This window comes from Amblyomma americanum, chromosome 2 (assembly GCF_052857255.1).
Source record: "Amblyomma americanum isolate KBUSLIRL-KWMA chromosome 2, ASM5285725v1, whole genome shotgun sequence".
In the NCBI taxonomy this organism is placed as follows: Eukaryota; Metazoa; Arthropoda; class Arachnida; order Ixodida; family Ixodidae; genus Amblyomma; species Amblyomma americanum.
In genome coordinates, this window is record NC_135498.1 from 123150780 (window position 1) to 123294958 (window position 144179).

The 144179-nt window shown below is 47.4% G+C and overlaps 2 protein-coding genes across 2 annotated transcripts; both read left to right on the forward strand.

Moving 5' to 3' along the window:
- Window positions 1–16718: 16718 nt before the first annotated feature.
- Window positions 16719–60414, forward strand: LOC144120048 (solute carrier family 41 member 1-like). Its single transcript, XM_077652521.1, has 3 exons — window positions 16719–17003; window positions 57173–57280; window positions 60205–60414. Exons 1-3 carry the CDS (start codon window positions 16719–16721, stop codon window positions 60412–60414), a joined length of 603 nt encoding a protein of 200 aa, XP_077508647.1.
- On the forward strand, window positions 60227–108467 carry LOC144119049 (solute carrier family 41 member 1-like). Its single transcript, XM_077651782.1, has 6 exons — window positions 60227–60349; window positions 62398–62544; window positions 64158–64293; window positions 98993–99066; window positions 105718–105998; window positions 107911–108467. Exons 2-6 carry the CDS (start codon window positions 62406–62408, stop codon window positions 108220–108222), a joined length of 942 nt encoding a protein of 313 aa, XP_077507908.1. The 5' UTR covers window positions 60227–60349; window positions 62398–62405; the 3' UTR covers window positions 108223–108467.
- Window positions 108468–144179: the final 35712 nt, after the last annotated feature.

Sequence of the window (144179 nt, forward strand, 5' to 3'; positions counted from 1 at the left end):
TAATAAATCTCTTAAAGAAAATTACTTTTAAAGCAGCAGAAAAAACAACCATGCCGCCGGTGGGATCCGAACCCACGACCTCCGAATATCGCGTCCGGTGCTCTTACCAACTGAGCTACGGCGACGGCTGTCCAATCTGCTGCTCTCGTGGGTATTTATGTTTACTGGGTGTAAGCGAGCCTTGAGAGTGTTCACCAGCGCCACCCTCGACCATAGCGGCGGACGCAGCACGTCCTGTAATACCGCGAGCGTGACGTAGAAGGTCATATAACGGTGAGGGCGGAAACTGTGCGAGAGCCCTCTTATGCTACCTATGGCATCAAGACTGCCAGAACCGAGACCCTCGTTAAGCTATTAGCAGACAAGTTAAAGGAAATGAGGGGCCCGTTTGACAAATTTATGAAGGGAGCCAACAGTCACCGAAACCAAGGTGCATAGGGGAAGTATTATTATCCCACTCATAAGCATAACACAATAATAATAATAAAAAAAATTAACGTTCCCCTATGCACCTTGGTTTCAGTGACTGTTGGCTCCCTTCATAAATTTGTCAAACGGGCCCCTCATTTCCTTTAACTTGTCTGCTAATATATATATATATATATATATATATATATATATATATATATATATATATATATATATATATATATATATATATATATATATATATATAGGCGCTTCGACTCGGTGTTTTGTAGTCGCTATGGAGAGCGCGAAAGAGACGCAACATTGACAGTACGAAGCGAGGAAGAGACAACGCGCTCAAGAGACTCCAGAAGAACGCGCCGCACGACTTGAGGAGCGTTGTAACGATGATGCAGCTAGAAAAAGATGTGCCATGCGCAGGAGTGACTCTGCAACTGCGAAAGAGACCACTTTGAGTCGTCGAGAGCATCGCAATGAGACGTAGAGTAGACGACGTGCCGAGGAAACATATATTCCGCAATTCAACTAGGGTTCACCGGAGCTAAACCACAGCCAATTTTTTTTTATTCGGTGAGTATCCGGGGAGGTTTCAGTGGCTCCCATAGATGCCGCCACCGAATACGTTGGTTAGCGGTTAAGCGCAGGCTCTGCTAAGGCCCGTTTATACTCCGGCGTAAGGCGCGCGCGCTGCACTGCGACATCACGTCGGCCAAAGCGAGACCCTCCATCTACAACTGCATTTGACCGCCGACGCGTTCGGCGGCTTCGGCGCACTCTGATCGCACTGGCGGAGACTTGGAACACGTCTCTATTTCGTGCCGAGTGCGCCAGCCGGCCCGGTCAGACTAGTTCGGCTCCGCGGCGAGGCGCGCGTTGTGACGTCATGTGCCTCCTCGGATCACCGCCGCGGCGAAATCGCAAGTTCTCGACCTGTAAAGCGTTCGCTAACTGCTCCGACCTAACGAGCCAAAAGGCCCTTGTCGTCCGAGCCCGAGCAGCCCTGGAGGCCAATGGGCTCCTGTAACGAGGAGCCCACCTAGTGTTTGTAAGGGAGGGTCCCTTCAGGGCCCTCTCATACTTCCTCCATATATATTCGCAATAAAGTTTTCTCTCTCTCTCTCTCCGGAATAATTTTGATCACCTGGGAATCTTTAACGTGCGCTGACATCGCACAGCACACGAGCGCCTTAGCGTTTCGCCTCCATCGAAACGCAGCCGGCATGGTCGGGTTCGAACCCGGGAACTCCGGATCAGTAGCCGCGCGCTTTAACCACTGACCCGCAGTGGGGGGTTACGTTCAAGATCCCCAAGTGGTAGAAATTATTCCAAAGCCCTCCACTACTGCAGCTCTTTCTTCTTCCACTCCCTCATTTGTTACATTCCTTACTGTATTTAATATCTACTGCGGGTCCTTGGCCCCAAGATATTAACCATATTTTTGGAATATGACGGAGTGCTTGAAGCACTCTGGTACGGGTCAGCCCGGTATTGCACTGCCTCCGGGATCGGCCAGGGGATAATAGCGTACGCCTTTTTTTTCTATCCTTGCTCTCCTCTCCTTTAACTCCCGTACTTTCAGCACGCGGCAGCGAGCGTGGTTCGGCTTGAGCCAGTGAGCAGGCCCGTGCACTTTCCTTTTCTTTCTTCCTGTTAGCAACAGCAGCAGCGGTTCAGGTGGCCGCGGATATGTGAGACCGATACTGCGCCATTTCCTTTCCACGAAAACCAATTTTCCATTTTTTTACATGAAAAAAAATGGAAAATTGGTTTTCCATTTTTTTACAGCCCCGCCGCGGTGGCTCAGTGGTTAGGGCGCTCGACTACTGATCCGGAGTTCCCGGGTTCGAACCCGACCGCGGCGGCTGCGTTTTTATGGAGGAAAAACGCTAAGGCGCCCGTGTGCTGTGCGATGTCAGTGCACGTTAAAGATCCCAGTTGGTCGAAATTATTCCGGAGCCCTCCACTACGGCACCTCTTCTTCCTTTCTTCTTTCATTCCCTCTTTTATCTCTTCCCTTACGGCGCGGTTCAGGTGTCCAACGATATATGAGACAGATACTGCGCCATTTCCTTTCCCCCAAGAACCAATTATTATTATTATTATTTTACACCCGCCGCGGTGGCTCAATGGTTAGGGCGCTCGACTACTGATCCGGAGTTCCCGGGTTCGAACCCGACCGCTGCGGCTGCGTTTTTATGGAGGAAAAGCGCAAAGCCGCCCGTGTGCTGTGCGATGTCAGTGACATAAAAGATCCCCAGGTGGTCGAAATTATTCCGGAGCCCTCCACTACGCACCTCTCTCTTCCTTTCTTCTTTCACTCTCTCCTTTACCCTTCCCTTATGGCGCGGTTCAGGTGTCCAACGATATTTGAGACCGATACTGCGCCATTTCCTTTCCCCCCGAAACCAATTATATATTATGATTCTTTTTTACTCTAAGCAGTTTTGAGGTAAGCGCTCTGTTACGGTAGTTGTAACATGAATGCTGACTACAGACGCAACAAAACGAGTACATTAAAGTTTAGTTAGTCGCCATATTGGTCGCAACACTCGCGACGTACACCTGACGGAACACGACGCAGCAAGCAAACATTTCTGCATTAGGTTAATCCAGCCGCAGGACGTGTCAGACCGCAACTATTTGTAGGATATCCGGGACGTCGCTTGGCAGTGTGGCGTCTCCGCGCAGAGTGACACACAGCTGCAGAACTTTCTACAGTGTGGTCCTTGGCGGGAGGTGCGGACATGGACGTTTTTTCATGAACTCGGTGGTTTTTGCATCACGTTTTGAGTTCTGCCTTGTGGTTCTGCTTTTGTGTGCTGGTCTCTTGTTTCAGGTATGAAAGAACGTGCCCAAACTGAAATTTAACCACATGTGGATCTTCATGCACTTAGTACATCGCACAGCAAGCAGGCGCCTATTGATTTTCGCTTCCATCAAACGCGGCCTCCGCGGCCGAGCTGGAACCGACCGCTTAGCGCATGAAATAAGGTCCCTGCGGAAATATTTGTGGGTGCGGGTGGCAGCATCGGAGTTTCAGAGTTATTGTCGCTTATATGTTTGCAAGCGCCTGCTTACAATTTCGATTATCTGGGTCAAGTATTGTCTTTTGTTGTGCTGCTGACAGCAGTCGCAGCAAGACGAAGGTTGTGAATTCACTTTGAGAACTGGTAGCTCTTCACTGCGCTGCTGAACTTGAAACGTACCTATGCCAGAACAGATGCTACTGTATTATGGGACTTATAACTACAGATAGGCACGCTTCCTTTTGGAGGTAGAGTGAGATTACATTTCAATAATCAGAACGCCTAATAGTACAGTCAGCCATCGCAACTAAATCAGGCTGTAATGTTTAAACGTTATTTGATTCTTAATTGCAGTCCACAGTATGCAGTTATCAGCGCTGAAATTATTGTAGTGATATCGCATGCCTAGTAATCAATAAAATGGAGGAACGAAAGCGGCCCTAGGACGAAACATTGTGGAAAACTAAACTAAGAAGAGAGTGCCCTGATGCACAACCACCGAAAACTATATATTTCTGCCTTTGCTGCCACTATTCAGATGCTCAAGTCATGATATTTGCCTTCTGTCTGTAGACACAGATTCTGGAAAGGATTCAGCGCATAAAATCTTCAACTACGCTGTCATAAAATTGATTACAAGTAACTTTCCTAATGATACTCATTAGTCTCCCTGTTTACTAAAAGTAAATATCACAGACCATGTTTCGGGGGGGCAGGACCGAACACAAGGAACAGCGGTCGTTATCTTCGACCTCCGCCTCTACCCTTGATCACTGTCCGGCCGGGCTTAGACTGACCCTGAAATTATTTTGATAGCGATATTCAAGTGAGCAGATCTGTAGAGGTGGTCTTTGTGGGTATTCAGGCGAAATTTAGAAGCTCTCGTGGACCCCATAGCTGACAAATAATTTTGAAAATAGCTGCTCGCAGTAGGCTCGCAACCGAATATCAGCACACCTCACCGCGCTCCCAACCCCGATGCGGTAAGTGGGCAGTCTGGGCTAGCCCACTGAAATCATCGACGGGTGGGAGATGTCGAGCGTGGTGGGGTGCATAATAATAATAATATTAATTGGTTTTTGGGGAAATTAAATGACGCAGTATCTGTCTCATATATCAGGACACCTGAACCGCGCCGTAAGGGAAGGGATAAAGGACGGAGTGAAAGAAGAAAGGAAGAAGAGGTGCCGTAGTGGAGGGCTCCGGAATAATTTCGACTACCTGGGTGGGGTGCAGTCCGGGCTCAAAAATTCTTTCTTTTTTGGGGGAAGGGTGGGAAAAGAAATGGCGCAGTATCTGTCTTACATCTCGGCAGGTCGCTGAACCACGCCGTAAGGAATAGATATAAATGAGGGACTGAGAGAAGAAAGGAAGAAAGAGGGGCCGTAGTGGAGGGCTCCGGAATAATTTTTTGCCACCTGCGGAACGCTAACGTGCACTGACATCGCACACCACACGGGAGTCTTTCCGTTTCGCCTCCATCGAAACGCGGCCGTCGCGATCGGGTTCCAACCCGGGTACTACGGCTCAGTAGCCGAGCGCTCTAACCACTGAGCCACAGTGGCGGGTACAGTCCTTGCCTGTTTTTGTTATTTTTCTAAAGGAAAAAAACTAAAAAAGCAGTCCTTGCCTGCTTTCTTTATTTCGGGCTCGTCGGCGCGTTTGAGTTGAAAGGGTGAGGAGGAACTGGATTTTTAATCGCCGTTAGCTTCAGTGCTAACAAAGCTGGTTTAAAAATTTTGCGGTCTCTATGAAGAATAAATACGCTTTTCCTAGCCTCAGAATGTACCACTTCATCGTCCGTTTGACGTCTTCTGCCTTGCGGCAAGGACGCAGAGAGCAGGTCCGTTCCTGGAAGTTGGGGCGCAACTCCGTGGGGACACAAAAGAATCAAGTTTTATTAGGCGATGCGTCGAGCTGTGGAGACAGTCCACAGGAAGCAGTCAGGGCAAGACGTTCGGGTCGAGTGGTTGGTTGCATGGGCTATAGGGCCGAAATTCCGCCATGGGACGCGCGTCTCCTTGCTCCGTGCCCGCCGTCATCAATCCAGCTCCAGGACGGCGATGACCCGCTCCTCAAACCGTCGTCTAGATCTCATAAGTGGCGATTGTCTACCGGGAATTTTCTTCTCTTATTTTGTAACATTTTAACCTTTTGTCTCTTTTGTACAGTTTGTGTTTATGTCACAGCTGCCTAAATTTTAGTTTTGTTGTTTTCGCTGTCGTTCCTTTCGCTTTTCTGTGATTTAAATTGAGCTTACACATTTTCTCATTGTTTTTTACTTTGTTTTGTTGTTCCGTGAAGGAAAGTTTTTTGTTTCTTAACCTCGCTTCCCTAGGTTCCTTCGTTGCTGCCAATGCATCAAGACACGCGCATCACGTATGTTCTGACCGCACTTAAATTAATGTTGTTCACTATTCGCTTTTAAAGCAACAGGTTAGGTTTAATGTGACCCCTGCATCTCTATGATTTGCGTGTGGCAGCCATTAGCCGAGCAGTTTGTTGACAGCTACCAAGCACCACACGACAAGCAATGCTTTTAAAATGTTTGCTTTAAATATATATTTTACCGCTTGAATGTCCTCCGTGCATTGCATCTTCGGTTCCACGAAGCAGGAAACCTAGTCGATTCCCACTGCTTGGCATCTTCTTCCTCTTCTTCTTTGTCCTCTTAAGGCATTGCATCTCCTTCACCCTGCCACAATGTTGTATTCCGGAATTAGGCCTTGTTACGTGGTCTTTTTATGTGTTATATCATACCTGCTTGTTTCCTGTTTTCTTTCCTTTATATTCTTATTTTTATGTGCTGCATTTGCTGCCCGAGCGCCGCATTTGTTCAATCCTAATTTTTCGGTATCCGTTCTTTTGAGAACAGCAGCAAGAATAATTATTTTGATGCTACCTTAGAGCGCGCTGAAAGAACTAAATTCTGCTGCGCACGTGAGAATGTTACAGAAGAAGAGGCAGAAGAAGAATAGGAGCACTTGATGTCAAGAGGCTTGCTGGAGAATCCGTCGCCTGAAGAAAGTAAGCGTCACCCTCAGGCGCAGCAGCCATGATCACAGTGGGAACTCGCGCAGAACAGGAAGTGCCTAGTTAAGGCGGCCGCATGGGTATGGAAGTTAGTGCTCTGAACTTATATTTTATGCGTGGCCGAGGTGGTGGTGGTGGTCGCAACTTTAATTGACACAGGGGAGTTTAGGACACGCAGTTCCTTGGGCCCCCGCACGGCCCCACTGCACTCAAAGTTTATGTTCCGGAGGCTCATGACGCTGGCAGCCCGGCCGGCGGCCATGGCTTGGCTGGCTGGGTCCTCGGAGAGCAGCAGAGTCTCGCAAGCCTCCCAAGTGGTAAGGTGCTCCAGGCATAGCGGGGGATGATCCGCCGGGAAGAGGAAAAGGATATAGTCGAGAGTGGCTTTGGGTGGTTGTAGAGGGCACAGGAGGGGTTTGTGTGGTTTGGTGATAACGTGAGCGCGATTGGTGAGCGTGATTGGTGATAGCGTGAGCGTATATAAGGGGAGGGTAACGTGCGTGTTTGTAGCCGCCAGCAAAGTGTCTGGTGATAATTGTCGAGGGTGGGATGGGGTGAGGGTACAGCCGACGCTCGGCTTTGCAGGCGCATGTCAGTCCACTGAATGATTGGTTAGTTGATTTTTTAGAGAAAGGAAATGGCGCAGTACCTGTCTCACATATCGGCAGATACCTGAAACGCACCGTAAGGTAAGGGATAAAGGAGGGAGTGAAAGAAGAAAGGAAGAAAGAGGTGCCGTAGTGGAGGGCTCCGGAATAATTTCGACCACGTGTGGATATTTAATGTGCACTGACATCGCACAGCACACGGGCGCCATAGCGTTTCGCGTCCATCGAAATGCAGCCGCCGCGGTCGGGTTCGGACCTGAATGAATGCATGCGCTCCCATGAGAACCCTAGATCGGAAGCCGCTGGTGCCCGGTTGAGAGATCCTCGGGCTGAAGCGTTGGCAGCCTCGTTACTGGGATTCCCGGAGTCGGCAGGCACCCATATGAGCTCCATGTGGCGGGGCGGGTGTGCGGCGAGGGAGTTCAGTATGCGAAATGCAGGGGCGTGAAATCTCCCTCGAGCAAAATTTCGTAGGACAGGTTTAGATTCGGAGAGTATATACCGTGCTTCCATGCACGTGATGGCTAGGGCAATGACGGCCTCTTCCGGCTCTTCCGAAGTTGCAGTGGAGGATATGTGAAGGGTGGCAATCGGTTAGAGGGAGGGGTTCGTGATGGCTACAACCACGGCCTTGCCTGTGCATGCGGCATCCACCCACACGGCACACGGCTCCTTGCCATAGTGCTTCTGAATCGCGAGTGGGCGAGCTCTGCGGTGGGGTTCGTGGTAGGTGGTGCGCATGTTTTTGGGGAGAGGTTCAATAAGTAGCTCGCCGTGAATGTGGTGGGGGACATGGAGCTCTGTGGGGTCCGTGGCTGGTACGCGGATACCGAGGGTGTGTAGGATATGTCTGCCGGTGGTGGTTCTCGCGAAACGTATGTGTTGTGTCTGTCGGTGGGCCTCGATAAGCTCCCCTATCATGTTTTGTAGGCCCAGATGGAGGAGTTTTTTGTTTGAGATATCTTATGACAGCCCTTTTGGAGAGGTGGGGAGGGGGTATCCCGTAGATATTTTGCTGCTAGTTTCGTTCTTTGGTACGTTAAGTTCAGAGGATTTCAGTTCTTTTTACGCCCGCCTAACGAGCAGCACATCCCTGTTAAGTTTATGCTACAACACGCTCAACAGCTCAAAGCACACGTATGAATGTGAAGGCGAAAGGAACAAGGCGCATGTTATACCGCAGCCGATTAAGGGGGCTGGTAGAGCCTGACCGGAATGTGCCAAGAATATCGGTGTGAGGCTGCAAGATTTTAAAGAGGGACTAACAGAAAGCAGCGGGATGCTTAGGCCTTCATATGCATTGTGGTCGTTCACATCAGCACGCCTCTTCTTATGGACCGATACTCCTTCAACATTCAGTAGGCAGCACTTGAGGGCGAGAAGGCCAGTGGCAGGGGCAAAAACAAGGTACTGCGTGTATTATGCAGTTTTCTACGGTCTACGGAGCCTTTAACGCAACCGCAAAACATGACCTGGTGTACACCGGCTGTACAACGTCGCTCATACCACCATACTGGAGTTAAACGCGTGGAATCAGCCTATGAGCCAATAAAGAATCTCCTCCACATGCAGCCAGAGATGTCGACAGAAGACTGTGAGCCAGTTGGTATGCGACGTGTACCTCAGTGTTATCCCACCATTCTGGCATGTCCCCTCCATGCTCCCTATGCGTGACCCTCACGCCACTCTCTCCCACATCCTTTTCGGCTGCCCTGCTGACCCTCCCCCGCAGGGACAGCACGTCATCTCGACCTGGCAGGACTGCGAGGTCCTGCTCACCTCTGCACATCCGACATCGCAGCTTGCTGCGGTTACTCGGGCCGCCGGCGTCATGTACATGACCAAGATGACGCAGTGCGGGACCGCGCAGTGACCCTGGGACCAAGCAGAGTCTAAAACGCGCAGGAGTAAAGTATTTTTGTGTCTGTTAGTGTCACAGAAAGAGAAGCGCAAAGGAGGGAACTAGCTAGCTGTGGGTGTCTTGTCCCTTTTACCGCGCTGCGACCGATGCTGCAGTGGCACCCGTGAGGCCACATTTTTGAAACGAAAAGCTTCATTACGCTAGGTAAACCAGTTGTCGCGTTTTCGAGAGAATGACTTAAAAGACTTTCAGCCCATGCACGTTTATCCGTACCTTACATCGCGGTTCAGGTGTCCACCGATATTTGTGAGACTATCACTGCGCCATTTCCTTTCCTCAAAACCAATTTTAAAAAATCTTTACCCGCCGCGGTGGCTCAGTGGTTAGCGCGCTCGGCTACTGATTCGGAGTACCCGGGTTCGAACCCGACCGCGGCGGCCGCTTTTCGATGCCGGCGAAACTCAAAGTCGCCCGTGTGCAGTACGATGTGTGTGGAAGTTAAAAATCTCCAGGTGATCGAAATTGTTGTGAAGCCTTCCACTACGGCACCTCTTTCTGCCTTTCTTCTTTCAGTCCCTCCTTTGTCCGTCCTCTTACGGTGCGGTTCAGTTGTCCGCCGAGATGTGAGACAGATACTGCTCCATTTCATTTCCCCAAAAACCAATTTTTTTCCGAACCAATCTTCAATTTTCGGTGAAAGCAAATAAAAGCGCCTAACGGGCTCCTTGGACAGTGGACACCTCAGTCGCGCTTTGTCCTACCTGGCGGTGGCTACAGACGTGCGCTGCATGCGTTGGCTCTCGCAACGTTGTAGCAATAACGCGGCACTGAAGTAATAGGCCTTCAGCGTTCATTTTGGTCATAGCCGCTGGCGATGACAAAGTTCTAGGCTCCGATGATTGTGAGGAAATGAATCACAACTGGCTCCCTGGGACAGTGCACGCCTCATTCGCAATTTGAGGTACTTGGCAGTGGTGCGAGAGAGATGTGGCCTGCATGCATAAGCGCTCACAACGTTGTGCCGACACGCTGCTCTGCAGCAATAGGCCGCAGCGTTCACTGGGAGACCAACCCCTCGCGATCAACCATTAATTTAACTGCCACCTACTAAGGTGGCAGGGTGGAAGCACTGCCTATCCAGTGTTCGGAACGGAACGCACTCAACGTTACAGACGCCAAGCCGCATCTAGTTGCCTGATACACAACAGCTTCAGCTCTAGAAGCAAGTTAATCAGTAGTTCAAGCGGAGCTAATTTTACGCGACAGCGTTAAGGAGCACGTGTCGCCGAAAAGCTTGTGTCGTAGACATTTTTGGCCGTTAGCGAAAAGTGGCGCATCTCTGACACCTGAACCACGCCGTAGGGGAAATATTTTCCTCAAAACCAATATCCATTTCAATTTCCTTTTTTTACGGCCCAGTTCGGGTGTCCACCTGTCTTTTGACGTAACCACCGCCGCTGCATGGTCACTGTGTTTTCGGAGCGAGGCGTCTGCGTAGAGGACCCTGGGGTTCTCTTCCAGCTTCCGGGCTACGGCTTTTGCCCGGGCAGTGCGCCTCTCGTCGTCCTTGCCCGGTGTAATGTTCCGGGGAAGGGGTTTGGTCTGGATGGTCGTCTTCCAGTCCTCCGGAAGGGCTGCCTTGATGGGTACTGGCTCGATCTGCCATCCTTTCTTGCGAAGGATGGCTCGTCCGTGTTCCGTGTGACTGAGCCGGATTCTCCGATTAGAGAGGTGGGCTTCGATCAGCTCCTCCAGCGTGTTGTGGGCACCCATGTCTAGCAGTCTTTGCGTGGACGAGTATAAGGGCATGCCCAGTGCTTGCTTCGTTGCCTTACGAACCATCGTGTTTAGGGTGTCGCTATTCGCCCTCGTCAGCTTGAGATACGGGGCGGAGTAGATAACCCGCGACACGACGAACGCGCGTACCAGGCGCATGGCATCGTCCTCTTTAAGGCCTCGGTTTCTGTTAAATACCCTCCGAAGCATACTATGTATCTGTTCGGTTGTAGTCTTGATCTTGTGACGGCGGCGTGTGGCTTCCCGTCGCTCTGAAGTAGCAGGCCGAGAATCCTAATCTGCTGTCTTGGCTTGACGACCGTTCCGTCGATGGTGATGATCACGTTCGGCGGCAGCTCCTTGGAATTTCCCGGTTGGATCATGAGCAGCTCTGATTTGTGGGGAGCGCAGCTCAGTCCGCACGACTTTGCGTACTCGTGCGCGGTCGATGCCGCCCGCTGCGAGGCTTCCTCCGTCCAGGCATCGGACCCGGCTCAGGTCGTCCACACCATAATATCGTCGACGTAGAACGCGTGGTCCACGCCTTCGATTTGCTTGAGTAGATCGGGCCGGAGCAGGAAGGCGAGATTGAAGAGCAGAGGTGACAAGACCGATCCCTGAGGGGTGCCCTATTGCCGAGCTCCTCAGAGTCCGACTTCTCCTCCCCTATCCTGATGGTCGCCGTTCGGTTTGACAAATTTTTTTATGTAGCCGAATGTCTTTCGGCCGCACCTTGTTTTGTTTAGACTCTGCAACACGCTCGCGTGGGACACGTTGTTAAACGCTCCCTTCAGGTCGAGGGCTAGTATCCCGCACGGCGCGTGCCTCGTTGCGGGCTTGACGACCAGTTCGTGGAGTTGGATCAATACGTCTTGGGTGCTGAGATGTTGCCTGAAGCCGTACATCGTCTCCGGCATCTGATCCGTTTCTTCGAGGTGCTTCTGCAGCCGGCGAAGGACCATGTGCTCCATCACCTTCCCCACGCAGGACGTGATTGAGATGGGCCGCATGTTGTCTATCGTGAGGGCCTTGCCGGGCTTTCGAATGAAGCGGACCTCGGCGTCCTTCCATTCGTTCGGCAACCGTGAGCTCTCCCAGGCTTTGTTGTTGTGCTCTAGGAGACCGCGGGCCGCTGTGCCGCTCAGGTTACTGAGAAATTTGTAAGTAATGGTGTACCTGCCGGGTGCACTTCTCTTGTTACTGTCATCTATCGCTGTCGATAGTTCCGCCATGGTAAACGGCAGGCCCAGCTCTTCATTGTCAGGTCCTTCAGCCTCTCGGGCACCGGGTACTGGCCTTTCTCTGTCTAGGTACTTCGCCTTCAAGTCTTCTAGGAGCCTGCGGCCGTCTCCCTTGTGCGTGTTCAATACTTTGGTGAGGTTGCGATTGGTCGCAGTTTTGCTACTCATCGGGTCGATCAGATGCCTGAAGAGACACCACGTCTTCCCCGTCAAGAGCTTGCCCTGCAGGCCATCGCCGGTCTTCAGCCAATTTGCCCTACATACTTTGGCCGCATACTCGGCGACCTCTTTGTTCAAGACTACGGTACGATTGGCCCGCTTTCTGTTTTGTTTCTGACGTTTCCACCGCCTCGTTAACGATTGCCGGGCCGCCCACATGTGGTTCAGTGTGGCGTCCACGTACGGTGTCTGCGACGTCGTTGCGATTTCTTGGGTAAATTTTTCGAGGGCCTTCTTCTGGTCCCTCGCTCATTCGGCGTAGGTCTGTTGTGTTTCAGCTTGTCCTGATTCTTCCTCGGACGCCTCTTCTTGTTCTTGGGAAACTTTTTTTTCTTGTTCCAATCCGTGATCCGCGCCGTCCCCAGCACAGCCCGATATCGGGAGCCTCGGATCGTGATGCCGATCACGCTGTGTTCAGACCCCAGGTCCACTTCATCGCTTCTCCAGGAGACGTCCAGTGTGCCCGAAAACCACGACAAGTCTGGCGTGGTGTCCCTCGCGACACTGGCCTCTTCTGGTGGTTACGTCCGGCTCGTTCAGGAGGGCCACCTCGTGATCCTTCGTTGCTTTGCCCAGTGCTTTTTTCTCTCTTGGACTGGAAATGATAACCCCACGTCGTGTGAGGGGCATTAAAGTCGCCGAGAGTCAGGAGCGGCCTGGTCCCCGCCAAGCATTCCGCCTTGCTCACGACGCTGTCAAATTCGTACTGCCGTTATGGCTGCCGGCAGTACGCGCTCAGTACAAATAAATTGCCCGAGCTGCCAATATCTCTCTCATGAATTTCGAGCAGCGTGTGCTCGCATACGCCCTGCGCCGTGACATGTTGAGTTGCCGCCACGTTGCTGCGGACGAGCACCGCCGTTCCGTTCTCCATGGGGTCCGTGTAAGTGTCGTACCCCGGGAGTCTCCGTTACCCGTTTGTTTCCTGTAGAGCAATTACATCGGGCTTGTTTTCTTGCCCGTCAATGTGTAACAATAATTCCGCTTATTTGTTGCGAATCACGTGGCAGTTCAATTGATAAACTATGGTGGTGTCCCCCTCCCCCCCCCGTTCTTCTTGGGCATCTTACTTGGCTTCTGCGTAATCCTTTCCGAACGTCTTAAGTCGACTGCGCCTTTTCGCGATCGCGTGTTTGATTTTTTCGGCCTGCTCATTTTTCAGGGACGCGAAGCGGTTCCTCACCGACGTTGGGGGTACTTTTGGCCCTAGGCGCTTGTGCCTCACTGATGGCGTCTGAGGCTGACTTTAGAAAGCTTCGAGGCGGGCGTCTATTTTGCCTAGCCTTTCATTAATTTGGGAAATTGCGGCCAAAATGGCCATCACCTCTCCTTCTCGTGGGATCTGTGCCTTTGCCGTGGTCGCTGTCTGTGTGGTCGCCGCTGCCTCTCCGCTCGCGGAGCTCTCTTCGGTGTCCATCGGCTCGTGATTACTTGATGCACTTTGCGTGGCCCCAGCGTCTCCCTCCGCCCGCCCTATGCGGGGTAAGGAAGGGTCCCTCTGTGGCACCCTGCGCAAGCCTGCGGCGTTGTTTGCCACCATGGTATTGTTTTCGGGTCTTTCATTTGCCTAGCTGCCGTTATTCGCCAGCGTTTCGACCTTATTCATAAGCTCCCGTATTTGGCCAGTCTGCTCCTGGATCTGAGCTTTTTGGCGCTCTATGATCCTCTTAAGCTCTATCACTTCGCTATTGATCTTTTGCGGATTCGCTTGTGTGTTAAGGGGTTGGAAGGGGGGGAGGGGTGATCAATCAGTGTCGCTGGTTGGATCAACGGGAGTCCTGTTGGTCCAGCCAACTTTTTTCTCGGCGTCCGGTTGACTCACTCCGGGACCTCGAGCTGTCCCCAGGTCTCGAACTGGCCCGGAATCGCGAGCGCCGGTAGTCGCCACCGTTGCCGAACCCGGATGGTGTCTTCGATCGGGAATGACTCTGGCGGCCGTTTCCTCCACCTCTGTTGTTGCTGCTCCGGCCTGGCGTGTGTGACCGGCACCGTTGTTTGGAGTCGCTACGGTGGGGTCCACCTGCAGGACCTCTCTTGTATCGGATTCTTCTCCCGGCCTCTTCCTCTGCTCGGCGTCGTTCCCAACGCCGACGGCGGACGACGTAGGGCGTCTTGAAGCGGGCTTTGCAGGCCTTTTCCGCGGTCAGGTGTTCGCCTCCGCACGGGCCACACTTCGGGACACAGCCGTTGTCTTCGGCTGGTTTCGAGATTGTGCACCCTCGGCAGATCGTGTACGAAAAATCCGGGCACACGTCCATTCTGTGGCTCACTCTTCCGCACGCATAGCAGACGTCGATTTGTTTTCTGTGCAACATGCACTCCGTGAGCAGGTTACCGTATCTCACGTAATTGGGCTCTTTGTGCCCTTCGAAGGCAATGACGACTGATCGGCTCTTACCGATTCGGTTTGCCTGTAGGGCCGTTGGGTTACGCTTGTGCACAACATTGTCCTGAATTTCCTGGGCCGTATCCTCGAGCGGGATGTCCCTTACGACGCCCTTCACCGTGCCGTGGGGGACCGTTTCTTAGTTACTTCGTGCGCCGTGCCGCGTATGTCGATCCTTCCTATTGCAGCATATCGGTCGGCGTGGTCTCTCTTGGAGGTGCTCACCACGACGATATTCTGCTGGAGGTTGGGGCACACGACGTCCTCACTTGCTTCACTGGCGGGAATCTGTGCCGCCGCCGCATTTGTACGACTTAGTTCAACGCGGGTCACGTCACTCAGGTGGAGCTCGCCTCGTGGGCGTAGCACGATCTTTATGTCGCCGCGTGGCAACTCTGGCATGCGCGCGCCCTTCAACAATTTGCCCTTGTTTACACGTTTCGCCCTTGAGTGACGTGTATCGCTGCCAGTGGCGCCCCCGCCGAGGTTGTTGCTCCGGCTGTTGACATCAGCCGTGGCCTTGTCGCCATCTTGGTTCGTTTGAAGTACGGGATTTAGGCCTAGCTTGCCCATGTCTTTGTTCCTCACTCTCTCACCGGCAGTTTTCCAGCCTTGCGATCTTGTGCACTGATACGGCGAAATTTATATGTCGTCCACCTCTACACGAATAGCGGTAGTCATCTTAGGTCAATGCTCACTTGCGTAATCACAGATGGTTCGATGTTCTGCTGGCGGCTTAACCGAGGCTCAGGCTAGGCCTACCACTCCCCCGGCCAAGACCGAGGTCGACGTGAGGCCCAGCGGTTGACGCTCCTCTCGGCACACAAAAGTTCTCTAAATTCGGAAAAAGCGGTCCCCTACCTCGGAATTCAGATTCGTGGTGGTCCACATAACTTCATGCATCTGGTGGATGCGCTTTTATTAAGGTGCGACTTAAAAAACGTGCAGATCAAAGAAAAAACATGGAGCCCAGGTGAGATGCGTCCGCTCGCTCCACCGGACGCTGTGTTTCCCGCCAAACGGGCGTTGGCGTTCCGTGGACTCTTGAGATCGGCGCCAGCGGGTCTCATCCTTAGCAACAGAGACAGCAACTCTTACCTGCTGGAAGCCAACTAATGCGGCCTCAGTCCCGGTAGAGGACGATCAGCGTGGGAATACACCGGGGGGCTGGCGGTCGTCGTCCGATACCTTCGCCGTTCCGGCTAATGCCACAAACAACTTCGCTTCAAATAGTCCGAACTGGGGCTCTGGTTTTGCACGTCGGATTCTGCGAGTGAAGAGACAGGTGTCAGCACCGCGTGGGAACTTTCGGCTGTCTGGAAAACATCTCCCACCTGAGTCAGATGGGGCCCAACGGCATCCTCCTCTCTCCCCGGCGCGACATGTGACGGGGGCGTATCTCTATGTGCGGTGGTGCGTGTTTTTGCGCGAGAGTGCAAGTTTGAGGCCACTTCCACCCTAGCGAGGGCGCCCTCAACCTGGGGAATCTAGGGACAGAGAACTGTATAAAACTCGTCAGAGAGTGCAGTGATGATCCTCCTTTGGGTTCCTCCATTTGCATCCTCCATTATAATACTACCTTGAGATACTCCCTTCGGAGAGAAGCTCACTTTTGATGTCTGACTCGGTAAATATATTAGCAAACCCTTTCGTAATCTTCCTCCCATCACACAACTCCTTTTACTCATTGGCAGTCCTGCCGTGGTGGTGGTGGAAGCTGGCGTAGTCCTGACCATGGTTACATCAGAGTACGACTCCCGAGCCCCCATCCAACAACTCCTTGGCAGCGATGCAACACGCTGTGGCGTCTCACTCTTAAAAACGAAGCTTAAGAGTCCTCCAAATTTTTTTCTAACCGTTCTCGACCGCCCTCCGTACGGTGAGAGTATGGTGAATAGGGAACATATAACGTTCGATTTGGACTAGCATCGCCTGCGGCAGTGACGTGAGGCTGAGATAGTAGGTAGTAGGTACCATAACATCGGAAGAGCGCATTCACTGAACGGTGCTCGCGCCGCGGTTCAAAATTTCTTTCCTGCATTCTAGTGGGCTCTCACCAATCGCGTCTTCCTCTTTCCCGCTTCTGCAACGCTTACTTTCAAATTGGTTTTCGCTGAAGTGCGCATGGTTAAGGACGTCATGCCGCCATCTTCGCTTCCGACGAGCGTGGAGGGCAGCCCCATATTCAAGAGCGACGACGAGCTGGCGGCGGCGACTCCGCTGTCCTCGCCGGTCTCGTCGCCACCGACCACTGGGGTGCATTCGCCGGTCACGGACGCCTGCGTTGGCACCGCTGTCGTGGACAGCGGCATCGACCCTTCGCTGGGCGCCCACCTGACCACCACCGCAGCGCAAGTATTCCTGCCCTTCCTGCTGGCCGGCGTTGGCTCCACCTTTGCCGGAGTGCTGCTCGACGTGGTCAAGGTACGCGTTCTCTCCCTCGGAGGGCTCACGCATGATATGCAAGCGATGTAGCGGCGCTTTCTCTTACTCTGCAAAACAATGAGAAACCGAATTACTTTTAGCGAAACCCTGGAAAGGCGGTACAAAAATTACTTTTTTTGCTAATCTCATTAGGGATTGTGGCAGGAGGGCATAGTTAAGTGAAGAGGAAAGTGGTTTAGTATTAATGAGAGTATTCATCAGGTAAACACATTAAGCAAAAACAAGAAATGTTTTTATGCAAATGCAAGAAAGCTATGATGTAAACAGTGAAATATTACATAAAATAAGGCTATTGACTCCAGCATATTATACAAAGACAAACAAAATGTGGGAAATAATGCTACTTTTTAGAATATACATACAGTAAGTAAAAAACTGTTATGAACGTACACTGCAAAGGCATTGACTTAGTACGGGTACAGTGGTTGCCACTATGTGCCACTGCGCGTCCTTTTCGCCTCTTTCAGGTAAGTTTCGATGGAAGTGGTAGTCTTTTCTCACCCACTTTCGAGAAACTCGCTAAAATGATGAGCCACATCAGACAAAGCATTGCAGGTCGTTGCGTGTTAATGAAACCTGCCCAACGCTACCAGCGGTGGAGCTGTCGGCTTAAGTCTCGATTGAAGGGCGGGCGCTGTAGTAACGGGCGCGCTCCGCACAGATGCCCCAAGTCTGTCAGCATATAACTTTTCTTACTACTCGCTGGCATCCCCCTAAGCGAAGAGTGGGTAGTAGGTTTTCAGTATCTTTATACGCTAGCATCCCCACGCACATAGTCTCCTCTGTGAGGAAGGATGTCCTAGCTAGAAAGGGGAGTCAGCTTACATACCGTGCAATACGACTTTGGAATGAGGAGCGAAGGCATTAAAGACATTGCAGTGCTATTTCTCATTGCTATGAGAGCGATTAGCACTGAAAAAAAATTTAGAAGCTTCTGGACTTGATACACTTTGTGCGTGCAGGTAGCTTGGAGGGTTGGGCACAGAACCAGTGACGTTGGTTACACGCGGAGGTGGTGCGCGCCATTTGCGCCTAATCGGCGTTAGCTCGTCGCGTTGGCTGCAGGCGCATTGTTGGTCGCTAAAACGGAGAATTAAAAAACATGTTCAGCTTGTTGCCAATGTCAAGGTAAACGCTGCTCAGTCAGGAGCGTTTGTGTCTATGAGCGTATAGCTAAATTGTTTGGGGGCGGAACATAATTTGATTATGAAGAAATGTAGCTTTACAAGGCCCAATGCATTTGTAGCGGCGTTGATATCGCCAGCTGCGCTGCTGACGACTACGGTGCTTGGTGGGCGAGCTCGCTCACGATCAGACACAAACGCCAAGGGATATACCTTAGTACCAGTGCGCGATTTCCTTCACGGATATATAATTGCGTCAGGTAGATTCTTATGCTAGAATATCAATTCAAAGCTTTTATTTCCGTTTTTATTACCTTTTTTGATGCAAATTCAAGTCTTCACAAAATTTTCCGATTACTCCACTCCTTACCATTGTGTTCGTTTGTATCAGCAATGCACCCTGGCCAACCCCCGTCATGGGTACGTGCCGTTCAGCCTGAAGTCATCATCATCATCATCAGACACACCAACGTCTGCATCTGTTTCAACTGCCGCAGCTAGTGCTAGCCGCTCAACATAACTTCCTCATGCTCCCCATGTCCCACCTAACATCTCTGTTTCTAGCAATGCATGTCGCACCGACATCTGCACAACAGATGTCGAAATTCCGTGCCTTACGCAGAAGCGCTATGCTCCCTCATCACCCTCTAAATCTAGTACCCCCCAGATGAAAGCTAAAAAAGGACCACCCAAACTTCTTCCCCATGTTTATATCCTTAAAGAGGTGGTTTCTGCCTCTTCAAATGGTCAATAATCATTCAGGTATCAAAGGGTTCCAATTGAATTGCCGGTCCGTATTGTCTTTTCTTCCAGGTATTGAACTACTTTTTCACAAACATAGCCCTGATCTTGTATTTTTACAAGAAACGTGGTTATCACCTTATAAATCATTTTCAATGAGAAACTTTCGAGTTTTGAGATCAAACCGAAATGTTAGCAGAGGAGTTGGATTGGTAACCATGCTATATAAACATGTATGTCATCAGGCATCTATCTTGAAGGAAATTCTTCTCGCTGACTGTGAGCTTTCAGCGATCAAAATTTCATTTCCGCATTGTGCCGAAATAACAATTGCTAATGCCTGCTTTGCTTTGCTTTGCTTTGCAGTTCCAGAGAAACAAGCTTTATTTGAGGGGTTGCTCGCTCAGCCATTGACTTGACATAATCAGCAGGTAGGCTAGAGGTGATTGATTGGTCGACCGAGGATTCGGGTACATCTAGTGACCACTTTCCTATATTTTTCACTATCCACGTATCTCCACTCAAAACTACTTATGTAACCTATAAATTTGTCAACCGCAATATTTATAAAAATCTGAAGTCCACCTCACTTGCTTCCACAGTTAGTACAAGCTGGGATGACAGGGTTCAGCAGTCGATTTCATTTTTTTGCAAAATGCAGTAGATCACTTAATATTCACTGTGCCCCCAGCAGCCTGTAACAGACAGCCGTCTCCTTGTGGACAGAAGAATGTGAGAAGGCATATAGTCGCAGAATAGCTGCCTGGAAGAGGCTATCCTGCAATCACAGTCCAGCTGATTGTTTAAATTACAAATTCTTCTCCGCATCTTACAAAAGAACAATTGTGAAAGTCAAGGAGGAGTATGAATTCAATTTAAACGCATATCTTTCAAATGCTCGTAATTCGAAGGCCCTCTACAGATTCATGGAACGTAACAAGAGTTCTGCAGTCCCTCACATCATTAGTTTAACAGTGTTATCACCACAAAAGATTCAGGAAACCCTGGAGCGTGTTGCTCAGGAATTGGCGTTACGTTTCCAGACGCCGAGAAACGTCCCTTTTGCATAATCTTACCCTCTTAAGATTATACCGAGGTTGACGCATCAGAGCTCCTCTCAGTCCTGGCAATGTTGCATCCTGCAGCTCCTGGACAGGATGGTGTCACTGTTGGTATGATTAAAATTTTAGCCCAGTATTTTAAAAGCGACCTCTTGGATGTGGTCAATGCTTCGTTGAAAAATGCATGGACTCCAAGCATTTGGAAAACAGCGAAAATAATTTTAATTAAAGAAATGCAGGGAATACATAAGTCTTAGATGATATTCGGCAAATTGCGCTCACTTGATATTTAGCCACATTAATAGACAGAATAGTACACAGTCGCCTCAAAAAAACATGTTCATGATGTAAACGGTCTCAGCTCAGCCCACATTGGCTTTCGTCGTGGATGCTCAAATTGGTCCGCGCATGTGGATGTAGGGAGCAGAATCCGGCTCTCGCTATCGCAGAAAAGAAGCTTCGGCTTTGGTGACAATTGATGTACCAAAGGCCTATGACAGTGTAGAACATATTACTTTACTTAACAGACTTGCTCAGTTAGATCCTCCAACCTACATTTATGCGTGGATATCTGAATTTCTGAAGGACAGATACTTTTACTGCATAGAGGGAGCCCTATGTTCTAATACATATTATAACTCAAGAGGTGCGCCGCAAGGATCGGTGTTATCCCGGCTGCTTTTTAATATTTTGGTCTGTGGCATCTTCATTCGTCCTGATATAACAGTTTTTGTGTATGCAGATGACAGCCTTTTTATCGCCTCGGCCAGGGATATCCATTACCTTCACAAGATTCTGCAGGGATATTTGGATGTTCTTGGAGTATGGTTGTAGAGTATAAATTTATTCCTGAATGTTGACAAATAAGATGTTTTGGTATTTCCTCCAGACACGCATTTGCACATTTCATTACTCCATCGCTCTAATCATATTCCACAAGTTGAATCCGTTAGATATCTAGGTGTTACTTATTACCCAGCATTAGATTGTAGCCTTCATATAAAGGACAAGGTGTTTAAAGGATAACGCACTCTAGGCCGGCTGACAAGAATCGCCAATAAAAAGTTTGGGATGCGCCGCGACACATTATTGTTACTATATAGAGCCAATGTAAGACATATACTTGAATTTGGTTGCATTCTGTTCTCTGGTAGCGCAAAATACAAGAATAAACTGTCAATCTTACTGGAAAGGCGCGCTATAAATCTCTGCCTTGGTCTCCCAATATTCGATTTTTGTGATCAATTTGGGGGATTCTCCGTGAATACATAATTGCTACTGGTAGGTTGATTTGCTCTCTTGAAATTCTGTGAGCTCTCCTTTTTTCACCAAAATGATGTCTGTCATTTTACTTTAAATATCATTCTGTTGTTGTTTATTGATATATTTTGCAAAATTCACACTTGGTGATAAAATTTTGTCCTAATCTCCTATGGAAATTTACCTGTTTATGCCACTACACCTTGGCCAATCCCCGATGTGGGTATGTGCCATGTTTTAAAAGGAAGAGGAGGAAGAGCGCGCATTCGGCAACCGCGAATTCTCAAATATTCTCTCCCGATATTTTGTTTATTTTCCTTTCCTTTTTAATTACTCTGATATTTCACCCAAGGCACAATCATTAGCTTGGCACCGACTTTGTGCTCTAGCTCCTCACTGAACCCTGGCCGATCCCCTGTCGTGGATATGTGCCATGTCACGAAGGCAACAACAACCGGCCTGGCTAGCCACGTCGACAGCCCGCTCCGCCGGCTTACTAGTCGCGGTTACCAGGACACCCAATAAATGTGGATCACCTTCCATACATACATAAGAAGGCTAGAGGTGCAATTTGCAAGGTGGAAAAGCTCGCCGTCGCCTGGGTGAAAACAACCAAATATGTGTCGACGCCCGTGGTTCAATGAATAAGTGTCCAGCACTTCATTTGGAATTGACAATCACTGATTGTATGCCGCATGGTTAATATAAGAAGTGTATTTTTGCCTTGTTTAAAGCGCGCGCCATTCTCAGGCGCGGTAATCTGTAACGTACACAGGCTTCGAAAAATAAAATAATTGATGTTAGCGAAATTACCCAAGACTCTCAGTGCGGTAGAAATCGATGCAGCGTGCGTGGCACAGATCCTGAGGTACCCGGCCACGTTTTTTTTTATTGCAATAAGTCACTTCGGAACCGTCCGTTTTATGCTATCAGTGAGGAGCACCGCAGCATCCTTGATGCGTGATGAGCCCACAGTTTCATCATATGGCTTTGTCATTGAACGAACTTTTGCAATTGCACGAGTCTACCCCCGCTCAATAGATCCACGCGCCTGTTTGCCCAGCCCAGCGACTTGCTAAATATTCCTCATAACGGAGCTCATCGCCCCCGGCAATGGCGGAAACATCGCTGTTGTTTTCTGTCGGAGAGGTTTACTGAGGATCTGAGTGGAAATTTGAATTCCCCAAAGCGCGCAAGATGCGCTTTGTGTTGTGTTTCTTTCTTTCCATGTGTTTTGTGTGCGCTGTAGGGAGCTGAAGCATTTACAACCAACGATCGCAACAGTTCATCTAGATCTAAGTAGAACGACACGCGCTGGTAAAAGCCGGCCGACTTTATTTACTATGGGCACAACGCCCTCCACCGTGCCCCAAATCCCGGTAACAACATCGAGCTCTTCGAACGAGATGCTTTCTTTATACCACCAAGAGGATGACGGTTCATATAGCTGCCCCTTCGCCCTGGCCACATTTTCCTGTGTCTGCGGTCACTGAGCAGCTGTAGCTGTTTCTTTATTTGATTTATTACTACCTAAAATGACTCATTGAACGTGTTGTAGTTGTGAGCACCGTAACATATCCACAAAAGCTGTATTTTTTTCCTTCGCAATTACTACAAAAGGTGCGCGCTCTCACCAAGAAACAAATATATGATTAGCAAGCAGCATGGAACCGTTAGCACTAATAACTTTGTGCTTGCGTACGGCAATGAAATATACTTTGCTAAGGCAGCACGCCGAGTGTTGCAGTGAGCGTTTCGAAAATTTATGAGGCAGGTACCAATGACGAGAATTCTTTCCGCAATTAGACATTAAACCGCCTGCTATTCAGAACTGTTAGGCTAGGATAGGCAATTACTGAAGCTCAGCAGAGAGAGACGTGTGTATGTTTCGTGCATGGAATTAGTTAGAATACGTGCTTTTTCTGGTTTCAAAGGGACAACCAGGCTCCAAGATACGTTCAGCTCATGTTAGGCCGAGCTTTTTTTTGTGTTGTGTTCTTCTATACTGTCCTACAACATTTTGTGTGCAAATTCACGGTTTAGAGGACTCAATAACATGCAGCGTAAACGTTCTAGGCAACGTCTGCTTCGCGCATGTGAGAGATAGGGCTATGTATTTCTTCATATACCGATGCGATCTTCAATGTTTAGAGAGACCTAAACAATGTACCTACTTCAAGTTGCCAGAATGCCACGCCACGCAACACCTGTGCAAGGTCACCACTAGCACAAATGTGGCTTTGAATTGCGGGCCCTTGTGGGCCCCTGCGGGCTGCGCATGGGGGCCCGAAGTGACATTGCGGGATTTGCAACTGGGCAGCGGGCGGGACCCTTATGTAGGGTACCCTTATGGTCTGCATACATAAAAACCAAAGCGGGCTTCCGTAAGTCCTTTGTGGGACCCAGATGGGCAGTAATGGGTTTCTCAGAGGGGGCCTGCAGGCGGCCCAAGGTTGCAGAGCCGTGGGCATCACAGCGCCCCGGCCATGCTGGACCTGCATGGGCTTCCCTATGCTAGACCCACAGGAAAACCGTCCATTTTCGCTTCTGAGCCGCTTTTTTTTTGCTTAGGACCAGCGCTCCTTCGCCCCATTTCATCTCCTTATTAGAGACGCCGATCGCTATGCATCGCAGCCATTCTCCTGACTATTACACCCTCAATGCGCGGCACCTTTCGCCCATCGAACCAAGAAGACGAGTCGGGAGGGTCAATTGGACCGTCGCAGGCATTACGCGATCGCATAAGGAGCTCGTTCGGCTTCAAACCTGGCGTTGTCCGTCGTCAGTCGGAAAAATTTCGCAATTCCTGAAATAAAAACATAGAAAAAGAAAATAACTGGCTTTGGGGATGTAACCCAGGCCGCAGGCGTGCCAGGCGGGCACGCAACGCATAAGCCAAGAACGGCTTTTTTTATTCTCTACTGCATGGGAATCAAATGCTCAGAGCTACCAAATGCTTTACGTAAGCACATACTATGCCGCGACGCAGTCATACATTCTCTTGCCTTCGTACACTGCCCTCAGAGCAGCACATCGAAATTGCGGGAGACGTACTCATTCGTCAAGAACGGGCAACCATTTCGGCTGCAGGTCCTGCGCACGGGTTGTTCGTTCCAGCCTTTCTGAGGGGCACCCTGTGAGCGCGTATTGGTGTGTATAACTTTGTAGCGTGTCTTGAATGTGTTTTGATATTACAGTAAACAAAAAATACAAATACAACTAAAACAAACACAAAAAACAAGTAATAATATGCTCATTACGCGTAAGAAATTGCGCAATATGTAGAGCAGGCGCTAAGGTGCAAACACAAAAAAAAGAACTAATAATATGCTCATTACGCGTAAGAAATTGCGCAATATGTAGAGCAGGCGCTAACGTGCTTCATTGCTCTGAAACAAATGTTGCTTATGAGTATGTACTGCCATAATAAGTCGTGCACTGTAACCTATATATTAGTGAATGATAATTTAGAATTGTGATTGGTAGTATGATTGGTAATTGTGATTGTAATCGACATTCGTGATCGGTAATGTCATTGTGCATTGATAATTCGTGAGCAGCGAGAAAAAATAGAAAAATTAAGAAAAATAGTTGAAGGCGCTGTCGCGAACTTCACGGAGCGGAGCCTGAATGTAACGACGCCTGGTCTAGTGCAATAAGCAATGCTCAGCATTTTGAATTTAGTACCTCACCCTTTATGTACTTGAGTCAGTAATGTTTCCCAAATCTGCATCGCAAAACTTTGCCGCCACTGGTGTGTAAATAGGCTTCTGCGATAAACTGTAGCTCGGACAATTCCAATACTTGCATGATTATTCTCCTTTATTTACGACATGTTCCGCGCCATGGATGCGAGCTGTTTGTTCAGGACCTTGAGCCGCTTCCGGGACCTCAGGACGCTACTCGTTGGGATGCCCTGGCACGTATACACCATATCCGCCTGTAAAGAAAGAATTCAATGAACGTACAAAAAATACGCATTCTGGCCGTGGAACGGTGAAGGACAAGAAATTTCGGTATGCAACTGAAAGAAAATTTGCAATATTTTGTCCCTTAGAGAAGCTGAGACGCCCTCTCCGCTGTACAAAATAAAAATGGCTGGATAAAGGACGCTGAACGGTTCGAAACTTTCCATTGACGCTGAGCGCATAAGAGGCGGAGCCAGCAGTTAGACCATGCACTCTAAAAAAAGGGTGTGAGAAAGGGGTAAAAAGGAATTTTACACCCTATAGAGGACCATAAGAATAACTTTGCACACGTTAAAAGCACACCCCTGATCGCTTACCCCCTTTTAGAAAACTTACACCCTACTTACGCTCTTTACCAGTGTTGATAACTGCGCGTCCGTTCATTCCCCTGAAACTGCGGCATGATTAGTTTGCTCGTATGTCGCGACGGGGCGCTCGTGGAGAATTTTGTGTGGAGTGCCTTGACGCGCGTGCCGACTTCATAGAGGGGCGGGAAAGAATTTATATAATGGTCGTTTCCTCTTGTGTGGCAAATACATCAAGTAAAAAGATTAAGCCTAGCAGTCTACGCTGAAAACGAAATTCAAATGCTTACAGCTTTTTTCCTTATAAACTGTTTCTATTACGACTAAAAACATTAGAGGCTTTAATTTGACATGATGCGACGATAAGCTCCAATGCTCACGTTCTATGCGTATTTAATCTTCGTCCGTTTCCAAGCAATGCATATTTATTCCTCGCGCTCAGCTGGACGTAATGGCAAGATCGGCGGGCCCTGATTTAGTGTGATGATTAAACTTACACTATAAGCTCACGTTCGTCTGTAGGACATTCGTGGTTTTCATATTACTTCAGTCGATGTTACTAGTGATGACGTAAATGCAATTTGCCCTTGACAGCCTTGCCGTTAACTGGCTAGGGGTGGGGGTGAGCCCAAGGTAATCTTTTAGAAAGGAGCAGAAAGAAATGAAGAAATGCTGACTGGCGCATACGAAGGTGAACCTACTGATTTGTGCGAAGGAGTCTTGGGTCTTCTGACGCTTTCTCCTCCTCCCTGGCAATGAAATATTTTCTTTATTTCTCCACTGAATTTAAAAACGACTTTTCAAGGCTATACGCCAAGATAAAAACAGAAAACAGAATACCTACTTTTCATAAAAAATTATGGTGTAATCATTAAAAGAATGCTCAAACTTCGTTGCAGCTCACAATTCTCATGGCACACTCGCAAATTCCTGTATCAAGAGTTGAGCATGATTCAGACGCGGGGCGATGTTAACATCTCCCTAGGAATACTTGCCCCCTCTTGTATATACAGTATACGTTCAGTGACCCCGCGGATGACTAACCGAAGGCTTAAAAAGGCAAGCTGCAGCTCACCTGCAGTAAAACCTGATGAAGGAACCGAGTATGTTCAAAAACGTCGTGTTTTTTTTCATTTTTTATTTTTGGTTGGCATTCTTTCTAACCTAAATACAAAGCAAGAGTCTCGATCACTAGCTCTTTTAAAATCACTTCGTGGATCTCCCATTGTCTGAACCACTATGGACGAGGCTGCTTGCTCCCTTGGTTTCAGTTTCTTTTTTTTTACTCGTGGAGTGTCCTCGAGCTTTTGCATGCTACCTTTCCTCCGCTCCCCAAGCTTCCTGGATATTCCCGCAAGGGACGTTCTACTCACAAGGCTCGCGGTTCTCGGCGCACGGGATGGTACCTCCATTTCAACTCGATCCATCCCACTCCCCACAAGGCATCTGTCATTGCATCTTTATTGAAGAGAGCCGACACCATATGTTCCTCACATGAAGAAAAAAGAAACGAGCAGGACCGAGTCGTTTCCGATCTCCAAAAAAATAGGTACCCCAGCTTATTTTTCCGACGCATTAGCCAAAAACAAAAAAGACAAAACAAAAACAGGTCCACTCTTTCCCTAAGCACATGCCACAAGAGAAAATGCGCTTGCATCTCATACGTGAATGGCGTGACCGAGACGCTGGCTCGCATTCTCGGTAAAGAAGGGGTGCTAACCACGCACAGACCTACTACCACCATCGGACGCCTTCTCCCCCGCCCGAAAGACCATCGTCCTAGAGAAAGGGCCCAAGACCCTTACAAAATTCCCTGCTCGGTCTGCCCGGCCTCATATATAGGGGAAACAAACTTCGCGGAAAGAATGAGCCAACACAAAGCGGACATCCGACGGATGAACCGTCAACAAAGGAGGTGTGGCCGGACACTGCGAGGCATGCGACCACTGAATTGACTTTGACGGTATACTCTTGTACTGAAAACCGAAGCTAATCCGCGCAGGAGACTTCTACTCGAGGCGTGGCACATCTCACAGACACGGAAGAATTTTATTCGCCCCCTGGGGACACTTCCCTCATCTTATATCTATGGTTTGCGGCCACTGACCCAGAAGTCTTCCACACGAGGGCTTAAAGCGCCAAGCTGCGCCTCGCCCGTAGTCACACCATGAAGAAGGGACCAAGCCGGTTTCGAAACGTGTGTTTTTTTCCAAAAATTAGCTTGTTTGGCGTCAGTCATCTTTCTGGTAAATGAAATTTCCGAACCCTACAGACTTACGTCAAATATTTTCTTTTTGATTCCCGTAAGGATTCTCCTTGCCGTCTAAGCTGCCGTCACTGCTATTGAACGCGAAGCATTGTGTTCCCAAGCGCTGGCGCAAAACATCAGCCAGTGCCGCGGCCAGTCAATCATGTGCGGCCCTGTGTCGACCGACGCTCCCCATACTAGGCGCTCGCCACTATTCCAAAGAAATATGTCGGTAACAAAAAAAAACCTGAAATGGCCTTCAAGCGGGAAGCGAGAAGTGTAACCCCAGCAGCGAAGGATTCGTACCCTGAGCCGATGGCGCCACTTCCCATTGCCCCAGCCGAAAACTGCTACATCTTAACGAGCTCAACTTTCAGACTAAGATCGCGGAGATGAATGATTAGCGGCGCCCCTCCGGAGGCCCACGTCTTGCCAGAGGCCCACACCTGGGCACCTATCTTCCAATTCTCTGTGTACAATTTTACTGCAATTTTTCTGTGACCAGAATAAAGAACGAACGAATATTGCAAAGCACCCTATCGCCAGAAAAGAGCACAGGAGTGAAAGAGCAGCGGACGCGCAGCTCGAAAGCCGCGCTAACCCTTCTTTTTTACCAGAGCCTTTTAGTTTCGCAGCCCCGATAACCGCTTGAACAATAACTCTCTGCGCTCCGGTCTCTGTGCTGTCCTTGCTGCCTATGCAGAGCGCTTACTTCCTGCTGACACGAGTACAGTCAGGGCTTGGAAGTTATCCCGCATTAGAATCTTTTTTGACTGATTTGCTATTGCGAGCACAAGTGAGGGTGAATCCTAGACACATGTGTGAGCATTTCATGAAATATACGTCGTGAAACTTATTTTTTATTATGTTTTTTGACTGAGAAAATTTCACTACATTCAGGTAAGCACTCAAATCTGTGTCCCACAACTTGTGGACCATCTGTTCATGCACCTTTTATATGTTTTATATGTCTGTGTGTTTGTGTGCCTAAGGCTTCGTATATATGAGTAAACTAGAACCTGTATTTTTTATTTCTCTCCTGCGACAACTAGAAGCCGACATTTGCCTCTTTTTGATGTCTGGCACATTGTCTTGGCCATTATTTTATAATCGAGCTTAGAAGACCTTTCAAAGTATAGATGGTTCATAGTTTATGGGGGCTTAACATTCCAAAGCGACTCAGGCTGTGAAGGACGCCGTAGTGAAGGGCTCCGGAAATTTCGACCACCTAGTGGTCTTTAACGTGTTTACTGGCAGCGCACAGCACACGGGCCTCTGGAACTTCGCCTCTACCGAAATTCGGCTGCCGCTGCCGGGATCAAATCCGCGTGTTTCGTGTCAGCAGCTGAGAACCATAAACACTGAGCGACCGCGGCGGCTTCAAAGTATTGAAGATATGACGATAGATACCAGAGTTGTACGTAACGCATTACAAGTATACTTGTAATAAGCTACATTTTCTTGCAATTTTATGACTAAATTATTACTTCCAAAACGGCAACGTTCCATGCAATTCAATTACTTTTTTTCTGTAGTTGACTACAGGTAATCAGTTCCTTTCTTCAAAAGAAAAGCTGGAATCAACGGTACACCTTTCCTGACGGCAACCAATTTTCTTTGTGACCGAGCGACAACGGACCGGATGCCGAGAAGCATCACGCACGAGCATGTCCGTACCACAGCCGGGTCAACGCTGTTTTCTACGGGAGTTCTCCTCCCGAGAGGTATCACGTGACCGCTCTGTAGCCGCCCCCCCTCCCCCGGTCTTGTTAGATGGCGCCGCAGCTTACCTCCCATTACACCAAAAATCGGCGCAAGGTGTTCGTAAAAGTGTTCAGTGCAGCCGCTGATCGCTTCGCGAGGAAATGTAGAAACGTTATCTACCGCAGCTTCGAAAAACAATTTCTCTCGGAAATTAACAGCGTAGAACATACCAACAGGCAAGCTGCTGTAGTTCACTGCAGTCTGAGTAAATAACTGTTAATCGCGCTATAAAAGTTGGGGGGAAAGTAACGAAAGAGTAACTGACTACTTTTCTGTAATCGTTACGTTACTTTCCTGAGGCTGTAATTCACCGCGGTAATCACGTAAATTTCAGATGGAGTCATTTTAATTTTACTCAGTTACTTATTTTCTGTAAGGTATAGAAGAATGATATATAATAGAGCTGTGTCAGCGTTTAGTTTTCTTTCTAGCAGTAGTAGCAGAAATTGTCGTACATATAATAATTAGCAGAAACAATCTGAAAACAGGCCTTTTCCGCACCAGTGCGTGCACTTGCTCGTTTTCTAACTTATACGCAATATTTCAAATAACTTATATTAAAGCACGCTTGCAACACCTTCATAGTGGCTGCCATGTTAGAGACCAGAAGCGCAGAGCATATGTACATTCGCGATATTTCCTACAGCACACTTTTTTAGTATTCAGCCGTCAAAGAAACAGGCGATTTTTTATGCGGACAGTTTACATTTTTTACATATTTTACATATGCGCAGTAGCAAGTGCGCGGCCGGTTGACCACAGCCACCTAGCCCAGGTGTCGCTGGTAGGGCCATTGCACGTGCACAACAGGCGTACCTAAAACCGGTAGTATGTTTCCCGTATGCAAAATTGCTCTGCCAAGAAAGCATACGCGGGGGACACGCGGAATCGGGATCGGGGAACGAAAAGAAGAGAAGAAAAAATCTGCCTGCAGAAGGAGGAATGGGTGAGGGGCGGGAAGAAACGGCGCAGAGGACGCGTGCGTTCGTCATTCGTCCTTCCGCGAAAAGAGCACGACGAGTCATGGCACTGCCTGGTAGTGGCAGCTACTGCCGGGCGAAGTTTGCAGTTGCACTTCGCGTCTCTGGAGTCTGGACAGTGCCTCTCATGCTATCTGCTGTCCGACTCTGTACCTGTGGTGTGCAGTCGCTGAGCGAATAACGCGTTTCGATGGCCTGCCAACTGGCTAACTTTTCAATGACGCCATCAATCCTGGTAAGTACTGTCGAATATTTATCTGCTTGTTTTTTGTAGAGGGATGTTGGTGAGCAATTAATTATGCTCATGTACACTTTGAGTAAAACAACTGAATTTCGCCGTCGTCATTTCATGGATCTTAGAATAGATATATGGAGAGTAATTGCCATGGTTCAAATTGCGCAGTGAACTCTTATATGTCCAGAAATAGGTATTGGATACGAAGCAATTAGCTGTTTTCGACAGTCGCCTTTCTTGAACTCTCGACGGCAGGTGTTCGTTGCAAAATGCATGCGACCTCAAGCATGAGTGTGGCTCATGTGGCCTTTGAGCTTCAGAGGGTGAGTCTTACCTTCTTTTTGGAACCTTGATCATTGCTCTGAGTAGTTGAAGTTTAAAAATTGATTGAACTGCTGTGCAAACCTTTTTTATGATGAGGCCCAAAGCCATCTGGCATCCTTGTTACAGACGCAGCTGAGTTGCGCGGTCCGGATTTTCACTTGTTTAATGCAGAAAGAGGGTCTGTTTTTTCCTCCGAACTCGAGCATTGGCTCCAAGCTGCTATGGCCTTGCTCAAGCTTTACCGGCAAAGATTTTTCTATCGCTATTTCAAGTTACTTAATCCTCACGAGAGTAATAATAATAATAATTGGTTTTTGGTGGAAAGGAAATGGCGCAGTATCTGTCTCATATATCGTTGGACACCTGAACCGCGCCGTAAGGGAAGGGATAAAGGAGGGAGCGAAAGAAGAAAGGAACAAATAGGTCCGTAGTGCAGGGCTCCAGAATAATTTCGACCACCTGGGTATCTTTAACATGCACTGACATCGCACAGCACACGGGCGCCTTAGCGTTTTTCCTCCATAAAAACGCAGCCGCCGCGGTCGGGTTCGAACCCGGGAACTCCGGATTAGTAGTCGAGCGCCCTAACCACTGAGCCACCGCGGCGGGGCCCTCACGAGAGTTGGAAAAATGCAAAATGGACCATTTGCTGAAATGTGTTAGTTGCCTTCACCGCAAGACTTGTTTTCCAACCAAAAGGTCTCGTTTCCGGAAGACACACTCGCATCTTTTTATGGAAACCAAAAGAGTGAAGTTCCCTCTTCTGAGTAAACTCAGGAATGTCGCCAGTTTACTTCAAGGTGGCCTGGAGAGAGCTATTGAAAGAGTACAGTTGTACTCTTGCAGTCAACATTCGGTAGCACTGCAGTAGAAGCTAGGCGGGAAATAGAAGGGAACAGGCCTTTGTTCCTGTGCGCGGCAAGTAGTGAGCTACATTACACTAAACTTTCTAAAAATTTTCTTCTGAACAACACCGACGCGCTAACTTCCTCCCTTCTTCCCCCCTCCCCCGGCGCACTCCTCTACAGAACAAAGAACGACCCTCTCTCCACAGCACTGTTACAAAGGACGGTATTCCTCCTTTTCTGCTCACACTCTGCTGCAGGCAGTGTGCGACCATCCTGACATTTCTTTCGATCGAAGAATGTGAGCGTGCCGTCTGGGTTCGAGATATTTTCCACAGTCTGCGTTATCACTTCCTGTTCGGCCCACAAAAGGGGAGATGGGTTATACTGCTGCCACACGGCGAATTTAATGTCAATCCAACCGAATGTTATTCGATGCATCGATGTCATTCGGTCTCCTTCGGTGCTACACGGTAAAAAAATAGTGTCATTCGAAAATGATGGCATTGACGATCAGTGAAAAAAAAACAGTACAATCGAAAGACATCAGCGCGCATAAAAGATGTTCGAAATCCTTAAGTAGTGTTTAAAAAGCGGGTGAGAACATTTCTGTGCAATAATATAAGCGTAAAATATTTCCGGCAATTCCCCAACACTTTAGCCATAAAAAGCCAAGCCAAGTACAAAGTCAACCACAAATTCTATAAACGTTAACAAAACGGCTGACGCGGCGGCGCGCAGAGTGCGGAAATGGCTTTCGAAAGGTGAAGTGCTCAGTTACATCTTTAAGTTCTTGCGAGCTAAACGAACATGGAACGCCAACCAGCAAGAAACACGCAACCCAAAATGATCGGCTGTCGCGGCAAAGGCCCTGCTTCACGGTCGGCAGCTGCCGTTGGCTGCTGCTGGGACCGAGAGTAACACCTATCCACGACAGCTTCTAGTGTCAAGAGGTTCGCGCGAAAATTAATATTTCTTTAGCAGAAATAAATACAATTTTTAACTTTGTGCAGTGCGCATGCTATGATTTTGCGTCGCTTGTTTCTACTTCGTATCTTGTGTCCAGAGTGCACATTCGGTTCGAGGTTGAATGCGAATGGGTTCCCCAAACTCATTCGATGTTGAATGTCATTCCAACCTAATGACCTTAAATGTTACCGTGTAGCAGCCGGTTAATGGCATTAGGTGCTAATGTCATTCGATGGGAATGACATTAAATTTGGTGTGTCTAAGGAGTTATTAGTTGGTCCCGAAATAGATTACGGTGCCTCCAAACTTTTCTAAATATGCGAAACTGCTGTCTGAAAACGATTACTTTTGGTTTGAAGGCATGTTTTTAGAGAAGCTGACCTATATAATATTACAAGTTGTTGCAGAAAGAAACACACTAAGTCTACATGCGCTTTTCTTGCACGCAGGCTTCGAAAATTCAGCCGCAATTTTGCTAGCGCCAAAAGCATAAGTGGACAGCAGCTGAACAAAAGTTCACTTCAGGTCATTTTTGTTTGTAAAAAAAAATGTTTGATGGTCATACTATGACTATGACTAAATGGTAGCATCACTGCGTGTAAGATAGCAACGAGGTGAATAAAGACGCCCTGCCTGTCATTTTACAAGCGTCAAATATACTGCGGTTCAGTTTCTTATGCCTTGCTGATTTCAGCTGCAAAATCGGGCCGCTTTGAATCAACGCCGAAAGAACGCTGTAATTACAAAAAACTAGGCCATTTACGGAAGTGGGAGCTGCACTTTACTTCCACGGCATGAGATATGTGTACTAGAAACCAAATGTAGGAGCCTTCTAGATTGGTCTCGTTGGTGGGGCATGCATGTTCTTCGATCAGTACCCTAAATTTTTCTGCAATGATTTGGTATCCAGAGCTTGTGTTGTTCATTGTCTTACTTATTCCTTGGCCTGGACAGTACTCTCGCTTGGAAAACACCGCACATAAACCTTCGCGCTTCAAATCAAATTGCCGCAGATTAAATTTTTATCTCCTAAATACAGATTACGTGTTAAATGTGTGTGCACCCGTCAAGTTCCAAGGACTTCTTTTTGTCACACAGGTTCGCATGTTGAATGGGGGCCATCATGACGTTGACAGAAAATTTCTCAGTAATGCTGCCATTTTAAATTTAATGAGAAATAAACCCTGTCGTGCATACTGGTGTGCTATCACTGTGATACAAAGCTGCACTCTGAAGTGCAGCAGGGCACGCCAGGAACTTATCGCACTAACACGAGCATAAACTGCACTCTGAGATATATCACGGTACACCACAAACTTATCGCACTAACGCGAACATAACCAGGAATGTGGAAGGGAGAAACATCTGTGAACTGGACGTCAGTGAGGCGCTTATCATGCCTTTTCAGAAAGCAGCTTTGTTCTGTACGTGCATTGTAATGCGGCGTTTGGCTGCGATGTGTTATACATTGCAGTAAATCCACCAATATACCGCACACCTACAAAGTGAAGTGGCTTTCTGCCCAAAAGCAGGCCCAAAAACGGTCTTACTTTAATATCAATGGATGCCTACTATCACAGCGAACGTGCATGTCGCTTGCATTCGAGAAGTTATAACAATACACTATGATACTAGTGAGTCGCACCGACCAACAATTAAGATGAAATGACGTTTCGGCTCCCACACGGGAGCCTTGTTCACAATGAGGCAAGACGTTGCGGTGGTGCCTGTTTTATGCGGCGTATATGCGATCCCAGGCATCTCGCGTAGATAGGTGGCAAATTCCCTTCATTTCTATTGATAGTATGCGCTGTTGTCTGGATGATCAGCGACTCAAGATAGAGCCGTGATTTCCTGTCTTTTTCTTTGGCGACCACACGTGCCTCTGCCCAGTAGATGTTGTGGCTGGCAGACACTGAATGCTCGGCAAGCGCATTTTGTTCTGCGCGCCGGTTCTTCACGTCATTCTTATGTTCACGTAATCTGCGTGCAAAATCTCCTGTTTCGCCTATGTATACTGATGGGCAGTCGGCACATGGAACCTGATAAACAACGCCAGGGAATCTTTCTTTCTTAAGCCCGTCCTTGACATTGACAAGTTGGCTTCTCAGTTTTTGAGATGGCACATGAGCAGTGTGCACACCATATGAACGTAAGATACGCGCAAGTGCATCACTGATGCCTGGGACGTATGGGAGAGCCGTTCGCTTTTCTTTGCTTTCGGCTGGCTGCATCCTAGGGCGGTCAAGTTTTCGCTGCATGGAGTCGATGATGTGCACCGGGTAACCACAGGTCGTCAAATCACGTCGTATGTGTTCGATTCAGCCGCTTGGTCTTCCCGCCTGGAACATACTTTCATGCGTCGGAGGAGCGATGAAACAACCGAACGTTTTTGGCAATCTGGGTGAATTGACCTGTAACTGAGGTAACGGCCGGTATGTGTAGGTTTCCGGTAAACGCTGAAATGTAATCTAGAGGAATCTCTTGTGACAAGCAGATCCAAAAATGGGAGACGGCCATCGATTTCTTCTTCCACGGTGAACTGTATGGCTGGCTCTATGCTGTTCAGTTGTACAATAAAATCTTTCAATGCTTCCCTCTTCGACACGCAAAAGCAGTCATCCACGTACCTTAGGAAAACTTTGGGGGCAGGCGTGAATGCAGCGAGCGCGCGGCCTTCGATTTCTTCCATGGTCAGATTTGCGACCGTGACGGAGATGGAAGCTCCCATCGCAGCACCGCGGATCTGCTTGTAAGGGACGTTCTCAAAGGTGAAATAGGTGTTTGTCAGGGAAAAACGGAGAAGTCGAGTCAGGTCTGGAACGTCAACAGCGGTCCTTTCAGGTAGCGTTGGGTCGTATTCAAGGGCAGCGGTGCAGACTTTCACGGCAAGGTCCACTGGAACACTTGTGAAAAGAGATTTTACGTCGAAAGATACCATTATTTCAACGGTTTTCACTTCCAGGTGTCGAACTTTTTCGATGAAGTCCTGGGTGTTGCGTATGTATGTAGGTCTCTTGCCTACGAGAGGGGAGATAACGCGGTGCAAAAATTTTGATAAATTCTGAAGAGGCGAACGCGTGAAGTCTACAATAGGCCGCAACGGGACATCAGGTTTGTGAATCTTCGGGAGTCCGTAGATCGCAGGGGGTGAACCATTGTGGCATAGCAGGTAATAATAGAGAGAACGTTGCTGCGGGGGAACCATCCGAAAGACATCCGCCAGTAGTTTTTGCAGTTCCTTCTGAACTTTGGCCGTGGGATCCCGAGCAAGTTTGGCGTAAGTGCCCTCATCCTCCAAGAGAAGCAACATTTTTTTCCCTTGTATTTGCTCCTATCGAGCAGCACCGTTGCATTCCCCTTGTCGGCCGGGAGTACCACGATGTCTGGATTACTGCGAAGGCTCGTGACCGCTTCTTTCTCTTGACGTGTCAGTACAAAAATCGCGAGATGCGAAGGTAACTTGGACAGAACGCCGACAACGCGTGTACGTGCTTCCTCTCGGCACGACGGGTCAACCTAGGTGAGAGCATTTTCCGCCGCACAAATCATCTTTCTTGTGTCGAGGGCCGGACCAATGTTGAAATTTAGGCCCAGGCTCGAGATCGACATTTCCGCCTTGTTGGGTTGGTAAGATGACAGGTCAACCCATCATCAGTGAGACACGACGCTTCGTTTCGTTGACAACTTGGATTGCTGCATTCAAGGGGCACCTCAAGTTCAACCTCGCCTGCAAAGCCCGAAGCTTATTTCTTCGCTTATTGACGCTGCACCGACCGGTTTCCACAAAGTTCGGACTGTCTGTTGTCTCGAAGGCGGAGCGACAGCTTCTACAAGCCAGGATTCTTGAATGTAAGGACACAAGCAGGAAACTAGAAAATGATGCGTTCTTCGCACGACGACGACTGGAATTCAACTGTCCCGGTGATTTCTCCCGCATTCAACTCCACGCAAATTTCCAAGCTGGCCTCCGTTCACGAAAAGCTGAGCATGCTCATGAACAAAAACTAGAAAGGCTAATGCAACGCTGAAGAGACAGGTCTCCGGACGCCCCAAATAGGTTTGTAAGGAACCTGTCATCTTACCAACCCAACAAGGCGGAAATGTCGATCTTGAGCCTGGGCCTAAATTTCAACTTTGGTCCGGCCCTCGACACAAGAAAGATGATTTGTGCGGCGGAAAATGCTCTCACCCAGGTTGACCCGTCGTGCCGAGAGGAAGCATGTACACGCGTTGTCGGCGTTCTGTCCAAGTTACCTTCGCATCTCGCGAGTTCGTCACTGACACGTCAAGAGAAAGAAGCGGTCACGAGCCTTCGCAGTAATCCAGACATCGTGGTACTCCTGGCCGACAAGGGGAATGCAACGGTGCTGCTCGATAGAAGCAAATACAAGGAAAAAATGCTGCCTCTCTTGGAGGTTGAGGGCACCTACGCCAAACTTGCTCGGGATCCCACGGCCAAAGTTCCGAAGGAACTGCAAAAACTACTGGCGGATGTCTTTCGGATGGTTCCTCCACAGCAACGTTCCCTCTATTACTACCTGCTATGCCACAATGGTTCACCCCCTGCGATCTACGGACTCCCGAAGATTCACAAGCCTGATGTCCCGTTGCGCCCTATTGTAGACTTCACGCGTTCGCCTCTTCAGAATTTATCAAATTTTGCACCGCGTTATCTTCCCTCTCGTAGGCAAGAGGCCTACACACATACGCAACACCCAGGACTTCATCGAAAAAGTTCGACACCTGGAAGTGGAAACCGGTGAAATAATGGTATCTTTCGACATAAAATCCCTTTTCACAAGTGTTCCAGTGGACCTTGCCGTGAAAGTCTGCACCACTGCCCTGGAATCCGACCCAACGCTACCTGAAAGGACCCCTATCGACGTTCCAGACCTGACTCGACTTCTCCGTTTTTGCCTGACAAACACCTATTTCACCTTTGAGAACGTCCCTTACAAGCAGATCCACGGTGCTGCGATGGGAGCTTCCATCACCGTCACGGTCGCAAATCTGACCATGCAAGAAATCGAAGGCCGCGCGCTCGTTGCATTCACGCCTGCCCCCAAAGTTTTCCTAAGGTACGTGGATGACTGCTTTTGCGTGATGAAGAGGGAAGCATTGAAAGATTTTATTGTACAACTGAACAGCATAGAGCCAGCCATACAGTTCACCGTGGAAGAAGAAATCGATGGCCGTCTCCCATTTTTGGATCTGCTTGTCACAAGAGATTCCTCTAGATTACATTTCAGCGTTTACCGGAAACCTACACATACCGGCCGTTACCTCAGTTACAGGTCAATTCACCCAGATTGCCAAAAACGTTCGGTTGTTTCATCGCTCCTCCGACGCATGAAAGTATGTTCCAGGCGGGAAGACCAAGCGGCTGAATCGAACACATACGACGTGATTTGACGACCTGTGGTTACCCGGTGCACATCATCGACTCCATGCAGCGAAAACTTGACCGCCCTAGGATGCAGCCAGCCGAAAGCAAAGAAAAGCGAACGGCTCTCCCATACGTCCCAGGCATCAGTGATGCACTTGCGCGTATCTTACGTTCATATGGTGTGCACACTGCTCATGTGCCATCTCAAAAACTGAGAAGCCAACTTGTCAATGTCAAGGACGGGCTTAAGAAAGAAAGATTCCCTGGCGTTGTTTATCAGGTTCCATGTGCCGACTGCCCATCAGTATACATAGGCGAAACAGGAGATTTTGCACGCAGATTACGTGAACATAAGAATGACGTGAAGAACCGGCGCGCAGAACAAAATGCGCTTGCCGAGCATTCAGTATCTGCCAGCCACAACATCAACTGGGCAGAGGCACGTGTGGTCGCCAAAGAAAAAGACAGGAAATCACGGCTCTATCTTGAGTCGCTGATCATCCAAACAACAGCGCATACTATCAATAGAAATGACAGGAATTCGCCACATATCTACGCGAGATGCCTGGGATCACATATACGCCGCATAAAACAGGCACCACCGCAACGTTTTGCCTCACTGTGAACAAGGCTCCCGTGTGGGAGCCGGAACATCATTTCATCTTAATTTTTAGTCGGTGCGACTCACTAGTATCATGTACCATCCCGACCAGACGGGATTCCGTCAAACCCTTGACTACATAACAATATACTGTAGCATGGGATACATTCTTCTCCATGGTAACGTTACCCGTCCAAAAGAGACGTATGGATGCACCTAAAAGAGCAAAACATACACACTTGCAGAGCAATGTTATGCCCACAGACACGGTGCAAAGTTCCCCCTTAGAAGCGCCTACAGTCCCTGCGAGGGTAAGCTAACCCTTACTTTACCCTCCCTAACATGGCGTAAAGGTGCACCTAAAAGAGGAAATTATATGCTCTTGCAGATCAATGTTGCGCCCTCTGATAAGGCGCAAAAATGCTATTAGTAGAGTTGTTGTAAGCTCTATAGATAGGATTAACTGCAGCCTTTGCGAGTATAAGTTTACGCCCTGGGGTTGAGCATAAGCATATTCTGAGGGGGGGGGGGGGGGGGGGGGGCTAACATGTACCAGAAAGTGAAGCATACGTTTGCACTTTCATGGCCTAAGCATTAGTATTTCTGAGGAGGGGTAACGTTGGTCATCAAAGGATTATACTTACACTTGGCCAGACGGAATAACATTACCTCCATAACAGCCTAAACATTACACCGTACGCACTTAGTCTCCCGACGAAAATGTAACGTTACAGCAAAAGCGGGTCGCCACTACGTCAGTGGATTTACCACCTCAAAAGATTAAGACCACTCCTTTTTCTGAGAGTGCACAGAACGATTGCAAATGCGTACTCATGCCCTAACCCCACGACGTCGCTGCCATAAAATCGTTCATTTTCGCGGCCTCGACCCCCAACCGCCAGTAAATGTTATTGTTCACCACTCACGTCTTAAGCAGCGAAGTTCTTTGTAACTATGGAAAGGACAATAGCGTTCCACCGTCCTTGCACCCGACATACGCGTAGGATGGCGTTGCGTTCTTCGAACGTGAATTGATCAAGTAAACACGAGGAAATGTCCAAATATTGTATGCTTTGGTTTATGGGGTTTAACGTCTTAAAGCGACTCAGGCTATGAGGGACGCCGCAGGGAAGGGCTTCGGAAATTTCGACCGCAAGGGGTTCTTTAACGTGCACTGACATCGAATGTGCAGAGAAGAAAAACCCGTTCCAAAGCAAGGCAGGAAAAGCGGGGGAGTTCTTCTGCATGACGTCAATGCTGACTAACCCGACACAGTGAAGAATTAGTAAGGTGACTTAAGGGGCTAGATGTGTAGGCCAGTTGGTGAGACATCAAGAGGCTCTACACCACCGCAGACACAGGGCAGAGGGAGGTGACGACAGGGCACCTGTGTACTGTGACTAGTATGGTCACATTCTCCTCGCCACTTCATTGAAGCGTCGAGTGAGAAGTTAGAAGATGGGGGGGGGTTCCATAGAACGTTTAGTTGTTGATTGCAGAATGAGCATCTCCTCGCATTTTTGAGGAAGGGGAGGTATAGGACAGAGACAGGGAGAGAGTGGGAGGGGCGGGGAACAAAAAAACCAGTGTTGAGCCAGTTTTTAAGTATGGACTCAAGAAAAGCAGGGCAGGCTGTGGAAGCTCAAAAATAAAAAGCTTGGAAAACTTAACTTGTGTGAAGATATGAAAATTATGTGATGTTTCACCGGGTGTTTTTTGTTTCGTTCACTCAAGCGCTGTATCTTCCCAAGCCCGAAGCGTCACCCCATAGGAAACACTTCAAGCTGCCCGCCGTGGAGCGCGGCGCAGTTGCAGTGATACCGCTTAGCTCCGTGAACAGCTGTCTGCGCCAGTAGATTTTCGCTTTCTTTGCCAAGCTACATTCTTACTCTCTCTGCTTTGAGTTTGTCTGTTATCGTACGCCGAAAGAAACGTTCTGGGCGATTTATGATTAGTATGCCTTTCTTGTAGAGTGAAGGGCGGGGTCGTTTCTGATGGTTCGTGTTATCTGCATTTGGACAAGTTACGTTATCAATAAGCGATCACTTGGCCAAGAAGAAGCAAGAACGCCTGCCAGAAAGCCAAGGCTTTGGTATCTTCATCGGCACAACGCTACAGGCGTCGCTCGCCGACGTTAAGAAAGCTGCTGGAATGAACGACGACACTAGCAAAACTTCTGTAGCCTGTGGCACAGCCGCTGGAGGCTCGCAATGTCGACAGCGATGTGCCAGTTGTCGTATGGAGACGTTTTTGTTTATGGTTTATAGGGGTCTAACTTCCCAATCATACCCAGGGATATGAGGCACGCCATAATGAAGGGCTTATGAAATTTCAATCACCTGGGATTCTTTAACGTGCATTGACCTTACACAGTACACGTGCCTTTGGAGTTATACCTCTTTAATTCGACCTCGGTGGCCGGGATCGAACACATGTCTTTTTGGGTCAGCAGCTCAGCGTCATAACCACTGAGCCACCGCGGCCGGACGGCATACAGGCGACGAAAGCACTTGTAGTGCTGACGTAGTGAAGTGCATTTTGAACAAGCAAAAAACCTTATACTGGCAGCTTTCTCCCGTAACACACTAGAATAAAATGTAGTCTTATATGTGCAAAAGAAACATGAAAATATCCCACGTAAAGAAGCAAATTTGTTTTGTTATTATGACGTTCAGACAGCAGCTCTTGACAAGATTGAAAAATGCAAGGCCTTGCTATTTGGGCACGTTTAAGACATTGAAATCCAATGTACGATGAGCAGCTAGGCTGAATTTGAGAATGTGAACTTCCTGTCTACACCTATTGTACATCCTCCCAATTTTTTAACATGAACGCGCAAGCGTCGACTGCCTGGTGCAGTGATGCCGAGGCAAAACAGAGCGGAAACCGGGAAAAGGAACGAGCGTGCGCGCCGATCACGCCTCTGTAGCTAGCGCAGTGTTGCCGAATCGTGGGAAAATCAAGCCACTGAGGAAAAAGAGAATTTTGTTTAATAACCCATTGAAAACAGGGGAAATTTTGCGTGCGCTAAACATCGGTGTTGTATATGTACTTTCTCGGGAAAATGTGCAGAGATGAAGGGAAAATGCTGTTATCATGGCGACCATACTAGTGTCGCGAGAAGAAATTTGGGTTTATGTTTTCCTGTAATTTTTGGCCTAGCCTGGGATACAGAGCCCTGGCCCAATCAAGTTCGTTCAGGCTTCGAGTGCTGCGTCCTTGGATTTCTTCCAGCTATAGGGGCAGTGACGCTTTCATTAATTGCTTCCCACCACTCCCAGCTATTTAGTCACACAATCGCCTATGTACGCAAGTTGTAAAAAAATTCCGAAAGTTTCTACGGTCTTTACGGGAGAGTCTAGAAAGGAAATGGAAGTAGCCAAGCTGGTTTCCGTCCCAACGCAAAAACTAATAAAAATGAAGTGGTGATTGACGATAATGTGATCAAGAAAAATCCAGCCCGAGCGTACATTATTATTGTGCTTTGTATTTATTTTATTTCACTCATTCTTATAATTTTACTTTGGCTGTATTCACTCTAAAATTACTATATTTTGAAATATATATATATATTTGTGGGAAAAAATAGAAAATTTTTACCCGACAGCTGAGAAAAACCAACTGCCCAATGCGGCAACACTGAGCTAGCGTCGTCTGCTTGGCTGTTCTGTTTCGTGCGAAGCAACCCCTGCGAAGAAAATTTTATGGCCGAGTTCTGAGATCGTTTGTTTCGTGTTTCGCCTGTTGCGTGTTTGTTGCTGTGGGCTGTTGCTAACTCGCAGCGTTCCAAGCACGTCTCTAGGCCCCGGTTGCATTTGCAGGTGTCTCGAGAGCATTTATTTTAACGAAATTAATGCGGCAACATCGAGGGTCTTCTGCAATACGTTTTTCGTAAGTAACAATTGCAACGGGGTCCTAGGGCATTCTAGGCTGTTCCCAAATGTATGCTTTTTCCAGAATCACCCAGGCTTCATGCACCGAATAGAAACAGCTGCTTGCAGCTTCTTGGGGACCCGATGGATAACAGCCGATGATGGACAGGGGTTGCCTCGAACTAATCAGGACAGCCAAGCAGACTAAGCTTGCTCTAGCAGCACGTATTCTGGGCGTGTCTTTGTCTTCACACGCTTTACCTTCTCGTTCTTCTTCCTGCGCAGCATCGCCGGGCAGTCGACGCTCGCGTGTGCATGTTAAAAGATTGGAAGGGTGTACATCCGACTATCACAAGGTGTCGCCCGGCGACTCATTAATAGCGCTTGACGTTTCCGTAATGTGCAGCCCAGATTAATCTGCGCCGCTATATGAACTTACGAAGGCTGCAGGCGGAAAATCTAGCCGGTTGCCCGCACACAGTCACCTTGGCTCTGTCAGGGTGCTGCAAGGAAAGCCCCGGTTGCGGTTGTCCGCAATTAATCGTCATGTAGTCCGTGTCTTTCATGAACACACCGCATGTTTCACAGCCCACGCTTAGGCCTTTTATATCCAATTTGTAGGATACAGGCAGTAAAGATGTGTGAGTGGCAAGTGTACGAAAGCCTTCCCTATGTATTTTCTACGCAGGACTCATGTGGGCTGCAGGCGGGAATAATAAATAGTTGTTGGCCCACACACAACCTCTTTGGCTTCGTCAAGTTGCTACAAGGGCGGCCTCTATTGAGGGTACCTGTACTTCACCCTCATGTACTCCCATTTTTCTTTCAGACGAACTGCATGCAGCGATGCTTAACCCTTTCATACGAGATTTAGGACACAGGCGGGGAACACGTGTTAATATCAAATGGGCCCATGCGGCACCGTCGCAGATGTTGCTCAGACAGCTAAAAAATCATGCCTATAACGCTTCGCCACTATGAAGCCCTAATTGTAGCCCTGAATTCTCTACACAAGGCCCATGTAGACTGGAGACGGGAATATTAGCTCTTTTCTCACACGAAACCAGAGCAGACCTCTCACTGTTCTGCACGGGCAGGCCCTATTGGGTCTACCCCCGCTTCACCATAATATTGGCACGACGAAACGGCGTTAGTTAGAGAAAGGGGTGCGATACCAAGCAGGAAGGCAAGCCAAAACACAGAAGCGAAGAAAATGCGGCACGATCATGACATGACACACATACGGGAGCTATTAAATCTTCACTGATTAAGATACTTGAGCTCCCGTGGGATACAGCCACCGATGGTTGGCTTACACGAATGACCAAGTTGTTGAATGTGGAAAGCCTCTGATATCAGGTGCGAGGTATATATTCTATACTTCGCGATGATAGTGGTTCGGTTCAGAAACGCCTCGTGGTCTCCGCAACGTGCGGATGGACGACAATGTTATTTTGGCGTGACTGGTCTTCAGTATAATTCGCTTGTTCGCGTAGTCGTTCACTAAAGCACCGTCAGGTCTCCCCGATGTAAAAACGGCCGCATAACAGTAAGGTGTTGTAGACTACACCAAACCAACAGTTGACAAATTTATTTCGATGTTTCTTCTGACACGCTTTCTCTCCAGTTTCCTGGTTCACTCTCTTGCACAGGCCTCCGAACTTCTTCCTGTCAGAGAAAGGGAGCTTGACGCCTGCTTTCTTCACAATCTTTTTCAGCTTGTGTGATACTTTAACATGCGGAATATACGGGATGTGCTTATTTCCTGGTTTGCGCGTAACCTTCTAAATTCTGCATTTGGCTAGTATCGACTGTGCTACGCTTGATACGATCTTCGTCGGGTAGCCTGCAGAGGTAAGCCTAGCAACCTGCGCGTCAAAGCTGGCTTGGGTTTAATGCACACATGATCAATTCAGAGCGGCTTTCATGCATGGTTTTGCTATTCCGTGCTTAACTATCATAGAGTGGGCCGAATGGAAGGGAAGAAGGCTCCTCTGGGAGTGCGGACAGTATATTCAAAAAAGATGGTCACACGATAGCACAAGTCCCAGATCTAAAAACCTTAATTTGTTGTCAGTAGGTAGCCCTGTGGTCAATTGCAGGTCGTTGCGTTCAGTACTGCACACGTCAAGAATCTGAGTAACAGTTGGTTGGGCGTCACCTTGGCGATAAAAAACTGAAGAGTCACCAACATAACGCATAATTTAAACAACGGTGCCGTCAAGCTCGGTTAGAAGTATTCTATCGTACGAAGCTAAGAACAGCTCACTGAGAACGAGGGCGAAGCTGGATCCAATACAAACACCTTGTTTTTGGATGAAAATACTATCGTCAACGCTAGCAAATGAGGACTTCAATTAAAAGCGGAGCATTTCTAGGAACGTGCTAACTTTCAAACCACTAGAGCTCTGGAACTTCATTACTCCGTGACGATCAATGCAACTGCTGATTTCTGCGATCACCGCACTTTGCGGCAGAAAGTGGTAAAAGTACTTGGAATCTACTGAAAAGGTGCTAGCCCCATGAGCAGGACACTCGACTTGAAGGAAATATAACACGGTGTCAAGCTTTCCGATGAGGAGAGGATCTTCAACCTCAAGGAACGACAGGCACTTCTACATGAACACCGCTACCTCGCGCTGTCACGATTTTCGTTCGGACACAATGACACGGAAAGGGCAGCTTTATGCGTCTTGGCGCTGAAGAAGATGGTTAGGCTAGATGCCTTCGAAGCTTTGACAGAAGAGGCTAATTTTGAAAGACCAGCACATTTACAAAGCTCTACTGCCTGTTCTTGGAATTTCAACGGTTTGGCAGTTTTCACTTCTCCGAAGTTGGCTGCGACTGCAGCTTGAGCCTTGTCCTTGTAGGGGTCGTTTGCCACAAAGGCAAATCCACCCCCTTTGTCCGACTGAAGGAGCTTGACGCCAGCGTCTTTAAGGGCTGATACTGCAGCAGTGAGACGGCGCGTGCTTACTTTATTCACCTTCTGGGGGAGGGATTCCATGCCTTTCTTGATGCACCTCCTAGTTTCACCCATTCTTGCTCTTCTGGCAGGGGTCCTAACAAGAGAGAGGAGATGCATTTTGTCGTGTTGCGGGTGCTCGCAGTATTTTGGCTCCAGCATGAACAGGTTCTTTACTTTCGGGGGGAAAGTTGTGTTTCCCAGCAAGACATCTTTTTGAGGCGAGGGCGCCATTGAATAGCCTGTCGCCTCATGAAATCCGCTGTTTCGAAGCTACACGCGGGTTTTGACGGAATCTTCTATTCCCTTGTTCAGGAGGTACGTTGCTTCGGCACGCAATGCGCAGACACTCGGTGTAGAACCTCGCTTGCCTTCAGGTTTCGGAGCGTAGGATGCAGCACCTCCACTTGGCATGGCCTTCCGAAGGCATGAAACCTCCGAATAAACGAAAAACGTCCGGAGGTAGAAAGGAATTCTTTAATGGGAACGTGAGGAGACGTGGTGTACACGTAGCTGTAGCCAAAAGCTTGACACAACAGATGAGCAGAGGCAAGAGGTATAAAGGAAAATGCCCGATGTAGAAGAAATAAATCCAAGAAGGCTGAGTCGGGCTGGTTGGTTCATTTTGAATGGTTCATGTTGAACGAAACAACATTGACGGACGGGACGGAAGAAGAGACAGACATATGCACTGCACTACAAACTAAATGGTTTATTGCGAAAGAGGGGGGGTGGGAGCAATATAAAACAGCAAGGCAAGCATGGAAGGGAAGAAAATGCGGCACGGTCATGAGGAGACACACATACGGGAGCTATCAAATCTTCACTGATTAAGATAGGGGAGCTCCTGTGGGAATAGAGCCACCGATGGTTGGCTTACACATGAGTTACCAAATTCGTGAATGTGAAAAGCCTCTGATATTAGGCGCGTGGAATGAACTCTATCCTTGCCGATGATAGTGGTTCGGTTCAGCAACTCCTCACAGTCTTTGCATTCTGCCGAAAGATTTACCATGTTAATTTAGCGTCATTGGCTTTCAATATCTTTCTCGTGTTCGCGTAGTCGTTCATTTACGCACCGTCTGATCTCCCCGATGTAAAAATGGCTGCATGACAGTGGGATCTTGTAGACTGCACCACAGCAACAGTTGACAAATTTATTTTGGTGTTTCTTCGGACACACTTTCTCTCCACTTTCCTGGCTCACTCTCTTGCACAGGCTTCCCAACTTGTTCCTGGCAGAGAAAAGGAGCTTAACGCCGGCTTTGTTCACAATCTTTTTCAGGTTGTGGGACACTTGGTGAACATACGGAATACTTTTGATGTGCTTATTGTCTAGTTTGTGCGTGACCTTCTGAATTCTGCGAGCGGCTAGTACCGATTCTGCTACGCTAGATAAGATCGTCGGGTATCCTGCAGAGGTATGCCTAGCGTAGCAGAGCAAGCAGAGATAAGGAAGTGGACGTTATTGATATGATTCTAAATATAAGAACTTTGTATGATTTGTTTTTGACTTGCAAACATATTCTCAAAGGATTTCTTTTATTGCAACTTCGATATTTTATATCAGTTAAAGCGAATGACGAATACGTAGTACAGTCACAATAGGCGCTATAAAAGCAGAGGCGCAAGTGAAAAAAAACAACTTTCGTTGCTGGTCTGGCTGCCTGCTTTCGTTTCTTTAGTCGGCCATGACAGAAAACTAGCGACGAGCACGGGATGATGCTATGATCGCGAAGCAAAGACTGGCACAGCAGCTGAAGCTGAACGGACGACCGGACCATGAACAGAAGTCGAGCATTTCAGTATGCCGATACCAGAGGCTTCGGGACGTTTCAGAAGCATGCGAGAGTTAAACCCAATAAGCGGCAGGATGAAGTCGTACTTCCAGGGGTTTTAGAATTTCGTGGCACATAGCGAGATCAAGGAAACAAAGAAGTATAAGTACTCCTTGAACGTCGTAGGCAGTACAGTGTACGAGGAGCACCAGAAAATTTCTGTTCCTGACAGTCCTACTGATAAGACCTTGACAGAATTACAGTACTCACTAGAACAGCACTTAAGTTCCGAGTATTCAGTAATCGCCAAACAAGCGCACGCACCAGGTAGAAGAAAGCGTCAAATACTTCATGATTGAACTTCTGTATGCCACGTAATTGCGAGCTCAAAGCATTCCTGATAGATGCCTTGTGGGATCCGTTTATGGCGGGAATGTGCAACCAGGGGACTCACAAGGATATTGTTCGGAACGGAAGGCTTAACTTTTCAAAAAGCAGGCAGGATTGCGCTCGAAAAAACTTGCTGGAAGGAAAACTAAAGAGCTGCATTCCCACGCAGAATTCTTGACCAGCGTAAGTGTGGTTCGAGGGAACGTGGTAACAAAATCCTGGCCGTCGGCAAGAAAAGAGGAAATGGCGCTAAAGAAAACCGCTGGTTATCGCTGCGCAAAACGACATTATTCAGACAACTGTTGGTATCGGACTGCAAAGTGTCTTTCATGTGCGAAAACTGGGCATCTGTAATCGATGTGCCGGGAAAAGAAAACCCGTCCGGTGAACTACACGGAAGCGGCAGACGAAGAATCTGATGATTCGCAGACCCATCATGTCATGCTTTCCGCGGAGGATAGAGAGCGAGACTAGAATGGTTCCATGATGATTGAAGGCCCATTTTGATGTTTTTGGATACGAGTGCAGCTGTCACATTATTGCCGGAAGTTGCGTTCAAACAACCGTTTTCGCAGATTAAATACAAGCCAATAGAAACAGTTTTGAAAACAAATGCATGAGAGCCAGTAAAGCTGGGAGGAAAGGCAATCATAACCATACAGCATAACGGCTAAAGAAGTGAGCTTCCATTGTATAAAGGACCAGGGCAAAGCTATGCCCACTTTCCTAGGCCGGGATGGGCTTGAATGTGTGGCGCTTGACAGGAAAACCATCGGTTTTGTCACAGAAAATGCTGATATCAGTTGTCTACAGGAACGGGAAAGTTTTTCGTGCAACACCGCGAGTGATTTGAAATTTTGAAGCCAAAATAGCCATAGATGTAAACTGCACGCCTATAATCTGCAGACAGATCTATGCCTCTCGCTACTAACCACGCAGTCAGCGAAGTAGTTCCAAAGCTGGAAAGTCAAGGCAATTTTAGGGAAAACAGCAGCGAGCAAGTGGGCTACGTCCATCGTACTGGTTCCGAAGTCCGGTGGTGGAATCAGAATTTGCGAAGACTACAAAGTCGCGATTAAGTCCTCAACGGATTGTTACCCACTATCACTTCTTAGGAATTTATAATCGATTCTAGCTGGTGGTAAAGTACTTTGTGCTGTACTTATCTTCAGCATATCAGCAAGCTCATCTATACGAAGATTCTAAGCCACTGATCAAGATAATTACACATCAGTGCTTGTACGAATTCAAAAGGCTCCCATTTGGAATTACACCGCACCGGCTTTATTTCAGGCCATCATGGACAAAGTTCTGAAGAAATTCCCAACGTCTGGTGCTTCATACACGACATCATCATCACAAGCAGCAGCACTGAAGACTGCTACAGCACGGCCACTAATGGTGTCTTCGACTGGTCTCTTGCGATCGCTCTAGAGCGCTCTGAGAGGTGACCGCACATTCGGCTGGTCGAAATCGGACACTCGGACCACAATCGGCCGGTTCTTTCTCAGCGCTCGCCTCAAGCTCAGAGCGCTGTGACGCGCTCCGAGCAAAAAGTCAGAGCGGCTCCGAGATGAGCTCACGTGACAGAGCCACTGCCGTCATTTCGTGAAAGCTGTGCGAGGCTTCGGCGTCCCCAACGCGTAGACAGTAGCCTGCGTAGGCTTGTGACGCAGTCGTGCCGTTGGAGCGTCCTTGCTGTGTTGTGTTTTGCGGGTGTCGCGCTGTGTGAGGCAGGCTGTCCAAGATACGCCGGAGAGCTACTATAGAAACGCGGTCTGTGTTGCTGTCGCATGACAACAGCCATTCCAGCAGCAGCTCGGACGGGGACGACAGTGCTATCCACAAGGCGATGTTCGAAAAATGAGCGTCCCGGGGGGCGGAGAGTCGGGGTAGTGATCGATACAGGCTAAGCGGCAACCGCGATTCAAACTCTGCGACCACGTGCGCCTAAAGGTAATCAAGGGGCTTTATGTCCGGCTACTGTTGACATCAGCAGCGGTGCCACGTCGTGGTTCCGGAAGTTACGCCTTCCTTCTGCTTCCTGCGATTCCGCTCTAATAACTCGCGGACCATTCGGCTTGACTAGTCTCGCTATGCGCTCAGAGCAAGAGCGGCTCCCACTCTGTCTAGTCCTAACCCGATGACTGGAGCCACTAGTCGAAGGGACCATAAAGTTCTGAAGCGATTTGGCGATCACAACATAACGCTAAAAGAGCAAAAGCGCGTTTTTTGTGATTCATTTTTCTACCTAGGACACACGATTTTGAAGGAGGGAATTTATCCCCCGTCTGAAAAGATAAATGCAGTACGGGATGCCCCAAAGCCTAGTACGATCACAGAACTGAGAGCCTAGTTGGGCCTTCTAAACTTCTATGGCAAGTTCTTGCGGAATTTGGCAATAGCAGTCGCAACTCTTTATGGCCTTCTTCAAAAAGGCTGAAGTGGGAATCGACGCATAGGGCCAGAAGGCATTCTAAGCAACTAAGGAAAGGATATCGTTACGCGGCACTGCCCACGTCATCGTCTTCTAGTCTGTGACAATACCCGGGGCCACCAGGCGACCGTCCCCATCACGCGAACTGAGGAGCGTGCCAATGAAGATGGACGTGATTATGGTCTTGTCGCCACGATGATAGAAATAAGATGATCGGATCAGCACTGGTCCACAAAGCTTCAGGCAGTCTCGAGCCGACGGCCGAGGTCCATGGCCGCGCCAAACGGCACGGGCAGAGTCGCTGTGTGCTCACATGTCTCGGATCAGTCGGGTCACTTAGGGTCTGGTCATAGGATCAGTTCGTCGTGTCTTGTGCCCTTGGCGGTGGACAGGGCTGTAGAAAACGACGAGGTCGGCTCTGATAAGGTGGGCTGGGGCACCGCCAGCTGGTGAGGGCCAGGAACACAAGGCCGACGAGCACGGCAGGCGCTGCACCTCGAAGCCCCGGGACCAACATGGCGATTAGCACTCCACCAAATGTTACGTGACGGCAAGCCATGGAACTGGACGTGATGACAGATGGCGATGATATGAATTAATGGTGGTGGGCCTAGCCCGAGCACTCCGTGCCTCGCCATTGCCCACTCTGTCGTCATGTAGTCCATGACACAATTGAACATTGAAGTACTGGTTTTCCACGACGGCACAAAGTCAATCGGGCTTATACCCCTTTCACAGGGCACTCCTCGAAGCACTTTCCAGCAATGGCAGCTCTTTTCACTAAAGGAGAAAAAGGTTTAAAGTGGCCATGACATGGTGGTTCTTCATATTGCAGTTTTGTGCTTCAGTAACTTATGCAAGAGCTTATGATTCAATTTCTGAAATTTGGCTGCCTTGGGTGTGCTGTATATTCCAAAAATGCGATTGAAATTGAGACCGGGAGACTCCTCTCTCCGGAAGCGACCGCCATATTTAATGATCTTGTGATGTCACTAGGGAATACACGGAGCAACGTCGTCTGCTCTCGTTGCTGCATTATGCGCAGTGAGGTCTTATTCCCCCTGTACTTTTGCGGCTGATCGAAGTAGCAGTCGTCACCTATACATGAGTTACTGGTGCCGCAAAAGCAATATTAAGAGTAACGCAGTTTTTTTTCGGTATAGGTAGGGTCTGGCCACACTAGGCCAATGCGACGGCGATTGACGGTCGGTGGGCTGATCGATATGCAAATGCTGTCACTGACGCACTGGTCTGTCACTCTAGACCGATGACGACGCCAACACGATCAAGCACCGCGTATCGTAGTAATGTTAACAGTCAGCTTAGTGGGAACCAGAAGAGTGTGGTGGGGGACTAGCTGGTACGACATTCTATAAACTTAAGATTTTTAAAACTTATCGATCTGATGCTAGCCACGGAGACGTACGCGATATGCGTGCACCAGCGAAGATGTGCTTTCAATCGGTGCCTGGGCTTAGAACCAATCGGCCAGGCAAGCGACACGGGCAGAAAACGCCGCACGGCGGTGCCGCTCGCCGCTGTCGCCTTGGCTTGAGAGGCCGAGAGAAAGCTTCAGTCCCGGTGAAGCGACGGCAGAAAAAACTGCGTTTGTGTACCTTATCCGTATCGAAAAAAAGCGAAACGAGTGGCTACATATCATGTCTTCATACTCGCATACTAATAAGTGAGGAACATTTGCCATTATCTTAAATTTTGGTCGAAGGAAGATCCCCGGCCCTTTTCGTGACGAGGCTTAGCGAGTACGGGGATTCGTATGTGCGATTTCGGCGATTGCCTAGAGCGAATTCGCAAGTTTTAGCGCCTGCAAATAGCTGTCGAGCGTGGTTTTGACTACAGTGCCCTCAAAGCAATGAGTGCTTACATCGGAGGACGCGAGTTCAGTAAAGGATAAGTGCCGATATGTGACCCGGTCTGTATAGCATGTGCAGAAGGCAGCCGGCAGCTGCCGTCGGCGTCGACTGTGGACAGTAAATCTGGTTGTTTTCATTAATTCAAGTAATGTTCGAACGTATATTTAGCTAAAGCGATTTGAAATTAAAATTTGTTGACATAAGAGGAAGCAGATACAATTACCGGCAAGCGCCGGTATCCAGCGCGAAACGTTTCTCAAGCATGCGATATAGCATAATTTGCGCTTATTGCCGTGTTATCATAGTGTGTAAATGGGTAAAACTACAAGTCGTCGCACTCGGCACTTTTCTCTGTTCCTTTCTTACCTCAAGGTTAAGCTTCAAGGTTTCATGCCTCAAGGTTACTCTAGTGGGAGATTTTGATAATTTGAGTTTAATTATCAAGCCGATGAATAGTGGACAACAACTTGGTAGCCAGCTACAAAGCGCCGCTGCTTTCACGGCGCACATCGGTGAAGGCATGCACGGCACGTGCCGCTTTTCACCATACGGGAGCACTTCACTCTTCAAAAGAGACCACACTCATAACACACGAACAGAATGCTTCAAAGCGTAAATAATAAAGCAAGAGTCCATCGAATTATTTCCTCAACAATCGGAAGACGGGCGCCACGAGCAAGTCCACTTTCCCGAGAATCACTCAGCTCGCGTACTAAGTTGAAGGCTTCCGAAAAGAAACGCTAAGCTAAAAAAAAGTCTTTTCGAGCAATCGTTTCTATGGTGTGCATTCAAGCACCTTAACAGCTCGTAGCAGATGATGCGGGGCGGTTATACCCCTGTGTCGTCAGCAATAAGAGGTTGCCAGATCGGCAAGCAGTTCGCGGAAGAAACGACAAAATTTCGTTTTAAAAATACTTGGCCTTCAAAATCAACTAAAAATTCGGGAAATTTTAATTTAACGTGTTGGGAATTAAAGGCGATAAGAAGGGTTTGCGTGAAAATAGGCTGCAATGGCCCCTTTAAGGAGCGGCGGAGCAGCTACACGATGCAGCCCAAAGGTGAAACAATCGTTGAGGATTTAGTCGCTGAGCACCCATTGTAGTGCTGGAGGCGGCTAAAGTGAGTGTTTTAAAGTTAAAGTGGGAAACTCTGTTCATTCGTTGACCGCAGTTATTTTTTTATTTATTTGCTTCCTTAATAGAACTGCAGCAGCTACTATCCTCAGCAGCAGCAGGTTTTGTGTAATGCCTTGGCCACCAGGGGCAGTCAGTGTTGTTGTAACAATTTCACTGTCTTGAAATATGTGCATAAAATATAAAAATCCGTAAAAAAACAAAGCCAGGCACACCTTTCGTATTTTTAAAAGATGATTTCAAACATTGTTAGCTGCATTTATTTTTTCATTGCTTTTACTTTTTGGCGTTAGGTGGCACTGCGATTGCAGGTTCTCGGAGGCCGCGCCTTTGGGCTCCAACAGACTCGAACGGGCACCTTCGCCTCCAAGGCCCTTAACTGCAAAAGCGCACCATTTGTGCCGTGTAGCTGCACTCCTTACGCCTTTGGATATAAGGACCCTATTCTCAGAGGTCTTTGCGGTGCCCGTGTGACAGGGGCATTAGTTTTGGTCCTTCCGCTTACGGCTTGGGAGCAGTCATTTTCCATGAAATGCTGGGCGGAACTGAGCTGCCCATCGCATTCGCTTCACGCACTTTAACAAGAAGCGAGTGAAGCTATGCCAAGGCGAAAAAGCATCGCTCACGCTCTTATTCGATTTGCAGCGGTTTCATCATTACTTGTATGGGCGGAAGTTCAGCCTATACATGAAGTTCAATAAAACTTTTTTCTGGGCGAGTAGGTTCATTTTACTTGAGGGGATGCTTGCAGCACGACAAAAAGAAAACAAGGGACTGAAGATGAACGGGACAAGCGCTTGTCCCGTTCATCTTCTGTCCCTTGTCTGTTTTTTGTCGCGCTGCAAGCATCCCCCCAAGTTCAGCCTATACATTGACCATTAACCGTTTGTCAGTCTTCATGGACAGTAAGCCGCTCCCACCTTTAGCTCCTGCACAGAGATGGGCACTGTCGTTAGCAGCGTATCATTAAGACCAAGTTTCGGAGTATCGACAAGAGAACGGAAGTGGCTGAAGAATCGCCACGGCTGCCGCTGTCTACAGGTTGAAGCAAAGATGAGCCGGAGTGCTTAGCTGTTAAAACTTTATCGGGAAACGAAACGAGACTGCCTTCTAACACTCGTTTTAAGCTAGGTTTTTTTAGATGACCACGGCTGGCCCTGAAGTACTGCGATTGCTTCTTCTAGGCAGAGGTGAACTGTCTGCAGAATAAGGATGCTTGACTTGGAGCAATAGGGTGACCGTGCCGGAAAGCTTGCAAGCAGTTGTACTCTCGTCGTTGCACGAAGCGCATCCAAAGATGACTCGTATGAAGATGCTGGAAAAGGCATACGTCTGGTGGCCTTTACTCGACAGACATAGAAGAAACTGTTCGAAATTGTTAAGTTTTTCAATGTACCGTCTATTCAAGTCGGCACGATCTCTGCAACTCAGGAGGTATCCAACAAAAGTTTGGGAAAAGGTTCATGATGACTATGGTTTAAAAGACTACTAGTTTTAGTAGACTCGTACTATAAGTAGATAGATGTGTGTGCTTGGAGATCAACGACAACCGCCAGAACCTTAGAAAAGCTGTACACACTGTTCGCAGCCCACGATTTCCCCGAAGCAATAGTTACCGACAATGGCCCAGAATTCATCTGGAATGACTTTGGGCGGTTCATGAGGCACAGGGGTATCGAAAACATAAGGACACCTCCCTATCATGCTACTTCTAATGGTGCCCCGGAGAGAGTCTGTAAGAACAACCAAAAAAGCTTTCCTAAAACATGTTCTAGGCGATAAAAATGCTGGAGTAATGATTACAATGCAAGAACGTCTAAATAATTTTTTTTCTACTGTAGAAACACCCTGCACTTGATGACTTCGCGGACACCTGCTGACGTTAATCTGAAGCGTTTGCCCCGGATTACACTACTCTTCAGAAACCATGTTTTTCAATGAACATGGCGGAATGTCTGACACGAGACAAGGAACAAAGTAATGGCCAAAGAGGATCCGCAGAATACTTCCTCGTAGGTGATGGAGTCTACGTGAAGACCACACGAGGTGAGCCTACGTCATGGCAAGAAAGTAGTGTCGAGCATGTTGTTAGTCCAGTCACATGCGAGATTAGGATTCAAGTTCGTCTACAGTTCTCATGTCAATCACCTGCGGCCAAGATAAACTGTGTGGACAGACACATAAATAACAGCGTGGCAGACCGGACAATAAGGAAGAGACATAGTGGTTCACACATTGGCCCCTCTGTCGCGCGGTTATTTATGTGTCATGAACCAACTGTCCCGGCTAATTCCACTCTTGGTGTTTACAGAAGCCACCCACAATGCGATATCGCTAACCTGTCAAGGAAATGATGGAAGGATCGGCCTAGAAAGCTCAGAAGTTCTATAAGGTCTTGTCAAAAATTTTCTTCTCATGAAGTCTCTTTCAGTTTGCCGAAGCGTGGAAGCGAGTTGCGCAGTCAACTTTCTCCAAGAAGACATCCAACTTGGGTAACCACACCAGAGCCAAGGGCGCGCATGGACATGCACACACAGAGGCCATATCACCGAGACCGCGACAAGACCCACCAACAGTTGCAGGAGGAGGAAATTCTGAGGTTAACAAGGCCAGTTCCAGCCTAACAGCAGGCGAAGAGCCTAACCCAACAGGAAGCTAGTCATCAGCATCACTACTGTGACGAAGCACCCGTGTGCGAAACGCTCCTGAGAGATACACTCCAGAAAACTGCAGGAAGGAGCAAAGTAGAAATTAGAATGACATTTGTTTCTCTCAGAAGAGAAGAATGTGTTATGTGATATCAGCTCAGGCGCATGACCAAGGCGTAGGGAGTCTTGAAAAGCGCTATATAAGCGGAACCGTCCATGAATAAAACCACTTTCGTTCCTGCCTGGCTGCCTGCGTTGGTGTCTTTACTCGGCCACTACAGAACAGTAATGTGTATCAACTCGCTCTACATTAACGTGTCAGTTACACATCTGCTTTCTAGGTTGAGGGTGTAATTCTTTGAGGTGATGAACTCAGCGCCCGCATACTAGGCTTCATCTAAGGCAGCAGGTGAGGGATGCAGGAATGGGACGATGGATGGCTGGATCGGAGGCTGAGGTTGGGTAGCGTTGATTGTTTCACCTGTATATAAAATGCAGCCGCTATGCTGGATCAAAGCTATGGCCCTGTGTCCAGAACAGGCGGGGCACAGCATAGCCAGGGTTCACTCCTGGCCGAAGCCAGTTTTGGCGCGTCTGCACAAGGGTATATGCAGCTTTAAGAAAAGATGCGGCAGATATTTCGAAGTAGATATACACATTGTATACGGTAGCTATCGCTGAATTCCTTGGTTTACGTAACGAGCTTGAATGTTCTGAATATTTTTTTCTTGAATTTATTGCACAAATATTTTGGTAGTTTTCTTTTAGTATATGTTAATATTGTCATTCCGTGTTCATCGCATTATTTTCTTGATGGATACTTTTGATGCGAAAATGTTTCTGAAACGTTCAATTTGGTGCGACTGTGTAATGCCTGCTTAACAACGGCATTCCTTGCACCGTGTGTGCCCATTTTGTTTTTGTTCCAGCTTTTGTTTGCCGAAATAAATATTATCCTCAGCTTTCAAGCAGAATGGACAGTGATGCGTACTCATAAGGATTCATGACTGAAACTGCAGCGTATGAATTCACATAATCGTTACTGAGCACTAAGGCTGTGTCTCCTCTTTTGTGTCCTTTGCTCTTTCACGTTGCAGGGCCAACCGTAAATGCCTCTCTCTGTTAGCCGTGACATTTCTGTTTTTGTTTCCACTGATTTCCGCCTCTTGTTGCTACTGACTGCACCGATGACATTTTAGTCAATAATTCTGCTTCTACCCCTCGCCTTGCTACGGTCCAGGACTGGGAGGTGTACATGAGGGTACGAGAGCTGTTCATCCTAATCCCGCCCCTGTTGGGACTGAACGGGAACTTGGAGCAGACGCTCGTCGCCAGGCTGAGCACGCAGGTGACCTTCCCTTTCCTGTGTTCCTTCTCGTAGCCTTGTTTTCGACTTCACGCCGAGGTCACAAGGGTAGGAAGTAGCATTGCAACCGTTATCTACATCAACGCAGCTAAGGATTTGCGTTCTTTGAAATCATCTGCTTAGCGTGCGTGATCACTTTATGCCGTAACTATAATGAAGGCTGCCGAAAGAAGTCCGCACTTGAATGATGACTATCATGTCCACTGCCCCGTCTCCCTCCCGGTGCGCTGGGCAGGAGAAATCGCAGTGCTTTGTGTGATGCCTCATGAAGAGAAATGAAAAAAAAATTAGAATCGTAGGAATGTATTCGATAAGTATTGAAACGTACAGAATCATTTCAGCATATTAACTGCCTTGTACATCAGAGTCTCCAAGGAATGTGTTGAAAAAGAATCTGAAACTAAAACATATTCGCCTGGAAGTAGTGCGGCGCAGACGGAAACTTTATAGGAAAAGTATCCAATACTGTATCAGATGTGTGAGAAAAGAAATTTTAACACTAAGCGCACTGAACACGGGTGTATGGCGCACCAGGCCACTTATTTATAGGCTCTTAAGGCACGCTGGTAAAAAATTGTTAGTCGACGAGACATCCGTCCACCGATAGTGTAGGCGAGTTACATTCTATAGAGACGAACATTTTTACAGCAAATGGCATCAGCATTGACGTAGTATCATGTGATGAAAAAAATTACCGCACACACCCACAGAACATTGAGAAGGGAGAGGGGGAAACAGGGAGTTCTTTTTGGCATAGTTCTTTTTGTTTCCAAGTGGTTCACATAAGCCCGGTACTTGAAGACCTTAGAGTGGCTTCTCTAACGGGCATGAAATTGCGGGGAGAGGACTGGAGGGGGTAGCTAGCGCTTCCGATTCTTTTTTGATGAATTCTGTGTGCTCTTTTGGGCGTAGCAGCGCGACTGTGTGACCTGTCTGTACCCTTAAAAAGAAAAAAAAGCCACCAAATTTAACGCATCTCTTGAAAATTGAAAATTGGCTTTAGGGAAAGGAAATGGCGGAGTATCTGGCTCATTATTGATGTGTGAGTTTTAGCGCTTCATAAGACTGGTTTTGAAGAACGTTAGGACGCAGTAATTGTCTCGCCTGACGGTGGTCTCTTCAATTACGCTGAGCGGGAAGGGAATGAAATATGGAGCAGAGAAGGAGACGTAGTGGAGGGCTCTGGAACCTCCGGCCACCTGGGATTCACTCACTTGCACTGAATTAGCGTCGGTTGCCAACATGTCCAGCCAAATTTTCGGGATCAACAGCTGGCGCTTACTTCGATGAGAAATTGCTTGCTCTAGGGAGTGATGATGATTGAAAATGACGAGCACATGCACCAGCATCCACGTGTTAAAACAACCAATGGAGGTTAAAATTTGATTTTTTCATTCATCTTTCGACAAAGTAGTGCAGTACTTTGAGCACAGCATCTGTGCTCTTTCTATAAACTTGAGTCTGAGAGCCTGTCCTAGTACTTGTAATGCTCAGTTACTTCCCGGGGCTGGAGCACTGCCTACTCAAAATGTTTAGCCAATGGGAATATAGATAAGTCGTGAAAGTCAAAGAAGATTGCGCCGGGCAAAGGCACAGTGCTTTGAGAGCAATGATACAGCTGCTACCCTTCGTTAAAGCGTTAGCAAGAAGTACATTTCGTTTTTCTTCCAGGCGAGTTTGGGCAATCTCAACCGGGTCGCTGACCAACTACCCATGATATCTGCAAATATTGCCCTTCTGCAAGTAAGTATTCAAACTTGACTTCTCTCGGCTTAATTGTTAACGCTAGTGAAAGAGGAAAAGCATTCCAGGGCCTATACAGTGGATTTAATCCGAAACTTATCAGTTTTTTAAATTTTAGAAGTAGGATTCAGGCTGCATTTTTAACCTCTGCGGACTGTGCCACGTCTTCATATTTTTTTTTTACTATCTTTTTTCTCACACAACTTACGGTTGGTTCTGAAGGCCATAGTAGCGCCGCAGCGGGTCATTGGGGAAAGGAACAGTGTCACCTGTTCAACTGCAAACAGATATGTAACGCTTATGCTTTTGCTTTCAAAATAACCAAACTGCCTGAACCTAGCAAGACCTAGTACAAAACATCTCACTGCCGGGGGATAGAAAGTGCTGTGCATAGTAGGCTAATTCGCGACTTTTTTCATGTGGTCACAGGTGCTGCTCATAATAACTGATGCCCCTAGCAAAAGTTACAGTGACTCAAAAAGAACGCACTCGAAACACAGGACAGCGAACTTCAGCTTCCTGTGTTCTGCGTTCTGAGCACATCACTGCTTTTGTGTAGGCGTCGTCTTTCAGATCATGCAGCGAATGTCGCCGGAAAACGCAGTTTTAAATTCATATTGTCAGTAAGCCTCATGTACGTCACCTTCCATCGTTCGCGAGTTTGTGCCGTTAATGCATCTGCTGATTGTTATTCATAATTTTTATCTGCACATGCACAAGCTGACCCTATAAGTAGTAGTTCGAAATTTTTTTTTTAGAGTACGGCCAAAATACGTTAATAAAATTAAAGTTTCAAAATATGCGACTTTGAACCGTTCACGTTGTATTAAAAAGCTTAACTAGAATTTTCGTGCTAACAATTAGGGTAGTTTAGGCTACTTTTTTAAATACCGCACATTCTATTCAGATCGCCTCAGTGACTGTTGAGAGCAGGAAGAGGAAACAACTTTCGTGAGCAATTTCTCAGTTCTTTGGTATTCAACGCGAGGTCAATTAATGAACCGTCCTCTTCAAATAGCCTAGTTGTTTGACGGTGGCTGTAAAGAGTGACTGAAACTACAGGGCTCTGCGTGGTGTTCTACGCACAAGTAAAGTGTGCATATGCGGTTACGAATGCATTTACGTTCTTCCTTGAGGTCTAATCAATGGGATATGTCTTACAGTGCCAGTCGACGGTGGCGACCGTGGTGGCCTGCACGCTGGCGCTGGTCAAGGGGTTGGCGCTGGACCACAACACAGATCTGACCAACGTCGGCATCCTCTTCGCCGGTGCGCTGGCCGCCGTGAACACCGCCAGCCTGTTTCTCAGTTGGGTGCCAAGCGCATTGTTTGCGTCTGGATATGCGACAGCAAAGAGATGTGAGGCGACGTAGGAACAACCTGTGGCTGAAAAAAGTCGTATTCACTATTCCAATTTGAAAACTATCTATCCGTACCTCAAAAAAGGATGTTGTACCGGCAGACGACATCAATGTTGCAAAAAAACAGCCACCTTCTCCTGGAACCTGAAGAACATCTGTTGAGCGTGGGCTCGTTACGTATGACGGGAAGGACGGATAGTGAATCTTCTCGATTTACAGATTGGCACGTAAACCATCCTTTTCGAAGTGTATGGGGAAGAGTCCTTGGTGATTGTGAGCTGTAGTTTTTAGTTTTATTAATCGGCAATGTGTTAATAAATATCGAACGTCAAAAATACCCATTTGAGACCTCGTTGATTTGGCTTTCCCCACACTGCATAATTATAAATTGGCGTCTTTCGCGTTTCATATGAGCCAGATACATGTGCAGTTGGTGTATTTAGTGTTGTAGACCAAGTTAACGTCAATTCGTCAATGATACCGCACACAGAGACGACAGTTCATAATGAAATAAATCGAAAAACCTCAACTTTCACGGGCCTTAAAATGTGCATTTTTGACATTCGATACTGCGAACCACGCTGTCGTTTGAGAAAAATAAAAAACAAGGCCAGGATGCCGGCCATCAATTTCTCCATATAACCTTGCCCTCAAAAATCAAAATGAAAACGTTATTGGTTATTTCAATTTGTCTAATTATGAATCTATATGGAGTACAATCTTGGTCAAAAGTCTTAAGGGTACAGCTTTCAGCTGCAGCAGAACTAATGGTCCCAGAATGCTGCGTGTAGCGGATAATTCAAAAACACAAGTCAAGCAGGAAGCTTCTCTACAGCAAGGACGAACGTTCTGCTAGCATTTAATAGTTATTCGTTCTTTAACACTGCCGTAATTGCTCTGTTATGCGGTTCAACCGAAAAGCTTTTCGCCTTAAGACTGTACTCACCAAGATTGACCAAGACTGTACATAATGTATGCCTTGCTGTACAACCAGCTCAACAGATTGCACTGACTTATCTCTCGCAGGGTTTAAAATAAAATCTGTAAAGGTTAAAAACAAATTGCCTTGTGTGCATTGAATTGCAGGCGGGGGTGAACAGGCTAGTTGGTGATTCATGGCAGGGAAAAACGGAAAACAATGCAACCATTAAAGAAGGACCAGAGGCGAGGACAAACCGCGCGGTGATTATCCTCTTTTTCTCGAGCCTTGCCTCGATATTTACGTCGGATTTCGTTGTTCGCTGCTATAATTGTTGAGGCTTCTCAGAAGGGTACAGTTTTGAGGCGTCACTTTTCCCAGATTTGTAAACCTAGGACATTAAAGCAGTAGGTGTATTAATAACTTTGACGTCACCGTCAGCATCGGCGTAGCATGTCAGCATCAACGACACTGCACTCGTCAGGTGGCTTACTCAAATCAACAATGTGCAGCTTTATCATAGTGCTCTCCCTCGAAACTTTGGAGCACTATGTTCAGGCTGCCTTGGAAGAAGTGCTTTCAGGAGCTATGGCACGCGACAGTGTTTTCCACTCGAATCGAAAGCGCGAAAAGTCTCAAGAGTTATCTTCATCGTGTGAACGTCAAAAATTGGCACTCTGGCGTGCAGGTTGGAGCAAAAAGCTGTAGTTCTCCCAAACATCGCTAGGATCTTTGTTTTACAAGTTATTTCATTTTATTTTGCAAAGGTCCTCTCTGAGCGTCGTAGTTGCAGTATTGTTTGTCCGTGGTAGCCAAACATTCGGGCAATAAAATGCACGCAGCATATCGCCCGCGACGTGTGCGTAGTGGTGCATACCAGTTATATCGCCATGTCAAAAGCGGAAGGCTGGCCATGTTTTATAGAAAATCGTTACAGTAACATTGTAAATGGCTTTAAACACAGGACGACTACGAAGCTGCGTTAATCAAGAATGCTCGGGTATTTTAGCGACTGCGGTTTCGTCGTCGTGCATAAGATGCTATAGAGGGAATACCCGGACGCATGCGTGGCGCAGGCCTGGTGATGTCTGCCGTGGTGGTGTTGTCAGCCAAGTGCCGCAAGAACCCCGGCCACATAGCGCCGGCCATAGCAGCCTCGTTCGGAGACCTTACCACGCTGTTCCTGCTCTCCGCGTACGCCTCCCTGCTGATGCGACACCCGTGTACGTCTCAATCCTTTCTGTGGTCTGTGCAAGCGCTTATATTTCAGGGAAAACCCTCCGCAGCAGCTGCACGTTTCCAGAATCATGCAGAAAAAAAATGCTTGCGGTTGCTGCTACAGCATGATGTGTATGACAGTGATAGTCCTGCATTATCAAGTAGCAGCTCAGTGGTTACGGGGCTCGGGTAGTGACCCGAAACACGCGGGTTCAATCACGGCCGCAGTGGTCACAATTCGATGGATGGCAAAAGCTACTGTGCACTGTGTGCTTTCAATGCAGCTCAATGAATTCCAGGTGATCAAAATTACCAGAGCCCTTCACTACGGCATCCCTCATAGTGTGATCACTTGGGAACGGTAAACACCATAATGAAATCCTGTTGTGTCGTATAATATTGCAAATTTGTGTGCTGTGACTGACATGCCGAGTAGGCTGTTTTGAGTGGATGTTGTGATAACAGATATTTCACGCAAGACGAGAAGACGACTTGCTGCGCAGGTCGAGCCGGTCCTCACGGCACCTATGGCTGGTGGCGTGACCTGGGAAGTATATTGGCGTGACCATGATGCAAATTTAACATACTCCATCTTTAAAAGTAGTAATTACCAGCTCCCAAACTTGCTGCCTAGGCTAAGGGCGACAAACGCCGCTGCGCCATGCTTTTGAAACATAATTTTAAAAATTTCACTTAGATTTGCGACATGTAGTACACTTAAACAATGCTTTCGTTCACTTATGTAACGGTTGGAACCTGGGCAAATAAATATTCGTAGCCTGAGCACATTGGATGAATAATATAATGGTGAAAAACTCACTCAGCAAGATATGTGCATTGACTAAATCGGTATAACACAGAAGTTAAATTGTTCTATTTTATACAGCACGAACTCTAAGAATGCGAGATTTATTTTAGTGTTCGGATTACAACCCGAGGTTTGGAGTTCAAGCTGAGGCCTGGATTTAATTTTATCGGTGCTTAGAAAGGCTCCTACATACATGCAGATGAGCATGATTACAATACCTGCAGATCTTGCGCTACGTGTCCCCACACTGAAAATATCAGGCATAAGAACCATTTTTATATTTCTCCGTAGATTTATTTTTACTGTTACTAAATGTTAGACATTGTATATGAAGTTGTGTTTATCAAGGTAGATGCTGAACCTAATCGCAGTCCGCTAAATGGTAGACTAACGTACTCTTTTTTCGCGCTGGAACACACGATGACACTGCTGCTTCAGCATTAATGTCGTGCCCAGGGAGGTGCGGGATTTGATAACCCACTGCCGCCGACCACTCACCGGTTTCTTTTAGATGCAAACGTTGCCTTGGCCTCTTTGTCGGCTTCTCTGAGGTGAAATGCTCATAAGAGGTCTAGATGCCACCTGCAGCGTATTAGACAGACACCTTGTGCCGCAGCCTATGTAAATTTGTGCAAGTGGCGGCTGTCTGCACCAGAGGTGCCAGTTGTGCGGAAGTCAGCTCATGTTATGCTACTTTAAAATACAGTGTTTGAAAGTAATGACGTCAAGGCTTTGTTTTAAAGTATCAGTTCGCTATTGTTGAGCTGCTTTCGCTCTGTCAAGCGCATCATCCGTGGCGGCGCAACGCAGACTTGACGCCGGCGGTGATCCTGAGCTGCTTGGTGCTGCTGCCGGTGTGGGTTGCTTTGGCCAGCCGGAACAGCGTCTCCCGAGAAGTTCTGCGTGTTGGCTGGCTTCCAATCATCGTCGCACTCACCGTCTCCAGGTATGCACGGTAATAGGAGAGGAAACGAAAAGGAACTACTGACGGCATGCAGAATCGGATTGGTTGTTCTAGCAACGTACGCGCAAGTTTAGGAAACTTTCTGAACGACAGCAGCCTGTATACGGAGCGGGCATGCGCCTGATATTGTGGCTTGTGTTGAGAACATGCGGTCCTATCCGGTTCAGTTATACTTCTTATTGGCTCAGTCCACTCACGAGGACACGTTATGTAAACAAATAAACATTATTGCATTGTTTTAAAGACCTGATGCTTGTAAAACAATCAAACCACAGGTCACCTTCCAGAGCCTACAGAGCTTTCATAAAACACGCAGTTGTCCATCCTAGAAACAATTCTCTGTGTGTATTTGGATGCCTGGATAAAGGCGCCTTTATACGTCTTCTCGCAAAGGGTTCCAGATATTAGTGCCAGCAACTCGCGGCACATAAGACAGCAGCAGGAATCGAAGCCGACATCGAACAGATTAGGGGCATATAAGGAGAAACTAGGGGCAAAACGGCTGTACTCACAACCATGCTATATTCAGCGCTTTCAGCGGAAACTTTTCATCATCAGCACCAACACCCTAACTATGCCCACAGCACTACAAAAGATTTTCTATGTGTCTACAATTAATTATGTCCTTTGCCAGCAGCGACCACCGTATCCCCACAGATTTCTTAGTGTCATCTGCCCACCTAAATTTCTATCGCCCTCTGCTACGCTTGCTTCCTCCTGGAATCCTCTCCGTTACACTTAAGCACCTGCATTTATCATGCCTTCGCGTTACATGCCGTTCATACGCCCATTACTTCCTCCTAATTTCGAATAGTGTCTTCTTAACCCCCTTAAATTCCCTGACCTATCCTGCCTTCTTTTGATTGCTAACGTTACACCTACCATTTTTCTTCCCATAGCTCGCTGCGCTGTCCTTAACTTAAGCTGAACCGTTTTTGTTAGCCTCCACGTTTCAGCCTCTTAGTTGAGTACAGGTAACGTACTCAGGTACAGGTAATTATACTTTCCTCATGAAGGATATTTGCAAGCCTTCATTCATAATCTAACAGAACCTGCCATATGCGTTCCACCACATGCGTATTCTAGTTATTTCCCCCTCCTGTTACGGGTCACCGGTCACTACCTGCCCTAAGTAGACGTATTTCCTTACCGCTTCAATTGTGAACTGCTGTTTCCTTGCGAAACTGTTGAACTTTACTTTAGGTTTCAGCATGTTAATTTTAGACCCACCGTTCGGATCTGCTTTTCTAACTCACTGGTCATGCTTTGCACTTCAAATGTTGAGATTAGCAACGCAATATCATCAGTGAATCGCAGATTGTTTGATGTTCTTCAAGAATTCTTATGCTAAACTGTTCCTAATCCTGGCCTCGCAAGAACTCCTGTGAACAGGCGGTGAATAGCATTGGCGAGATCTTGTTTCTCTTCCTGGCACCCTTCCTTACTGAAATTTTATTGCTGAATTTTGTAGAGCACTGTGAGAGTTATGCAGTCGTTATAGATATATCTTCCAGTGGTTTCACACAACTTTTTTACACCCTGAATCCGCATTGCCTGTATGGCTGCTGAGGTTTTCATTGAATAAAATGCTGTCTCGTAATCAATTAAGGCTGCATATAGTGCTTGGTAATGTTCTGCATATTTCTGTATAACCTGATTGATACTGTCCATTTCGTCTCTTTTAATGTACCCTTGAAGAAAGCATGCCTGAATATTTGGTTCATTGAAGTCTAAGGTTTTCCTTATTCTATATCCGAATACCGTTGCAAATACCTTGTAGGCAACAGACTGTAAGTTGATCGGTTCGTAATATTTCTACTCCTTGACGTTTCCTTTCATATGCATTCAGCCATTGCGAGCGTTCGTGGAAGCTTCTGGAACGCTCGACGTCATAACGCATTGCGTATAAAAGCTGGCTAGTTTTTCAAGCACAATATGCCCTGCGCCCTTCAAGTGATGTGCTGTTACGTACCTGATCCTCACTAGCTGCTTTCCCCGTCTGCAGTGTTCCGTAAGGTTGTCTTTACTTCCTGTGCATTGCTGTGCAGTACTGTTTATCTCATTAACGTTCTGATTATATTGGATACTCTTTAGGTTTGTGTAGAGCTCGTCGGCTCCTTCATCCTTGTTTTTTATCCATAAATGTAATAGCATTGCCCTCTTTGAATCTTGACACATGCATCTAGTTTTTACTTTACACTGCTGCCGTACACTGCTTTTAGGGGAACTTCGTTCTTTAGAGAATGATCGATTGCCTCCACATTAAACTTCCTCATGTCGTCTAACTTGTGGATATTTATTAACTTTGACAGCTCTGCCAGTTGTATTCTCTCTGTAGGGTTAGACACTTTCATGGTTTGGTTTTTCTTAATCAAATTTTTTGTCTACTCAGATAGCTTGCTAGTAGTAACTTGTCGAACCATCCAATCGCCTACTTCTACTGCGCACTGAGTAATAATAGCGGTGAGATCATCGTTCACTGCTTGAACATTAAGATCGTCTCCTTCAATCAGAGCCGAGTATCTGTTCCACATTGATATCCTGAATTCCTCTACTTTCTCTCTTACTGTTAACACGTTATTGAGCTTCCGCTTCATTAGTTTCTTCCATTCCCCTTTCAGGTCTAGGCTAATTCGAGACCTTACCATTTTGTGGTCGCTACAACGCGCCTTTCCGAGGTCCTCCGCATCCTGCACGTTACCTGCATGAGCGCGTAATATGAAGTCTATTTCATTTTTGTCCTCACCATTGGGGCTGTTCCACGTTAAGTTCTTGTTCTGTCGTTCCCAGAAGGGGGTATTCATGATCCGTAATTATTTTCTCTAAGCGAACTCTGCTAATAATCTCCCCCCCCCCCCCCCCCCCCCGATCTTGGAGCCAGTGCCATTGTCGCCCACTTTTTGGTTTCCGGCCTGCTTCTTGCATGCCTTCGCATGAAAGTTTCCTATTAGTACAACACTGTGATTTTACTTGGTTCTTTGCGGACTACATGTATTCATAGAAGCTTTCAGCAGCCTGGTAACCATGGCTGGATGTAGGCGCGTCGGCCTTCACCACCTTCAGCTTGTACCTGTTTTGAAGCATAACTGCGGTAGCTGCCACCCTCTGGTTGATACTGTAGAACTCCTCTATGCTGCCAGCTTTATCCCGATTGATAAGGAATCCCGCACGTAGTTCTCGCCTGTCCGCCAATACACGATAGCACAGTACTTGACCGCCCTTTGGTATTGTCCTCCTAAACTCATAAAGCCCTATGACATCCCTTTTAATCTTAGCTACTTCCTCGAACAGCACTTTTGGAAACATTCACTTTTAGAAACGCGGCAAATAATGCCCATTGCTGCTTCAGTGCAAGATGAAGCAGTCTTCGGAACGAATGTTGTGTCAGCGGCAAACGTCGTATGCTCTTGATTTGCGTGTTGTTCGTCTTGGATATATCCTTTCTGTGCTTTGGTCGTAAATTTCTAGCGCATTGCCCTCTTTCACGAGTGTCGTAGTTTGTTCCTGTAAAGGTTCTTCTCTTCTTGTTTATCTATTATTTTATGAAGGTTTAACGTCCCAAAGCGACTCAGGCTATGAGGGACGCCGCAGTAAAGGGCTCCGGAAATATGGACCACCTGGAGTTCTTTAGCGTGTACTGACAACGCACAGTACACAGGCCTCTAGGATTTTGTCTCCATCGGAATTCTACCGCCGCGGCCGGGTTTGAACCCGCATCTTTCGGGTCAGCAGCCGAGTGCCATAACCACTGAGCCACAGCGGTGGCTTCTTCTGTTCTTGATCTTCAACAAACTGGGTGCTTCTTCTAATACCCTTGTCACACCGGCACTTTCCGTCCTCAGTTAATCAATGCTCATCGAACTCAATGCAGATTGAAGGTTGTCCCACGGCCACTTTCGAGCGCAATCAAACTCGATCCAGCTTGACTCGATGCCCATTCCCCAATGCCGCATTTACACGGGCGACTTTAACCACATTGAAGGTAACTATGGTTCCTGGTAACTATAATTAGCCGCGCTCACATGGCAGACGAAACCGCAGTTACGCCGCCTAACCACATTTACCCAAACCGAGCGTGCCGACCTCCGTTTCCTACCTGAACCGACAAGATGGCGCCGCCTATGGCAGCAGCAACATCTAACGACTCGCCCTCCCTGAGGCGTGTCATCTGGCCTGATTCAACCACCGCGGCCCTCATACGCATCTGGAAGGACCAGCTACCTGCGCTGCGCGGTAACACGCGCAACGCTCGGATATATGCTGAAATTTTAGCGGAAATGAACGCCGGGCTACCGCCGGGAAAAGGCCCATACACCAGCAAAGAAGTAAGGCAAGAAATGGAAACCTCAACAAGAAATACCGGTAAGTGCAACCTTTACCGAACGATGCTTGCGCCATGGGATACTTGGCGCTGTTTTCACTGTGCAGCTGAAATGCTTACGTCAGCCTCGCATGTGCGACACTATCATGTGTTGTCGCTGGAGCAATGCTCCGATTCTCTTCGCCGTCGTCACACAGTTCTGGAGTGTCGCAGACGATCTTGTCAATGTATTGTTAAGGTGGTAAGCACTCGAGAGTAATGACCTTAGGCAGGAACAGTATACGGAGCACTCACAATCTCCGCACGTGCACGCATGCGCGGCGCTGCATGCAAACGTCGTCTTTCTCGTTACAAACGTGCTGTTCGTCGTTTTTATTTGCAAATTACGTGCTACAGCGCTGTCAGCATTGCTGTACGCGTCGCTATTTCTGGCCACCTGCTAGAGCAACAATATAGTTAATTGAATTTCTAGATTTATTTAATTTTGTTACCAGGCTTTACTGTATTCTAGCAGCATCTGTGAAGTAGCATACACCGTGCAGCCTGGTAAAGATATATGAAAGAAATAAATCTAGAAATTCACTAAGTAAGGTTTTGCTAGAATGACAATAGTAGAACCGTAATGCACAGTCGTGGCTTCAATTGCAAAGCTGCAACTAGCAGGATTTAGTTTGATCATATTGCAAATGTATACTGCATTCGTTAATTTCGCCAGTACCTGTGCATATCCATTAAACACTGATCTGTGAAATTTTAGTCTTGCACTGAGAATGTGTACAGTGTAGCTTAATCCACTTTGCGAAATGCTGTGATCACAGCCTTCAAATTCTTTTTTCGCAACACATTTATTAGCTCACATCATTTTTATTTTTCCAGGCAGCTGAGACGGACAGGCACTTACTGGGTCGCCTGGTGTCTCATGGATCTTCTACTGACAGCTCCACAGTTTCATCGGCAGCTTACCCATCAATGATGATGGGCGATTCGAGGAAAGTTTAGAGGTAATTTGTGATTTATAACATCGCGTGTTATCGGTCGTTCAGATCACTTCTGAATTCTATTGCTGCTCGTTTCTCTGTGCGGAACATACTCATTACGAAATGCAGGCCAACAACAGATAATGAAGAACAGACTGAAGCAGTTGTGTAAACCAATCCCACAAACTTGGGCACTGGCCTCAACACCTACATTTTTGCCGTGTGCTGTTGTTCTTTGTCATAAAGCGTGAACCAACTAGCCAAGCAACTCCCAGTGCCCGTCCATAAATACTTGTTTTTTTTCCTTGCAATTCTACATATTGGTATTTAGCTGATTGTCTCCCCATGTACGTATGTTACTATGCCAGAGTAATGACCGCTTTGTTGTACAGGAAGTTCAATGCGCATTGCAAGTGTAGGTTGTGTCCTTTTACTTCAGGTGGGAATCATATGTCAAAAGGAACACACTGCAGATGCTCAGGACTTAAGCCTCATGTCAGATGAAGTTATGGTACGCACCAGGATTTCGGTGCCTTCATTTACGTGATATATTAATATTGTGAGTGCAGTATGGACCATTCATTTTTCACAATTGCGCACATGCAGGTTCACCTTCATTCTTCTCTCTTGTAGATACTCATCTTCGTCCATTGATTCCATTAGCAACTGGGCTTGAATACAGTGGAGTAATACAGCAACCTGTGGTTCATAAGCGGTTATTGCGAACTGTTGTTTCTCTACAGGGACACTGAACGGAAGTAGCAAAGTATATAATAAATTTCTATGTGATATCTGTAATGTCCAATTAATTCAATAAAACATAGTGGTGGGCGAGTTGGTGATTCACACTTGGAGGGAACAGCGTAAAAAAGGACAACCACAGAAGAGAAGCGTTCTTTGTTTCGTGTCCTCTTCTGTGGTTGTCCTTTTTTGCAGTCTTCGTTCGAAGTGTATAAGTAATATCCGTATTGTAGTGCGTTTTTGTCTATAAGCTCTTTGTGAATGCTTTCTGTATTCATTGCCATTTCACAAAAAATTTACTCAATTGCAGGTTCAGTGCTGTCTATTGCTTCTTTCTGTATCATCCCATTTTTCGTGCTATTTTAAGCCTTCAATGATGAACCAACTGACCAAGCAATTCTTCCTTTGGAATCATGTTGACGTTGACGAGGGCTTACCATTGGACCGACTCAGAGCGGGGGTTTGTAGAGTGAGCTACTCTTGCAACCATGGGCATTAATGGCAATGGGGAGCGAAAATGGCACCTCCGTCTTCAAATCGAAGCGCCGTGTAGTGCCAGAGTTCGCACCTCACCTCCCATGTATAGATGTTCAACTCAACCTCATCAGCTGGGTTTACCCTTGGCCAACCATGCCCCATACCCTTGCACATGTTTAACATATTGCTTGTTATTGACTTTGATCAGGTTGGTATATTGTATTGTTCAGCTGTTCATTCATTTATTTGTACACACTGCGAGCCATAACTTTGTGCCAAGCCGGAGGGGCACACAATTATAAAAGCCATAAAGCCATTAGCCGCAACAGCCACAAGTCATTTAAATGACAAAATCCAACAATCATCACAACAACAACAGAAGGAGCCGCAGAAAAATCTTGCAACTCCTTAACAAAATATTTCGATTTACGTAAACATGAATGAAAGTTATTGTACTCCGCAACAGTATTCAGTAAAAAACTCAACTGAACCCATTGGTTGATGAGAAAGTTTGGGCTAGGGAATGCTCATGTGCATGTCGGGATCTTCATGTATCTATTTAGTTATGTTTAGGAAAAGAAAAATTTGAACCGCTGGCTTCTTTCTAGTTTGGCCATCACAAGTTTTTTGTTTTTGTAATATATTGTAGAAGCGGATGATTGCATTTCATTAGGACACATTTAACCTCTTTTCTGAGAGGATAACATGCTATCTTGTATATTTCATTATGTGCAGCTGCCAGTTGTCAATGAGGCACCAGACGGCTCAGAAGTGCTCCTGTCATTGGAAGACAGCCTGCCTGATGGAAGCAGCAAAGGCAATTTTTCACATATTGCGGCCAGTTCCCCATTTACAGTGCCAGTGCTGCAGTACCGGTACTGGAAAGCACAGGCCACAGCAGCGGCCACACAAGCAGAGCCAGTGCTGGCACAAGCGCCAAAAGAAGGGAACCCCAAAAGAGATGCCACAAGCGACAAGGATCGGCTATAGAGCAGCTAGTTTCCCTCCATAAAGGAAAAAAGCGAGGCAGCAGCAAAGGCCGACCGCCAGGCACACAAAATGCGCAAGAAAATTGTGCACCTTCGGAAGGAAGCGAATGCCATAAATGCAAGCATGATGCTACTGCGTGGAAAATTTCTAGACAACATGAAAAAAATGACTCGCTCAATAAAGAGTGATCAAAAGATCTGCAAGTTATTTGATTTTTCATTATATTAAAGCATCTGATGAGACTAACTCAGATCTTTTACTGCTTAAATGTTTGTATTGTGTTTTGAACAGGGAATTGTGTTGTGCGGGCTGGCTACCGTGGTAGCTTGCAGTATTAGTTATTTAGAGAGCAAAATGCATATACTACAGGGGTACAAAGGTGGAAGTGCAATAAGCAAACAAGTCTGTTGCAAGTACATTGCTGCTGCTCTCGCAGTAACACTGCATCTGCTTCTCCACTCAGAACGACTGTTCATGTTCACCAGGAACTGTTTGCTACAAGGCTGACAACCTTTTTTCAACATAACTGGTTTTTTTGGGGAGGGGGGGGGCAAGTGATAGAACAGTGGATAATTTTGGCAACAGCAAAATATTAATCACATAAAATTGTTCACAGAAAATGTACCTTGGTCTAACGAGTTGGCATGGGAATATAATGAAATTTATCACACTGAGTCTTTAAAAGCTCTCACCATTCGATCATATTCACACCACAATTTTGTGTTTGGTTTGTCTGTGGATGATGTGCGCAAAAATATGAAGCTTTCACCTGTAACCGACTAATTACCTTACCTTCATGAGCAAAAGTAAAAATTTCTCGCAACAATTGCTTAATCTTCGACTAGAAATAAAACGTTCACTCTAATATGATTGTAAGCACCAAAAGTTTTTTTGGTCAGAAGTATCCGCTTCCACTGGGCTGGCATCAGGTCCATGCAACAGCCTAGCAAAAACATATGGTGATACTCAGGGGGCCCTTATTGGAAAGGTCTATGTAGTGAATGCATTTCATTCATAATAATTATAATTTGTTTTCTGGGCAAAGGAAATGACGCAGTATCTGTCTCATATATCCGCGGACACCTGAACAGCGCCGTAAGGGAAGGAATAAAGGCGGGAGTGAAAGAATAATGCACAGTACGGCTTTCAGAAGAAAGCTAAATGGCGCAAAGGAACAAACACTGGAAGACACAGAGACAGAAAGAGCGGCACTGCTGTGTCTTCCTCTGTTTCTTTGCGCCATTCATCTTTGTGATGAACCAACCAGCCCAACAGCAAATACTTCTGCTTTCAGAAGTAGGAGTTCAAGACTAATAGCTTGTAATGCTTGACAAGGTACCAACAAGTTGCTGATTGGCAATGTGGCAAGACAGTGCACGAAAATTATAAGCAAACAGAAAGTGATAATATAGCAGGCAATACGCAGACCATGTGATACAAATACAACACTGAGAAGGTATTACAATGGCAATGAATCAGCAACATAAACACCAGTGCTCAACGACAGTGAATCATATAAAAAATGGAAGGCTGATGCCAGACTTTTACTCTTGTATGCGAGCGAAACTGTTTGAAGAAAGAGATTTGTTTACAGGAAGCAATGAAATCATTATTACTTTATTATAGATGGTGGCATGTAGCTGAAGGTTTATTTGTCATAAGGAGTAATAGTAGTTCGTACGAACCACTTCATTTTGTAGCTTAACAAGGTCCAATAATTATTATTAGCAATATAATGCAAGACTGTTTTCTGGAAACCTGTCCATGACGGCGGCTTTCCGATGGAGGTGTAAAGCAAGACACTAGTGTACTTTGCAATATCAGTGCATGTTAATGAATTCCAGGTGGTCGAAGATTCTGCAGCCCTCCACTACCGCATCACTCATAGCACAAGTCGCTTTGAAACATGAAACCCCATAAACCAAACCATACCTGTTTTATGACGCACATGTAGGTTACGAAAATTACACGAGTTGTAACCCTCATATCCTTCGCCCCGGTAAGAAGTATGCATCATGTGCATGCAATCGATGCCATTTAAGGTGAGCCGAACCCAGAGTCTGCTCCTTCAATAATGTGTGTGTAGCTCCGTTCAGGGCTGTTCCGTCTTGGCCGAGGTGTCCTTCTTAGCTGCTCTTGGGTTTCCCACGGACTGGATTCTTGCTCAAGGCAAGGTGCTTGGCCAGGGCGTTCCTGATGTCCACACCTGACGTCTCTTCGCGGTTGCTTTTGCACACCGGCTGAGGCCGCTTTTCATCAACGCTCTGCACCACACCAAACCAGCTTAAATCACAGTGGTCAATGAGCTGCTCACAAATGTTCAGCACAAAAGCAGCATCGATCACAAAATTGACATTGTGGATATCACACTCAAGGCCTTTCAGCGCCATTCGAAAGCGTGCCTTGACACGTCCAAAAGCATTTTCGACAACACGTCTGGTACTGGGCAGCCGGTAGTTAAAGGTCTGTGAGGGGGACCCAGAGGCACCTGGAAGGGGAACAGCTTCATCAGGTGCGTCTGCAAGGGGAAAGCTTGATCACCAAGAAGGATTGTTCCAACTTCTACACCTTCAATGACTTTTGTTTCTTGTGAAAACAGCTCACTAGCCAGAGTAGCTGGCAGTCGAGACTTCTGAAACAGTGCCACGTCATTGTTCCTACCAGGGCTCCCAACATTCGTGCATAGTCCCCTGTATGTGTTGTCGACGACAGCAAGTAGGATGACACTACACCAGCCCTTATAATTGTATTAGTCGGCAGCTTTTTGCTTGGGGGGGGGGGGGGGCACACCTCGATATGACAGCCATCCACTGCACCGACACGTTGAGAGAAACCACAGACTGCTTTGGATTTACACAAGTGGCTGACGTTGCGAGGCGGTACAAGCCGATCGCCACGCGTGTCTTCAGCGGAATTGCTTTCCGCATATTGGTATCTTGCCGGCTCATGCCTCCACAAACAGCCGCCATGTACCGGAATGTGCCGCGGTTGATCCGAAAGTTTCCTCGGAGTCCGCTTTCCGGAATGTGTGGAAGCGTGGTCTCCTACCAAGAGTCTGGGCGCGGGTACGCCGACAGATTTTGCTCACGGACGGACAGCTGCGCCACCGCCAACAAAAAGCGCTTTGGCCGCCCCCGGTGTCGCTTCTTCCTCTCTTCAAGGATGACAATTTCAGCGCTCAGCGCCAGCATCTGCACGCCCAGGAGTTGTAGCGCTGCATGATACGCCACAAATGCAGCCAAAAATTGAGCGTCGCCCTCATTCGCGACAGGCCTGCTAAGGGCCAACATAGGCTGGACACACAAGACGTCCCAAGGATCTTGACTACACAAACAAATGAACAGTGCACAGCACTCACTGTGAAAGAAAAGGAACTAAAACAACGATAGCAGTGATACAGAAGCAGTGAGCAGGTGAGCAGTGATGCGTCACAGTGAGCAGTCACGGGAAAAGGAGGCTAAAGCAGCCAAAGTAGAACGCGCAGTCGGCTACGAGGTCGACTGTGATCATTGTTTAGAACTGGTTTTTAGATTTCGGCTAACATCAGCCACAAGCACAGAGAAAGGTTTTAAGCAGGCCTTAGCACAAGAAAGAACGTTTTTCCTCATGTATTCTTTTTAACGTAGCCCTGTTTAATAATATGCCTTAGTAGGTGACATTTTAATTTCACTGAGGCGAGTATCAAATTGTCTGTTTAGTCGCGCTAACCGAGATGGCTAAACTGCGTGTAAGCGCAGCGAACTGCAGTTCACCCTAACAGCGATTAAGCGCCTTAACTGCAGTCAAGCTTAACAATGGTTAGAGCTGCCCGTGTAAACCGCGTACAACAAGAATGCCTGAGGTTCTAGGCACAATCGGAAGCACTGTCATTCTAAGTACGATAAAAGACACTATTTAACAAAACATAACCGCAAATGTTATTGTTGTAATTGATGAAAATCTAAGAACATTTTTAGGCTTTATGCTTGCTTACATGAAAACATATTTACAAATATTCTCAGCCCCACATGCAAGCTTCGCCGTCAGTGTAAACACAGATGGCATCCTCCTGCTCGTCTGCGCTAAAAATGTGGAGCGAGCGTGAGACAGCCGCTCTCATTCACGGCTGGCGAGAGCTTCTAGTTGATTTGCGGCGCCAGAAAAAAATAAACACCGCAGTGTACACGGAAATCGGGGAGGCGTTGCGGACGGGTTCGGCAGCCGCTGGCCCGACTGCATGCCAGACATCATCATGTTATGCCTGTCGGCGGAACATTTGGCGCCTCCTAACATACATGAGGGAAAGTTCTCAGTGAGCATTAAAAATGCCCGTGCAGCACAGGATATTTCGAGCGTGCTCGAAAATCTCGATGCAGATCGAGTTCAACGAGAATCGAAACTGCCCGTGTGACAGGGGTATAAGAGTGTTAGCCGTTTTGAGTTTTCACCTGTATAGCATTTCAAGCAGCGGTGTGGTTCGCAATACAGCCAAAGGTTCTAAAATCCAGGCTGGTGAACTAATATTAAATTGTTAACTTTTAGCTAATACACTTCGTTTCCTTATGCACTGAATTGTTACTAGCGCACCGTAAGCATTGCGAAACCGGGCGAAACACGGGCGAAACCGAAACCGCTCGGCGGCGAAAGCTCTACCCACTTTTACGAGTGCGCGTCACACAGCGGTGCACCTGTCGCATGCTCTTTGCTCGCTCATCGCTCCTAGCGGCGGCAATTAAGAGCATGTATCTGATGCGCAGTCGTGGGCACGTCCCACGCCCTCCTCAGCTGCTCGATTTCATTTTCACCCGTGTGCGGTACAGACGTTTCTTCCTCTGCTGAGGCGACGATAGTGGCATCTTCGAAAATATAAAAACTGATTTGAACGTTAGTTCCGGTGGGTTACAAATTTCTTAGTAAATGAGAAGCTTAACTTTATTAGTTGAGTGGTAGTTTTTCAGTATAATTACATGCAAGTTCATCAGCCTTAGTTACAAACTGAGCTGCATTCTCATGTGCACGACAACCGATAATATCGTGCTTAAAACAACGCTTTTTTAACCCAAAAAGCCAATATTTAAAAATTGTTAACAAATGCAGGCGAAAAACTCTGCACTGCAGTGGTTGATTGCTTTTTTCTTTAATTTAAAAACGTCTTCTTGCGTAACGTAAGGTGCCATGTCTCTTTTTGGATGCAATAAACGTGTAGTAAGCGAACTTAAAACGTGACTAACCAATCCTCATCGATATAACTTCGGGAGAACATGAAGCCCACAGACGCCATTTTGGAAACGAAGCAGACACCACTGCTGGCTAAGGCTAAGGTGCTTGCAAAGTGGCCATGTAGCGCCAATCTTTCATGTTGGCGGCGCCCTAAAGCTTTCAACTGCAAATACCTATTTGTCCTCTTTTCCGCGTCTGTGATTGGTTCGTTGTGTACACGTTCTACATCATGTGGCTAGCGGTGATTGTTGGTTTGTTTCAAAGGAAGACCGAAACTTCAGCACGTGCGCAATAGTGGGTGCGACGTACCCTTTCGCATGAGCGACTGCGCCAATCATTGCCCACTGAGTGGAATGAAGTTTAAAATGAGCTGAATAGAGTGGAAACGCAAAGCATTGACTAAACGCAGAGCAAAGCATTGACAGAACGCAAGGCGCAGTGGAGGATTAAAGCCGCGAAGAGTCTGCGAGGAGCAAAAAGGTAGCTTAGAACCGGTGGCGCTGTGGCTCAGTAATCTTCGACACAAAAGATGGAGAAGAGTGTTCTGGAGCACGCCCCAATTCCCGTGCTCCCCCCAGAGCGTCTCAGCTCACGGCCCTGGTTCTCCTTTCTCCGCGGCCTTGGCAAAGCCCCGTGCGAGGACCTACGGTTTGAGGTGGTTTCAGGCGTCTCGAGAAGTCATGGGAAAAGAGGCGCAGCTTAACCCCAGCTGTAGCGCTTACTCGCCTTCTCTGCACCGCCAAACGTTTACTGAAATTTTGCGCTTTATTTTTTCGGTAGTGCTATACTGATCGTAAATAGCGTATCGACAACTTGATTTTGTGCTACCGCCTGCAGTGTGCGGCGATAGACTGTTCCGTTCAATTTGAGTGAATCAATTATTTATCGAAATCATCATGCTGAACGACAGCTTCGCCGGCCGTTTCCCCATATGAATGAATGAGTGAATGAAAAACTTTATTGAATTCTTTTGGTCAGTTCCGGAGAGTCTCCTTGCAGCTTCGTCTTGGCGCTTGCCGCAGCCGCCACCGCCGTCGGGGGCTCCTTAGCAAGGGTGGTCCCTCATTCCAGGGCTCCACTGGTCCTGGCCACCTCGCACGCGTGCTGCACCAATGCCCTTTGGGCGGTGAGCTCGCTGCTGGTGAGCAGGCCCTCCCATTGCTCCGCACTCGGGTTAGTCTGTTTGTGGAAGGTGTAATTGTGTTTACACTCCCATGTCACGTAGTAAAGTGTCGGGACGTCCCCGCACCAGGGGCAGCTGTCGCTGTACTGGGTGGGGAACATTTTGCTTAGGACGTGTAAGTTAAAGAAGGTGCCAGTCTGCAGCCTCCTCCAGCTGACCGCTTCTTGCTGTGTGAGGAGTTTGTGGGGCGGGGGATACTTGAACCTGCAGCCTCTGTAGTGATTTAGGATGTCTGCGTACGTCGGGTCCACCATCGAAGGGTTCTCGAGGTCCTCCGTCAGCAAGGCTTGGTGCGTGATCTCGCGAACCTGGCTGTCAGCCCTCGAGTTGCCCTCGACTCCGGTGTGTGCCGGTAGCCAGAAGACCTTTTGCTTCGCTTTGAATCCCGAGGCTCTCGCGCCGAGGAGGATGCGTAGGGCCTCCCTGCAGATCCTTCCTTGCTGATATCGTCTGCAGGCCGTTTTGGAGTCCGTTATTATAATCTGTGGCTCGTTTCTGCGGTAGCCTTCGACCGCTTCAAGCGCCACAGCGATCTCCTCCCCTTCTGCCACCGTACGTCCTCTCGCGGATGCGCAGCTGATCGTGTCGCCCGTGTGGTCTACGACCGCCACCGCCACTCTCGTGATGTTGTTGCGTCTATCCCTCGGATATAGTCCTGCGTCCGTGTACACCGTGTTTTCCTGCGTGGCTAGGTGTCTCTCCACGTATTCTACTCTTGCTTGTCTTCTGGCCGCGTGTAGGTTGGGGTCCATGTTGCGCGGCAGTGGGCAGATTCTGAGGGTTTGCCGGATTTCGTCCGGAATGTTCTCGTCCTGATCTGCTGTGGTTTCCACTCTGTGGCCAAGTTTGCTCAGGAGTTGCCTGCCTGTTTCTGCAAGTTCTAGTCTTTCTAGCTGTGCGTTCAGCTGGGCTGCCGCCAACTCCTCGAAGGTGTTTTGGACTCCCAGCTGTAGTAGCTTGCCGTTCGGGGTGTTTCTCGGTAGGTTTAGTGCGGTCTTGTAGGCTTTCCTTATTAAGGCCTCGATCTGTTCTTTTTCCCTCTTGATCGCCGGGTGGTAGGGGAGGGAGTACGTCACCCTACTGACTACCAGGCTCCTGACTAGTTAGAGGGTGTCCTCTTCCTTCATGCCGTGTCTTCTGCTGGAGACTATCATTCTGCCGACTTGTTCGGTCGATTTCTGTAGCAGGCTGATCGTGTGGCTGCATTTGCCGCTGCTCTGCAGCCACATGCCCAGAATCCTTATGGTGCTTCTTTCTGGTATGTTTTGGCCTTCGAGCTTGATCTCTAGGCTCGCCTCTGTGGGTTTCCTCGCTACTCTGAGTAGCTCTGACTTGTCTGTCGAGCACGCTAGACCCCTTGCCGTCACGGATTCTTCTATGCAGGGCGCGGCTCTCTGTAGTCTCTCTTGTTTTTCTCCTAGCGATCCACGGTTGGTCCACACCGTGATGTCGTCCGCATACATGGCATGTTGTGTGCCTTCGATTTCCCCCAATCTTTTGGCCAGGCCGATCATGGCTAGGTTGAAGAGCACGGGCGAAATCACCGCCCCTGCGGGGTTCCTTTGTGGGGGGTGTTAAAGGGTTGGCTTCTCACGTCTCCCAGCCCCACGGTGGCAGTTCTGCCTGCGAGAAAGGTCCTCACGTAGTTGTGAGTTCTTTCTCCGCAATTTATGTTCTGGAGGCCCTCCATTATTTCCGGGTGGCTGACGTTGTCAAAGGCCCCCTTGATGCTAGGGCCATGACAACATTCTCTCCAGCCTTCGGGATGTTGTCGAGAACGTCCTCCTTGAGTTGTAGGAGTACGTCTTGCGTAGACAGCTTTGACCTGAATCCAAACATGCTGTGTGGATAGAGTTGTTCTCGCTCCATCCATAGCTGGATTCTTTTCGTAATTATTCTTTCGTACAGCTTTCCCAGGCACGAGGTGAGGGAGATCGGTCGTAGGTTTTCGATCTGCAGCTTTTTGCCTGGTTTGGGGATCATCACTACCTCCGCGTGTTTCCATTCGGCCGGAATCGAGCCCTCCGCCCAGAGTTGGTTGAGGTAGTCTGTCAGCTGGTTTACCGCTTCCTCACTGAGGTTGCGTATGAGGGAATTGCGTATCCTGTCTCCCCCAGCTGCCGTGTTCTTAGTGAGGGCCCCCATCGCCTCGTGCACTTCTGTCAGCGTGATCGGCCTGTCCATCTCGGGGTTTTCTTTGCCTTGATAGGTTCCTCTATATTCTTCGGGGCGTTCCTTCCCGTAACACTTGATTTTGAGGTCCTCTATCATTTGGTCCTCCGTTCCTTCGTACTGGTGGATCAGTCTTTGTATCGTTTTACTGCTTTCGGTCTTCCTCTTTCCCGGATCCATCATCGCTTTCAGAATTCGCCACGTTTTGGCCGTGTTCAGGGTGCCATTTAGCGAGCTGCTGAACTGCTGCCACCCTTGCCTTGCCAGTTGTGTAGCGTATTCTTCTGCCTTGGCCGTGATTTCCGCTATCTTCTTCTTTAGCTTCCTGTTTAGCTTTTGTTTCCTCCATCGTTTGGAGAGCCCGAGCCTTGCCTCCCATAGCCTGAGCAGGCGCTTGTCCACATCCGGTATTTGCTCGGTTCTGTCTACATCTTGCGTGTAGGTCTCCTGTATCTGTTTGAGCTGTTGGCACCACTCTTGGATGTTTGTGATCTGCCCGGTCAGATCCCTGCTTCCTTGCCGAAAGGCGTTCCAGTCGGTGAGGCGGGCTTTCCCAAGTTTTCGTTTGGTGGACTCCGCTGCCATCGTGAGTTGGATTATGCAGTGGTCGCTCCCCAGGTTTTCTAGGGTGTTTTCCCACTCTACTTGGCTCGTGCCCTTCACGAAGGTGAGGTCCGGGCACGTGTCTGCGCTGACTTTGTTGCCTATCCTTGTAGGTTGGTCTTCGTTCGTTACTAGTTCGTACCCCAGGTTCTCCGCGGCGTCCCATATGCCTTGGCCTTTGCGGTCGGACGATGGGTATCCCCAGTTCGGACTCTTGGCGTTAAAGTCTCCCGCTACCACGAGGGCGTTCGTTTTGGCCATCTTGCTTACTTCCGTAAACAGCTTTCCAAAATTGCCGTCCTTTTGTTTCGGGGAGCTGTATAGGTTGACTATGTACGTGCTCTTCGCGCTGAACTTCTTCTTTGGGATTATTTCGGTGTTTACGTGTTCTATCCCTGTGCCCTCGATTTCTTTGTGTGCTATGGTGGCTATTTTGTTGTTTACGAGGGTTGCGGCTCTTTTTCCGCCTTCCTGACATGTGTATCCCTTTAGCGTGGGTGTGCTGTTGGTTTCTTGTAGCAGAATTACGTCTGGCTGCTTCCCCTGGGTGTTTATGTACTGCTGCAGGAGGTTCTGCTTCCTCTTGTACCCCCTGCAGTTCCACTGCCAAATGCTTAGTTGCTGATGTCCTGCCATGATGAGTTACCGTTGTTGTTTGCCCTTTGGGTTTTCTGATCCGCCGAAGCGTCTCTCGCAGAATAGTCTGTCTCTGGCCTCGTTAATGGCTCTGCTGTTTTGATTCTTGATGTAGCTGCGGAAGCTTTGGTCCTGCATAGCTTGTTTCTGCTGGAGTTCGTGCATTTGCTTCTGTACGGTCAGCATAAAACTTTTTATTTCGTTCCATCTTTGTTCTACCGATTGTTTCTGTGCCTCCTCGGGCGGTGGCAAAGGGGGAATCGGCCCGCTGTTGCCTGCCTCACTTCTGCCCTGTCGTTGCCATTGCAGTTTTCTGATGAGTTCGTCTAGCTTCTGCTTAATCTGTCCAGTCTCTTCTCGCCTCTTTTCTAGCTCCTGCCTCAGAGCCCTGTTTTCTTCTTCTAGCTTTTTCTCTTTGTGTGAGGGTGTGTTTGTGTTTGAGTGTGTGTTTGAGTGCGGAAAAAGCGACTTGGAGGGTCCGCTCCCCAGCTCACCTTGACTCCGCCGCTCTTCTGCTGTTGTTGTTGCTGCTGCGGTCCGGGTCCCCCGGGCTTCACCAGCAGCGGGTAGGACTCGTCCCGCCGTCCGTCCCGGCTCTTGCTTCTGCCCCGGCTCCGGCTTCTCGACTTGCTTCCTCCGCTCCGTGGCTGGAAGGAGGAGTCCTCTTCCTCCCCAAACCACCTTGGCACGCGGCCTCTGCTGCGGCTCCTGCTTCGTCCCCGTCTCAGCAGCTGCTGTTGCTGCTGTCGGTTCCTGAAGGCAGGTCGCCCCCGCAGTTCCTCCGCTGACTTCAGTCTTTGCATTCCTTGGTGCCTGTTTTGTGGCCCTCGCCGCAGACCAGGCACTTCGGGGTGCATTGGTGGTCTTTGGTTGGGTCCTGCTCCGCACACTGCTTGCATGCCTTGCTGTCCGGGGTCGGGCAGACGTCGAATCTGTGGCCCTGCTTGCAGCACACGTAGAAGACCTGGCGGGTGGGGAGGTATGGGTAGCACCACATCTCCCCTCCGTAGTACAGGACTTGTCTGGGCTTCGTGTGGCCGTCAAAGGTGATTACTGCCGTGCTCGACTTGCCCAGCATACGAGCGCTGTGGATCTTGACTCCCAGGGTGCGCACCCTCAGGTTGGCTTTCAGTTCTTCGGGCGTCGTTCCGGGCGCGATGCCGAGGACCACCCCTCGTATAGTGTCTTCCGTTACCGCCACGTGTGCGTTCACCGCGTAGGATGTCTCTCCGAACGTGAGGTGGGAGATGCGCCTCACGTGTTGGGCCGCCTCTTCGTTGTCGGTGCTCACGATGATTATGTTGGAGCCGTTTCGTAGTCTGATGATCAGGTCCTCGCCCTTGCACCTCGAGCCGGTCGCCGCGACCACCGCCCGAGCCACTTGGTGGGTCTGCAGGTTTCTCACGGTGAGGCCTCTGGGTCTCAGAACGATTTTCAGGTCGTACTTGGGTAGGGGAGGAAGTCGTTTCCTCGCCGCTTCCCTGCGCTTCTCCTCGGCAGTGGCTTCCGTGTCAGGCCCGCTGACCGCGGGTCTCTGCGGTCCCGCTCGGCTTGCCGCTGCGCAGGCCGACTCGCTGCCGCCGCCGTTTCCTTGTTTTTGCTCTCGCAGGCGTCTCGCTTGCTTTCTCGACATTGCAATCTCCCAGTTTTGGTTGTCTTCCTCTTGTGTGCTTGGGTCGGATGAGGGGCTGCTTCTTCTCGGGACATCGTTGCCAACCGAGCCGGTTAGGCCTAGAACCTCGGCCTCGGTCGCCACGTGGTAGTCCATTTCCTGTGCGTCTGCCAGGTCCCTGGGTAGTCCCTCCATCTTCTTTCTCGGTTCAGGATGTTCGCGTGTCTGGGGGGAGGTCTCTTCGGGCCTCAGGTGCCCTCTCTGCCGCGGCCGGGCCGCCCGCAGTCCCCGGTACTCGTTAAGCCTAGGTTAGACTTAGGTCTCGGCGGCCACGTGGGAGCACCAAAAGTCCGATAAAATCCAAAAAATGGACCCATCGGCTTGATTTTGGTGTCCTTGTGCTCCGCTTCGGTTCTTCTTCCTTTCCGCTCGAAAATTTCGGCGATCCGGTCGGAATTGTGGGTCAGAGACTTCGAAAATAACGGACCGCATGTGCCGCACGTCCGCTCTCCTCGACAGCTCGCAGCGCCCCCGTTTCCCCATAACATTTTTGCGCGCCGTTTCAATTAGCATCTGTGGAATCGCCCTTCTCCCGTTTGCGACCGTTTTTACTCAAAAAGTGATGTATGACATTTTGTGCTAACTGATGCAGGGTAGCACCAAATAATATGCGTTATTTTGTGTCACGTGAGCAGCTACACGCACGAGTGATGATCGATCCTTCAAAATCTAAGTAATCGAGGGGAAAACAAGGGAGACGGCGAAATAGATACCGGATGAGTGCTTAACGATCCATGTAATCCCAAGCCACTGCCGGGCCACCGAGTCAGGTAGCGAATTTAACGCAGTTTCCGAAGAATGACATCAGCCTGAGTTGAGATATCTCTTTTCGTCATTGTCACATGAGTAAGGCTGTAACGTATTTTGCAAATGTTCCATGAGAGGATTCCCCCTTGGAGAGCCCCAGCTAGCGGCGTATTGCTGTGTGCGCTGCCGAAGCCTAAACTCAAATGCGCCTCCGTTCGGCACCACGTGCTCCATCTGCGGTCGCATATGGATCAAATACTGCAGTAGCCGAGCTCATAAAATTACATTACCGAGACGCGTAATCGTGGGCAAATTTTTTATGGCATATTTTGACCCATACGGTGCTGCTGTTATGCAGTTACGGGTGGTTTTTCTCTCTAAACTCGCGGAGAAAGTAGAATTTCATGGCTGTTTTAACCGCGCCGCTCGTAACGGCACTCGCGGAGTGGCGATCGCTTGATTCCGCTGACGTCAAATGTGCCAGTTCGCTGCAGCGGAGCCTACTTCACTGGTGCAGAACTGCTCCTTCGCATACTCAGATTTCCCTGATGCGCCTCGTGAAGGCATCTTGTGCTACTGGCCTTTGCGCTACTGGCCTGTACGCTATGGTCCTGGCGGTGTAACTGGCGTCGAGCGGTACGCGGCAGCAGTAGTGGTACACACGACGCTGACCGCTTCTGTTCATAATGTCGTGCACTTCGTTACGCTAAGCAAATGCATGGCGATTCCTTTTATGTCATAATGCAGCAAATCGCTGGACAACTCACCAAATGAAGATTTCCGGACGAGTTATGTGACAGTCGAGTTTTCAATGTACTGTATTTGTGGAAAAGAAGGCTGGGCAGTTTTGTCAGTGGGTGTGAATTTAAACATCACTGGGTAATTGGGTGCTTCTTCTGTATGGTAACTTTATTCCAGGCTGATAAGTTTAAATGAGCGAAGTACCGAACACCGCCCGCGGTGTTTTATCACGGCTCCTCCCACATGAGGAACGGCTTTCCCGCTGAACTTGAAACACAATGGCGAACCTTTGGCAACTCGGATCCCTGTGGGGAAATATAAACATTATAGAAACCCTAGGGTTGGGTTGGGAGGTTTGAAGATGAACCGGCAGGAGGAAATTCATTGTATTCGTTGCATAGAGGTTCAACTTTTGGGTGAATTAGAGACGCCAAAAGATGAGAGTTGGAAAGTGGCTTGATACATGGGCACTGCGTGAAGAAGAAAATATTACTGCGGGTACACAAAGAACATACGCGTGGGTAAGGCTAAAATTCTGCACTCATATTCCAATTCTATTCTAATTTCATTCTACTCCTTTGTAATTAGTGGAAGTACAAGAACTATTACTTGTTAACTTTTAGATACTTTGGTAACACCGCCAGATTTTTGGCGGCGCCTGGTATTCGTGTCGATGACCCCTATAATGCCTTTGCATGAAAAATAAAAAAACGGTGACTCAGTCTTCTATGGCCCAGATTTGAAAATCCTTGTATCGCATCACTTTGTGCCGGAACAGCGCTCATTTCCTTTCCCAAGGGATCATATGACACATAACACACTCCCTAAAACTCTCATTATTCCTACTGTAGCTCCTGCGCACTGCAGCAGGGATGGCGTAGAAGTAGAGCATCCGCCTCATGTGCAAGAGGACCAGAGTTTCACTCCTGGCGCCGCGCAATTCTAAACCGGAAATAAAAAAAATAACTCCACCTGTCGATGGAATTGCATCATCAGGCCTTGGGTTCGGCCTGGTCCCGGTGAACAGAGCCGGCAGTGCACGCCTTCACCAGAGCAGGATTTGGCAACTCTGGGGTAGTGCTTGCTTGGCCACAGCCTTCCGTGAAAAAACCTATTTACCCTCGTCCCTCAGTCCCCAGCGGCTGCGGAGACACTGACTAAGGCGGCGGACAGACCTGTGACGCAGCGGAGAGTATATAAGAACATCTGGCCAAGGACAGGCTGCCATTGGAAACAGCACCTGGCAAGTTTGTTGCTAGAACCTTATCCAGCGAAGCTAGCCTAGCAGTGCTCTTCGTGAAGCGAGCGGACATTAAATGGGATGTCGTGGGGATTAGTGGGGTAAGGAGGACACATGGGGCATATACAGTACTAAAGGGGGGGCACGTACTGTGCTATCGTGGATTGGCGAAGAGACTAGGTGTGGGATACCTCATCAATCAGAATATAGCCGGCAACATAGAGCAGACCTATAGTATAAACCGGAGGGTTGCAGGTACCGTAATTATGCATAATAGCGGCACAAGTTGAAGTTGGTACAGGCCTAGGCGCTGACATCCAGCCGTGATTGCCAGATCGTTGAAACCTTTTATAAAGGCGTGGAATCATCAATGAGCAAATTAACATCAAAGTACAGTGTACTATGGTTAGCTTCAATGCGAAGGTAGGCAAGAAGAAGGCGGTAGGCGACTGTGGCCTGGGCTCCAGGAAAATCAGGGGGAGTTAGCGGTAGAGTTGGCGGAGAGAAATAATTTGCGGATCACGAAAATCTTCTTCCGGAAACGACAGAACAGGAAGTGGACATGCAAGAGCCTCAGTGGTGACTTTAAATATGAAATAGACTTCACACTATGCGCTCATCCTTGTATCGTGCAGAATGTGGAGGTCCCCGGAAACGTGTGTTATAACGACCACAGAGTAGTAAGGTCTGGAATTAGCTTAGACATGAAGAGGGGACGGAGGAAACTAGTGAAGCGGAAGCCCGTAAAAAGTTTGCGGTAAGCGAGGAAGTTCAGGATATCACTACAGAACAAATATTCAGCTTTAACTGAGGAACCATGTCTTCAATTTCAAGCAATGAACGATATTCTCACAGCTGTCATTAGGAGTTCGGAGAAGAAGCAGGCTGTGGGTTTGCCCACCATCGGGTGGAACTGGCGGGAAATAGAGACTCATCTTAGTCGCAAAGTTGAGACACGTTACAGTGGACAGCAGCTTCGCCACGTCGAAATGAGAAGCGCCTTTCCAACGATGGCAGGGCTGGTGCGCGTCTCATGGCTCATTGTCAACCACTGGACCGATATGGCGCACCGTTCGTCTCACGGCAATAGGCAAACTTTGACAAGAATGCGTAGCTCAGCATGTCTTGCTTTGAGACAGACGCCAATTCAGTTAGCTTCAGAGGTCCTCAGGACATTATTTCCGGCTTTCGACAAAACTCCAGTGTCGTTCATCTACAATCATACTCTTCCTTCAGAAGCGGGCTCGCCTCTAAGTAAAGTGAACCTTTAAGGTATGCAGAAGCAGCCAACAATAGTTGAGATTCATGCAGCGATAGATCAAACAAAACTGGGTAAAGCTCTTAGGTCGGGTGAACTTACGCATCAGGTTTTCAAAATTATTGAAGATCGTCCGTTAAAATGGATACTTGAGGCACTGAACAAAATTTGGACATCCGGAGACAAACCCAAATCGTGGAAACATGCTGAGGTGGTGCTGATCTCAAAGCCCAGAAAGGATCCTGGCAGGTTAGGCAACCTTTGCCCGACAGCGCTTATGTCCGCACTATGTAAGCTACTAGAGCGGATGATAGCTAAGGGGTACTCATGGTGGCGGAATGGTATCACTGATACCACCCTGCTCAGACTGGCTGTCGCCCTCACTTAGTGACTGTGTACAGATTGGACCACCCGTCACTGAATGGGGCTGCTCGGAGGCAGCTCTCGCAAAATCCGCACGCTTCTAACCGTAGACGTTCTCAAGGCACATGAAAATGTCGGCCACTCAGCAATCTTGGCCCTTCTACGTTGGCTTCGTCTCTATCCTCGAGTACGCGTCTTCCTGACTTCTTTCTTGGAAGATCTGTCCATCGCCGTATTCATTGGCAAAGGAACGTGTAGGCTACTTCACCGTAAAGACGGGTGTAACTCAAGGATCAGTGCTAACATTTATTATTATTTAACATCGCGCTGCTTCCTTCGGCTTGGAGCTGGCTACAATTCCGGATATCTTTTATTTTATGTATACGGATGGTGTAATGGTATGGTCAGTAGAGAAGCACCTTAGCCGCCGCGAATTAACTCTTATGTTCACTCTGGTCAAGACTTCTCAGTGGTGCACCGAGGTTGGCCTGGAGCTGTCGGCTGAAAAGAATAACTTTATGGCTAACAGAAAGCGATGGAAGAGACTCCGCCGTTAGCTCAGAGCTATAACGCTGTCTTTGAAGGACCAACGTCTACCTGCAGCCTCATTGATGCCGTAGCTAGGTGTCGACGTGAACAGCTCTGAATATGCAGCATCTTGGGTTCGATCTGCGCTACAGAAGGTCGCCAGTACGCTGCATCTATATAATTTATTTAGATCATACTGCAGGCCCAGTGAAGTGCCCTGGCAGGAGGGGCACCGTAAGCACAAAAGAGATAGCCCAAACCAAGGCATGAACAGAAACAGCAATTCAATGAACGGCCTGTTCTAAGGCATCAATGTCAACTACTGATGTTGACTGGAACTGATTTCACTCGGTAATGGTCGGGAGAAAAAAATTTGAAAATGTTTGTTCTTGCAAATTAAGGTTTTTGACGATTCAGTGTGCCTGATTCTTGTTGACCTGGACGTAATCGGTTGAAGATACAAATCAGGAGCCACTGTATTCTGCACCGAGCTTCAAGGGACTGTATGCTATGTTGAAGCATTAGAGCAGATGGTGGATCGGTGGTGCGATAATCAGAAAATAAAGATCGAACTGCTTTTCACTGTATTCTTTCTAGCGAATTAATCTTTGTCTTTCTCTGACGATCCCAAACAGTCCATGCCTACTCAAGTTTTAGTCGGATAATAGTGTTGTATGCCAAGTGCCTAGCGTTACTGAAGCTTGTTTTAACTTGTGCCCAAGGGAACAGAGGTTACGATTCAAAGAAGAGCATACGGTGTCAATATGGTTATTCCACCTAAGGGTATTGGGTACTGTTACTGCTAGGTACTTGCATTCTAATACATCTGAAGGGTGCTGGGTGTGAAGATTATATGAAAAGGAATGACTGTTTCTTTTATTAGTTATCCATATAAATACTGTCTTGTCCGCATTTAGTTTCATCTGCCATTTTACAACCATTCACTAACATTGCGTAGGTTATAATTAAGTAAACCCAGGTAACCTGGAACCTTAATTCCGTTAAACAAAACAAATCGTCGGCAAACAATTTAATTCGAACTGGATGACTGATGATGTCGATAATATCATTAATATTGAGAAGAGACAGTAGTGGCCAAGGACCCTGGCTTGTGGGACACCAGAAATTATGGGAAGTTTTTAGGAACGTAGCCATCGATACAAACATATTCAAGTTGGTTAGATAAATAAGCAGAGACCCAGTTAACAATAAAAGAGTTCATACCAATAGTTCTAAATTTATAGATAAGGTTACTGTGCGTAAATAAATCAAAAGCTTCCTTAAAATCTCGAAATATGACTTTTATTCAGCCGGAAATGTCAATAACCTCAATGAAATTCTGGATTACGGACGTGAATGAGTGACCATAGAAAATTCTTTTCGAAATTCAAGCTCGAAAGCCGGTAGTTATTGTCATCAAGAAATGTTTTAATCTAACTGCCTGAGTTGCCTTGGAACGTTAAACCTCCATAAACCGTAGATGGCTATAATATTGTGACGAACTAGAAGAAGACAAACTCTGCAGTGGCGCGGGAAGGAGTGCTTGTGCCTGACCGTCCGCGATTAAAATCACTCTGTAGCCATCTGTCATCTCATCTCATTCATCCGCTTGCCGCCACGTAACATTTGGTGTGAGGCGCTGGGGTCTCTTCATCGCCATCCTGATCCTGGAGCTTCGGCGTCCTGCGCCTGCCGTTGTCATCAGCCTTGTGTACCTGGTTCGCCCCGCTCGGTTGTGCACCAGCCGGACTGACCTCCTCGCCGCTCACCCCAGCCCCGTCCCCCGCCAGGACCACAACACACGACGAACTGACGACGTTTCCGTGGCTAGAATGACGCGACCGAACCGAGACGCTGCCAACACGTGAGGACACCGCCCTCGGTCCCTGCCGTTCGGTGCGTTCAAGGACCTCGGCCGTCGGCTCTGGCACCCTACGGCCTGGATGCTTCGTGGACCGGGACTTATTCGCCGATCCTCGCATCCACCGTGGCGGCAAGCACTTCAACTCCTTCTATATTGAACCATTTCTCAAGCCCATCGTTCTCTATAGCATTTCATCTTCACTGCCGAACTTCTCGTTCGCGATCGAGACGATCCCCCGGAGGCCCCGGGCAGTGCAACGAAGTTTAAGGTGATCTGTGCCGTGGTGCGGGCAGGAGTGCTCGCGCCATGTCGTCCGCCATTCAAATCAATCCATTGCCGTCTGTCATCTCATCTCATTCAATCGCTGGCCGTCATGTAACAATATGTTGAAGAGTCTGCAGCATGAAGAGATAAACGATATGGGGCGGTAATTGTTAACCAATGCGGCATCACCTTTCTGGTGCATAGGAATGACCCGGGCCAACCTCCAGTCAGGTGGTGGACTTGAAGACAAAAGATAAGCGTCAAAATTTATGGAAACAAAATGCAAAACCATTTCAACATAACAATGTGAAAAAGGCCCAGGAGTTGCTTTTGATTCAAGATTCAATAGCATTGCAAAAAGACCAGTTTGTGATACAAGATTGTGTACAGGCTGGAAACAAGAATCATGAGTTGCAATATTATCTGTAGGTAGGTTGGAAAAACCCACTATGAAAGTATGAATTGAATTTCTTAGCAATCAGCAATTTTTTTTGCTAGTGAGCAACGTGCCTTCATGCATCATGGCAGGCAGAGATTTTTTCTGTCTGCATGAAAAAATCCAAAATTTCAGAAGGCGTTACGAATGAAATTTGGCAAAACGTTTTGAAAGTAATGTCGCTTAGCAGCCGTAACAGCTCTGGCCAAAGAAGCCTGCTTCATTTGAATGATGCCGCGAGAGACACTTGCTGTTCTTAGGCGTTTAAGTTTGCTTTTAAGATGCAAGATTTCTCGGGTTTTCATGGGTTTATTTGCTACTTTTTTGCTCTTGTTGAAATAAATTGAATGATACAATATGTGCACATATCTTTAAACTTAGACCAGAGTTCATACGTGTCATTTCCGTCAAAGCTGCTGAGACACAGATCTAAATAATCTAATACACTCTCATCCCTGGCACGCGAGAAATATTTTACAAGCACGGCTTTGAAAGGTACGGCACGTTTATCAGCGACGAAATAGCAAGTGAAACAAACCAACTCGTGATCAGACAATCCTTAATAGATTGAAACGGAAAACGTTTCAAGGGAGCGGCTGACAAAATAGAATTCAAGAACAGAGGTAGACGAGCCGTCGATAACCTACCGTTTGAAACTGTGACAAAGCATAATATGAAATAAATGTTCAGCCTTTGCGCAATATCGCATGTTAGAGGAGGCCAAATCCCAATAGTGCCGAGTAAGTTCAAATCGCCGATAAGAAATACATTTTCTAGTTTAGGTGATGATATTCGCTCTGAAAAATCGCGTAGAAACTGAGAAGGGGAATCTGGAGCTCGGTAGACAGCGAATAGAAAGCTAGAACGACCGCTAAATAGCTTACGGGTAATGCTTTCATAGCCATCAATTTGACGAGGTAAAGTTGCATGAATCTTTTTTAACCAGAACAGCCACTCCAACTCCTCTTGATAATCTGTCATGTCGATAGACTTGAAAAATGGAAGGAAAAACGTCTTTATTATCCATTTCATCGCGGAGTCAAGTCCCAGTGGTGACGATGACATTTGAATTGTCTCGAGCTGCTTACTTTTATTATGCTCCGTGCATTTATGTTAATTCCTTAATTCCTTTATACTCCGAGCACTACGTCATTTACCGTTTCGTTTGCGCTGCGATGGCACCCTTGTGCTAGTGGCTAGCAACGAGGAACTTATTGTTGATTTAGGTCACCTGCATTTTGTTCTCTCTTTCAGTTTTAGCACTGTTCCACAAAAGCTTTAGTCTCCTGAGATTTCTTTTGAGTAGTCATTCTGAATCCATGCATGTGTTTTGTAAGGACTTCTTGCTTTCCATTGTAATCTTCGAAAAGTATTATCGCAGGCCTCTTTTCACTGTGCTTTCCCTAAAGGATGAATTCCACCGACAAAAGTGCAGTGGACATGAAGAGTTTCCGAGATTATTTCGGTTAGAACTTTCTGTTTTAGACCATATTCTGCATCGTCCGGTCCCCTGCTTACACGAAAAACGAGGAAATCGGAATGTCTACTGTAACCTTCCATATAAACCATTTTTGACTGCAAGGATTGAATTGTGTGTACCACGTTATCAATAAGTTCTGTTTGTTTTTTCGAAATCCGCTAAGTATGCGCTGAAGTTAGTGATTTTTTCAAATTTCCTTGTTGTGTTCTGAGGGCTGCAATCTCGGCTGTTAACTTCGTACGAGCTGTACGCAACTGTGCAAGACAGGCCTTCGGTTCCGGAACCTTCAGCGGCTGGCGATTAACAATAGAAGACGACGACAAGCGCTGAACACTCCGACGCTCGTGCGCTTGTGAGTTCTTTTATTAATTGGACGCAGCCGCCGCGGTGACTCAGTGCTTATGGCGCTCGGCTGTTGACCCGAAAGGCGTGGGTTCAATCCCGGCCGCGGCTGTCGAATTTCGATGGAGCCGAAATTCTAGAGGCCCGTGTACTGTGCGATGTCAGTGCACGTTAAAGAACCCCAGGTGGTCGAAATCTCAGAAGCCCGTGGCTACGGCGTCCTTCATAGCCTGAGTCGCTTTGGGACGTTAAACCCCCATAAACTATAAACTATCTTCATTGGACACACTCCGGTTACTGGCAGGTGCCGACGGCAAAGGCCTATCGCCTCATAACCGGTTTCGTGATACCCGACGGGCTTTATGAATTTACTGTCGTGCCTTCGGCCTTTGCAATGCGCCCTCGACACGCGAGCGCATGATCGACCAACTTCTCCGGGAGCTCAAATGGCACACATACTTTTGTGAGATGGACGACGTTGTGACCATTTCTCCGAATTTTAAGTTTCATCCCCAGCGCCTTGAGACTTTCTTTGATGTCGGGCCTACAATGGCCTCCAACTTAATTTAAAGAAATTCCGCTTCAGAGCTCACCAGCTCACCATTTTCGGACATATGTCAAATGATGGCATTCTCCCTGATCTGCAGAGTTGCACGCTTTGGCCGAATTTTAAAAGTCCACTTCTATGAAAGAACTCCGCTGCTTCATCGGCCTCGGCTCCTGCTTCCACCGCTTCGTCCGCTATTTCGCCACTATCATCGACCTCCTGACAAAGCTCCTCTCCAGCCGCGACCTTTCGGCCTGGTCGCCAGCCTGTGATAAAGCTTTTGCGACACTCCGTCGCCTAGTGACAACTCCGCCAATCCTGCGTCATTTAGACCCTCGTTCTCCCACAGAATTCCACGCAGATGCCAGCGGCGTCGGCGTCGGTGCAGTACTCTTTCAGTGCAAGCCTGACTTTGACGAATGCGTTGTCGCTTGCGCCAGCCGGACACTCACAAAAGCCAAAGCCAGCTATTGCGTCACTGAGAAGGATTGTTTAGCCATTCTTTGAGCAACTGTCAAATTTCGGCACTACTTGTACGGGTGCCCTTTTGACGTTGCCACCAATCACCACACCCTGTGCTGGCTCTCCGGCTTGTAAGATCACTCCGGTCGACTGGCGTGTAGATAGTAGGACACTGCCGTTGTCTATCGTTCCGGCGGTAAACATGCAGATGCTGATACCCTCTCACGTTGCCCTCTGCCGTCTCAGGCAGTGCCTTGTATATCCGCCCTGCACTCTTTGTCGTTTGAGCCCACTGATAATATGTCTTCCGAGCAACGCAGAGACCCGTGGATCCCTTGCCTTCTTATCTGGCCAATCGTAGCAACCTCCTTCCAGAGCTCTCCGCCGGCAGCCTTATAATTTCGCCGTCAGAGACGAGCTTCTTGGCTGTCGGAACTACCTCCTAGATGGTCGCAAGTAGTTGCTTGTCATCCCGATCCCTCTACGCTCTGTCATTTTCTCCCACTGCCACGGATATCCCCGGTGCGCCAACGCCGGCTTATTGAAGACCTTCACCCACCTACGGCATCGGTACTACTGGCGAGGAATGTACCTTTATGTTCGCCAGTTTGTCTAGTCCTGCCGCGAATGCCAGCGCCAAAAAAACCTGCCTCGCCGACCCGCCGCTACTCTGGCGCTACCCTGCCCATCCCAGCCCTTCGAACGTGTTGGTATTGATCTGTACGGCCCTCTTCTAAGCGTATCGACGGGCAACAATAGCATCATCGTTTAATCATTCATATTACAGATTACGCCGAAACGTCGCCTTTACCATCTGCTATAGAGTCCACGACATTACTTCTTCACCATCCGGCGTATCATTCTTCGCTGTGGTGCTTCCAGACACTTCCTGAGTGACAGAAGCCCCACCTTCCTCTATGAAGTTGTTGAAGCTGTCGTTCAGGAATTCAACATCGTTCACCCCACCACCTGCGCCTACCATCCGAAGACTAATGGTATGGTTCACCATTTTAACTGCACCATCGACGACATGCTGGCCAAGCATGTTTCTTCCGATCACTGCAACTGGGACCGCATTCTACCTTTCGTCACTTATGCTTATAAATCCGCTGCTCAAGCCACTGCCTGATTCTCTCCGTACTTGTTCCTGTACAGCCGCGAGCCTTCTTGCACAGTGGACACCATTCAGTCACACCGCCCTGATGCTCCTGAATTTACGACTCTTTCCCAAGCCGGAACTTAAGCCGAAGAATGCCGCCAGCTTGCCCGGCCCTTAACTTCTCACGCCCAGCAGTAGCAGACTAGCAATCGTGATCACTCTACACTTCTTCACGCTTACCTTACTGAATACTTCTTCTAGCTGTGGGTATCTTCCTCAAGTCACGGGCTTTACTCCTAACTTCTCAGCAAGTACCACGACCCCTGTCGCATTCATAACCACATATTCCCAGTTAAATTACCTCATCGAACTCCTTACGCCGCTAACTAATTACCGTCGCCGAGGCCGTGAAATTTTACCGTACCACGGCGCCGCCGTCGTGACATCGCCATAGGCCGCCAGGATTGCATATTTGCGTCTGGGAAAAGTTGTAATAGAGCAAGGCGGAAATTTGGGCGAGCCGGTAAGTGTTAGTTGGGCGAGTTGGTAAGTAATAGTTGGTAAGTAAGTTAGGGCGAGTTGGTAAGTAATAGAGGCCTTCGGCGGCGGAACCTTCAGTGGCTGGTCCGTAAGGAAGGAGACGGCAATAAGCGCGGAACGCTCCGACGCTCGTGCATGCTCTGGTTTGACCGCTGGTCTTGGACTGGATCTGAACTGTACCGGCAGTTCGCGACGCAGTGCCTTGTAAGGCGTCCTTCACTACAACTGCTTTAATAGTTCTCAAGTGTCTTCATTGGTATTGTCAGGTCCAGGGTCTGATTCAATGCCACCACATAGAAGCAGCGCGCTAACACAACACGTCCTGGGCAATGATAACTCCGCACTGTGGGCACGGCAAGACCAAAAGATCGCGGCAGTCACTTGTAAGAGGTTCACGTTTATGGCGCTTTAACGTCACAAAACGACTCAGTCTATTAGAGGCGCCTCCGTAGTGAATATCCACTACCTGGGGTTCTTTAACGTGCACTGACATCGCACAGTACACGGGCCTATAGAATTCCGCCTCCATAGAAATTCGACCGCCGCGACCGGGATCGAACCCGCGTCTTTTGGGACAGCAGGCGAGTGCCATAACCACTCAGCTACCGCGGCGTAAGTAATAGTAGTGGAATAAGAACTAGCCTGTGCAAAGCTGGAGAGCGAGGCGTAAGGCAACGTGTCTAAGCGTGGTCCGCTGTGGCTACTGAAGTTGAAGCCTGGCTGTCAGCCTTTTAAACGAAGGTCCAGGCAGGTCACATGGAACGGGGCGGTGCTTTTAGAAGGTGATCATTCCGCCACGAAATGAAATCCCCCGTGCACATCTAGTGTCAGATAATCTTGAAGGCATGAGTCGACTGTAGCGGCATCCTACTGAAATGTCAGTTTGGACAGACCGAGCAGAAAAACTTGTGCAAAATAGAAGAGCGAGGCTTAATGCAGCATGGCTAAGCGCGGTCCGTTGTGCTCACTGAAGCTGAAACCCGGCTGTCGGTCTCTGAAACGAAGATCCGGGCAGGTCATATTGAACCGGGGCGGTGTTTTTACAAGGTAATCGTTCGACCTGGAAATGAGATCTCCCGCATCTGGAATCAGATATTCTTAAGGCATCTACCGCCATAGTGGCATCCAGCTTATGTGTCAGTTTCGACGGACTGAACAGAAAAACCTGCTGCAAAGCACAACAGCGAGGCGCAAGGCAACATGCCTAAGACCGGTCCGCAGTGCCCACTGAATTGCCGAGAAAACAGGTTGTGCGTGCTTTAATATGGCTCGGACGTAAGACCGCTCTCTGTACCAGCCCCGGCTCGCTTATCAAGGCAAGTTCCAAAGCCTTACCGTAAGAGATTGGGACCGCTTATAAACGGTCAAAAGAGAGGCCATGTGAGTAAACATTGGCCTTCCTCGCTTTACCCCTAATCCCGCACTACAGGGGGAATCTCAGCTGAATATCATTGATGAGCTTGTGGAGCAGCGCCGCAATGCCCGCAGCGTTAAAATATCAGCAACCCCGGCAGCATCGGTCCTAGGATATTACTTTGATCCTATTTATCCGCTTCTTCACACAACGCTTTCGGAACCCAATCCATGGAAGAGTCCAAAGGCCATCGACAACCGACCCCTAAGTGTCATGTGCAACGCTCATCGTTCAGTGACAAGAACAGAGCATCATCTTCCAGCACACTGCATGGGCGCGCTTCAAGCTTACGTGCAAGCATGCACAAAAGATATGCTGCACACCAGTCTCCTCGGTCCAACTCTGCCTAATGGACGCCAGACACGTTCTTACATCACAGAGGCGCGGCTTCCCTCTGCAATAGAACTCATTGCCGTTCGTCACATATTGTCCACTTTAAAAGAACTTCTTTGTATTCTCCCACCGAACCGTCTTCTCCTTTATACGCACTCGACAAAAGCAGTAAGAACTCTATGGCGCGTAGCCCTGGACATTGCTGTCGATGTGTGTAACATTGGGAAATCATATCCATGCCGTGTCCGAGTTGTATAAGCTCAACGCATTTCGCACCATCTCAAGGAAGTGGACAGTGCGTCCTATCCACTGCTTCTACTTAAACTGTCCGCAGCAGACGCTGTTCTGCCTAAAAAGGAATTATTTCGCCGCTCCACGCGTGGTTTAATTCCACCACGTGGATCCAACCCGCCCGGCGATCTAATTCGCAGTGAGGAGGTGGCGTTGAGGAGAATGCAGGTGTATGCTGCTGCAGTGGCGCCTGCAGTCAGAGCCTCGTGGACATCACAGACCCAGCTTCTGAACTGCCCCTTCCGCCCGGCTTCTCTTACAGAGGAGATGTTAGCTCACTTCATGTTGACTTGCCTCAGACTTAGAACGGCACGCAAACGATATTTCGGCATTAAGGGTTACTACCACAGCCGACCATTATAAACTCAGGATGTAGGAGAGTCTCATGTGAAAATACTGGAAAATGTCTATAACGACTGCACATTTAACGTAATGCTCCATGAAGTCAGCAATAAAATTCCAATGAGGAAGGGTGCCAAGCAAGGAGGCACAATTTCGCCAATGCTTTAAACGCCTGTTGTCAGTAAGCGTTCCGAAGCCTGGATTGAAAACAGATTTGGAGAAGAGTTAATGATGATACCTAAGTAAACAGCGATTCAATGATGACATTGTCTTAATGGGTTACTCAGGAGACGAACTGCAAAGAATGATCAATGAGTGAAACAGAGATAGCGGAACGGTGTGTCTAAAGATTAACATGCTGAACACCAAGGCAATGTTCAACAATCTCGCAAATAAACAGCAGTTCAGAATTGGTAGCGTGGAGCTGGAAGTATTAAGAAAATGCGTCCGAATAGGGCAGGTGCTGACCACTGATCCGGATGATGAGAGGGAAATAACTTGAACAATAACATTGGGCTGGAGCGTATATGGCAAGGTCTCTGAGATCATGAGTGCCTTTACGAATATCATTATAAATAAAAGTACACAACAGCTACATTTTGCCGCTGCTCACCTATTGGGCAGAATTATAGAGGCTACTGAAAATGACAACGCAAGTTGAGGACAACGCAGCAAGCTATGGAAATAAAAATGATAGATGTAACGTTAAGAGACCATAGCGGGCAGATCGAGTCGCTGAGGAAACAATCGCGGGCTTATGACATCCTAGTGAAAATCAGGAGAAAGAAATGGGCTTGGACAGGGAATGTAATATGGATGCAAGATAACCGTTGGTTCTTGAGGGTGATGGAGTGTATTCCAAGAGAAGGCAAGCGCGGTGAGTGCGGCAGGAAGTTAGGTGGGCGGATGAGTTTAGGAAGTTTGTGGGGATATGGTGGCGGCAGCTGGCAAAGGAAAGGGTTAATTGGAGAGGAATAGGAGAGGTCTTTGCCCCACACAGGGCGTAATCAGACTGCAGCTGCTGCTGCCGCTGCCGCTGCGGCCGCCTCCGCCGCCGCTGCCACCGCTGCCACTGCTGCTGCCGCTGCTGATGATGATTACGATGATGATGATAGTGTGTGTGTGTGTGTGTGTGTGTGTGTGTGTGTGTGTGTGTGGCGGGAGAGTCACTTTGGAATGTAGGAACAGGCAGTTCAAGGTAATCTGAGGCTCGCAGTTCTTACGAGGAGGGTCAGAAGGGTTCCACGTACTTGTTGCCTTGGAAGAATTTCCTTTCCGCTATAACTGGGAAGGACAGCAAATAACCCATTAGAAGCTGTTGCTAGTGAAAAACTTGGAATTGCCTGCTTTAAGGACTTTGGAGCGATGCCACTACAGAGAGCAACGCCTCTAAAATTCAGCGCGCGTTTCTCCTACCAGCTTCGGCGGATACATCTTGGACTACGCAGTGGACAAATTCCCGCCAATCGCCTTGCACCTGTCCTCCGTCAACGGTGAGATATTATGCCGCACTCGATGATATGTTGATTGTGGATTCCTCTGTGACGTTCCTGGCTGTCCAAACAGAGAACTTCTAGACTTGCGGATGTGTTTACAATCTGCTCACCTTTCCCGACCATCAAATGCGCTTCAATGAGCAGCATAATAGGCTTCTTTGCTTTTAAGCTATTCATGCCATTGGAGCGAAAGGGAGCAGCGGGAATATGGAGGATTCCCAAATGACCACTTCGAGCACTCTAGCGCTGCGGTCGTGCGCAGCCCGAGAACAGCAGCTCCGATACTGCCTTGGTTTTGCAGAAGGCGCCCACAGGCAATTTTCACGCCGATACCTTTGCTGCGGATTCGTTCAGTTCGCGTGCGATACGGAAAGCGGATGCAAAGGCGCGAGCAGCGGCAGTTAATTGCGAGATGTTACAACAGTGACGATAAATCAATCTTTTTGCTTTTGAGGAAAATCTGGAATAACTGGCGGGTCTATAGTGCTTCTGTAAGGCGCCACCATGTGGAAAAGCGTCTTTCCTTTAGTTACAGTTTTCAATGGGGTAATAGGTGAGAACCGAATGCTGGCGAAAAAGATATTATGATACAGCTCGACGCCTATATTGGTGCGGGGCGAAGGTTGCAGGGGAAACAGCACGTATTTTTCTCTCTTTTGCGTGTGACGAAGCAGACCGAAACATCCCAAGCGGCGCCTCTGCTTTTACGTAACGAGTTCTTATAGCTGCACTTGAGCCCTATTTATGGTTGGCCAAATGCTTAGGGGGACCCCCAGGGTGGAGTAGGTTTGTAATAAGGGAGTGATTATTCATTTACCATTGACACCCACCCAAACGCAGCCATACGGCTACAATAGAAAGCTGTACAGCTTTCTCAGCAGCTTTGCAGTTAAATAAAAATTCTTTCTTTTTCGGCGTTCGAACCCGGAACCACCACTTCACCGCAGCAGTCGCTCTACGAACTGAGCTAACCAGGACAGCAAGCTTATGATAGGGCGACAGCGAATTGATCAGTAACGCGAACTGGGAACAGTGTTGGTCTAATGGCTGTTGGTTTGGCAGCACTTTGGTGGATGTTAGTGAGTAATTAGTTCCTCATTACAAAGCTACCTCGCCCTGGGGAAATTCTCTAAACATTTGTCGGCACTGTTCTCACTTCAAGTTATTGATCAATTCGCTCTCGCCCTACCATAGCCTTGTTGCCCCGGTTAGCTCAGTTGGTAGAGCGACTGCTCCGGTGAAGCGGTGAACTGAGTAATTACTCCTTATTACGAGCCTTATTTATGCTATGACGATTCATTTCTTCCCCTGCCATTGATTGCTGCTCTGGAGACACAAAGTGCACGAGGAATGCCGTCACGCTGGTTGCGGCAGAAACATGCCCATGATGCCACTTGCAGAAATTCGGCCCACGTATATTCCACATTTTAGGTGCGGCGCGGACGAGGTTAACATGCCTGTTGAGCTTCATCTACCATACGTCCCTACCAGAAAAGTAACTCTGGGGCGATTGTGTAAATAACTGACGAAGCACGCCGCCAATGAGAAGGCCGGACTTTATTTGAGTGGATTTGGGCGTCTAGCGGCGGTGCGGCCTACTAAACGACCGTGCTTCTGATTAGACATTTGCTTTTAATTGACGGGTAGCTATCGTCATAACTGATGTCAGTGCCAAACCAAATGAAAAGAAGGGTTACAAATGCCGGTTCTGCGTCAAGATTCTTGCGTGTTTGGCTTTCCAAACCAGTTTGCTCCACTTAAGTGACAGTTTCGACACGTTGGTAATGCATAGCAGAACTGAACAGCGCACACAAGACGAGGACACAGGAATATAAGACAAGACACTAGTGCCCGTGTCTGGTCGTTTCTCTCCTTGTGTCCTCGTCCTGTGTGCGCTGTTCAATCCTGCTATGCAGTTGGCTTCTGCTGGCGCGATGACCTGCTAGCCCAATAACGCCAGCGTTCATAAACAACTTCCCATTAATCAATACGCTTGTTCTGGTATGCCTACAGTGTGCTGCGCTTGATAAAAGAATTCATAATGGCGAAATGGTGCCGAGAGTAGGTGCGTGGGAGCCTGTTGCAGTGGCTTGGCCGTTCTGACTTTCGAATGCTGAAAGGTCGCAAGATGCAATCTCGGTTTCGGCGGTCGCGTTTTGATAGATGAGATATCATAAGAACGAGAGAGTGCTGCGCAATGCTAGTGCACTTTTAAGATCCCCAGGTGGTCGATACTCAATCCAAGCCCGTCCCTAGGACATCTGTGCCGATGCGGAGCTTTGGCGCGTTCAAGCCCACATACCATATCATTCTGTACCATACCATACTATATTACACTATACCATACCACACCATACCATGCCACACTGTCACATATGTTAAGGAGCCTAAATTAAATTTTAAAGGAAAAAGGTGTGAAGAAGACGACGCGAATTAGCCGAAGAATAAAGAAGAGGAAGAAGCATTCGGTGAGCTGGAGGGAGATGATTGGTGGAGAAGCATTCGGTGAGGTGGAGAGAGATGATTGGTAGAGAAGAGAAGACGACGACGACAAGGCATACGTGGACTAACACCGAGGCTATAAAAGGGCGAGTGAGAGCGAGGCCCGGGGGGGGGGGAGAACAGCAGAGAAGCGGAGGCTCCGGCGGGTCAGGGACACTTTGGCTGGAAGAGAGCGACGCCGGCTACTGCTCCGGTGAGCTCGCGTTCTACGACTCCGTATCGTGGACTTCCTTCCGTGCCTGCGCCCGTTCCGGGGAGTCAACAGAGGACGCTACCACCTGCTACGGCCAGGGGTGTCTCCAGCGCTGTTGCCACCCACGCCAACAACACCGGCGTCACCTCCACGGGCGCTTGGATCTGGAGCTTGTACGACGCAGCTAGCGACGCCAGCCCAAGGACTTCGAACGCCGCCAGCCACGCCATCCCAAGCACGGCGAACGCCGCCTCGACGCCGCCTACTGGATCCATACAACGCCGCAGCCACACCGAACCAACCGTGAGCACGAACGCCGACCGCTAATAGCAGAACACTAGTAGTAGACGCTAGTAGTAGTGTGCCCGGGTCGCGTGTATTTATAGTCTTTGTGTTTCGTGTTAGTTGTGTTAGTTTTGTGTTCTAGTGTGTGTGCCACGTAGAGTGTATTAAATGTGCGTTTGTGTGGGTACACCCGTCGCCGAGTCCATTCTTTCGCTCCGAGTGTTCTCCGGAGAGATCCGTGACACACACCATGCAAGGTCTTGGTTGAATTGGCTTTCGAGCTATATATTTCTACCATCGCCAATGACACTAAGGCAGGTAGAGCGGATTGGCTGAAGACTAACACACATGCAAAAACTTCTCTCCTTGCACTGTTCCCTGATTAATGCGCTACCACTTTTCTAAGAAAGTAGGGCAACAGCTTTACCGTGGCCTATGCGCACTAAGGGCGCCCCTTCTTCCCTTTCCCTGTCTGAAAAACAATGTAACAGTATCATATATTTACCAAAAACGGTTAAGCCATGTTGCCTCCTCACGCAAAAAAAATCCAGTTGGATAACATTAGATTTGACTGACCGGGGAATGCAAGAGTTTTTATCAGCGACACTGTAAAATTCAGACTGGAGTGACACACTGACTGCCATATATCACCTGACATATAACCACTGACAGCCATATATACAGGTGCAGAAACTACATCATGTAGCTGTCTGTGCAAATAGCAAACGATGCGGCTGACTGCTCTGCACCTGAGAAATGAGCCTGTATTGTATAATGCGTGATCGCGAACGCTGCGAGCTGCAAATTTTTCTTAATGATGCGGTCTAAAGCGGCGATCCCTTCTCCGTAAGCGACCGTCCGGAGATAAAGACGATTAACTACGATGCGTGCACGGTAACAGTGAAAAGAGCCTATACTATCCTTGGCTGAAATGTGAGAACGTGGAGCTAGACGATTATGCCGGTTGAAGGGACAAAGAGGACAAACTGACGTTTGCCTGCGTGGACAGATTACTCCGCTCTTAGACACACGGAGCAATGTTACTTAAATGTGAGGTTTCATAAGCTACAACAGGCCAAACAATGAAATAACGGTACCGGCCCCACCGGTCGTGTTCCCAAGGAATGGATTGTGACGCAACACTTTTTTTGGAGTCTATCCCATAGGTTAGGGCGAAGTATCATTTATTCGCTAATATAAATTTCGGAGACTGTTTTGGTTTTCACGACATGAGTTGAATAGAAAAGCAGAAATATTTTTAAATCCAGTTCATTCAAAAAAATCACTTTTTCAGCGGAAAAAACAGCCAGGAGGAGCTGCTGAATCAGTTCTTACAAAACTAAAATTCATCATCTTCACCCGAAGCTTACTACTTTCACTGTAGGAGAAAGGCCTCTCGCATATCTCTTGAATTAACCCTGTCCTGTGCCAGCTGCGGTCACCCTATCTCCGTAAACCTATTCTCAACTGCTTACCTCTTTCTGCCGGCCTCGGCTACGCTTGCCTACTCTTGGAGTTCAGTCCGTTACTTTTCAGGGCCATCGAATACACGCCCTGGTGATGCCGATTTTTTCCTCTTCGTTTCGACTAGGTTGCCATTAAACTGAACTTGTTTCCTCATCCACTCTGCCCTCTTCATGCCCATTAATGTTATACCTCTCATTTTCATTTCATCGCTCGCTGCGCGGTCCTTATCTTCAACCCTTTTCATTATCCACCAGCTTTCTTCCGCATGGGTGAGTATCGGTAAGACACAGCTGCTATATACTTGTCTTGCCTTGAGGGATAATTGGCAAACTGCCGTTAATGATTTGAAGGAACCTACACGAACGTTCCGCTGTTGTGACTCAGATCCGCGGTCACTACCTGCCCTAAGTAGATGCATTCTCTTACCACTTCCAGCACCTCGCTACCAATTGTAAAATGCTGTTTCATTAAATGACTGTGGCGCATTGCTTTTGTTTTCTGCATAATAATTTACAGATACACCGTTCTGCTCTTCCTCTCTAACGCATTGATCATGCTTTGCAGCTCATCTCCTCATTCGGAAGGCGATGTCTTTAGCGATTCACAGATTACCTACCTAAACAAAAAAGAAGGAATTATCGTCGATATCTCAAGGACGAGACACGTCATACCAATTGATTGTCCTGCGCAGTGGCGATGGTTTATGCACATCTCCGCGGCGTGCTTACGTGCCACCTGTCATTACCTTGCGCCACCAGGTATGTCTGTAACCCTGACCTATATCGATAAGGTACCGCGTTTTATGGGGAGCTTTCGCAATTCTCGCGCTGTTGACATGAAGGAACACAGTTAAAAAAAATGAGGCTTTAGTTGAAGTTTTATATTCCTCTACATATTCCCCTCCCATTGCGACAGCCTTCTGCCAGCAATAGAAGACCGTCGGCCATCTCTTTCGAGCTCTTCATCCTCATTTCTAGGGTTCAGAAAGATCTGCGCTTGAGCAATTACGTCTTCGTCGTCTCGGAAGGGTTTCTCGCACAGTGTTCTGTTTATTCGAGGGAAACGGAATGAGTCACTTGGTGCGAGAATGAAGACAAATTTCGTGGCCCAAAGAGACCGCGTGTACCACCGTCTCCTGTGCAGAGTGGCCGCGTTGTCATCGCGTTGTCATCGAGCAGAGGGGCGCCTTTCGTGAGCGCGCGGTAGCTTTCGCTATGACCGTGTTGTTGTGAAGGAGTTTGTGTGCGGAGCCTGCACTCTTTTACCTGTTCCAATATTTCTTCCACGGTTATCCGCCGGCCAGCTTTTAATGAAAGTAGCGCGCGGATATCGGCACAGCGAAAAGGCGAAAGAGACACAAGCACTTTGCCTGTTACTTCACTCTGGTCTCCCGTTTTTTTTCCCGCACGCTGTTTGCATTAATAGCAATTTGTAGTTCTCTTCTTAGGAACGATCGGCCACTCTCTTCTTCGTCGTCCAGGCTTTTCTGACCGAGTTGAAATCGTCTGCGCCATTTTAAGAAGTGTCACAAGCCAGGGCATTATCACCGCACACCGGCACCAGCTCGCCATGAATCTTAAGCTTGGCATCGTGTAATTTCAAATAAGAAAACATATCTCCACATGTGCTTCAACTGTTGATACTGCTGCTGCGATTTTACTTTTGATGCCGTAGCGGTGTTTCGCGGTATTCTATAGATGACAGTTTTTTAATCCGCTAAAGCCACAAAGACTACGTCTCTGATAAATATATGGTACTGATAATACAAACTTTTGTGAACGCCCCTCTTGATCACGAAAAGACTGCTCTCACCGAAGGCAGAGCTCTTAGAGGCTGGAAAAGATCAAAAAGTGAAATGCAAGTCTCGCCGTTGCCGGCCGATTTCGGAAGTAAAATTCCTGCGTCATCTAATCTTGAGCGGCAATCTCAATGGGTGCGCTGTACCTCCATTTATTTCGGAATGGTAGCAGCCCAACCATTTAGGTAATGTCGCCATGGCTTTTGAATTGACTGGCAGGAAGTTTCGTAAATCCATTTTTTCTCATAATGAATGCGCCGTTTGCTGCCGGACAAGCGTCATTTCAGCTAGAAAAAAAATTAATTTTTTACAGCAGTTATTCAGTGGAGTTGCTTCATGAATCTGTCGATAAAGTTGCGCCATCAGGTGAGCTCCCTTGTCTTTTCCTCCCGCTTTGGCGCAGCTCTGGGAGGGAACCTGGCGGCCGTGTTCTGCTGCAGCCTGTCGAGTCACCTGAACCGCGTGTCGAGTCGGGGCTGCCTTCCCTCGGGCGAGCAGCTGTGCGTGGGGCCTTTGCAGATGTACTATCAGGGCGGAGACATGGCTGCCGTCGCCTTTGTCCTCCTTGGCGTCGTGGTACCGGGCCAGACGCTGTTCGCTGTGCTCTCCAAGGCACTGCGCTTTGGCCGCGTATCCATGAGCATCGCATTTTTCGGCGCCTACATCATGGCCTCGCTTGCGCAGGCAGGTATTGCGAAGACGAGATTTAGCACAAGGAGCTGCTACGAAAAATAGCTTCCCCGAAAATTGCTTTCCTTAGCACGCAACCGCAATAAGGGAAACAGATGTACAATTCTCTACCTTTCACATTTTCATCCACATGAATTTTATCGCCGGCCTTTCTTCGACTGGCACACTCTGGAGCTTAACTTTGTTGACGAAGGCTGCGGTCGTGCCGTTACCCGTGGCCATTCGGCTGCCACGACTTCGTTTTGTTCCGAGGGTGCAATGACCCCCCTTTTCTTCTGCAGGCACTGGCAGCAGCATGAAGTAACGATAACGCAATTGAAGAGCCGAAAAAAAAGATTAGAAAAGCCGACTTTTTGCGGCTGGCTTCTAAGCGTTACATGCCTCGAAGGACAGTGCAACTATGCTCAATTGTACAGGTGCAACAAAAGTTAAACGGAGCAAGTGAGCGGTCGACGTTCTGCTTCCCAGCGCGCTTTGGCATCAGAAGTGCATGCAGACAGCGCGTATCCTGCGGACCCGGGCTGCAGATCTGATGTTCGCCTTATCGCCGACAGGAACCTGTCTGCGCTGCATCCGTCAGTAATTTCCAGGGTCGCAATTAATATTTCTTTAGAGAGGAGGGAAGCACTGTTTCGGAAGTTATTCGAAATGCATTAGGCTGATGGGAAATGAAATACGGAAAACAAAAAGGGAAAGCAGAATGAAGCTATGAACTAATCGCGCTAATGGCAACATGCGTGGAGGCAGCAAAAAATGTCGTGACAAGAAAAATGGTATTACTTTCAGTTGAAACTATTCATCATAACATATACAAAATAAGTAATAGTGGCAAAGCTCTGGAAAGGTAAGAGAATGCCACGAAGCTAGTGGGATAAGGAAATTCAGGAGGCCGTTGAACAACGATGGGGGCGGGGGGAGGGGGGGGGGGGGGGAGGGCTGCTTTGGAATGCAGGGAGGCAAAAAAAAGCGCACTCCAGGTTAAAATAAAGCTGTCCACTGATCACTGCATGACTGAAGTTAAATATGAAACTAAAGGTGGGCCAAGTACATTCTGGAAGAACATAAGCTATCTTAAAATAAATTCTAAAGACGGATTCGTTACAAACAAGTTGGCAATGCAGGCGGTGTAATTAAAAAAATCAACTAAGACTTCTAGGTCGCAATCTAAGCACCACTTGCCAGAGCCATGCCCATCATTGTTTGCTCACAACGCCGACACTGAATTTTCTGGTGAACAGATCCTTCACCACCGCTGCGTTAAAATTAAGGGCGACACATGAACTCCTACCTAACTATATGAATCGATAGCGTAAAGGGGTTATTAGCCATATATGCGGAATTGGTCGTGCTCGATTTCACATTTATAGATCTCAGGGACTCGCCAACTACTCCCAATGCAGTGTTGCAGCGTTTAAGCGGTTCGCCACTGCCCTGCGAAGGCAAGTGCTGCCATGTGTAGGGCTTGTGCTGCACAGGTTGCACTTCGCGAGCAGCCTCTCGCGAATAGTCTGTAATTTAAATGTGACCTGCCAAGGTGGCTGGTTCGGCCACAATCCGGCGGGCGGGTTGGGATAATGCACATAGTCAGATAACTTAGGTGGCCCATTTAGACTGCTTCTCCTGGAATTTTTCGCTCACAACACCGTCAATGACGCCGGATTTTCTGCAGAACTGGAGCATTAACGCTTCTTTTTTTTTATTGATGGGAACCTTAACGCTTTCGAGTTAAAACGCACCCGTGCACTGAGACTCCGGTACGCGTTACCGATCCCCAGGTGTTCGCAATTAGTACGGCATCCTTTACTACTATGTGTAGAAAGTCAGGACTGCTTCTTTGTCGCGTAAAAGAATACCTTACGCGTCATCAAAAGAAAGTTGCGCGTTGCATGCATGACCATCGGTGCAGGTGGTTGTGTTGCTCTACATGGCTCGGCTGATCGTGTACCTGCTGTGGAAGTGGAGCATCGACCCGGACAACGCTGCCATCCCCTGCCTCACGGGCTGCGGCGACTTCCTGGGCACGGGATTCCTCACACTCGCCTACGTCGTGCTCGCCCGCACAGGCGACAAATCGGCCGTCGAGGAGGAAGAGCTCAAGTGGTACAGTGCGCAGTTCGTCACGCCAGCCAGAGTGCCTTCCCCTGCACACCTGCCTTGGCCCTTCCTGGTCTCCTACGATGCCCTCCTTCTCGAGAATGCCACTACTGTCGCGCCTTAGCAAGCGCCGAAAGATGTCTTTCGAGAAGGATCCGGGAAAGGCGGCACGTTAGTGGAGGAGGAACAATGGTGGAAGATATTTCGATTCTTATAAAAATGGTCGCCGATTCATGGTAGCCGCAGTTGCGTCTATGAAATGGACGTAGACCCACAGACAGATAGAAAACTTCAGAAGCAAGGACGTCAACGATGTCTTTATTGTCCATTCGCAGAAGCAGACTGGCTGGACTCATTAGAAGTGTACGTGAAGCCAGCAGTTGCATTTGGCTCTTTTTTAAAGTGAATTCATAGACTGTTGAAGCAGCGATTTGACAAACGCTTATAAATACAAGCATCTAACCAGGCGCAATGGTGGTTTTAGTTACCCATTATTTGGAAGCGATGTTACAGCAAAAGGAATCTTTGTGGCATCTCTGATTATTCATAGTATCTTCGTGCAGTGTTAAAAAAGACGATAATACACAAAATTATGAAGTTCTATAACCTGCTTCTTCTAATTCTTATTTTTACCACTGTGGTATTCGTTGTTTTTCTGCAGCGTTTATTGTTCTCGGTCACTTTGAGCACGTCATTCAATTTGCTTTGGGCTCTGTTGTTTTGCGAATCTGTGCAAATACTTGGCTCAGTGCCTTAGGGACCACATGTATATTTCGTTCGACGGTTGGATTCTGGCCACACCTCTTTCAGATGTCATGCGGCTCTCACAAGAACGTGCCTAGCGGGCTGGCGCAGTGCGACTAAATGGGCCACAGAGAGCAGATTGCTCTTTTAGCCTAGCCAGCATTAATAGTTTTTTACCTCTTGAAGCGCTTATGCTCGCCGACCCAGATAAAGCTGGTACCGCTTTAGATTTGTCGCTTCCATGAGTGTCTTGCCGTACTCGATACGATATTGTACAGGTTAGTCAATTCCTTTTCCTACCGAAATGCTGTTTTGGCAAGACAAGGGATGGGGGCAACCGCCAGTTCCCAGTATAAGGTAATTCACTCGCTTCTTCTGGATAGTGATTGGGGCATTTCTGGGAAAACCTCATGCTGCCGGGTCTCGAAGTCTGGGACTAAGTTTATAAGGCGTAACCCACTTTGGCAAAAATGCAAGACGTTTTGGCATGAAATCCAAGACATTAAAAGTATAAATGCAAAAGATGGCGCTTTAGAATGTGCACAGTGCCGAACAATGGTCCCAATAGAATGGAGAGCATCAAAATGCCATTTCCGCAAGATCATTCACTGGCAGACAGATGCCGACGAGGAAGGCCACATAAAGTTTCGGTACTCGGGGTTTTTCTCACTTGTGTGGTGACAAAAATGTGCTGTTTCATACACGATCAATTTGGCTTAAGCATACAGGATTAAGATTAACGCTTACTTATACTGCGTTTTATACATCAAGTGCAACGCTGTGAAAGTTACGGAAGTAGTCCGGTCGGGGAAAATAAAGGGAAGCGTGTTACTCCGCGCTTGTTCTGTGCCCGAGTGGTCTATGGCATGAGAAAGCGACAGCGTGTTGTCAGCAATAACCGTGAATTTAATCAAGATCATGACTAATGTGTGATGTGGCAAGCCTACAGGGAAAGCATTTACTATAGTTCTCTCAACACAAATAACGCACTACTTTTTAATCGCAGATGCAGGCAGCGCAAACAAGAGCGCTAGCTTTGACAGCGTTGCACATGATGGCAGCAGCCTACACTAAAGCAATATCGCCACACTTTTTTTGCGGACGACTAGGACGCTTCGCCTAAAAAAGGCAATACATTGGAGAGCTTGTTAGGTCTATTTTTTCCAACAAGACGTCATAAGGACCCTCCTTCTACAAGCAACATTTGCGGTTGGCACTGGCTTTGTTAAACCGAAGCATTCGCGCTCTGGATTTTTCAAAATTTGTGGTAAGCTGGCAGGCAACACGAGTGACAAACAGGAGTTACTGGTATGCTGTACCTATCATCGTACGTACGTATCATCGGAGGGAACCGCAGTGGAGTTGTAATTGTGGCCTAAACAAGTGCTGTTCTCCGGGCAGTAGTCGAGCGAGACCGGCATGCGCGGCGGCCGCCCTCCGTTCCCAATGATGTTACATATGAGGAGGAACTGCAGGACCAGGGTCACCAGCGTCGATATGCCCGCACCCTGTGGAGGTTCAGTGAGTAGAGAACGAAGGCCTGATTTAAATATATCTTATGGCACTCTGAAAAGGCAATAGAAGAAATTAAACGCACACAGAAAGCAGGCAAAGCAAAATGAATTATCGCTTTCTCATTGAATACAGAAGTTGATTTGGTGACTGAGCTGCGATGCCATTCCGCAGCAGTTATGCGGTTCCTGGCAGATCACATTGGAATCTGGAAACTTTGAACTTCACTTTCGAAGAATACAAAGCTCTTCATTGTGGTGAGCCAGCCGCTATTTTATGAAAAATAATTTGACAGATATTATATTTAGGCAGATATTATGCTGAAGTCCTCTATTCTTACGGAAACTGACAGGACGGCGACCACAGTCTAATGCGAGATTGAGCAACAGGTGCTTGCGTTGTGAATATTGTTTTATTCCTCATTATTTGTTGCGGCCTCTTGTAGACTGTGAGTGACATCACTATTCTTTCACTTTTCTCGTTACTGTGTTTCGACCACTAATCGTGGCGTGTTGTCATGGCGTGTAGCAGCGGTGTCATAGGCATCCTCACTGCATACTGACCAATCAGCCTTGCGCCGTGGTACGCTATCGCCACAGAATCGAAAAAGTGTCCTTAACAGGCGTCGCTCTAGAATCTAATTGCTTCACTCCAGCAAAGGTCTGAAATCACAAAAATCTACTGGCATTATTACAAATGCTCTTACAGATTCAACGTAGTTTTTCTAGAAACCTGTGTAAATAAACGCTCAGTGACAAGCTCCTGAGTTAACGTTCTTGTGTCTAATTACTTGCAGGCAGTTAAACAACAAACTAGAATGCGGTTGCGCAATTGGTTCCAAAGAGGAGCCAAAGAGAAAAAAATCGTGCGAACTGAAAAAAATTCCAAATAAACTGGATATAGCTGAGTCAAAACATTAGGAGAGGCCAGTGTTGTCTCTACCTTTTCCGTCACTTCCGCTTGCCGCTTTCTCATTTTCTTCCTTTTCTTCTCCTTCTTTTCTTTGCCTCCTCTTCTCTATTCGTCTTTTCTGTGTTCTGTTGGGTTTTCTTGATAGCTTTTTTTTACTTGTTAATTCTTCTTTCCGTTCCTCGTACGTCTCTTCGTCTCCGTCTTGGCTTGGCTCGCCCTGGCGTGCGCATTTATACGGCAGCTACATCAAGAACAGACTTCATCAACAGGACCCCTTGGGGAGAAGTCCGAATAACGGCTGTCACCTTAAAAATGCCACGCCTGCAAGAGCCTCAAAACTGGTTTTTGAAGCTTAATTAAAAGCGGGAACAGCTTGGGAAAACTCGCATTCGAAAAAAGTTTTGCGACGTTACTTTCCTGCATATGGAAGATTGCTGATGCCGAGGTCTGGGGTGAAGCATACCCGAGAGGTACATAGACTTGGGAGGATGAGAGAATTCTAGCACATTAAGAAGATACGATTACTTCAATAGTATTAACACTTAACTGTTGGAATACAATCTGACAATATTGCTGTCCTTCCTTGCGACAAAATGCTTCGGCTTCATTATCAGCCACCTTGTGTTCTGTTTAAAAGTATCAGTAGTGAAAGCGCTGAGAACCTAACCACAATGACGATTGAAACGTTAGGAGACCCAGTGGCTGAAGGGGCATGAGGTCTAAATCCCAGCACCTCATGACTTCGAGATTCCTGCTGCGTAGCAGAATAGCACCGTTGTAGAAACCTCAAACCGGAAAAAATGAAAGAACGCAGCACATCCGCTGTTTGATTTACACTAGGTCAAGTTCATGAGTGCAAAAGGCAAATCCTTGTGTTCATTGGATGACATGTGCAAATCGTTCATTCTTTAATACCCGGTGTCGAAAATTTGTGAGATATTACGCACGCTTCGCGCTTATTGCTACCTGAAATTTGCACATATAGTTAAATAATAAACAACGTGTTCTACGACCAAAATGTTTGGCATCAATGTGACCACGCTGTGCGAAGCAAGAAGGTGTAGCCAGTGTGCGATTTCCAACCACTGTTCAATAACTCTTCGTGTCTTAATTTGTGACAACGCTTGCGAGAGAAATAGGACATCTATTGAATAATAATTGTCCACAGTACTAAAATATGTACTTGATTCCAGGCTGCTGAGTTGATTTTTCACAAAACTCAAAAAAATTCAAAATATTGACCAAATGCCCAATTCACCGAATTCGCGATGTACGGTTTTAATAAATTTTAGCGGCGCTCTGAGTTTTCAATATTGGCAATACAATGTTGATACATTAACTAGAGTAAAAAGGAGGATAATGATTACCTCTCTTCAGTTCCTTGATAATTTTGGATTTGAAAAGTTAGGGCCATAAATGTGGAATGCTGACAAGCATTTCTGCGAAATAATTTGCGCTCTAAACAACACGATACAATAAAGCACAGTAATCACGGCAACAAGACCGCATGAACCGTCTCAAACACCAAAAAAAGGTATTGCAACAGTTGCACCAAACATTGCAATTTACGAAGGGGAAAGCCACTGCCACTATTAGCAACCCGACGAAAGGGCCAGTGGCAGCGCAATGCACCAGCAGTATGACCTGAAGCACAAAGAGAGAGCATTTATTACATTCTAGCTCTCACCTAACTCATTGCATATTCAGAATCTGCCGCCATTGAATGTGAATATCTAACGCTCATATGGTACCTAACTATCGGCCAACCTATCGCTGTGTTCAGGAGCGCAGTTTGTAACTGGCTCATGAGCTCCAAGTCGGCAACTTCAAAAGCGGCGAGATGCATAATGGAGAGCGTCGGCCGAGTTCGCCCCGCTCAATTCCATAAGCGCAACTAAGGTTTGGAACATAAATTTGTTAGTGACATCTGTCTGTACATACCTGAAAACCTGCAAATATGTCTAAGGATGTCGTGCAGTGTTATGACGTAATCGCAGCCAGGAGGTTAAACTACGGCCATGTTTCATGGCCCTGCTATGGGAGCCAGTGCGTGCACTGAAAGTACCGACCCCTCCGGCCGTATTTAGTTGCGCTTTGTAGACAAACCTTTGAGAATTGTCTACAACAGACCACTGCAGAGCTCGTTTGGTCAACTCTGGTCAAGAGACAATGAACAGCTGCATTTTCCTTAAGCCAGAAAGTTGAAAAACCAACGGCTCTTGTCAAGTCTTTTCTTTTTTCAGTTTTTTGGTTTTCATTTTAGTTCTCTTTAAGAATGAGAGAAGCTTCACTTCACGAGTTTAGATTTCTCTCCATTTTCACTTGCTTGTGGTGAAACAATGTCCTCAGGCATCCATTTATTGCTTTAAATTTTCGCCTGCAACAAATGTTAGTCTTGTTTTTCGAGTGAACACCCAGATAGGTAATATTTATACTATATGCATAGTGTGCTCCAGGATTGAATGGATTTGCAGGAAACAAAGTCGTCCCATACTTTAGATTGCATGCACGGAGAAAGAAAATTTCACGCTGGTTGATTTTTATGTCAAGCAGCTTCAAGTCTATTGGAGTGCAACGTGCCAATGCGCTAGAAATTGAATACAATCGTGTAATCAACAATACCCTGCACGTGGTGTCAGTGCTGTCGCCTCCAGCCTCTCTTCACTGGCTTTCCTAGTACTTTCTACTTTAGCTTGTCCTAATAGCGACAAGAAGAAACCTTGTTTCTTCAGTGCAACAACTCAGCACATTGTCTTCACCCTTCAATTCAAAGCTGTTCTAGTATTGCGATTGAAGAAAGGTACGAAAGAATCTGTTTAGATTACAGCAAAAGTCAGCGCAACGTCGCGTCAGGCCGCTACACTCACACTTCGCTTCGATTTGAACAGTATTTGCAAAAGAGTATTCTTGTTGAATCAGACGGACGGTTAGCAAGGCTAATTGGTGAGATTATTATGTCCTAATACGGCAAAAAAAGTGCAAAGAAAAGAGTAAACAGACAGCGTTAGCTCTGAGGCATCGTTTATTGGAGAAAAAAACACATAGAAAATATAGATGAAAAAAAAACACTTGACGTACGGCTTCAACTTAATATATCGAAGAAAACTAGAGGTAAATATGACCAAAAATTCTCACGAATAAAGCACTATTCGATTCGTGACATTTAGGAATTCCCTTCCATCTTGTGTTTACCATAGTTCAGAAAATATCGGGTTACTGCTACAAGCGGCCCGTTGAGGTGCTTTTTGTCAAAGTAAGTGAAGTCAAGTAAAGAAAATTTATTTTTTCTCTGAGTTATAAAGAGGGTGAGGGAAAAAATCGGAACATGCGCAGCTTGACGAATTCCGGCCCCCTTGAATGCAGTTAAGCAACATTAAAAAAATATGCAAAGAGCACTCAATGCGGCAACAAGTTTTGCACAGGATATATACATATGGACGGCAATGTGGGGATTTTATGCATGAGATGCAAAAAGCAAGTGGCTAACAAAATACAATGCATGCAATACAGGGCACAGTTTCTACAACATGTAAGTAAGAAATGACGTTAGCTGTACAATATAAAGGAAAAGGAAGGGGATATGAATCAGATAGCTGAGCATAGCACAGCGAAAAATAAGTGAAGGCAGAGACAACTATGCGGAAACTAACAGAAAGCGAATGCACCACGAACTAATTTTGTGAAAAGTGAGCGTGTAGATTTTGTGTTTGCAATAAAACCAACGTGACTAAAAGCTTTCAGGAGGACGGTGATGTGGAACGATTACGATTGTTGGCCATATGTTGTGCGGCAGAAACGTTCGACCCATGAATTATTGATTCTGCTGTTGTAACTATTACTGCGCGTGGCAAGGTTGAATAGTTGAAGAAAATAGTGATTCTCAGTGCGAACAGCGGTCTTGTACTGGTAAATAAGACGGAATGAGTGCATGGTTTCAATCTGAAGTGTGCGATAGCATGAGAAGTATGCGAACGTATGATCCCGATAGTGCGTGTTTTTTAACATGTTGTTAGTTTATGAATGTTTTCTTTGCATGTGGTGGCCCAAACAAGATGACAATAATTAAACTTGGATGAATATAAGGCGTTGTATACCAATCTTTTTGCTTTTGTGGGTAGTACGTGCCGGTTCCTGCTCAATGTTTTCGCGATTCTCTTTAGTTTGCAGCAAACGTGTTGAACGTGCTTAATAATAATAATAATTGGTTTTTTGGGGAAAGGAAATGGCGCAGTATGTGTCTCATATATCGTTGGACACCTGAACCGCGCCGTAAGGGAAGGGATAAGGGAGGGAGTGAAAGAGGAAATGAAGAACGAGGTGCCGTAGTGGAGGGCTCCGGAATAATTTCGACCACCTGGGGATCCTTAACGTGCACTGACATCGCACAGCACACGGGCGCCTTAGCGTTTTTTCTCCATAAAAACGCAGCTGCCGTGGTCGGGTTCGGACCCGGGAGCTCCGGATCAGTAGTCGAGCGCCCTAACCACTGAGCCACCGCGGCGGTGAACGTGCTTATCTCAGGTTAGGTTTTCTGAGGAAAAGACCCCAAGTGATTTAACGTGCGTTCGTATTTCAATTTCATCATTTGCTAGGAATAGCTTTTCTGCGGGAGCGACAGTGGTGTTTCTTGCGCGAACAAGTATTGCTGGCGTCTTATTTTCATTAATTCTCAGGAGGTTTTTATCAGACCAATGCTTAAACTGTTATGCTATATTTGCTGTGTGTATCAAAGTATTCGGGTTTTCTGTGGTCATGAAGAGCGAGGCATCATCTGCATATCCAATCCATTGCACTCGCTAATAGTGGAAAAGATGTCATTCGTGTAAAGAACAAATAGGAGGGGACCGAGAGTACTGCCTTGAGGGACACCGCAAGAAAGTTTTTTGCCGCTGGATTTTTTGTTATCGTGGCTAGCATACTGGGAACGAGGTTGAAGTTATGATGATAAGAGAGAATTAGAATTTCCCCGAAAGTCATAACGCTGAATTTTCTTTATTTACGTTTTGTGATGTACGCAGTCAAATGCCTTTGATTATATATATAGCAGACAAGGTAAAGGAAATGAGGGGCCCGTTTGACAAACTTAAGAAGGGAGCGGTCAAACGGGCCCCTCATTTCCTTTACCGTGTCGGCTAATATCTTAACGAGGGTGTCGGTTCTGGCAGTCTTGATGCCATAGGTAGCATAACAAGGCTCTCGCACAGTTTCCGCCCTCCCCGTTAGATGACGTTCCATGTCACACTCGCGGTATTACAGGACGTGCTCTGTCCGCCGCTATGGACGAGGGCGGCGCTGGTGAACACACTCAAGGTTCGCTTACACCCCATAAACATAAATACCCACGAGAGCAATAAATTGGACAGCCGTCGCCGTAGCTCAGTTGGTAAGAGCACCGGACGCGATATTCGGAGGTCGTGGGTGCGGATCCCACCGGCGGCATGGTTGTTTTTTCTGCTGCTAAGTAATTTTCTTTAAAAACTAATTGATTGGCACAAGATATGACCAAAACTAATTACTTATTCTCTACGGCATCAATGATTATTTTTTTGCGTTAAAAGAGAGAGCTCATTTTGCGGATTTTTGCTTCAGTAAACCGTGCTTGCAAGGTGAAATGAGTGAATGCGTTTCTAGAAATGAATAAAGACGAATCTGCATAAATTTTTCTAATCATTACGACAAGACTGGGAGAATTGAGATGGCCCTAAAATTATTTATATTATTTTGGTCACCACTTTTTTGTATTACAATCACCTTGCCTATTTGAGTTAGTTCTGGAAATGCGTTTTGTTCAAAGTTACACATATTAGACAACATACTGTACGTTGTCAGTGCACAATAAAGAACCCCAGTTGGTCAAAATTTCCGGAGCCCTTCACTACGGCGTCCCTCATAGCCTGAGTCGCTTTGGGACGTTAAACCTCAATAAAACAAACCTAACATACTAGTCAACACTGCAGCGATAATATCAATAATGCACTAAATAGTCAAAATTTGCATGTCATTCGCATCACAATATTTAGTTTTTGATAGTTATTATATGCATAAATCACTAATTTCATCAATGTGGAAGATTACCATACTTCCAGAGATATTAGGGATGAAATCTGTTGTGGGAGAGTAAGCTGTACATGTGTGGTCAGTTTTCCCAACGGAGACGAAATGCGTATTGAACGCATTAAATAGATCAGTGGCGCTTACACCTTCATTGTTGATTTTTGTGCTGGTAGTGATGGAATGACTGCTTGTTTTAATGATGCTATTTAGGCGTTTCCATAAACGTTCGACGTTTCGGGATGTCTCATGCAAATAGGTAGCAAATATTCTTCCTTAGCGTCTTTGAGCTCTTTATTTACCCTATTTCTGTATTCTTATACGCTTGTAATTCATTTATGTCCTTGATTTTCACAAATTTTTAGTGAAGCCGGTTTTCTATATTAATTTCATGGACCAGATTACGTGTTACCCACGGTTTCTGTGATTTTTTGTTCCTTCGTCGCATTACAGATGGAAAGTGCTTATTGGTAAAGATCTCTAATTTGAAATACAAAGGCTTTGTACATTGCATTGACATCAGTGCTTGAAAGAACATGGCTCTAGTCATGAAACTGAACATCGGCTCGAAAAGATGCCAAGGAAGATTCGATTGTCTTGTCTACAAATGGACGTATCGTTTGGGGGCGCAGGATATAATTTTACATGAATGAGGGCGGAAATGGGCAAGTGATCACTGATGTTGCTAGCAAGCGCACCACATGAAAGGACACTTCACTTCACTTTATTTCCTTAAAGACCCTCGTGTGAGGGTATTACATAAGGGGTGGGACACATATAGATTAACAACAGAAAAAGTACACAAAAATTGAACGAGTTATACAAGGAAAAGTGATTATCGTGATGCAAGCAAACGCGTAATCTCACTTTTATGTGATTTAGTGATGATGAGATCGAGTAGCGTTGCTGATACTGATGTGATACGCGTTGTTTCATTTATAATGTTTAAATGCCCATGCGACTCTAGAAAGCACCGGAAATCATTTTTACCCTTAGGAATGTTGAGCAAGCCTATGTTTAGGCCACCACCAAGAAAATGAGTATTTATTAAGAGATAAAAATGTAGAAGGCTTTCAAGAAAAAGCATGAAATTTTGGAAACTACCGTTCGGAGGACGGTAAAGATCCAAAAAAAATTGTCAACTGCCACGCGCTGTCACTATATCGTAGTCGTCAGTCTTCACAGTAAACTCAGGAACAAGGTACGCGTTAAATCTCTTTTTCACCAGTAGCATAACCCTACCCCCACGCTTCAGGGGGCGACTTAGTGCGAATTTTTGGTAGTCGGGTGACAGGAACGGCACAGAATCATTATTGTACCACGTTTCACATACCATAATCGCGCCGAAAGAAATGGCGGTTGCATTATTAAATAATAAAGGTCATCATTCTTGTTTTCTAATCAACGTGCATTAAGGTGAAGGAGTGTGAGTGAGTGAAAAACTTTATTGAGCTCTTAATTCGCTGGTTTTCTGGGGTCCTCAGATGGCTTCGTCCATCATCTTGCAGAACGGTCGGTTGCCCTCATTCCAGGGCTCCGCTGGATGCTGCTGCCAGTTGTGCTCGCCGAATCACACCTTTTTGGTCAACCCGGCGATCGCTGGAGAGCACTCCCTGCCATTGCTCCGCACTCGGGTTTGATAAAACAGGTACCACGTCTATCTTCTGGCATGTCCACGTTATGTGATACAGCGTGGGTGTTTCGTAGCACCAGGGGATTTCTCATGGTATTGTGTGGGATACATTTTGCTGAGTATTTTTAGGTTCGGGTACGAGCCCGTTTGTAGCTGCTTCCACGCGACAGAGTCCTCTTTACTAAGGAAGCTGTACAGTGGTGGATACCGCGTTCTGCAGCCCTTGTAGTAATTTAGTATCGCCGAATAGTCTTGGGGTACAGGTTCGGTGCCCTCGAGGCCGCCTACGCTGGATTCTCGGTAATAAGTGTACCCTCGAGCTATCCTGTTCGCCTCTTGGTGCCCTGATACTCCCGTGTGTCCCGGCGTCCATACTATCGTATGCCTAATTGGTTTTTCGTTTGGTTGTCTTTGTGTTATGTGGTCTCCGGAGAGTAGTATGCGGAGCGCTCCGTGCCCTATTCTGCCGCGTAGGTAGTTGCGGCACGCCGTTTTGTGAGTCTAAGGATTGTTAGAGACCGTTTAGACCGATAGCCCTCCGCTGCCGCTAGAGCGACGGAAGCTGCTTCCTCAGCTTCGACTATCGTAGTCTTGTAGTGATGCGCTGGTGATATCGCGTAGGTTCGAATCAATCACCGTTGCTACCGCGTTGATGTTGCTCTGCCCCGCTGCTCTGGCTTATGTGGCTGCATCCACGTATCCCATCGTTTCTTGGGGTGCTAGTCTCCTTTGCAGGCATTCAGCCCTCGCCTCCCTGCGTGCTTTGTGTAGGTTGGGATCCATGTTCCTGGGTATGGGTGCTTCTTTTAGTGCGTGGCCATACTCGTCCCGAATTGTTTCGGTCCTGTGTATCCCTTGAAGTTGATTGGCGCAGCCTAGTTTCCTCAGGAGCTCCCTGAAAGATGGGGTCTGCTGTAGTCTGCGCAGTTGGGAGACTTGTTGCGCCTATCTCAATTCCTCGAAGGAGTTGTGTAGTCCTAAGACTAGGAGCTTTTCGGTTGAGGTGTTGTGGGGAAGGTGGATTGGGGTTTTGTATGCTTTGCGTAGTATCGCGTCCGCCTGTTGAACCTCATTCTTGATGGGATTGTAGTAGGGGAGGCTGTATGCCACTCGGCTGACCACAAGGCTTCTGATCAGCTTGAGTGTGTCCTCTTCTCGCATGCCGTGGCGTCTGTGTCAGATGCTCGTGATCATGCGGGCGAAAACGCGCGCGCTGCAAATAGAAAAAAATCTACATAAATGAGCACCTGACAAGAGCTCAGAAAATGCTGATTTCAAATTGCCAGAAGCTTGCGAAAGATCGAGGGTTCAAATTTGTCTGGGTGAGCAACGGGAAAATTCTTGTCCGAAAAAGTGAAGGTGCATCGATCAACTCTGATAGGGATCTCGGGAAACTAACGTAATGGTTTCCTTTGACTCATTGGAACGTTCATTCGAACGTTCAGTGGAACGTTCATGTTGAAACTCCAAAAAGCGATGCAGGTTTGAATCATGAACTCGGTGTGCTGCATGTCAATATCAGAAGTTTAAAGAAATACTGGGATGAATTAGGATTGATTTTAAAGACTGTGGCGGTTCCATTTAATGCTAATATTCTCACGGAGGTTAATATAGATATCTCGAGAAAATGTGCATTTGTATTTGCTGGGTAACTCAGTACGCATTGTGCCGTGAAAATCGCAAAAGACGCGGTGTTATGCTGTTCGTAAAAATGAGTGGGTGACGCATAGAATTGACGTCAGCTTTATTCACGCAGAGGCGGTCACTCTCTCTATTTCCAAAGAAAATACAAATTACACTTAAAGTGCAACATGCAGGCCACCAAACCTGAATGTCAGTGCTTTTCTAAATGAGCTGTATACTTTTTCATAAATACATGAATGAGAAACACTTCATCATTGCAAGGGATCTAAACATAAACATTATGAAATACACAAAAGGTATCACAGCAGATTATCTCAATTTGCTTGCAGAATTTGGACTTGTACACGTAATTAATGGATGTACGAGAAAGGAATACTTAGGTGTAATATCACCAAGCCATGCATTGACCATATAATTATTCGTTTGCAAGACCAGAAATATGTTTCGCGAGTTATGAAGCAAAAGCTAGCTGATCATTACTTTGCAACGGTTACAATTATGTCTGACGATCATACAACTGATGAAGGTATTATTACAGGTTTCGTTCTAGATAACAGAAAAGTAGACAAATTAATTCGTAATGTTAACTAGAGTTCCTTTTTAGATTTAGATATCATCAGCTTATATAACAAAACTGTTGAAATCTTTCGCAACGTTTATGCACAGTCAACTAAATGTGTTATCAAAATAAGGAGACCAGATAAGAAGTCGATAATTCATGAGATAGCGGAGTTGTGCTGCGCGAAAGACAAAGCGTGGCAAGAATGGTGGAAGCAACCTGGAGATAAAACCTTAAGAGATGAAGATTACGCGCTGCGGAATCAGGTAACGGCGAAAATGCGACTGGCGAAAAGCTCCTTTTACGCACGACAGTTTTCGCTGAACAAACATGGCGGAAAGAAAACGTGGCAAAATGCCAATGAACTGATGGGTAGAGAGAAAAAGACTTCCATTGATGAAGCAGTAAAGAAGAATCTTCCAAAGGAGAACGTGAAAGTACTCTGCGACCAATTTTTATGATGTAATTATAATTAGAACAAAAAGTTGCGAAATATAGCAGTCAGTAGGCCTGTATCACAGCAACCGAAACAGGCATGTGTGCGTACCGCACGTCTGCCACTGAAAACATTTGAGTAGTAATAGAGCATTATATGCAGAATGAAGCAGTTCAAGCTACCGGGATATGATGGCTTTAGTCTAAGAGATCTTTACAGAAATTTGGACGTTTTGAAAGAAGTGCTTATGAACATACTGAATGGTGTATTCAAAACTGTAGTATACCTCAAGAACTTAAAATATCTGTTGTCACGCCGATCTACAAACATGGGAAGAAAGGTTATTGTACAAATTATATGCCGATAGCAACACTTTCATCAATAGCACATAATATGGAAAAGCATTTTGCATAGGTTATGGATTCATTCTGTGAAAAATACTCTTTGAACAATGCTGCCCAATTTGGCTTCGCAAGGAATAGAAGTACGACTACAGTTCTTGAATAAGTTTCTGAATATGTTTGCAGTGCACTAGAAAATAATCGCATTGTGTAAGCCTTAATTCTACACTTAACTATGGCATTTGACACGATAGATCATACACTACTAGTCGAAAAATTAAGCTCACTTGGTTTTTGCGGTCGTTTTAACAAGTTTTTTGTCAATTATTTTACAGAGAGGTTGCAGTATGTGATGCTTGATATTACGCACGCAGGTTTAAAAAAGGTTCAATTCGGTGTACCTCAAGGAAGTACACTTGGCTCACTGCTTTTTAACGTATATGTGTCTGATTTGGGTTTATTACAGCTCAAGTCAAACATTTTTCAACACGCTGACAATACAGCGCTAGCACTTGAAGCTACTGATTATAGTACAGACATGGAATCATTTCAAATAGATATATGTGGAGTCGTTGACTGGTTCTCGCAAAATTTAATTTTTTTAAGCGTTAGGAAAACAAAACTGACATGCTTCAAAAACTCCCATAAAATTGTTATTTTACACCAACCACTGTATCTTCACACATCCCATTGTTACCAGCGTAATTGTAAAGGAGCGTAATTGTAAATGCAAATGGAGGGAACAGTTGTCTATCTAGGCATCCATTTTGACCAACATCTCACATGAAGCGACCACAACGCCTACATCTCTAGAAAGATGAGGGCCATTGCGTCTATGATGTATCACCTTTGTGGAAAATCTCCGCTTCACTTAAACGATTGATCTATACAGAATTAGAAGAACCTGTTTTAAAGTACGGCATTACTGTATATGGTTAACTGCTCCGAATACAAGAAAGAAGCATTAAATGTTATCCATAAAAGAATACTGAACACTATATCTTACTCCACCAGACTACACTCGGTTGACATGAAAGGGAAATACGAGGGGTAGGCATTTTTCCGATTCGTGAACGCTTCCACTTCGTTATGTATTATTCAATTGGATATAAGACTCCCATAAAAAAAAGATGTCACCTTGAGAAAAACGGAACGTTTTGTTATGCCACGGGTTTATACATACTATGGTAAAAAGATGCACAATTATTATGTACCAGCTGTATTTAATAAAATTCCCGATGATCTATGTATTGCAAATAACAAGCGTAGGATGATGACGGATATAAGAAATTGGTCTGCAAATGCATTGCCTTGTGTATAGCTTGAGTTCTTGCATATGTGCTATTTTGTGTTCAGACATTTTTCTCTGTGTTAGCATGACTGTTTAGAAAAAAAATATATTCATACAGTTATTTCTCGACCTGCTACCTGATCAGCCAACAAACAAATTGTGCTTAGGCAGATAAGAATTTATGAATATGTACACTTACAGACGAAGAAATTTTGATTTGATTTTGATTTTGATTTGACTTGTAGGTTGAATGCCTTGAGTAGGGCGAGGTTGGTTGTTGGTGTAGCGTTAGGATTCTGATGAGCGTCTTTTCTGGTATCGGCTTTCCCTTGAGGTAGACGTTGAGCGTTAACTCATCGCTGGTGTGGACTGCGCGGTTTTGCTTTCCTCTCCAAACTCTGAGGAGCTCGGACTCCTCAGTGGAGCACGCTAATCTTCTTGTTCTGACGTAGTCCTCAACGCAGGTGGTTACTTCTTGTAACTTCTCTTCTTTCTCTCTGAGCGAGCCTGTATTTACCCAGAAGGTGATGTCGTCGGCATACATGGCATGGTGTATACCGGCGATTTCTTTTAACTGTTTTGCCAAGCCAACCATGGCTATGTTGAAAATAGTGGGAGAGATGACCGACCCCTAAGGGGTTCCGCTGATTGGAGTAGGGAACTTCTCTGATCGAAGCTCTCCCAGGCCAATCGTTTCTGTTGTGTTTGAAAGGAAGGCTTTGATGTAGCCGTATACTCTTCTCCCGCAGTTCAGGTCGTTCATACTTGTGAGGATAGCCTCGTGGCTTACATTGTCTAAAACCCCCTTGATGTCCAATGCCATTATTATATTCTCCCCGCTCCTGGGGACGTTCCCGAGTACTTATTCTTTTATTTGAAGCAGTACGTCTTGGGTCGATAATTTTTCTCTGAACCCGAACATGCTGTGGAGATACATTTTGTTGTCCTCCATGTACTGCTGTATTCTCAGCGTCACCACTCGTTCGTACAGTTTTCCCAGGCACGATGTGAGCGATATCGGTCTGAGGTTCTCAATTTGCAGTTTCTTGCCCGGTTTAGGAATCATGACTACCTCCACATGCTTCCACTCCTCGGGGACGGTATCCGCTTCCTTCTGTTTTTTTTTACAAAGTCGGTTTCCTGAGGTGAAGGAAAGACAAAAGACACTTATGATGGAAACTTTTGAGATTGAAAGGTTGTACTGTCATGAGGATAGCAGAAAATAACTACTTAAGACTGCAGGTGGAGGACCTCGCGCAGGATTGGTAGTCTAATCTTAATGTGCCGGTTTGCCTAGCCATTTTTTACAGGTCGTCCAGACAATTCATTCGAAGTACAGTCGTGTTTTCAGCTTGACGCGGAAAGATTTTCCATCTTTCGTTCATGCAAACTTCCATCTAACCTGCTTTTTTGTGATGGCAGCACCTAGCAGATGTTTGCTTTAACGTGCTGGATGCTCATTAAGAAAGTCGGCGCTTTCGGGGCTGTAGCCGAGGTCGGTTGTCGTCATTCGCGTTTTCTTCGCCTTTGCTAACACAAGATTTCGCTTTTCCCGCCGGGCAAAACGCACAGTCAGGTTCATTTCATCTTTTTTGAGGTGATAATATATGGCAGACATCAATGTCAGCTTTCGAGATAAGTTCGCCAACGAGTGTTCCCGGTTTGACCACAAAGTCTGTTGCATCACCATCCTTAGAAACCCCTTTATTTCATGGTTATTTATTCGGGAGTATTGTTTCAGTTCATCTACTCGTCAAGCAAGCTTGCGCTTGTCTTCTTCCATTGCGTGATTGGTGTCTCGTAACGATTTGACCTCCTTGATGAGTTTAACATCCACTTTTGTTTCGTATCTGTAGTCACATGATTCGTCAATGAAGTGAACGCTTTTCTTCAGGCCCTTGAATTCAGCCAACATTTTTTTTCAGAACTCTTTAAGCTTCTGCCTGAGACTGCTTCATTCAGTAAATTCTACTGCGCCCCTATTCTTTTCTCTGGCTCCTGTCATAACTAAATGGGGTCAGAAGAAGGTTACTCACGCAGAGCAAAAAGCTGTAAACACAACTTGGCTCCGCACAACTCGTAAAACACTACTTGGCTCGGCAACAGCGCCGAAAGCCATACAAAAGTTTAGAACTGAAAAACGCAGGCTTACCTGCAAAATGCAGGGAAAGGAGAACATGCGCCACAGGAGCATTGCTGCCGAATGAAGCGTCGAATTCCAGAGCAGAGTATATGCGGCCTTCTCAGGTGATGCGGATGGCGCTCCGCCTACGAGCGCAGTAGTAGGGGTTGGTGATAAGCAGGCTTCAGTACAGGCTGGTGCTTGTCTCACTGAAGAACAGGACCAAGTCTTTATGTGATTCGGTGCGTAATGTAGGCTGCAATATGCAGGGAAATGGGTACATGCGCCACAGAAGCACTGCTGCCGATCGAAGCGTCGAATTCGAGAGCAGAGTACATGTGGCCTTCTCAGGTGATGGGGATGGCGCTCCGCTTACGTGCGCAGTAGTAGGGGTTGGTGATAAGCAGGCTTCAGAACAGGCTGGTGCTTGTCTCACTGAAGCAAAAGACCGCTTCTTGATGTGATCTGGTGCGTAATGTAGGCTGTAATATGCAGGGAAATGGGTACATGCGCCACAGAAGCACTGCTGCTGAACGAAGCGTCGAATTCCAGAGCCGAGTATATGTGGCCTTCTCATGTGATGCGGATGGCGCTCCGCCTACGTGCGCAGTAGTAGGGGTTGGTATTAAGCAGGCTTCAGAACAGGCTGGTGCTTGTCATGCTGATGAAAAGGACGAAGTCTTGATGTGATCCGGTGCGTAATGTAGGCTGCAATATGGAGGGAAATGGGTACATGTGTCACAGAAGCACTGCTGCCGAACCGAAGTACTATTCTGCTGCCAAAGTACTGTTCCTAATACACAGGTATCGATTGTAACAACAAGAGTGTGCAAAATATTTATTATATTAAAGAAACCGCGAAGTACAAAGAAAATAAATTTAGCCTTAATTTGTCGTTCTGATGCGGATAATTGTTTTCTGTTTTTTGCAAGGGCACCTAACAATTTATGCTTTCTTGTGTTGTAACTCTGAAATAAAGATGTATTTTTAAAATATGTAGTTTAAGAATTTGTTCTATTTAAAATACACATTTAGTTTTTATATTCTTATCTCCAGGTTACTGAAAATTTCCCAATTTTCTTAGCGCCTGTTCGAAGCATCACCAAATAAGCTTGTATTCCGCAGTTAGGTTGTAGTGCCTGTGTTAGCGTCGGTCTAAATGTGCACGTGCTTCAAATTGCACTAGATGAGTCGGCTGCCGGAGACACAGTGGAAAGTTTAATGGCATCGACGAATGATGGATATCAAAGACCACAAGTCTTGCACAATTTTTTAATGCACCGTAGGAGTGCAGACACACACACACACACACACGTGTATATATATATGAAGGGAGCCAACAGTCATCGAAACCAAGGTGCATAGGGGAGCGTTAATTTTTTTATGTGTTATGCTTATCAGTGGGTTATAATACTTCAATTAATAAATCGCTTAAAGAAAATTACTTTTAAAGCAGCAGAAAAAACAACCATGCCGCAGGTGGGATCCGAACCCACGACCTCCGAATATCGCGTCCGGTGCTCTTACCAACTGAGCTACGGCGACGGCTGTCCAATCGCCGTTAGATGACGTTCTACGTCACACTCGCGTTATTACAGGACGTGCTACGTCCGCCGCTATGGTCGAGGGTGGCGCTGGTGAACACTCTCAAGGCTCGCTTACACCCAGTGAACATAAATACCCCCGAGAGCAGCACATTTGACAGCCGTCATTGTAGCTCAGTTGGTAAGAGCACCGGACGCAATATTCGGAGGTCGTAGGTTCGGATCCCACCGGCGGCATGGTTGTTTTTTTTTTTGCTGCTTTATAAGTAATTTTCTTTAAGCGATTTATTAATCTAAGTATTATATCCCACTGATAAGCATAACACATTAAAAAAAGAAATTAACGTTCCCCTATGCACCTTGGTTTCGGTGACTGTTGGCTCCCTTCATAAATTTGTCAAACGGGCCCCTCATTTTCCTTTAACTTGTCGGCTAATAGCTTAACGAGCGTCTCGGTTCTGGCAGTCTTGATGCCATAGGTAGCATAAGAGGGCTCTCGCACAGTTTCCGCCCTCGCCGTTAGATGACGTTCTACTTCACGCTCGCGGTATTACAGGACGTGCTACGTCCGCCGCTATGGTCGAGGGTGGCGCTGGTGAACACTCTCAAGGCTTGCTTACACCCAGTAAACATAAATACCCACGAGAGCAGCAGATTGGATCGCCGTCGCCGTAGCTCAGTTGGTAAGAGAACCGGACGCGATATTCGGAGTTCGTGGGTTTGGATCCCACCAGCGGCATGGTTGTTTTTTCTGCTGCTTTATAAGTAATTTTCTTTAAGCGATTTATTAATCTAAGTATTATATCCCACTGATAAGCATAACACATTAAAAAAATAGAAATTAACGTTCCCCTATGCACCTTGGTTTCGGTGACTGTTGGCTCCCTTCATAAATTTGTCAAACGGGCCCCTCATTTTCCTTTAACTTGTCTGCTATATTTTTTTATTTTTTATTTATGTGCATACTGCAGACCATGGTTAGGTCCAAGCAGGAAGGGCAGGTGCACAAAAAGCAAAAGTAAAGCAACAAAAATACAATACAGCAAAGATAATGTAGTAAAACAACAATACAGCAATGCAAGACAAAGCAGAAAAAATACATAATACGCAATATCAAAGATGGCTGAGGAACGCGTCTGTTTTTCAGGGTTGATTTGGTTCGGTTAATGAGTTCCAGTCAGATATGGTGCGTGGGAAAAAGGAAAACTTGAATGAGTTAGTCCGGGCAAAATATGGTTTTAAAAGAGCTTTGTGATAGTGTCGTGTATTCCGTGTTGGCATTGGGGAAAGATAAGCAGAAGGGTCAAGTCTGAGTTTATTATTAAGAAGTAATGAAAGAAAATCTAAACGAAAATTTCGTCTTCTTACCTGTAGTTCTTCAATACCGTTAGCACGCATCAAGTCTGAGGGGGAGTCAGTGGGTAGATATTTTGAATATATGAATCTAATTGCTTTCCTTTGAACGTTCTCGAGCTTTCTTATGTTAGACTTAGTATACGGGTCCCAAATTATGCAAGCATATTCAAGCTTGGGTCTAATTAGAGTATTGTAACCTAAGAGCTTAACGTTAGCGGGGGCGTTTCGAAGTTTATGCCTTATATAACAAAGCTTACGGAATGCGAGTGAACAGATGTTATCTATGTGAGAGTTCCAGGAAAGGTTATTAGTAAGTGTTACACCCAAGTACTTTACGGACGCTACTTGTTGCAATGGTGATGATTCTAATTTATATGCATATTGTAGAGCGTTTATCTTGTTAGTTATGCGAAGAGAAACACTTTTATCTGCGTTCAGTGTCATGTCCCAGCGCTTGCACCACTGTACAATATTAGTAAGCGTATTTTGTAGGTCATTCTGATCGTTTTCATTGCTAACATCGCGAAATAAAACACAGTCATCAGCATATAATCGAATATGTACTCCAGTACAAACTTCACCGATGATGTCGTTAATGTATATTAGAAAGAGTAGTGGCCCCAGTACGCTTCCCTGTGGCACACCTGATGGGACTGGGAGACAGCCAGACTGGTGACGACCGATTGAAACATGTTGACTCCGGTTAGTTAGATAATCATTTATCCAGGAAATAAATATAGGCGGAAGTCCAATAGTTTTTAGTTTTAGAATAAGGCTGTGGTGTGGAACTTTGTCAAACGCTTTACTGAAATCTAGAAAGATCGCGTCAATCTGGCTGTTATTGTCACGTGATGCCGCAAATGAATGGATAACTGAAAGTAGTTGAGTTACTGTGGAAAACCCTTTGCGGAAACCATGCTGGTAATCTGTCAGAATGTTGTTGCGATCTAAGAATTCATTAATGCTAGTTGCGACAATATGTTCCATTAATTTGCAGCAAGATGACGTTAAGGATATAGGTCGATAATTGGTCACCTGAAGGCGGTCGCCTTTTTTAAATACAGGTACGACTCGGGCTATCTTCCAGTCCTCAGGTACACACCCGGTTAACAATGACGCGCGAAATATAATAACCAAAAACCTGGCCAGAGATTCAGCATACCTCCGAAGAAAACCGTTAGGAATATCGTCGGGCCCTGGGTATGATTTAGTTTTCAGGTTTAGTAACATTGAAACGACACCATCATAAGAGATGAAGTTAACTTCAGATGGATGTGCTGAAGTTGTGCTTGGTGCATCGTACAGTTTTGGTGTAGAAAAAACACTGTGAAAGTAATTGTTAAAATGGTGAGCAATGGCAGGCTGATTGGTAACCGTTGTACCGTTGATAGTCATTTCTGATATAGGGGCTTTTTTATCGCTAATGTGGCGCCAGAATTTACCCGGGTCGTTTTTTATGAAGTTTGGCAGAGTTGTTTTGAAATAATAATCTTTTGAACGGCGTACAGCAAGGGCGAGGTTTTCTCTTAAATGGTTGATTGTGCTCTGCTGTGCACGATGCTTTTTTAGCCTTTTGATTCGGCGTCTGAGATGAATGATACTGCGTGTCATCCAAGGCGTCTGCTTGCGAATGTTTTTGTATTTTACAGGTATGAAATTTATAAGGCAATAGTGACACATTTTCTTAAACTGATTCCAGAGTGCGCAGGCGTCGGTTCCATCAAATTCGACAATGCATGTTTCAAGATGCTCAATAACTGAGGCGTCATCGGCACGTGTGAAGTCCATAATACGATGTGCTTTACATGTTTTTGTCTTGGCAAGCGGTTTTATGGGAATGAAAACACTAACAAGATGATGATCTGAAAGTCCTGGTGCGACAGACACATTGCAATCATGGAAAACATGGGGAACAAATGCAAGATCCAACACTGAATTACTCATGCGAAATTCGCGGGTTGGCTCGCGAACCACTTGACACAAGTTGTGCGTGAACATAATGTCGAATACAATATCCACGTTTTTTTTGTACCCGGAACATGGCTGCAGACGTTCCCAGTCAACGCCAGGTAAGTTGAAATCACCGAATAGCAATATTTTACTCTTTTTGTAATTTGACATGTGAACTTGTAAATTAGTTAGATAATCTTGCGTTACGTTAGGAGGCCTGTAAACCGCATACAAAATAAAGCAATGTCCCCAGCAAAACAGTTTCATGCAAAGGCACTCAAGATCAGGTACATCTTCTAGCGAAATAGCCTGTATATTATTTTTAATGAGTACTGCAACTCCTCCACCTCTCGAGGGCCTATCCTTGCGAAATACCTTGTACGAGGGTGGAAAGATGAGGTCGTCGGTAATCTCGCTGTGCAGCCAAGTTTCTGTTATAACCGCAACGTGAGGGTCATGTTGTAGGAGAAGGATTTCAAGCTGCTCGGTTTTATTGGCGACGCTTCGAGCGTTAACATTAATTATTCGGAGATGCTTATTCACTGTCACTGTCGCAATTCCTTTGTCACCTCTATTACGCTTATGTTGGGGAAATCGATATTTAGAAGCAGAGACCTTTTTATGGCTTAGAATTGCGTGATCTATGGAGTTGACTGCACCACTGAAGGCGTTAAGGGTCGTGTCTGTTTCATACGATAGTTTTTTCGCAAAGGCACCTTGTCGTTCTTTTCATAGTCCCAAACGTAGGCTTGACTGTTGATAAAAATTTTGTCGAAAACTAATGAAACTTTGTCGCCTTTATCGCGGTTCGGCTTGGTACTGTTCCAGAGATTTCTTCTTATGTCTCTTGTTTTATATGAAAAGTCTTCACCGATCGATAGACCACTGTCTTTCAGTTTACGTCCTTGCTTTAGAATTTCGGTTTTTTGACGGGAGTCCAGGAGCTTGAATATAACTGGCCTAGTTTTGTTCTCTGCAGGTTTTCCCAAACGATGAATGCGCTCTATGGTAACTGGTGCGAGATCAAGTTTGTCCTGAATGATCTTTTGGTTAACATCACGCTCCAAGGACTCAGAAGTCTCGTCATCTTCTTCTTTGAAGCCGTAAACAATTAAGTTCGATCTACGGCTGCGGTTTTCCAAGTCATCTATTCTGTTTTCCAGGTTTTGAATTACACGATTCATAGATTCGAGCTGGTCTTGACAGAGAACGATTTTGGCTTCCAGTCTCGATACTGCGTCTAGTTTAGTTTCTATGTCAGTCAACCGTTTTTCTTTTATCTCTTTGATGTCTGCAGCTATATCTTCCAGTTGTTTTGAAAGTTGTGCATTATTGGGACCCGGATTTGTCTCAATATCACCATCCAGCGCTAACAATTCTTTCAAGTACAGAGCAACTCGATAGAAGAACCAACACATCCGTGGGCACGGCAGCAGAAATAGAAAGGGATCACTAGAACGAATACATTTTGCGTAGCGTTTCCTCACCTGCGGAATGAAGAGGAACGGATTACGTGACCGCATCCCTGAAATGCCACCGTGCCCAGTGGGCGCGCCGGTCCCGAGTGGGTCATTTATAGGCTGGTGATGTGGTGGCGCTGTTCCTTGGTCATGCACGCTGTCATCGGTGCGTGTAGCCGCTGACTGTCTTATCACGAAATTCCAGGGCGTCGGATGAAGCACCGGACCCACGTGGAAGGCGGTGATGTTCTGGATGACGAACTCCTTTTCATGCACAGGCGGCCCGGCGAAGCAGCTGGCGATGGCCAACAGCACACAGATCCACAACTGCGGAATGAAGAGGAACGGATTACGTGACCGCATCCCTGAAATGCCACCGTGCCCAGTCAATATATATATATATATATATATATATATATATATATATATATATATATATATATATATATATATATATTGTCACCGAGAAGCGGTTGACGTAAGCAGGGCTGGTTTACTTGCTTTACTTAGACGCGCAAGACGTTGGAACGCGCAAGGCAGCAGGCAGCACGAGAGATGAAGAACACGGACCATCTAGCCCGAGATGGCTCAAGGCATGACAACTGGCAGGAAATGCAGTTTAGCCGCTGTATGGCGCCACTAGAGGAGTTAGTACTGTGGCATTGCTCTCCCTCTCTTGAAGACACCGACTCGGTGTGGTAGCAATTGCAGGCAGGACCACAAGGGTAGCCGCACGTTCGCACGTGTCTTGCGTGTGGTGTAGGCACGCGCGAGGGGCTAGCGGGCGTGATACGGCTTCATCCGAGCGACGTGGACAACTTCGGAGGTCGGCCGTCTAGAAGAGCGAACTGTTCCTTCGGGAATAATTTCGTAGGTAACTTGACAGCTGGCGGAGCACCTCGTACGGACCAAAGTATCTGCGTGGAAGCTTCTCAGAGTGCCCTCGCGTGCGGATTAGGCTCCACACCCAGACTTGTTCGCCGGGTAGGTAACGCACATTTCGGTGGCGGAGGTTGTATCGCTGAGCGTACTGAACTTGCTGGTGCCGGATGCGCTGTCGAGCGAGTTGGCGGGCGGCTTCAGCGTAACGAACAAATTGGGCAGCACCCATAACAGAGGGGGTAGCGCTAGCTGGATAGGATAGGATAGGAAAACTTTTAATATCCAACAGAAAGAGGGTAGCCAGAGGGCTACCCGCCTAGACGACGGCCGAAAGGTCTTGACTCTCGGCGGCGGCTTCGGCCAGTCGGACGAGTTGTAACTGAGTCGCCGGGTCGGAGCTCAGTAGTAAGATCTCCCATTGATCTTTTGTGTTAATACCTCGTCCCTCCCGGGGAGCATGAGGACATTCCCATAGTATGTGGTCCAAGGTGGCCCTAAGTTCGCAGTTCGCGCATTTTTCTGAAAATTGCCCTGGGTACATAAGACTCCAGAGGGCCGGGTTTGGAAATGTGTAAGTTTGTAACCGGCGCCAGTTGATGGCTTGGTATCTGGACAAGGATCTATCCGCTGGAGGAAGTCTAGCTCGTTGCAAACGATAGTGTTGTGTAATTTCTCTGTAGGTCACCATGCGATCCCTGTCGGTAAAGACCACCTCGCTCGGGTCCGCCCGGAAAGAAAAGCCTCGGGCGAACTCGTGGGCCGTCTCATTACCAGGCAGGGATGCATGTGCTGGTGTCCAGACTAGCGTAATTTTCCGGTCTATTACATGACGGCTTAGAATTGTATTCGTAAGAGGGGAGACCCGGCCCCTGCTGAAATTTAGTATGGCAACTTTGGAGTCACTGATGATGTATCTCGCTTTTGTGCCTACACAAGCCAGTGCTATGGCAGCTTCCTCTGCAGTCTCTGGGTTACCCGAGAGTATGGAGGCACTTATTTTGAGGAGTTGTTTATTATTGACGACCGCGACGGTCATCGTGTTCTTACCATACTCAGCGGCATCCACGTAGACCACGTCCTCGTCTTTGTAGGATCGGAAGCGTTTCTCTAGCGCCTCTGCCCGCTTGGCCCGGCGCACTGAGTGATGAATAGGATGCATATTCCTGGGTAATGGGGGTACAACTATATTGTCTCGAATTTTTCCGAGCATGTCAACTTTGGCGGTTGTTCTGTTATCTCGGCTAAGATTGAGTTTTTCTAGAATGGCCCTGCCGGTTGTGGTCCCGGCTAAGCGTTCGATTTGGGACGTTCTCACTGCTTCCGTAATTTCTTCCAGGGTATTATGCATTCCCAGCTCTAGGAGGCGGTGAGTGGATGTACGGATGGGCAATCCTAGAGCTTGTTTCGTGCATCGCCTGATAATTCCATTTATTTTTTCCTTTTCTGAAACTTTAAGATCAAGGAAGGGGGCAGCATACGAGATACGGCTTACTACGAACGCCTGTACCAGCCGTAGGAGATTATGCTCTTTCATGCCGTGTCTTCTGTTGGCAATCCGCTGTATGAGCCGCATAGTTTGTTGCGCGCAGTTTTCCATCTTAGTTATTGCATCACCGTTATACCCGTTGCTTTGTATAATCATTCCTAAAATTCTGATTTTTTCAACATGAGGAATCTCCGCCCCTTGAGTTTGTAATTTGATGTTAGGGATGGTTCTAGTTTGTCTTTGATGCAGAGGTCTATAAAAAAGAAGTTCAGACTTCTGCGGCGAGCATTGCAAGCCCCTACGGCTGACATAGTTTTCGACCTCATTTATGGCCTTCTGTAGCGTACTTTCGATGTGCGCGTCGTGGCCACGGGTCATCCACATGGTGATATCGTCCGCATACATGCAGAAATTCAAGCCATCTATCCCCTCCAGTCTCTTCGGGAGCCGTATCATGGCCACGTTGAAGAGAATAGGGGAAAGTACCGAACCCTGAGGGGTGCCTATGCTGCCCAAGTGTATGTCTTGAGACTGACTTTCACCAAAGTGGATGCGCGCTATCCTGTCCGAAAGGAAATTGGCAATGTAGTTGTATGTGCGCTCCCCGACGTTTAAAAGAGCCAGGTTTTCTAGTATCGCCTCGTGTTTTACATTATCGAAAGCTTTAGTGAGATCAAGTCCCACTATTACTTTCGCATCCAGCGACTTAGTGTCTAATATGTCATGTGTGAGCTGTATCATGACATCTTGCGTGGACAAATGCGATCTAAAACCTATCATCGAATGGGGGTATAAGTCGTTGTCTTCCATGAAATTGTTTAGTCGCGTTTGTATGACATGTTCCATCAGTTTTCCAACGCAAGAGGTGAGGGATATAGGCCTTAGATTTTCTAGATTGAGCGGTTTCCCTGGCTTAGGTATGAAAATTACCTTAGCGGTTTTCCATTGTTGGGGAATCTCACCCTTCTCCCAGCATTCTTGCATGAAATTGGTCAGCGCCGTTATAGATTTGTCATCTAGGTTTCTAAGCATTTTGTTGGTTACACCATCGGGTCCGGGGGCTGATTTGGTTTTCAGTTTTAGTATTTCTGCTCGAACCTCGAATTCGTGAATAGGGGCGTCTAGGTCGCTGTTGGATTTACCCTCATAGCGCGGTAAGGTAGTTTTGGTGGCGGAGCCTATATATCGACAACGAATTGCATCGAGGAGTTCCTGCTCCGAACCTTCAAATTTATAACCTAATTTCTGTAAATTTTGTCGCTGTGTTAATTTGCTACCTTCTGGATCGAGGAGGTGCCGAAGGAGGTTCCATGTTTTGGCGAGGCCGATATTGCCCTCAAGCTGGTCGCACATTGTTTCCCAGTTCTGATCGCAGAGTCTAAGTGCATATGCCTCAATCTCTTTGTTGTGGCGCGCTAGGCGTCTTCTGAGATTGCGATTCCACTTTTGTCTCTTTAATCGCTTTTCCATACTAGCTTTAGCCTCCCACATATGAAGAAGGCGGCTGTCTAGTACTTCAAGTTCCGCGTTGTCGTCGAGCGTTTTAGTCGCATTCTTGGCGTCCCTGCGGAGTTCCTCCGCCCATTGTTCTATGTTTGTGATTTCTGCCTTTCTCCCGTCCTGGTTACGAGCGTCGCGGAAAGCGTCCCATTCGATAATATGCGGGGAGCGCGTTTGGCGCTTGGCAGGGCCAACGTCAGTTTCCGTGACAAGTATGTAATGGTCACTGCCTAGGTTTAGCAAGGAGTTGGACCAATTAGCTGTACCCGCATTCTTCACCAGGGTGAGGTCTGGGGACGTGTCAGCGCACACGCTGTTACCCATTCTTGTGGGGGTAAGAGGATCCGTGAGCAGGGTGAAGCCCATTTGCTGTATGTCTAGCCATAGCTCTCTCCCCTTCGAACAGGGCCGCGGGTAGCCCCACGCAGGGTGGTGGGCATTGAAGTCACCTAGAATAACCAGTGCGTGCTTGTTGCCCATACGCATCACTTTCCTGAAGAGGGAGTCGAATTTAACTTTCTTTTGACTTGGAGTGCTATAAATATTCAGAATGAAAAGACTGCGTTGAGTCTTTGTGGCCGGAATAAGTTCGACGAGGACGTGCTCTATGTGGCGGATGCCCGTGTCATGTTCAATGGCCGTAATGTTCCTTCTAACGAATGTGGTAACATTAGGTTTGTCGCCTGTGGCGTTAAAAGCTTGATAACCAATTAATTTTGACGCGCCTCCAGTCTCCTGGAGGGCGATAACCTCTGGGTGGACCTTCAGAGACGCAAGGAGCTGCTGGAGGATCGGCCTTTTGCGCCGATACCCCCGGCAGTTCCATTGCCACAGCAAGTAGTTGTTATTCTTTGTGTATATGGCCATGTTGAATTTGCTGAATGGTATGTTCCACAGTTTGCTGCCATATATTGATGGCTAAGAGCTCATTCCTGTGTCCTTGTGTTACGTCTGTGAGTCCCTGTATTGCGGAGAGAATCGACTGAATTTGGTTTTGCATGTTAGTTTCCAATGCCTGAAATTGCGCTTGTATTTTGGTATCCAGGGCCTGAATCTGGGTCTGAATGTTGGTCTCCAGTTTATGGCAGACTTCCTCCAGCGTAATTTCGGGTTGTGCGCCCTCCAACGATTTTCTCTTGCTGGGTGATGGTAGGGATTTCTCCACCACCATCGTACTCTCCTGGGTATTATGTGGAGGTTTTTCGGCTTCCTGTCGTTTCCTATCTATCTGGATCTTAAGCGTCAGCTGCTTCCTAAGTTCCGCGCTAGCTGGAAGCAGCACTGCATACAGCATGGTTGTGGCTTCGCCACCATGTACTAAACGAAATGGAGTGAAGCGTGTCGTTTTCTTGACAGCATTATTATAGGCAAAGGTGACGTAAGGGAGTGTAGTGTCCTAGTTCCGCTGGTCCGCGTCGACATACATAGAAATCATGTAGGCGATCGTCTTGTTGAGCCGTTCGGTGAGGCCGTTCGTTTGAGGGTGGTAAGCGGTTGTTTTGCGGTGACTGGTGCCGCTTAGGCGCATAACCTCCAGCATAAGGGCCGAGGTGAACGCTGTTCCTCAGTCAGTTAAAACGATGGCGGGTGCACCGTGACGAAGCACAATGTTTTGAATGGAAAAGTTCGCAATTTCGTCAGCAGTACCAGGGGAGAGAGGTTTAGTTTGACAGTATCGGCTGAGGTAGTCGGTTCCCAAGCAAAGCAACACAAGTAATTGGCCCAACATTGGAACTGTAGTGGCAAAGCTGGCCTTACAAAGGACCAGGATGGGACCATACTGTTGCAATATTAGGCCGATGAACTGTGCTGCTTGGGTGGCGACCACAATGTAGCGGTTACCCAGCGAGGACTCAGGAAACGAGCCGAGTATGTACATGCCAACTTCGTGGAAGGGGACCAGAGGTGGATCAATAGGCTGCAGTAGGCCGGCTGGCTTAGTCGGCGGCGTCTTGCGACGCTGGCACTCGCGGCAAGTTCTTACGTAACGCTTCACAGCTGCAGCAACCCTGGGCCAGAAGTATTTTTGCCATATTCGTGCCAAAGTTCGACAAAAACCCAGGTGACCAGAAGATGGGTCATCATGGCTCGCCGGCAGGACTTCGTCGCGAAGGGCCGTAGGCACGACGAGTAGATAGACAGCTTCTGTTAGACTGTTGTTTTTCTTGTACAGGACGCTGTCACGTAAATAGAACGACGACAGCCCGCGCGAAAAGATTTGCGGGGGAGACTGAGCACCTCCTTCTAGATACTGAATGAGGGGCCGTAGTTCGCTGTCGTCTCTTTGGTGTTGAATGAGAATGGACGTGGAGATAGCGCCAAGAAAAACAGAATGGTCGTCGGGGTCAGCTCGGTTGTCCTCGTTAGGAGCACGAGACAAACAGTCGGCATCACTGTGCTTCCTACCAGACTTATAGACGATGGTGATATCGAATTCCTGAAGTCGAAGGCTCCAGCGTGCAAGCCGTCCCGAGGGATCTTTGAGCTTCGCCAGCCAACACAGCGAGTGGTGGTCGCTGACCGCCCTGAAAGGGCGGCCATATTTGTACGGACGAAATTTGGTTACTGCCCACACAACGGCCAGGCATTCTTTTTCGGTGGTGGAATAGTTCGCCTCAGATCGTGACAAGGTGCGGCTCGCGTATGCGATTACGCGTTCGAGACCATCCTGCCTCTGCACAAGGACCGCACCGAGGCCGATGTTGCTGGCGTCTGTGTGTAGTTCAGTGTCGGCTGACTCGTCGAAGCGTCCAATGATGGGCGTACTTTGGAGACGAGTGCGGAGGTCTTCAAAGGCTTGCTGTTGCTCCAGGCCCCAGAAGAATGGTTCGGAATATTCCGTGAGTCGGGTGAGGGGCTCAGCGATTTGGGAGAAGTTCTGCACAAAGCGCCGATAATAGGCGCCGCGACTCAGAAAGCGGCGCACACTGGGCTTATCGGTGGGCACAGGAAATGCAACCACGGCAGCAGTCTTATCGGGGTCAGGGCTAACCCCTTTAGCGCTCACGATGTGGCCCAGAAACTTCAACTCTTCGAAAGTGAAGTGACACTTTTCGGGCTTCAGGGAAAATCCGGCCGACCGAATTGCTTCTAATACAGCGCGCAGGCGTCTCGGGTGCTCTTGGAACGTGTCAGAGAAGATGACAACGTCATCCAAGTACACGAGACAGGACTGCCATTTGTGATCGGCAAGAACGGTGTCCATCATCCTCTGGAAGGTTGCAGGAGCCGAGCACAGGCCGAAAGGGAGCACCCGGAATTCGTACAGAGCGTCCGGTGTAACAAGGCGGTTTTTTCCCGGTCGCGTTCGTCCAACCTCGATTTGCCAATAGCCGCTTCGTAAATCTAGCGATGAGAAGTACTTGACGTGGCGCAGCCGGTCCAGCGAGTCATCATTACGCGGGAGAGGATAAACATCCTTTTTTGTGACACTGTTTAAACGTCTTAATCAACGCAGAACCGTAGGGTTCCATCTTTCTTTGCCACTAGAACAACACGCGACGCCCACGGGCTCGTCGATGGCTGTATCACGTCGTCCTTCAGCATTGCTTGAACTTGGCGTCGAATGGCATCGCGTTCCTTCGAAGAGATCCGGTAAGGCGGCTGACATAACGGCCGTTGGTTGGCGTCAACTGTAATTTGGCGCTTTGTGAGCGGTGTCTGCCTAACCTTGGAGGTCGAGGCAAAGCAGTCGCAGAAAGACTGGATAACGCTTTCCAAGCAGTGTTTCTGGTTAGATGGCAGGTTTGGGTTCACGTCAGTTTTTATGAGAGTGGTCGGTTCCTCCACTGATGCCGGGGCTCCAGACAAAGCGTGCTGTACCGCGAATTCGCCGAGTTCGGCCATTGTTCAGTTCAACAATTCCTCGAGCAACACAGACTTGCCTACCAAGGAGCAGCGACATGTTGGTTTCAGCGATGCCCCGAATTGTGGTGCTGTTATCGCACTCTACAGTAACAAACATGCTGAATCTTGATGGGATCAAAACGTGGTCATCACAGACGCATAACTTAGCCCTGCGTGGCTCGGAATCGTCGTTGACAGTACCTTGGGTGGAAAACGACACGATTAGCTCCTGGAGGTTGATAACGGCACCGTACTCCAGAAGGAAATCAAAACCGAGTATGAGGTCTTTGGAGCACTCAGGTAACACAGCAAATCAACCAGGGAAAGTAACACCGCGGATCTGGATTCGCGAAGTGCAGACACCGATCGGAGTTACCACGTGGCCACCAGCTGTCTGGATCTGTGGCCCAGACTAAGGGGTCAGAACCTTCCTCAAGGCCGTGGCTAACCGTCTGCTCATTACAAAAAAATCGGCGCCGGTATCCACGAGTGCGGTAACGTCGTGGTTGTCGGCGGATACCGGAATTTCGGGGGAGCCCAGTCGGTCGCAGCGCGTCGTCGAGGTCATCGGGTCAGGTCGTGGTCGGTCGGAGCGTCGCGGTGAATCGTCGGGTGGAGGCTCTTGACTCGGTCCAGTAGCGTCAGCCCTAACCCCGGAGGACGCCGTCTTCAATTTTCCCGACGAGGGGACGTACCTCTGAACTGGCCAGAGGATGACGGGCGGCCGGGCGAAGAGAACCGCCTTGGGGATGGCGATCGGGACTGGCGTCGCTGCGAGGTCAAACATTGCACGTTATCATTCAAGTACTGTTCGATATCCCGTGGTCTTTCACCGTAGCGTGGTCGAGGTGCGTCAGGTGAAAAACCCCTTAAACCCATCCTGCGGTAGTAGCAGTGGCGGAGGATGTTGCCGGGCAATCCGCAGTGGTAACAGAGCTGCCGATTGTTTGGCGTACGCCAAACGTGCGCTTTGCTCACGGGGGCCTGCACTCCTGCGGCACGGAGGGTGCTGTTGCGATTGGCTCCTGCAGGTATGGCAAAGACGTGATGGGGGAAAAAAAACTCACATCGCTGGCCCGGGACTTCGTAGCGCCTCGCTGTACGTCATAACGGAGGGCGCCGGGTGTGGAGCTGGGGGTGGCTGCACAACTCGTCGGATTTCTTCGCGGACCACGTCCGTTACGGCAGCAGCGCTGACCTGTGGAGCTTCAATGCGATGTTTCGCCAGTTCCTCGCGCACAATGCTTCTTACAAGCTCCCGAAGATCCTCTGCGGGCAGCGACGTAGGCGTGTACTATGAAGCGGCTGCTGCAGTAGCCTGACGTCCGTAGTGGGCGCCCCGTTCCTGCAGAGAACGCTCGATACCCATTGCCTCCTTGGTGAAGTCGGACACTGTTCGTGGCGGTTCACGGACCAGTCCGGCAAATAGCTGCTCTTTTATGCCACGCATTAAGTGGCGTACCTTCTGGGCTTCGGGCATAGCAGGGTCGGCCCGATTGAAAATTCGCGTCATGTCCTCGATGAATATCGCGACGCCCTCGTTCGGCTGCTGAGACCTCGAGCGGAGGGCGATTTTAGCCTTCTCTTTTCCTTCGCTGCTGGTAAATGTCGTTAGCAGCTCTTGTCGAAAAGCCTCCCAGGTGGTAAAGGAAGCTTCGTGGTTCTCAAACCACGTTTTGGCCAAGTCCTGCAGCGCAAAGTAGACGTTGCGCAAGCTGCGCATCGTCTACTTTGTGCTTGCTGTCCCACTCGTTAAAAACCGCCACTCGGTCAAAGCTGGCCAACCAGACTTCGACGTCCTCGAACCTGTTCCCGTGGAACGGTGGCGGTGGTCTAGGTGCGTGAAGGACGAATGGCGGGGCATTCCCGAAGCGTTGACCTGTCTGGCTACCCGCGGTGAATGTCATGGCCCTTACAGACGCTGTCAGTTGGCCGAACTCTGGTTGTAGGCCTCGCAGGCGGCGGCTCGCCTAGTGGACTGGTGTTGTAGCCACGCATTGAGAGCTGACGTCAAAGGTATCCTCGAGGTCAGCGTACATGGGCCGTTACCCAGCTGCTTCACCAAAGACATCACCGAGAAACGGTTGACGTAAGCAGGGTGGTTTACTTGCTTTACTTAGACGCGCACGACGTTGGGACGCGCAAGGCAGCAGGCAGGAAGGAAGGAAGGCCTCACACGTTGCTGGCACATACCCACTACGGGGGAGCGGCCAAGACACAGGCGGTTAATTGCTGGATACAGGAAAGTTTTCACGGGAAAAGGAGCACGAGAGATGAAGAAGACGAAGCATCTAGCCCCGAGATGGCTCAAGGCTTGCCAACTGCCAGGAAATGCAGTTTAGCCGCTGTATGGCGCCACTAGAGGAGTTAGTAGTTTGGAGCAATTTGGAGAAGGGGACAATATTATTCTGTTGGGGGACATGAATGGCCACATCGAGGATCTTGATGGATACACAGATTATAACGAGAAGTTAATGCCAGACTTTTGTGAGCGACACATTCTAGTTATTGTAAATAGAGAAACTAAGTGTGAGGGACAAATCACGTGGGAATCCCGTAGCAGGCAAACAACCATTGACTACTGCTTAATCTCGCAGGGGATGTATAGCAAGCTCGCAATGATGGAAATAGACGAAGAGGGGAAGTACAGCCTTGGTATTGATCATAAGCGTATTAATCTAGAGTTTGGAGCCCTGCTCAAAAGAGAAATGAAGGGGAATCAAAAAGAGTGCGGAAAATTAAATGGCGAACAAATGGCGCCAATAGCGGCGCGCTTAGAGGAAGCAATAGAGACACATCCCATGGAAAAGTGGGATTATAATAAGTTAGAACTCCTCATTAGTATAAAAATAAAACAAGTAAAAGGAATAAACCGCTGGAAAGGAAAGAGGAAGCCATGAAGTTGGTGGAATAAGGAAATTAGGGAGGCCTTCGAACAACGACGGTTGTCATCAAGGGAATACAGAGAAGCAAAGAGGGCGCAGTTATCTGAAGAGGAAATAGGCTGAAAATGGGAATCTTATCGACAAAAGAAACAGCAAGTGCAGGTCCTCGTCCAGGTTAAAATAAAGCAGTCCTCTGATCGCTGGCTGGCTAAGTTCGCTGTGCAACTAAAGGGAAGCCAAGAAAATTCTGGAACCATATAAGCTGGCTGGGCAAAGCGAATCACAGAAAGCAGGAACAGATTCACGATGCCGAAGGAAAATGTTTAGTGGGAGATGACGCTGTGAACTACATTTCATCAGTTATAGCTGAGTCATTTAAGAAAGACGATAGAGTAATCACCCCGAATGAGGGAGCAACACTGGAACGCACAATAAAAAACAGCGTGGAACTGACGAATCTTAACTGGAAAAAGGCGGAAGCAAATATTCCAAGATGTACGTCAGCAGGGATCGAAGAAATTCCAATAAAGCTAATTAATGTACTTGGCCCAAGAGGCAAAGAAACGCTGATAAAATAATTGGAGGCAGTCATAACGAATCAGCAAATTCCGCACAGCTGGAAACAGAGTAATATGAATTTGATTTATAAAGGAAAAGGCAATAAGACGAACATAAAATCCTTCCGTCCGATTACGATAACAGCAATTACATACAGGCTGGCGATGCAGGCAGTGAAAATAAAGATGCAGTCATGGGTAGAAAGTAATAGAATACTCGGAGAACTTCAGAACGGGTTCAGAAGTGGTAGGCGCTTAGATGATTGCCTGTTCGTGCTTACCCAGTGCATAGAAAAAGCTAAGGCAGAAAACAGGCCACTGTATTTAGCCTTCTTGGACATAAGCGGTGCATACAACAACGTGAACAGGGAACTCCTGTCGAACATATTAAAAGGTGAAGGTGTCAGTAATGAGGTAATTAATTTTCTACAGGAAATATATCGAGAAAATGAAGTTGAAATAACATGGGAAGGAATTAAGAGTACAAATACTTTCCAGATACACAAAGGATTAAGGCAAGGTTGTCCTCTATCACCGCTGCTGTTCATGTTTTATATGATAGGTATGGAAAGAAGGCTACAAGGAAGAAATCTAGGTTATGATATGTCATACACATTAGGCGGAAAGGCTGTTGACCAACGTCTACCGGGTTTAATGTATGCGGACGATATTGTACTGTTTGCAGATAGCCAGGAAGATTTGCAAACTTTGGTGAATTGCTGTGGAGACGAAGAAGACAGTCTAGGTTTCAGTTTTAGCGCAACTAAGTCAGGTGTGATGGTTTTCAACGGCGCAATTGATCAGGAGATTACAATACAAGGCCATGAAATACCCCGAGTGGCCGAATACAAATATCTCGGGGTATGGGTAAACAACGGGCATATGTACACGGAAAAGCACGAACAGTCTCTCATAGCAAAAGAGCGAAGAGATGCCGGGATAATGAAACATAGGGCATTGTGGGGGTACAACAAGTATGAAGTCCTCAGAGGTATATGGAAAGGAATAATGGTGCTGTGGCTTACTTTCGGGAATGCGGTTCTATGCTTAAGGTCTGCAGTTCAGTCGCGATTAGAAGTAAATAAGAGAACTGTCGGAATATTAGCACTAGGTGCCCACGGGAAAACCACAAACGAGGCAGTACAGGGGGATATGGGCTGGGCAACGTTCGAAGCAAGGGAAGCTCTGAGTAAAGCACTATACGAAGAACGCCTGAGGAAATTGGATGATAACAGGTGGGCAGCTAAGGTATTTAAATACCTGTGCAGAAAGAGCGTCGACACACAGTGGCGGAAATGAACTAGAAAGCTGGCCAGTAAGTTTGTCAGAGACGAGGAAGGAGAAAGCAAGAGCAATAAACGACAGGTTAG

Excerpts from the sequence above, each read along its gene's own strand:
- LOC144120048 (XM_077652521.1), top strand. The coding sequence starts at position 16,719 with ATGCCGCCATCTTCGCTTCCGACGAGCGTGGAGGGCAGCCCCATATTC. Across the intron at positions 17,004-57,172 it reads TGCTGCTCGACGTGGTCAAG|GACTGGGAGGTGTACATGAG; the intron begins GTACGCGTTCTC and ends GCTACGGTCCAG. Across the intron at positions 57,281-60,204 it reads TCGCCAGGCTGAGCACGCAG|TGCCAGTCGACGGTGGCGAC; the intron begins GTGACCTTCCCT and ends TATGTCTTACAG.
- LOC144119049 (XM_077651782.1), top strand. The coding sequence starts at position 62,406 with ATGTCTGCCGTGGTGGTGTTGTCAGCCAAGTGCCGCAAGAACCCCGGC. Across the intron at positions 64,294-98,992 it reads GTCGCACTCACCGTCTCCAG|CTTCGGCGGATACATCTTGG; the intron begins GTATGCACGGTA and ends TTCTCCTACCAG. Across the intron at positions 99,067-105,717 it reads GCACCTGTCCTCCGTCAACG|CTCTGGGAGGGAACCTGGCG; the intron begins GTGAGATATTAT and ends GCTTTGGCGCAG.